This window comes from Rhea americana, unplaced genomic scaffold, assembly GCF_003343005.1.
Source record: "Rhea americana isolate MKP2758 unplaced genomic scaffold, rheAme1 scaffold_132, whole genome shotgun sequence".
Lineage (NCBI taxonomy): Eukaryota > Metazoa > Chordata > Aves > Rheiformes > Rheidae > Rhea > Rhea americana.
The window spans coordinates 627,518-771,696 of NW_028185395.1; the positions used below are offsets into that span (position 1 = coordinate 627,518).

At 39.0% G+C, this 144,179-nt stretch overlaps 2 protein-coding genes across 2 annotated transcripts; both read right to left on the bottom strand.

The window, feature by feature from the left end:
- Positions 1-14,440: 14,440 nt before the first annotated feature.
- EFHC2 (EF-hand domain containing 2) lies at positions 14,441-79,426 on the bottom strand. The gene is made up of 15 exons (XM_085297903.1): positions 79,385-79,426; positions 69,222-69,410; positions 65,858-66,008; positions 55,182-55,405; positions 52,699-52,950; positions 50,967-51,077; positions 50,506-50,644; positions 42,343-42,508; positions 41,544-41,686; positions 35,119-35,315; positions 32,111-32,244; positions 26,828-27,025; positions 26,149-26,241; positions 17,120-17,225; positions 14,441-14,706 (listed from the first exon to the last, which is right to left on the bottom strand). The coding sequence occupies exons 1-15, from the start codon at positions 79,424-79,426 to the stop codon at positions 14,611-14,613; spliced, it is 2,241 nt and encodes a 746-aa protein (XP_085154029.1). The 3' UTR covers positions 14,441-14,610.
- A 31,069-nt stretch (positions 79,427-110,495) lies between these two features.
- On the bottom strand, positions 110,496-123,665 carry FUNDC1 (FUN14 domain containing 1). Its single transcript, XM_085297904.1, has 5 exons — positions 123,571-123,665; positions 121,649-121,805; positions 119,720-119,795; positions 112,955-113,083; positions 110,496-111,139 (listed from the first exon to the last, which is right to left on the bottom strand). Exons 1-5 carry the CDS (start codon positions 123,599-123,601, stop codon positions 111,062-111,064), a joined length of 471 nt encoding a protein of 156 aa, XP_085154030.1. The 5' UTR covers positions 123,602-123,665; the 3' UTR covers positions 110,496-111,061.
- Between the last annotated feature and the right edge of the window lie 20,514 nt (positions 123,666-144,179).

Sequence of the window (144,179 nt, forward strand, 5' to 3'; positions counted from 1 at the left end):
GGTACAATTTCTCAATGATGCCATGCTTAGCCATAGACTTATTTACCTTTGCAAAGGCTGCTGATAGATTTGTGAAGCATGACTTTCCACTATAGAAGTAACATTTCTTTCCTCCCGTTATACCACACATAGGAATTCATCTATGTCAATCAATTCTAATCTTTGATATTATTTTTAATAGTTTCCCTGGTACAGAAGGCAGACACATCAGTTTGTAGTTCTCATGTTCATTCTTGAATTATTTATAAATACGGTCAATATATATGGAATAAATGCTTTATGCGAGATTTAATTAATAACCAAAATGACAACAATATTCACTGTGGACAAGTTCAATTGTCCTTACTAATTTTCCTGTTAAAAAACTTCTTCCATAAACCTGACCAAAGTATGTCCATAGTTTAAATATCTGAAATGTGCTTTTCCAAGTTTTTTGTGTTCCCTAAATAAAATGCTGATTTATTTTTTGCATTGCAAAATGCATTGGCCGTTTTTTTCCCCAATAATTTAAGTTTTGTATTCATAGTTTTGCTACTATAGTCTATTGTGGGTCAAATACAATAGAATATACCAACTGAATTTTCAGAGGTTATTGGACAGATTGGCATCTGCAATTATGCTACGATCTGAAGCCACAATTACTTAGAACCTTCCTACACTGGCAGATGCATTATTTGACCTATATAATTTCAGTCATACCAGCACAGTTTTCCTTGTTCAGATTCATTTTCTGGGATAATTGTGCATATTTTTTTGTTGTTTTAGCATATTTTCATTCAGCACAATTACCTCCTGTTTTACAAAGAGAAATTTGCATACCAAACCCTTTTAAAACATAATCAAATGCATAATATAGGGTGACTGTGCAAGTTTGTATTTGACTGATCTGTCTTATATATCTGAGTATGCATACATGCATGTGTATGCATAACACTGTAGGCACATTCATGCGGATAGTAGACAAAGAAAGTAAACACATAAACAAAGCTATGTGTACAGGAATTGTCTTTCATTTCAAAAAATGCTAAATAAAAAACAAAGAAATATAAATTACCTATAGCAATGAAGCAATGAATGAAACACCCAGTTAATTAGGACCATAATTATAAGCCTGAAAATAATATTGGTGAAAAGCCTTTGAGGTACTTTAAAAACAGGCTCACACTCAAACATTTTGCCTACCCACAGCTTTAATGAGTATCATCATAGTAATGATGGTGAACAGCATTCCAAACAAATACAGATTAACGAAGGGAGTATGGGAGCTTTCACCTCACTCCCTCAAAATTAGCAGCACTGCTACACTGCATTCCCACATGATGCTATATCAGGGCTGTGCAGCCTTGCACGGAGTCAGAGGGCTGTATTTGCCTCTGGTAATGTTAAATTTGGGCCTTGCATTTCAGGACTACTCATCTTCACTTCGCAGTTCTCTCAGCTGCAGTATATCACTCGCAAGCCAGTACCCTGAACCCCCAGGGAGGTATACCAAATGGCATTTGCTAATTTATAAATGAGAATGGTATCTACATGCATGACATTTCAGTGAAGAAAAACAAACCTCATGGAGTCTTTTAAGGCTGCGATAAATTAGAATGTGCATGGTACAAATATTTGTCTTGCACCTTATTACAAGCATTTCCTTTTCACTGGTTAATTTAATTAAGAGGTGTCCCTTTGGATTAAAACTTTGTAAAATTAATATATTTTTTCCCGAGATATAATTCATTTCGAATGAAGAGCCAAAAACTCATGCGTCCTGAACTCTATTAATAAAGATCTGAATTAAAATACATTCCTTGCTTCCTTGAATGCTTACATATGTTAGGGGGATAGTCGGGAGGGGATGCAACAGGGATTATTTTTGTTTTCATGAGAGGGATCTGATCCCAAAAATACTGTCAAACACATACGATGAGAAGTTAGTCACACTAATTTCTTTGGCAAGGGAAGAAGAAGCAGAAACAAAAACAATACTAACCCAACTTTCTGTCAAAGGCGTTGGGGGTGGGGAGGGTGGAGGGACAAGAGAACCAATACAAGATCATTCTTCTCTCTTGACACCCCCAATTCCATCTCACTCCAAACCACCTCTCTACACTTGGCAACCCGTGACTTTGAAGGAGACTGAGGACGCAGGAAGGAGAAGCAGTCAAGCCTGCCTGCAGCAGCCCCATGGCAGTCGCCCTCCTGCACAGCCCTGGGGGACAAGGGTCCTCAGAGGGTCTGTAAGGGACCTTCAGCCCAGGGCTGCGGGGGCTCCCTCCCAACCCCCTCTCTGTGTGACAAGAACTGTCACCCACTGCAGGATGTCAGGCCCCATGGTAATACTAATAAGTCTTTAAACAAACAGAAAATGAAATCCTTTCCCTTTGCATCTTTGTACACAAGGTCTGAGCTAGGACAGCCATTCCTTGAAGAAGTCACATGGGCCATATATGCAAAAAAAAAAAAAAAAAAAAAAAAAAAAAAAAAAAAAAGAGAGAGAGAGAGAGAGAGAACAAAACAAAACAAAAAAGGAGAGAGAGAGAGAAAAGGAAAAGATGAAGCCTACTGGAAAAGGTGCTATTTAAGGGTTCAGAAGGCCAAGATTTTAGTCTTAGATCTGCTATGCTAATTTTGGATGCATCACTTCACTTTACTTCTCTGGATCTCTTCCCAACTTTTTTCTAATCTATTTTGAGGGCAGTAGCTCTAAGTCATAAACTGGTTCCTGCTGTGTATCTGGACAATGAGACAATGAGGCTTCACTCAAAACCTTGTTGAGATACAGGCATTACAGAGAGATGATAGCAAAATTGCAGTTATTCCTCCAAAATATCACAGAATCACAGAATCAGTAAGGTTGGAAGGGACCTCTGGAGATCATCTAGTCCAACCTCCCTGCTCAGCAGGGTCACCTGGAGCATGTTAGACAGGGTTGTGTCCAGGTGGGCCTTGAAGATCTCCAGAAAAGGAGACTCCACCACCTCTCTGGGCAACCTGTGCCAGTGCTCCGTGACTCTCACAGGGAAGAAATTCCCCCTCACGGTCAGGCAGAACTTCCTGTGGTTCAGTCTGTGCCCATTGCCTCTTGTCCTGTCACATGGGTCAACTGAAAAGAGTTTGTCTCTGTCCCCTTGACACCCTCCCTTCAGGTAGTTATTGATCAGATCCCCCCTCAGTCTTCTCTTCCCCAGGCTGAAGAGGCCCAGCTCTTGCAGCTGTTCCTCATAGGGCAGATGCTCCAGCCCTCTGATCATCCTCGTAGCCCTACACTGGACTACCTCCAGTAGCTCCATGTCTCTCTTGTCCTGGGGAGCCCAGAATTGGACACAGTACTTGAGATGAGGCCTCCCCAGGGCTGAGTAGAGGGGCAGGATGACCTCTCTTGACCTGCTGGCAACACTCTTCCTAATGCACCCCAGGAGACCACTGGCCTTCTCGGCCACAAGGGCACATTGCTGGCTTATAGTCAATTTGTCATTCACCAGCACTCCCAGGTCTTTCTCTGCAGAGCTGCTCTCCAGCAGGTCAGCCCCCAGCTTGTACTGGTGCCTAGGGGTATTTCTCCCTAGGTGCAGGACTCTGCACTCGCCCTTGTTGAACCTCATGAAGTTCCTCTCCGCCCAGCTCTCCAGCCTGTCCAGGTCTCTCTGAATGGCAGCACAGCCCTCAGGTGTATCAGTCACTCCTCCCAGCTTGGTATCATCAGCAAACTTGCTGAGGAGGCACTCCATTCCCAATATCTGCTTTTCTCTGCTCTTAGGGTGATTCTTCAAATTGTCTACTAGAAAATTAGATCTCAGCTCAGTTCATATAGAGGAGTGAGTGACTTTGTGCCTGATTATAACCCTCTCTTCAGCAGAGGGTTTGGGCATACAAACATTTGGGAGGCACACCTGTTTTGAGATGCCTCTTCTTCGACAAGCATTTACAACTTTCATCATTGTTTCTGTTGCAAGCTGATAAGGGATGAGTTTAGTGATCTTCAAGGTCAAACAATACAAAAAAAATGTCATTTCAGTTCCTCTTTAGATGAGAATTTTCTGATCAGTTGTGAATATTGTGTCAATAACTTCTCTCACATTTTCTTTCTTTACAGAGCCTATTAATACACTGCTATTGGAATCATTGACAAAACAGGCAGAAAAGGTTACTCAAATATGCATGAAAAGTCTAGCAAAACATCTGAAGCATGTAAGATTGAATATGAATCTTTGCTGCAGGTATAATTAAGCAGATTTCTTAACACATTATTCAAGTTCATATGATGCTGTTTTATATTTATAGCTCTAGCACCTGCAGAAACCTCTATGCTGGCCTCAAAACCTTTCATAAGATTCAAACCAGAGTGTTTGGTCAGTGCCAGCTCTTACATCAGTGACTGGCATTTCTTCAGGGCTCACATGTCCTACTTTTAAAAGAACAATTATAGCCATGCTGTGAGTTGAATGACAAAACTCAAAAGAAATTGAACTTGAAGATGTTTCCATGGCAACTACATGCAACAGTGTTCCCTTCAGACCAAAATTATAGCACCAGGTTTTGAATCAAAAAAATACTGATTGAAATCTTTACCGTTTAAATGGCAACTGCTGCATGGCTAAGGAAATATAGCCTTCCTTGGAGCATATAGCTACCTAACTGATAATGTTAGCTTTCACCTTATCTGGAAGAGCCCATTTCTGTGGGCATTCTGTATAAAAAACAATATTGGCCATGAACAGAGGTTCAAGCAGCATATCAACCTCAGGAGCTGGCCCTGAAAAATAAATAAATTTTTTAAAAGCTTGAGTTCAAGTACTATTAAAAGAAAAGAAATGTTGATCTCCCTTTCTCCCTTCGCTCTCCCCTTTGTTTTGGTGTTTAGAAAGCTGAAAAAATATTATCCTTTTTTTCCTGATCTTTCTCCTTACAGCTCTAATGTCATTCTTGCATGTGCTGTTTAATTAATTCCTTCAGCCATCTGACATATATTGGCTTTCTTGAAACGAAAGCCTTAAGTTCCCAGTGGATGCAGGAAGATTTACTCACCTAAATATAACTGTCTGTGTGTGGCAGGTCTTCCCCTGTCCTTCTTGCTTGTCTTCCCTAAAATGGCTTGACTCTCAGAAATAATGCAACCTGATGCAGCCCATCCCAGAGCATATACAGATGATATATGAGGGAAGAGGCTACAGCCCCACTACTATCCTCATAAACTCCATTGTCTGTTATTTGCATTACCACCATTTTTGGCTACGTTGACTACTGCCAATGTAGTCCAGGCTCCTGAACTAGGCCAATTTCTTTTCCTGCATTACCATCCACCAGAATGACACTAACCGTCTCCATCAAGGACGCATTGCAGTATGTTTTAAGCAATTCTATTTCACCTAGTTAGATGGCTGCATTCTTAGTTTTAAAATATCTCACTACTGCAACACTATCGCAGCTGAAAAAAAGAAAGAAAGAAATATTAAATATTCTGGTTTGGATATTTAGGCATGCAAAGGAAAGGATGCCATGACATCTTGGTGTAAATCTATTTGTTCTGATGTTTTATTTGATTTATTAGCTGATTTAAAAGCAACAATATACTACATCAGTCAAGAATAACTTCTACTAACCTCTGTGATGCAAACTCCCTGTTGTATAAGCTTAGATACCACCTTTTGAATCTGAAAATATTCTGAAACTGCTCCCCAGATATGGCCAACTGATTACTTTTCTTAGGTGATGCACACTCAATGAACCTAATGTAGATAAAATTAGCAATATTAAATCCAAGAAATTATTTCTCACCCTGTGATTTATGGTTTACCTCCTGCAATATGAGAGGCTTGGCACAGAGAGGCAGAGATACCTCAAATGCCACCTATGGGACTTTTTTATAAAAAGAATGTGAGACGAGGGAAGCATTCATCAGCAGCTACATATTGGTTGTGCAGCTCTTCCTCCTGTTTGATGGGTGTTAATATTCACACCATTCATTCTTTCTATAGCTCTCCACATACTGTCAATAAGAAAATCTCAAGCAGAGAGCTAAACACAGCAGGGCTAAACAATCTCCGAATATCTGAAATCCTTGGCTGATAAAGCAGGAGGAAGACTGTGTAATTGCTCTGATCCATGAGAAAGGGAATACTTCTTTTCACCTAGGGAAAGTTGTTTTGTGCAACTGAGTTGAGCAATCCAGGAAGGAAAAGAACCATCAAAACCCTCTAACCTGTCCTCACCAAGGAGCCCTTCCTGCAATTGCTGGGCCTGCTCTGGGAAGACAGCCCACCTGCTCCTCCATTGCTACCTAAGCTGCACTTAGGGACATACACAGCCTGCAGGACTCACAGTCACCCCCAGACTTCAAATGAAGAGTTTCTAACCTGAGAAGGGTCTGATCACACTCTCTCCCAGTCAACGGGAATCTCCAGAGTCTTTGGAGCATTTCCTAACTGTATACAACTGAGGTCAAAATCTGAGAAGTCCAGTCTTCTTCTTTATAACTCTAGTAGTAGCCCACTTGCATACTTAGATTAAGGTGTACTTTAAGACAATTCTCTTCTTATCAGAGGTTTGTATGAAGATTTCTCTGTTACTTCATCAATCCTCTCTGTTTACATATCCAATAGTGTACAGACATAACAGGTCAAGCAAACTATATTACATGACCTTTTCCTTGATGCAGAATCTCAAATCCTGTCCTGCTCATTAACATGTTTATGTGGCAATTAGGTATATTATCTTATAACTAGGAATTATTGCTTTTCATATCCCTGTGCAATCTTTCTAGAACTACTTGTAAAACCCTCCTCATCACAAATTGGAGCTGGCATTGGAATCACAACCCATCTTTCTTATTGCAGACAGTTTCAGACCAGTCTCTTTTCTTGCCAGGACACAGGGCACAGCTCCTCCTGCCTCTCTTGTCCCACTGGGAGCTCAGAACCAGAGCCACTAATGCTGCAGCCACAGAAGAGGAAGTGCAACTCCCCTACAAATCTACATGACTGCATTTTCTGCCAGGATCTGATCCAGTCTTAGGATCTAGCTGCTAAGGCATGTGGTCTACCCTGAGAAGTTGATTTTCTGTGCAGCAGTATGGAAGCAGCAAAACAATGTCCCTTTCCCTCCAGAAAAAAGCCAAACCCTTTTCTCACAGAAATTAATAGTAAAACTGTCTTGACCTCAGCAGTGCTGTTTCAGGTCCTTCATGATTCTTTGCCTCTTACAAAGAATTTTGCTTCATTAAGATGCTGAGTTTTCCTAAGCAGAATATTTGATTTGCTTCAGGTATCAAGCTGTCTTAATAACGTGCTTGCCTACAGGGAATCAAATGGGGCATCTCTGAACCTGCTGAGGCCACAAAACGTTACTGAGTGTTATATGTGGGAAGGGTTGAAATGCACAGGCATGTTCTTGGAGGGAGTGCCTCCCTGTTAGATATAATTGTTATTGAAACTTAAAACTTCAGAATAAATCGGGAAGGCCAGTCAAATGCAAACAACAGGAAGTCCAACAGAGACTGTATTTGCTTACTGCTCATCACACTTCCGCAGAACAAAATGTCCGAGATTCTGCCTTTTGTGACAATGAGCTTTCCTGAGGTCCTAAAGGCCAAATCCCCTTGTAGGCGTAAAGGTCATGAATACAACTGTGAAGAGGTGAAAGATTTGAATCTCAACAGCCCCTTGAGATGCTTACTCTGGAAACAAACTCAAAAGTGGCAAAACAGAAGACATGATGCAACAATGAAACATTTCATCTTTAGTAGAGTTACGTACTGGGGAAGGGAAGGAGAAGGCAGTTGTTCTATAGCACAGTTGTGCTATAGTTGTTCTATAATTCTAGTTTTTCATACCACTTTAAACGCAGCCAGCTAGAGAGAACAAAAATCTTTATGCAGTTTGACTAATTCAAACAATATGATTGCAAGAACACAGGAAGAAATATCCTTCAGCAGAAAAATAAATGAAAAGAAAAATAAGTGAAGTAAGGTGATTCATTGTGCAACATATCAGTGCCCAATCACACTGCAAAATAAAGTTCAATGTATTTGCTCTTTTAAACAAAAGAAAAGTCTGATTTTGATTGAAAATGCCTTAATTAATCACTTCTCTCAGCTTCAAATAGAAAGACACTTGAGCTACAAAAGCTCTGCTTGTATCAACCACCAGGCACACAAACACTCTTCCCTAAAATTCATTTAGCTGTCAAGCTAAAAAAAAAAAAAAAAAAAAAAMAGCAGCAAAGGGCTTCAAGAATTGTGAAGTCTAGGCACCTTGGTGATGCTTCTGCTTTAAATAATAATCATAGAAAAGTACACTGAATCCTAACTCTAGAGGAGATTTTGTTCCTATTTCTCTAGAAGGGAGAAGTGGGGTGAGGATACCATCAGTGCTTTTACATGCTATGCTTTCATGTAAATTATTTCAAATGGGAGTTTTTTCTCTCGCCTGCAGACAAAAGCAGAATGCATCACTGTTGCCAGACCACCTGGGACATGGGGAGGATAGGAAATTTCCAGATGGGTTTTAAGACAATTCATTTATATTTATATAGCCAGAATAAATGTTTTTCCTGAGATAGCATTTCCTTTTGCTCTATCTAGACCACCAAGAAAAGAGGGAGGCCCAGAAATTCTATTGCATTAATAGTCTTGGTGTTTATGGTTTTGGTTTTTATTAACTTGTGGGAGCTGTTTATTGAGTCATAAACTCTACTAATGGGGATATTATCTCTAAATTATATAAGTACTATAGTATTTGGATTAGTTAAAAAAGGTTTAAAGCAGTTACATACTTACAGTTTATCTCAATTACCAACATGATCCCATAATGGGAATTTAATTGCTAATTGCTAGCTTATACTGCAAAAGAACTACAGTAACAACACACGATATATAGCCTGTGTAAACATGTCCAAACAATTCTGTATTACCTCCTTTCACTGCTACCTTCTCATATGGTGTTTTTTTTATCACAATGCTTGAATTCATGAATTGCTCAAATTAAGAATCCCTCTTTGTTAGAAAGCATTTCAACCAGTGCTTCATGTCACTGATTTTAGCAAGCTTTTTGCACACACTTGAATGGCTTTGCATAAAAGGGTCAGACTTATGCATACGCTTAAATACTTTGCTAAATTAGATTCTCAAAGAGTCCTGATAGAGAAAAAAAAAGGTTCCATATAAGTCAACATGAGTTTTCCCACTTACATAACTGTAGCCACCTTTGACACAGAACCACTGGCCAGAGCCTGAGTAGAGCTCACTGGAGACAGCAAGGTCAGTCTGCCCTAAATCTCTACTAAGAAACCATTTTAGCATAAGATCCAGAATACTCCAGGAGAAAGATTGCATGCACATTCAACACATTCGCATGGACACAAGTTCCCCTCTGTGTGGTCTTGCCAGGTCAGTCACACCAAAACCAAAAGGTGTGACTGGTGTCTGAGGCTTAGGAATTCCTGCCCGTAGCAGGGCCACTGCAGTGCAGCAGCTCCTGCAGCATGGGTGGGAAGCAGCCAACCACTCATCATGCTGCATCTCAGTGCTGATAGAGCCCAACGGTGGAATTCATCTTGCCCAACAGCAGTGCAGACATCTACACATAGCTTGTTAAAAACTATTTCACAGTCAACGCATAGAAAGTGGCACTGGATGGATATCCTCCTGTGGATATTTTTAAAAGACTGGGCTAGAAGTACTAGTGACTCTCCCATAAGCAAGGGGTCCACAGAGAGAGTGCAGGTGCAGATATTAGCAAAGGAGACAGCAGAATACAAGGGAGGTAAAGCTCAGGCTCATATAGAGGAGGGTGCACCCACTCTTCCAAAGCAACTCTGTGAAAGGTCCTCTTTTTGTCTTTGAAAACAATGGCATTCTTTTAATAGATTTGCCTTTGAAAGAAGGAGCTTTCTGAAGTACTGTTAAATGATACAACAAATTTATGCTGTTACCAATCATCCTACCATATTGCTTGCCAGTGACCAGCATTAGGTTTCAGAGATGTTCGTGAATCAGCTCCTATACTTTTCTTTCTTCATAGTTCTTAATACGAAACTAGTCTGATGAAAGAGGAGAGCAAAGAGGACAGATGGCTAGGTTGAAGGGCAGATGAGGATAGCTAGTTTATTTATGTATAATACATACCAGAAAAAACTTCCAAATGATTCAGAAATGCCCAGCTGTGCAGAGGAAGAGTTTATATAATCTATAATCTTAATATTTTAACTTATATTAGCTTACTTCCTCTTCCTGGTTATGCTCACTGGTTTTAAACTTAACATCAGGAACTAGTAGGGGCATGGACTTTCCTCCTAATCCCCACCTCACTGTTTGAACATTGCCTAAAACAAGAGTGCTGAATCTGACTGGATCTTAGTCACCAACCTAAACAAACAAGAAGAAGAAATTAATTAAGAGCAAATAGCAATTTTAAAGAAATCTTTCAAAATGGTTCTGATGTTTCCTTCTCAAGTGTTACCTATATACCTATGTTACCTCTATAACACTTAACAACATTTTTTAAATATGACTGAGCTCAGATCGTGGTATTTTTTTTCTTCCTGATATTGTAACTTCTTCACAAACAGGATAAAATGATACCATTTTGTCCTCTCCCCCATTCCTCTTTCCCCTCAAAATATTCTCATTGTGCTTGTCCTAACTATGCACTTGGTCTGGCCAGAAAAGGAGGGCTAAGCTACTTCAAAAGAAGAAAAAATGTGCTTAAGTGAGTAGATATGTTACAGATAAGCTATTGAGGGTGCAGGACATTATCAGTTAAAGAACTAATGTTACCCTCCATGTCACTGAATACCTGCGTACAAGATTTAAACCACCGGAAAATTTTTCTAATGATTATAATTCCTTGTCTTGAACCATGGGAACATGTAGAAGCATCCAGCAAGCAACAGGCTAGTGAATTATTGTAAGCGATATATGTACTACCGTTCTCCAAATGCTGTCAAGTAACTGAAAACTTCTATCTTGGTAATTGTGGCTTGAGGATCCCTGCCGTTTACCAATAGAAAATTTGCTTTTTGGAGGCAGAATTGTTTCCTGGGCTAAGAGGACAAAACAAGAGAGCAGATACTGGATTCAAATGGGCTCAGACTTTTTCTATGAAGAGCTTTCCTGCCGCAGAGTGGGATCAATTCCTATCAACACATAAGATAAAAATGCGGGAGGACTTCAACATCTATTCATTTAGATTGATGAAAAAGAGCTGATCTGACATTGGTTCTGTCTGGAGAATACAGTAAGTAGTGGTATGATGGGCAGGACACAGAAGAACAGTTGCCTGATAAGAAACTTTATTTTCATCCACAGCAAATTAGATTGTTCACAGCTGCTTGGGGCCACCATATCTGAGGGAGGCCCATTTGTCAGTGACCACAGCAGGCACTCTTAACTGGCCAAGAGCACAAGCTGATGCAGATTGTAAGCTAAACAGTGCATTACCTGCACACAGAGACAGGTCACCTTTGCTGCTTGTGGCCCATTATTTGCTTGCAGCAGCAGCTATTCCAGAGAACAAGCCTCTTATTCTCAAATCCCAAGTTAAGGAAATAAAAATTAACATTGAACACACAGCAGACCCCAGCAGAGAGATTGAGAGCCAGTACCGTAATGTGAATCTCTTTGCTCTTGCCATGGAGAGTGCAGATACTTGTGGAAAGAAGATATCTTTGGCTCCTCTACAGAGATTGAGAGCTGAGATTAATGGCAACTGTGAAGGCTGCCTTCTCCTTTATGTGATGCATGCTTTAAAGCTGTGGCCTCCTGCCATCTTGAAACATAATCTTGTGGTATTGTCTTCATTCAGGCCCCTCATCAGCAATGTGAAAAGAGAGAAGAAGGCTGGTGGCAGGATTAGAGGAGGGGTTGAAATATTCTGGGCAGCATATGCTTTAAGTCACATTATACAAAGAGTATTATGGGACTGCTGATTGGCTGAAGCTTTTCCCTTTGGAAGCACTGCTGCTTGTAAAAAAGAAAGCCTGGTGAAAAGTGTTTATAACTCATCACAATACAGTGTATGGCATATTATAAGCACTGTGACAAGCACCAAAAATATGTTTCAGACCTTTTCTGCCCTATTCCTAGGAGATCCTTTTGTGTTCATTGGAGTTATGTGAGACGCACAGAAAAAGAGGCGAAAGAGAATTAGGAAGAAAAAATCAGAGAGTATTAGTAAAAATATATGGATCGTCACTAGGAAGTATTCAAGTATCAGAAATCTGATAATTCCATATACTTCTTTTAAAAAGAAAAAAAAATGAAAGAAGCCTCATTCCACGGGCTCAAAGACCAGAAGGAATCTTTTGACATCAGATACAGTCCTCACTATTACAGGCATCACATCCTGTAATCAATCTCATCAGATGAGCCATCTCAATCTTAAAACTAACTAACTGAGTACTTTGCTCTTGGAAGGCTGTTAGAGAACCTCATTGTTTTATGATTTAAAAACCTTTTTTAATGCCAAGTTCAAATATTCATGACAATTTATATCCATTTGTTCTCAGGCCACCAATGTCCTTCATTAAAATAGATCTTTTCCTCACCTAGCATGTATATCCATAATATATTTACATTGAATATTCACCCTTCATTTGATCATGCTAAATAAGCTAAGTTCCTCCAGTCTCTTTCCATATCTACATTCTCCTGGTCACCTTTGCAGTTCTTCTCAGTGCTGGTTCTAGTTTGAAATTACCATGACTGACCAGACCTGTACATAGTCTTCTGCATGAAATGATGTGCCCTATCGTATTCCATATACTAATTTTCCTAATGAAAAGAGGCTCTTTTTTGTTCTGTGAGCATAAAGGAAAAATAAAAAGTAAAGTGAATTTCTTGTCTCTTAAAGCTACTTGGGAAGTTCTAAATGTTCACAACCAATCTTCCTTGAAACCTCTCAGATGTACAATATTTTCATTAATGAAACATATCTTTCTGAAGTCTGAGAATATTAAACATTTACAACTGCATCCACATAAAATGTTGAGTTGAGTCTTGGTTGCATGTTTAAAACCTTTTCAGGTTTCATCAAACTGATTTCAAACACTAGTTGTTTTTTTTATTTGGCTGTCAATACTATCCTCATGGTCAGATTTCCTTGAAATAAAATTTTCCTCTTTTGAATTAAAAAGTAGTATATGGTCTTGTCTACAACCTGGAGTGCTTGAACAAATATTTATGGCTTTATTTTTGACCCTCTGGACAGATCATCATCACTTATTTTATTGCAAACATCTTCCTAAGTAGCAGCAACACACGTGATTATGCCTTGCCTCAAGTTCTCTTTTGCTGACAGAAAAAGGTAAAAAGCTGACTAAAGCTTCATATGTTGCCACACAGAGTGAAAGGAATTTCTTCTCAGGAGCTGGGGACCTAGATAGATGACATATAATCAGAAACTTAATTTATACTATCATACAGTGCAGTTTCTAAAATTAATTAAGAAATCTAAAATTGTTCTCCAACTTTTAGAAAAACACAAATTTGTAGATTAAATTATTTTCTAAACTACTTTCTCTCAATTTGAGTATTTAAATACATTGAATTCTCATCCTAAAGCAAACACTGAAATATATGACTGAAATATAATTTCAGATTACAGAAAGTCCAAGGTTCTCATTCTAATGAATCTGTTAATTCCTCAGCACTAGGCAGAGGCACATACCTCTCACAGATCCTCTCCTTCACCAAGTCATCATGGGTGAGTTAGCTTCCTGCTTCACCTCAGCTCTTCCCTTCTTTAAACTGGGATACTTACCTCTATCACAAGGGCATACAGTAAATTCAGATCTAACCATGACTTGGAGCTGGCACAAGCTTAAAAAGCTGTAGAAAAAAATGCTAACAGAAATTCTGCTTAGTCATCACAATCTTGATCAAAGAGCAAGGTATCAATTAATTTGCAATGTTACAGTAAGAAAGCCTCTCACTAAAATTGTACAGAAATACCATCTTTTCATACATGTCTTACCCAAATAAATTCGGGTGGTGACTAATCTGGTTCATATTTAAAGCAAAATGCAAGAGCTGATAGGTTTCATACCATGCCTGGAAGATTTACTTCTGTATTGGCAGGCTATAATTACTCTGATACCAGACCAACCTTATACAGTGATAAAATCCTGCTATTATTTCCTCTGTAAAATAACAAGCTTTGATATAAACAGATACTTAAGCATCAGCATAGGGATATGGCAGAAATACAGACATAAGCTAAAAAGCAAGAGAGGGAATTGGAACAGAATTATCTTACTGTGCTAATACAGTCTGACTTGAAATTGTAAGAGGTCATCCAATAACCTCTTTTGTTCGTGGAACAAAGCAGTGTCTGTCATGTTCTGCTGTGTTTGACTTAAAGATTTCTTAGTACTTGCACATTCTTCATAAGACCAAACACAAAGATTACAGGGTATAGTTTTAATTATGCTTGTATAAGTATAGAACAGTACTGAGAAGGTGTTACAAAAACACATGAAGTATACATCTATGTTGGAATAAGAAATTAAATGCAATAAAACTTTCATCTTTGTTTTTTTGTTTTACAAGGAATGTTTTCAGTATCTGCCCAAGCAAGCTTTGGAGCTGAAACACTAATCCAAAAACAGTGACTTTCATAGATTGGATTAATCCTCCTTGCCAAACAGATCCTCCAGAAGAGTTAAGTATTTAATCCTTTTCACAGGAAGAGATGGTAGCTGTCCACTCCAGTCATCTTCATACTGAAATTAGTAACCCAGAGAATAACTTAGAACATAATGTTTAAAACAGTAATAATTAAAAGCTGCACAATATATGACTGAATGAGCTGCTTTCTTTCTACATAGAAATCTTCTGTGAAATAGCGGACCTTTATGTAGCACATCCTCTTAAAACATGACTACATGCACATTTTTATCAATCTGGCAGAATATTTTATTAAAATATACTCTCTATCACTAGCAGTTTTGCAGAAATTTTCAAATTAAAGAACATACTATTTTTCCTAAAGGTACATATACTTGAAAGTCTTGCAAGTCTTGCAAGTCATCTATGTCTCAACATTAAAAATCATACAAAATAATGAGATAGAAAGAAGAAAAAAGTGTGCTAAACAAGCACAACTCTGCTGCTGAAATCTGTCTGTCCAATACATATATTGCACCCCAAAATTATCACATGGCAGGTCATGAACAGAATGGTGATCAGATTCTAAAGTTGAAAGATTCAACAGTACTTAAATCCCTTCTTTTCCCTGATCTTTCTCATTTCTTGTTGATGTCCTCATTAAAATATTCTTGTGTGGCACCTAGTCTAGATTTTGCAGCTAACTAACAAAACAATAAAGTGAATAAAACTGAATAAACAATACTGCCACTGATTTGGGCACTGTTTATTAAAAACCATCACTATATATCAGTAAAACAGATATAGCAAGGCTTTAGAGCCACTGAGGAACTGATTATCCCAACTTGCACATGAATGAGTATATTTCCGACTAATACTCTTTCCTCCTCCTTGACTTCAGCTGTAAGCTTCCTCACATAAATCCCATGTGCTGTCTTCACCTGGGGCTCTCAGGCATCAGCCACTTTCTTAAAGTGCATCTACAAGCAAAGATAAGGAGATAAAGATGTCTCCTCCCTACTCCTGTACAACCTCATCTCTTACATTGATCAGAACACACATTGCACCAAGAATGTCAGCTCCGACCTCCTGCCTCTTTCACAAGCACTTTTTCTTCCACACCTTCAATCTGTGAATGCTGCCCCATTGTTCCATTGCCACTTGCACCCCACCTTCAGCTGGTGGGAACGTGTTAAACAGCGAATGAATCTGTGCATCTGCTTCTTTCTCCCAACTTTTTGTTATGGAGCTCTGCATAATCTTCAAGGCAAAAATTTTCAGGGCACAGGCGCTGATTTTCTCTCTATTTGCGCCATTCCAAAGCCCATGTGGCCCCTTACCCTGACAGAATCTCTTAAGAGCACACAGCTATAGCTTAAGCGTAGAATTTATCCATAAAATTAAAGAACGCTCATGGAACAAAACTTAATTGATACTTTGAAACACAAGACTACTGGATAAAACACAAAGAAGGGCTTTGATTTTATCTCTACAAGAAGGAAAAATTCTTCTCTCTTATGAAGTGAAAAAGAAACCACTAGGTAGAGTAGAGCAAACCAACAGGGTAGGACCTTCACTAGACACCACAGACAGTTTGAGATGTTGCAGAAAAAACAGCTTGAAAGTTAGGTAAGAGAGAGTAGTCAGGTTAATACCACAGTACTTGCAGAATACTAGTTGAAATACGCTACTGCTGAACTTGAATTTCAGCGAATGCTACACTTCTAAACTGTCTGAATACAGTGAAAGATATTCTCTACAACCATAGCAACACATTACCAAGGCCAAAAGAGCAAAAGTACGTGTTGGCTGAAGAGCTTTGAATTTATCTGTTACGAGATTTTTAAAGATCCGTGTAATTGCCCTACACACAATCTATTTTAAAATGTTCCATTCAGCATAAGATGGCAAGATTAGATTAATATATGCAGTCTGTTGAAAGAGCATTTTTATTTACCCTGAGTAGCAGGCTGATGGAGACATACAAAGTCGATCCCTCAATGCCGCTCCTGCTGTATGTCTACCAAGGCTGTGGTTTGTTATGTACAAGTTTCCATGAAGTTATTACATATATATATATATATATATACGTATATACACAAATAAGCCTATTTTCTGCATTGACAGTGGAGTTTAAAGAATTTCCTGGCCGTCCCAGCAACTGAACAGATCACTTTTGTGACAACAATATTTGTGGGAGGAGCAGCACTCACGCCCATTGTTCACTGATAAATATACCCGTTTCCCCCTCTCTTCTTTTTCTCTTCCAGAAATATGTTGCAGAGATGTGGCACCTACAAGGCACAGGTGAGTTACAGGACTCCTCTTCCCTGTGTCACTTCTTTGCTTCATTCTAAACCTCCCAGAAAAAAGTTAACTACTTGAAGAAAACAGGCACAAACATGCAAAGACCAAAAACTGTTGTAATCTCTGTTGGATAAATCACACGTTACTATATTTGGCCGAATTATATTAATATCCCAGGGGCCTGGTTATCCCATTCCTTTTACTCAAAAATTTTGCTTTTACCTTAAGGGGAACCTTTATTGTCTGGAAAGCAGGGATTTGATTCTCTCTCCAGTTCAGCCCATCCACAAGCTTCTTATACTCCACTTGCTCATGGCCATCTTCAAACCTAAGTAGAATATTCATACAATAACACAAATTTAAATGGAATTTTTAACACAGTTGTGTCATGCTCTCTTACATTACACTAATACATCGCTTTTTCAATAATGGTTTTTATACCTATAGAACCAAACACTAGCAAGAGTACAAAAGGAAACACTGCAAAACTGACAGGACTTCTATATGGTACACTACATATTCATATAAATACTTACTGCTCATTAATGTATCTCATACTAGAATTCTATTTCTTTAATAAATGAATTAGATTTCAACTAATTTCATTTTACTTTTCAACCATAGCCTGAACTCTTCTAACACTCTAATCTTACAATTGGTAAAATCCTTACAGAGTTGGGATGCTCAGGGTCTAATGCCTTTGTGTAGAAAGAAACGGGTGGAAAGATTCACAGACTCACCGAAGCACAGAATGGGTAAGGTTGGAAGGGACCTCTGGAGATGATCTAGTCCAACACCTCTGCTCAAGTAGGGTCACCTACAGCATGTTAGACAGGGTTGCGTCTAGGCAGGCCTTGAAGACCTCCAGAGAAGGAGATTCCACAACCTCTCCTGGCAACCTGTTCCAGTGCTCTGTCACTCTCACAGTGAAGAAATTCCCCCTCACATTCAGATAGAACTTCTTGTGGCTCAGAGGAGCTATGCTGTAACACAATTAGCCTGGTTTATTTGGTTTCTACAGCCATTTCTTAAAAATAAGCAATCCTTCAAAAACGCTGTTTGCACAAACCTTGGGATCAATTTTCAGCTGACAAGTATACAGCTCTCTGAAGTATCATTTAACAGTCAGAGTTGAAAATCACAATCCTTGTCATTTGGTAGTTGTTTTATAGTATTGTTCTGTATTTCCCTGGACTAATTGGATATGTTTGTTTCAGTTATGAGGGTCTTCTGAAAGTGTCTGTGGTTCACCTGTGTCTATGGAGGGATATATTTAACTGTTTAGTCTCAATACCTATCTTTTGGTGGAAAAAGTCAGGCGAAACATTCTATCCTATATTCTGGTGAGACAAATACTATTTCATGCGTAGGAGGAAGATCAGCTACACACTGTTATCTTCATGAAACAAGTCTTTTAGAAAATTATTTTATGTTGTTCTAAAAGAAATAACGTTGCACAGAACATACACCTCAAAACCCATATAGTCCCTGAGGAGGGTTCTGGTAAAAATTAAGCATGAAGGTACTTTAAGGGAGAATTTATAACCTAAAGTAGCAAAATAATACTGGAGAAAAAGATAAATAAATATAGTGACAAAATAAACTGCAATAAACTGCAACTCATCCTCTCCCTCCTTCCCCCCACACCTTTCACTTAATAGTCAGCAGGAGAGCTAATAGTAGAATATACTGAGAGCAATAAACAGAGATGCTAGCGATAAACATAAATGTTAAGTACAGTGAGTTATGCTGAAGAGGAGAGCAAAAGCAGACCAAGAATGCTACTGTTACTAGTATTAAGTGGGAGTCTGAAACATTGCCACGAGAAATCTTCCTATTATATCTTTCTTCTTTTAAATACTTCACATGTAAATTAACATTTTCATAAGAGTCAGGCTTTTGTGGAATACATCCAATACACACAAAAATTACCATTCCTACTTCTAAGTGGTTTTTATTCATTTGGGTTTTTTGCAGAACGCAAATGCAGAGAGAAAGGACTTCTGCATTAGAGGTAACAAGACAACGAAAAGGTTGATCCTTCTTGGAAGAAAGGTGTGGCACACAGATTTAGAATTTCAGAACTATCATGACAGATTTTTGTAATACTATACACATTATGGAATTGAAATCTTTAGAGAAATGTTGTGTATGACATTTTGCTTATATCTATGCCTTCATTAAATAGAATGTTTTAAACTGTTATGTTCACAGAATGTAATCTATCTTTTGCTAGTTTTGAAAGATCAAAAGAAAGTCCACTGCTGAGATGCAGAGCTGTGAGTAGGATTTTTTAATAAGAAATAAGTGAAGGTGAGTAATTACTTAAACCTTTATGCTGAAGTAATGAAGTCAAAGAAAGCACTGCTACTGCTTTCAGCACACATTAACATGAAGCAAAGTCCGTTAATGCGACAGTACTAGCAAATTAAGACAACATAAACATGAAGTAGTATCATTAATGATAATCAAAGCTTTCAGCATGGGCACAAGAAATGGAACTCCTGCATCCTATATTTAAATACCTACAGAAAGTATCTTAAAATATTATTCTGTAACATCCAGAAAAAATTTACTATTCCTTCAATCTCTTTACTACTGCTACTTATTTTACCAACCTAGTAAATGCACATACTTCTAATTTGGCCCAGAGGACTGGAAAAAATGAGGAGGAGATGTTATCAATTTCTGCATTAGTAGATACCATACATTTCAATGGCTGAAAATGACAGTGCTGTTTACTAAAGGAAATTAGATTTGTTTTATCAAGAAGATGCCCAAAAAGTTCTCTTGAAAATATGTCTCCCCTCAATTTTACCATTTTACTTCACCAATGCATGTGATATTAGACTATGAAAAAAAAGTCACTCCTCCATCCCTGCCACAGTTTGCAGAGATTTCTTTTCTCCTTGACATTACAGAAACAATATTACATTTCTGCTTCTAAAAATATAACCATAATGAAATATTCCAGACATGAAAAATCTGCTTAAGTCACCTTATAAGCATTCCTGATGATACTTTGCTGAGTAAATCCTGCTTTTAAATACTTGTTCATTACATTCAAGAAATGTGTAACCCATTTATGTCAAATGTTAATGTACATGTTACAGATTTTGAATTCCTTGGTTCTGATGAAAATTTATTAAAAAGTTAATCGGTTAACAGTAAAGGAGAGACATTAAGCTGCCTTAACTTTATAGAATATGTTAGGATTCTTAAGCCTTTTTGATAGCCCCTGCATAACAAAAGTATATGCCTAAGTGTTCACAATCTGGTCATATGAAAAGATTTAAGCACAGACCAGTATATGCACCTGATCAGTATCAGATAAGTAATGGTTGCTGTCTTGTCTCTCTGTCTCTCATGACAATTTCCAACCTTATTGTCTGCTACCAGGACCCATGTAGAAGGAGAAGAGGGTTAGTTGCGTGAAAGTTGCAGGTCAATTCTAAACAGCATGGAATTACAGGTAGGCAATGTGGTAAAAATCAGTAAGGAACATCCAGCCACAAAGAGGGAAAAAGCTGAGCAGATGAAAGTGTCCTGGCATGTCCTAGTAGTGACAGGAGAAATAGGAAGAACGTGTAGCAGGCCCTTTGTTAGAGGGCACTGCTACCTGAGACATGCAGAATCAGCTTTTCAGGGCTTCTCCTCTATAGACTAGCCCACAGTTTCAATACCACAAGTCCAAGACTCATCTCAGTACAGTGCAGATGAGAAGAACTAGTCAGGTATTTCTTTTAACAATTAAAAGACATATTTTTTTAAAAAAATCAGGGATGTACACTTAACAACTAAACTAATGCGCAAACGTCAACTTGTAATACTAGTACGCTTGTCATCCCCTCCTACTTCCCTCCAGTTTTTTCTTTCCTTATCTGCCTGCTGATGGTATACCCTCTGGGGAAGGGACTGCATCTTCTTAAGTCCTCGTTAGCATGCACTTAACTCTGCAGTAAATAAAAATAACAGCAAAAGAAAGTGCTGAAATTCATAACTTAAGTATTTCAGCAACATTTGTTTTTTAAATAAACTATAATTGTTCTTTATGTTTGCATAAATTTAAAGAAATGATTATAGTAACTATTGCAGTTTTCTGGCAGAAATAAATGTGTACCTAATACATTATGATGAAAAACTGCATTGCGCTGTAGTTAAAAAACTATAAGTGAGACAAGGCTGATGGAGATAGGAAGTACCTGTCAATAGGCCAGTTTGAGTAAGTTCAAAAATGGACACACTTTTGGGCACCTAAATCCTACTACTGCACCATCCCATAACAAATAAAATATAAGCTTACTCTAGGCAGAAAATTTGAAAGGGTCTTATGAAAGCTCTGACTCTTTGTGCTAATTCCCCCACTGCACTCTGTGGAAACAGAATGCTCAATGAGTAGAGTAAATGAGAAAATTTTGGGGTCATCTGGAGGTGACCACAAAATCAGGCAGTAACTCCTGGTTCCATCCCATGATTTTAATAAGGGACTAATTCTGCAGTAATTTACAAATGTAAATAATAAATACTTTAAGAGTATTACCTTTTAAAATGGAAAAAATAGAACCATTAAGTCCTACAGAAAGTCTTTGCCACCTAATCTTGGATAGTAAAGCTGAATAAACATAGAGTTTCAGTCTTCAGTCAGTATTATCTGATCACATTGTCTAATACCATTTTATAGCTGAATAGGGTCCAGCTAGTGCATTAGCTATAGACACTGATTTTGTGGGAATCGATCCAACAATTTTTATTGTATCGTTTTCTTCCTTCATAAATTCAGATTTATATACTAGAAGCACTATCACTGCTTGCTTCAGAAACATCAATGGACACAAAATCACATGCTTCTTCCTCTAAAACAGAGAAAGAATATTGTTGACAAGAAGGAATTTTGCACACTGAACTCCCAAAGAGTGAGACTGTTCTTCATTTACAGTACCTGCCTGTTTCATGATTCTTCAGTCTGGAGGAGAACTAGAGAAAGCAGGAGAGAAGGAAAAGTGCTAAATCTCAATCATCCAACTCTACTCTTTGATTTCGAGATAATGGAAACTAATTCCTGTCAAATATACTCGAGGAAATCCTTTCCTGTCTGTGCACCCTCATGAAACAATGGCCTCCCCAGGCAGTGCCAACTGCACACATTATTAAGAACATGATATTTTTCGCTATTATCTGCAGTACAGTGACTCATCACATACACTGCAATCTTTCAAAGCAGTTGATATTGTAACATAGAACTGGCATAATACATAACACTTTATCATGTGGAGTACTTCTACTGAATACTATGGCCCAGCTTCATCCCATTTAACCTTCTCATACCAAAATGTGGAATACACATTGCCCAAAACCCCTTTAGAATCAAAGGGAAAAGAATGGTAATTTAGAAATCTATCTCTTAAGCAGGCTGAGGAGATAACCCTCTATTCTCCATTGCCCATAGAAAGAACCTAGAGCAGCTACATCCTAGTTCAGCTGTCATGGGTACTGGCCTAAAGCTAAGTGAAATATTGTGAATCCAGACTCAAGTCCCCTCCTTGCCTTCTAAGCTTATCTCTAATTTTTATTATAGTGTACTGGGCTTTTTCTATTTTACTACCTACACTTAGACTTTTTAAGAGAGAAGAGATTCATCTCAAAAAAGCTTTCCCTAGTATAAATTCACAAACAATAAATATGTCTCTGGAGTCTAGGATGTGTCAGGACTGTCTGTTTTTCATCAACATTGAGTTAGTACATGAAGGAAAACCTCCAGACTCTCATCTGTTCGCATCTATTCAATTTCAGTCTTTACGAAGTGGAAACTATGAGAACTCCTTGTTTAGTACTGTATGTCAATTGTCCTCCAGCACTTTTCATGTTGGGCAGCTTAGTGGGAGTTCTAAAAAATCAGTTTTAGATTAATCCTAAAATTCAGACATGCTTCTGATCACTAATGCTTGTAACCCAACTGTCAGAAGTGATGTATGGCTGACAAATTGCCTAAGTCATCTATCCGGCTACTGCAGAGAACTATTCTGAAAGTCTTGGGTCTGAAGGGAACAGGGCTTTGTAGAAAACAGGCCTGTAGGTTTCTTAAAGCAGTCTTTGGCACTGACTGAAGAAGTCTTGCTTGCAGTATGTAAATATTTTATCAAAAGCATTCCATATTTCTGCTTGACAAGAATCTTTTCAATATACGATAAATTCAGAAGCTTCTGAAATCAAGAAGCATGTCCACCTGAAAGCATCTAAGTGTGACAGATGATAAGACATACTCCTGCATTTTAGACAATGTGAAGGCACCAGCAATACATTTAATGATGAAAAGAAGAGACCAATGAGCATGTAATTTAAACCTACTACCAGGAAAGTGGGCCATGAAAGCAAAATGCACCATGAAAGGAGTGTTCAAAACATTACAGTTACTCTGAATTGTAGCCTTTGATACAAGTGCATTGAGTACTAATTCTTTTCATTTTTTCTCCCACTAAGATAACCAGCTAAGCATTTTGTCTCAAATACAATATAAATGAGCTACAGAAAAATACTGAAATCATGCAAATACTGGAACTGACAATCTCCCTTTCCCTTTAAAAAAATCAATAAAATATATGTCTCAGATGAGATTAATAGGGGCAGCAAAACACTGTCCTTTACTACTAATACTGCCTACCTGATTAAAGTACATTTTTATTGTATTCAACTTTCGTTTCTTAAAACTTACATAGCATGCTTCTTCAAGAGTATTATTTTTACTTTACATATATACAGGTAAAACTAATGCAAAAATGTGAATCTCATAGATAAGGATAAATATCAGTAGCTAATTCCCATAAGACTAATTCCATAAAATTCAAGCAAAATGCAAATGATCACTTAAGCCAGATAAAACTAAGTAAAGTCCTAAGAAGGATGTGCCTTCGCTAATTCACAAAATTGCAATCACAGAATGGGTAAGGTTGGAAGGGACTTCTGGAGATCATCTAGYCCAACCCCTCTGCTCAAGCAGGGTCACCTACAACATGTTAGACAGGGTTGCATCCAGGCAGGCTTCGAATATCTCCAGAGAAGGAGACTCCACAACCTCTGGGCAACCTGTTCCAGTGCTTTGTCACTCTCACTTTAAAGAAGTACTTCCTCATATTCAGGTGGAACTTCCAGTTTGTGCCCATTGCCTCTTGTCCTGTCACTTGGCACCACTGAAAAGAGTCCAATCCCATCCCCTTGACAACCTCCCTTAAGATATTCATAGACATAGATAAGACCCTCTCTCTGTCTTCTCTTCTCCAGGCTAAACAGGCCCAGCTCTCACTGCCTTTCCTCATAGGGCAGATGCTCCAGCCCTCTGATCATCCTTGTAGCCCTGTGCTGGACTCTCTCCAGTAGTGCCATGTCCTCTTGTTCTGAGAAGCCCAGAACTGGACACAGTACTTGAGATGAGGCCTCCCCAGGGCTGAGTAGAGGAGCAAGATCACCTCCCTCAACCTACAGGCAACAGTCTTCCTAATGCACCCCAGGAGACCATTGGCCTTCTTGGCCACAAGGGCACATTGCTGCCTCATAGTCAACTTGTCGTCCACCAGCACTCCCAGGTCCTTCTCCGCAGAGCTGCTTTCCAGCAGGTTAACCCCCAGCTTGTACTGGTGCACAGGGTTATTCTTCCCTAGGTGCAGGACTCTGCACTTGCCCTTGTTGAACCTCAGGACTTTCCTCTCTGCCCAGCTCTCCAGCCTGGCCAGGTCTCTCGGAATGGCAGCATAGCCCTCAGGTGTATCAGCCACTCCTCCCAGCTTGGTATCATCAGCAAACTTGCTGAGGAGGCACTTCGTCCCCTCATCCAGGTCATTGATGAATAAGTTGAACAGGATGGGACTCAGTACTGAGCCCTGGGGGACTCCACTAGTCACAGGCTCTGCCTTTCAGCCAGTTCTCAGTCCACCTCACTGTCCACTCACCTAACTCACACTTCCTGAGCTTCTCTAGGAGAATGTTATGGGAGACAGTGTCAAAAGCCTTGCTGAAGTCAAGGTACACAGCACCCACTGCTCATCTACCTAGCTAGTCATGCCATCACATAAGCCTAATAGATTGGTTAAGCACGATTTCCCCTTGCTGAATCCATGCTGACTACTCCTGATCCCCTTCTTTTCCTCCATATGCCTGAGATGACATCCAGAATGAGCTGTTCCATCACTTTTCGAGGGARGGAGGTGAGGCTGACCGGCCTRTAGTTGCGTGGGTTCTCCTTCTTGCCCTTTTTGAAGACTGGAGYGACATTGGCTTTCTTCCAGTCCTCAGGCACTTCCCCAGTTCTCCAGGACCTTTCAAAGATGGTGGAGAGCGGCCTGGCAACAACATCCGCCAGCTCCCTCAGTACCTGTGGGTGCTTCCTATCAGGGCCCATGGACTTGTGGATGTCAAGCTTGCCCAGAAGGTCTCTAATCCTTTCCTCCTCAACCAAAGTCCCTTCTCTGGACTTTCTCCCTCACGTCCAGGCTCTGGGATTCTTGGGGGCTGCCCTTAGCAGTGAAGACTGAAGCAAAGAAGGCATTCAGTAATTCTGCCTTCGCTGTAGCCTTTGTCGCCAGGGCCCCTGCCCCATTCAGTAGTGGGCCCACATCTTCCCTAGTCTTCTTCTTGCTACTAATGTATTTGAAGAAGCCCTTCTTGTCCTTGACATCCCTTGCCAGATTTAATTCCAAATAGGCCTCAGCCTTCCTCATCACATTCCTGCATACTCTGGCCACATTCTTATATTCCTCCCAAGTGGCCTGTCCCCTCTTCCACATTCTTCTTCTGTTTTACTTTTGCCAGGAGCAACTTGCTCATCTATGCAGGTCTCCTGCCCCTTTGCTGGACTTCTTACTCATAGGGATGGACCGCTCTTGAGCCTGGAGAAAGTGATGTTTGAATACTATCCAGTTCTCAATATTATATTGAGATATATTATAATACAATTATATTAGAATATAATTATAATTACATTGTAATTATAAGATATAAATATATATTTATGTGTATATAGTGTAACATAAACACAATATTATAATTACAAATTATATAGAAATATTATAAATATTCTATAAATAAGAAAATTTGTATGTTTATAGGGACAAAATCAGAATCATTTAATCATTAAAATTGTATAAATGACAAATTTGTAAGGAATATGTCCACAGTAGATATTCAATAGCCTCCTTTCAGTAAGCATATGTTGCATTATATTGATTTACATCCATGCATGCAGGTCATCACCTTTGACTTACATGGTCAGTAAAGCTTGCAGAAGATCATCAGCTAGCGGCAACCTGAAGGACTTGCAAATAGTCCTACACATCTCGTGGGGCAGCACTCCACGTCTAAACAAGCATAAACAGAGAGGAGAAGTCTACTTTATGTATTTTCCAGATTTATTTCAAGTACATGTTGCTGTGAATACGAAAACATATCAAGAATATTGGGCTAGAGGTAACAAAAAGATGTTCTATGAAATTTCAGTATTATAAAGCTCAGAAACATGAAGTTCACATGGTAGTTGCTCTCTCTCAGAGATTCTGACTGATCATCTGAGATTCTTAATTTGTTCCATCAGAGAACAAAAAGGGTATATGATTCATATAAAGCATAAACTATAAATCTTTTTTTTTTTGTAAATCATTATTTTTTCTCTTTAATTTAAAATAATGTGATTTGCCTGTTGACAAGCATCTGATTATGTCACAGAATGCTCAGTATAGAAGCTATAATGGAAAGTCCACAAAAAAAATGCAGATGAGACAAAAGGCTGTCATTTTCTTGTGCACTTTCAAGTGCAGAGATAGGCTAGCATTAGAAGTAATACTCTTTGACTGCAGTATATCATTTGGTCAACAACTACCAGGAAGTAGGCAGATTTCAAAGTAAACCTCTCCAAATGACAGCCTATGTTTATTACAAGAAACTTACTTTTCACGGTCATTATATACAAGCACAGCAGAGAGTTGTCCATAATTCTCAAAACTCTTTTTCTTTAATTGTTCTTGAGCCACTGCAAGGAGGAAGTCAACATCCATTTCAGAGTCATCTCTCATGCTGTAATAGCGCCCAAGAGTCATAATTTCATGCTCTGACAGTGTTCCTTCAGTGATATTCTCTATCAAATTTCTGTTCACAAAAACAACAGCAACCTACATTAGTGTTAAGTAGAAGAGTTAAAAGCAGTTAATAGTCATTAAATATCTGTGGAAATAACTAGAACATAAAATGCTGTTTTTAAATGAATTCACTTAAATTTGAAATCCAGGCCTGTTCTAAGAGGTGTCCTGGAAACTACCCATACTCTAAACTTTTGGAGGATGTCCATGTTTCCTTTGTAGCTTTTTATAAATAAGTAATAGTCACGTTTAAAGCCCATTACCTGCAAATCTCTTACCAGCAACAAAAATTAGCAAAGATTTATTTTGTCACCACATATATCCAGTAAGTTAGACAATTATATAAGTCATTATCTTGTTTTGTTCCTAATGATGCTTTGCATTCTGCAGCATATGATTAGTTATCTGTAAACACAAAGCATGTACAATAACTGTTGCATAAAATACATAAAGACTTTTCTAAGGCAGAGGGGAAGTGGGGCAGAAGATACCAACAAATAAGAGTATTAATCAAGTGTCAAGCCACACTCCACAGAGCACTGTGAAAGCTGGCCCTGCTGGGCAGCTTTCAGGGGAAAACTAGGGGAGAGGAAACAGGAACTGGCCCCAGAGAAAGGCAGAAAATGACATCTGATTTGTAATCACAAGCCCTCCTGGCATGAAAGAAGGATAGGAGCCAGCGACAAGATCAGCTGATGATTGAACACTATCAAGAAACAACCTAATCCCATGCAAGGAACAGTCTGAGTAGAAGCTCTCCTGAGATTGCTTGCGCTGCTGGAAGAATCAGTCCAACCCAAGAAACCCAAGATCTGTGTGAAAGGCCAGTGCTGACACTGAATGACTGCTCCTCTCGATATGAAGGACTCGTTGCTGATAATAGCAGTGGAGTGATTTGGGGATAGGGGCACCTGTGGAGATATCAGCAAATGGATATACACTCTGTGCAGCTTAAGAAACAGAATTAGTAATTATAATTCAGAACAATCTCTCTCTGTTTTGTAGAGAGGGGAGAGCGAAGGAAGAGGACTGATTTTAAAGACAGTATCATCTTTGCTAGAGGGAATGTATTACCTTCAGTGACTGGGGAACTCTTCATCTATCCTGGATGTTAACACAATATGAGGAAAGAAAAGCACCATCGCTAAGGCATGCAAGGAAATCTAGGAGGTTTCCAGTTCTCCCAGAAAAAATGACTTGAACTATAATTTACCCTGTTACAAGGCTTCTTGACAAATTTGGATTCATGTAATAAATATACCATGGCATTATGCTTCCAAATGTCTCTCTCTAGTGAATTCATATTTAACAGGATTTTTTTTTAACAGTAAGCATAAACATAGGCCTATGTATCTTAGACAAATTAGGTTAACTCTCTCTGCAACTTCTGGATAAATTGCACTAAAAATAAACTTCAACAAAATCACTGACACAATTAGAACTGTACTTTGTGGCACCCTGCAGGATAGTGCATCACTATGATGATATAACAGTTTTTGTAAACAAATGGAATAAATTATCAGTGAAGCACAAATATCTGACACAAGACACAAACTGCTGACTGGAGAATACGTAAAATCTTGAATGCTTCTGATAATGGGTCCGAATTGAAAGCACAGAAATTTCGTACCCCTCCAAAACACAAATTTTTACCAACAAACAGTTTTTCAGTAGTTTCTTCTCAGAGGCTTGTGTGGTTCTGCTCAGACAAAAATATCTATTAGTAACCCAGAATATGATTGCATTCACAGCGCTATTCAACAAAGGATGCTAAACACTATATAGAGTCTACTTAGATTCAATTGCTGCCTTTTTCATATTAAAAAAGTTAGAAAGATCTTTTATTTCCAGCAGATAAATATAAGAAGATAAGTTGTTGACAGTACCAGAAAAAGTCTTATTTGGGCATTAGGCAAACTCAATGACCAAAACTTAGTCCATCTATTATCATTATTATTACTCTTATCACTATTATTATTACAATTATTGAATATTATTATTTATATTGTAGCAGCATTCAGAGACCTAGTAAAAAATGGAGCCTTTCTGCTAGATATTATTATAAACATAAAGTAGAAGACAATATTGCCTGATAAGACTGGCTTTCTAAGTGCTCAGGCCTGCAAAGCTGAAAGCGTGAAGATAGCTTTACCCATGTGAATACTTTCATGTACTGGAATTCCACACATGGCACAGAGTTCTTGCAGAGTCAGGATTTTAAAATCATACATCCTTTTAAGCCAGTCAATAGCAATCAAGTCACCAGAACCTCAGATAAAATTATTGTCTCATTTTTGAATTAAGGATTTTTCTTATGATTGCTAGAGACTGATGATAGAGACCCAAAATTCACATACAAAATTACATCTAAATTCCTCTTGACAAAAAGAAGAAAGCCGCCACAACTTTTCCCACAACTTATCTTATCTTTTACTTTCTTATTCTAGAAGAATAAGACAGATTGCAATCTGAATTTGGTAGAGAAAAAGAGAAATAATAATTAATTGCTCAAGAGAGCTGTTTCACAAGATGAATTAAAGATAGGCATCATTGCTAAACCTGTAGGTTCTTTGTCTCTAACAGCAAACGGTCTTGCCAGTAGCTTATGAGAAAAATCATTCAGAGTAGGATCATCTGATATGCAGGCATCTAACTTTTACTTATTTTATCTTCCTCTCTCTTTAACAAAGCTTTCCAATTATTGTTCAGGGGATAAATTCAGTATATGCCATGTGTTTATTTCCCGGATGATTTGCTGTAAATTTGAATTCTCAAGATGGCCCAAGTAAATTGTATAATTATAATTATGCTTCTCTACATCACATTTATGGTATATCTTTAAAAATGTAGTTCATGTAAAATTATATAAATAGAAAGGAAGAAATCTGAACAACAACATTCAGGTCATGGTACAGCCTTAGTTGTATTTAAGAAAAGAGGATTATTTTGCTGGTTGAAGCTGTCACATAGATATTTGCGTGGACTAAAAATAATCATTTGTAGTTGATTATAATCATGAAATGCCACAACAGATTAAAAATAAACAGTAATGTATACAAGAAAATACAAAACTGAAAGAGAAATAGGTATCTGTGACTTTTCATAGAGGCAAAGAAGCATTCTCTTACCTTTGTCATGAAAAAAGGTTTTGATTGTTAAAAAATACGGTATATGGATAAAAAACAAAGAAGCTTAGATTATTAGGCATAAGATATATGAACAGAAAAAAAAACATACTATCACTACAAAGTGTAAAAGTGAAGTGTTCCTTAGAGGCAAGTTTTTCTCTGGCAGCATGGATGCTTCCTGTCAGACTCCTTTAGGTCCCACTGCAGCATGCATATAGAGCATTAGTAGATGTTCAAACTTATCAATGTGACAGTGGGGCCAAAAAACACATTATTATGTGGATTCTCCTGTTTTCTCTCTTGCTCAGAGAGGCCTACTGCATCCTGGTTGCTAAAAGAGTAGCAACGAAGTGCCTCAGTAGCACACAGTAAGATATACCCTATTCCACGCTACAGAATATCTCTATGCTAAGCTGAGCTGCTAGGCTGTTCACAGCTGCAGAGAGTAAAAGTAAAAATCTTTTCCTACAGTTTAAGAGCACAATCCCTTCTCAAATGTGCTCCATCAGTCTGGTTAAGTAAATATTCTGAAACTTGTTTTTGCATAATCTGTTTTAAAATCATGACTAAGTTATTTGATTTTAAACATTTATTTCACAAATAAATTAAACTCCTTTCCTAAGTACTGTAAACTGTCTCTAGATACACTTTATCTTTCAATTTTCTCCCCTCCTTACTCTATCAATAAGACTTTCATTCTTAATACAGTTAGCAATTCAAAATTTGTTTCTGTTCAGTAGAACACCTGACATCAATCTAGAAATATTTTCAACGAGAATTGCAGACAACTCTGGCCTCCCTTGGTTTGAATTCTCCCTTTCCAATCACTTATTTTTCATTTCTGAATAGGCAGCTTTTCATTTCTTATTACTTTTACTCTGAATTGCTAGAAGACCTTCTGCTGATCTGTATTTCCCCTGAGATATTTCATCAGTAATTTCTGCATTAGATAACATTTCTTTAGGGATAACATTCCAGACAATATATATCCACCTATATACCTTAGTTATTATGACAGCTCCTAAATACATAGCAAATTACCACTACAAAATAAAATAAAATAAAATCTACATAAAAACTCCTCCTCTGTTCTACATCATTAACTTTACCAGTACCCAACACAGCTCATATGCTCAGTTCTTTCAGCTGTAGGTTAAATCGAAGTCAGTTTGCTCTTGAATTTCATCTTGTCTTTTATGTATCTATACATTTGTCCATTGTCATAACAGGTTCATTGCTAGAATCGAGATTTATTCTCACCTTATCTCTGATGAAACTACTATCCAGACATTAACTACTATTAGTCTCATTACTGCTTTCCAATCTTTTTTAAAGATGCTTATTACTGTATCCTCTATTTCAATGTTCCTTGGTTCTGAGACCATCTTCTTTACCAATGATTCAAACCTCTTATAAACAAGTATTCGCAGCAACTCAAAATGAGGCAACTCAAATGTTTCCTCTTGAATTTCAAAACTCCTAATTAAACTCAGGATGAGCTTTCCTTTACCATTTAGTGTATGCATTACTGCTTAATTGCCTTTCTTCACACTACCTTATTTTAGCACCATAAAAAGTAGACAGATTTGAATACTGGAAGAGATTGCCCAGAGATGTTGTGGAGTTTCCATCCTTGTACATACTCAGAACGAAACTGTACCTGCTTGAGCTGCCTCTGCTTGGGCAGAGGGGTTGGACCACATGATCTCCAGCAGTGCTTTCCAGCCCCATCTATTCTGTGATTCTGTGATTTTAGTTGTGCTGTTCAGCTTACTTGAAACTATCCCATTTCTCTTTTCCCTGGCCATGGATTCACTTTCTTTTTCACATAAAGTCCCCAAGTAAATGCAAAACAAATGCATGCCACTTGTCAGTTAACACACGCAGAAAGTGAAATAGTCATGCCCTCTGCATTTTTGGAGAATGCATCTCCACTAAATATTAAAGAACAAAACCCACCATCTTACCTGAAAGGGTCATACTCAATCACCTTAGTATGGTCAGGATCAGTAGCTGCAAACATCTGCTTGACTTCTCGGGAACGAGGTTCTGCTATATCTTTCAGCTTCTTGAGAATGACACTGATATCAGCCATGGAGAACTTAACAGAGGAAAGCAAGAAATACAGATTAGATGGAAAGGCAATATTCAATTCATGTACCAGCAAGAGATGCAGAGATGCAGGGCCACGCTGAACTGCTAAGTATTACTAGCTTCTTCATTGTCTCATTTCAAATACACAAATCTACACTAAATTTGGAGGGAAGCCTGCTACTGAGAAAAAATTCTTCCTACTGAGAAAATGAAAAATAAACAAAAATCATCAGATCATGCTCTCTCAGAAAGCTTATTCCAGATACACAAAAGGACACCCACTTTTGTTTCAAGAATTGTATTGTTAAAGCAGAAGTGCTTTAAGACACATATCTAACTGATCCTAGTTTTATGCTGCTGCATCTCCCCTAATTCTCTATTAATAAAATTCACCAAGTTAAAACTTCTGTTATCACTCTTTGCTCTGATGAATGGTTTCAAAAGAAATGTTCATTTATATTAGTCTTGGTTTACTTACTCAGAATCAGCAGATTGGTATTTGTAAGAAATCAGCTTTTCCTGCCATATGAAAAGAATGCTTATTTCTTCCTAACCAGAAGAAAATAAAATTGAATGTAGACAAACAGAGCTGGAGCACAGAAGCTTCTACCTTATATTCAGATTCTTGTGTTAGGGCTGCTCCAATGATTTATTTGTTCTACTCCTTTTTAAAATAAAATATCTATGTATTTAGTCATTAAATAGGGGTTGAGTCCAGTTTTGAATATCAGCTATGCTCTAACATTATGTCATGTTCTACATAGCTTGTAAAGTGCAATGAACTGTCTGAAAATGTTTTTCTCCCATTTCTCCCAGTAAGTAATGCTGTTTAAATTAGCAGTTATTTGAAATTAGGTATGACTGGTATTAAGGACCTAATTATAACAAAGCTTCACTCCTACTTATGCTAAAATCTGCCTGTACTATTGTATCAGTTCAAAATGATCTTGAAAAGGGTGTTTAATATCTCTGTAACACTGCCAGAACAGTATTAACATCCTCAGATTTAGAGGAGACAGTTGTTGCCCATGAAAAAATTGTTCCAGGTACAACGCTGGCATGCAATGACATGCAAAGCAGTGGTATGGAGCAGCTTGACCAACAACCAAAAAGTCATATAGATGGCAACTTGTTCAGTTCTCTTTCAAAGCCCTTACTGTCTGGATTGTAAGCACGTATCTTTTTGCTGAAAAAAGGTAAGGAAAAAAAAGAGATTAAGAAAAAAATACGCAGAAAGAAGCAACCAGTAGAGCATTTAAAGATTTCTAGGCCTACTAGCATCCTGGAGGATTTGGTGAGGTGGCAGTCAGGGAACAAGCAGAGTCTGAACTCAGACCTTTCTCCATTCACAAAAGGTCTGGACAAAAAAAAAGCAGGGAAGAATATCGTGTAGCTTGTTAAACCCTCCTGGATATTTTCCCCAGACCTGTTATCAATACACCTAAAGAACAGGGCAGCTCTGGAGAATCTGTGAGCCAAAATGTCTGCTGAAAGCACCATAAGCAATGAAGCATATGCACTGCACCAAAGACAATTAAGCCTCGCGACACACTCTAGCCCATACAGCAGGGTTCTAGGTCGCATTGTGAGGACTCAGATGCAAAAAGCCCTTTGTTCCTGACCTGACGCATTTTTAGGATATGTCTCAGAATGACTAGTTCAGAACTGCACATAACAGGAATCCCCAAGTATACTAAGTTACATTTATTCAAATATTCCAGCACAAGCTACATCTTTAAAAAATAAATAAAGAAAGGAACATCTATATTTCTTACCAAGCCAACAAAAATCCCACAAAACACTCTGACTCCTCCTTCTGTGGTTCTTCACCATTCTTTTTCTGACTTCTGTGACAACCAACATAGGACAATGCATTTCTTACTATTGAATACTTTCATGTTTTTAGCTAACAAAGGCTATTTTACTAGCCATTTGTGTATTGACTGGCAACATAAAGTATGTCTCACCAAAGACAGCCTGAGTCTCTGTTAATTATTGCTCTCTGCTCTGAAGGCAAAAAAACCAGTGAAACACAGTACAAAGAGTAAGCCTGAATTCCTGGCTATGAAATGAATTTTCAATATCAGAAATGAAATGTTTTGACAGATAAATTATATATGAACACACATAAACTGAGTCAAAAATGAAATAATCTCATTAATAAGTAAGATTCCAAACTTGATTTTTCCACATCTTGAGTAATGTGCACAGTTCTCGTCTCTGCATCTCACAATTGCCTTGCAAAGACAGACTAAAAAGGCAAAGACTGTAATTTGGAAGGGATTAGGCTGAGGTGGGAGCATGACTGAAGTTTACAAAATCATGAAGGTGGTGCATATGGTGAATGGGGATCTTCACCAAACCTCAAAACACTAGGACTGTCACTGAAATTAGTACGAGGTAGGTTTGAAACAGATAAAAGATACCTTTTATCAGATACTTCTTTATATAGTAGGAAGTGAACTTTTCAACTTTCTGCCACAAAAGGCTGTGGAAGCAGACAGTATCAGCAGGTTCAAAGAGAGATTAGACCAGTTGAGGGACAACAGGTCCATAAACAGTCTTGAGAAGGAATAGGCAGGGATATGCCTTCTAACAACCCCTAATACAGCAAGTGTGGATGCTAAGGAAGTAGGAGGGAATGCCCTATAAAAAGTCACCAGGCTTGCATGCTCTCCCTAGCCAGTATCTCCTAAATCCATTGCTAGAGACAGGAGCACAGGGCTCAATGGACCATTCATCTGATGCAACATGGCATTTCCAGTGTTTTCAAGACTAGTTGGATTTCAGGATAAAGAAACTAGGTATAGTTGATTCTGAAAAAAATATAGACAATATACAATTCTGAAAGACAACAAAAAATTGCAAGAGATGGCCTCACCTCATTTGCATGCTTCTCCATGTAGTTGAAAGCATATTCATCAGCATCCACCAAAAGAAAGTTGTGACCATGGAAACAAACTCTGGCTCCAACAAATAGATTCTGAGCCTTGAAGTATTCAGATGGCTCACTCTTAAAGAGCTCCTGTCCAGGCTTCTTAATGCGACCTCTTTCCAAGAACTTCCCACCAAGTATCCCTATGGGAATAGAATTGTAAATAATTAATTGTGACTTTGCTTGGAAGAAAAAGGATACACAAAAGAAAACAACAAACAATCCCAAACCAGCTGGTTTGTATTTAAATATTAGTTCTAATCCTGAAGTTCCCTGTCTTATAATATATTCTCCCCATCCTTCTCATGGCTAAAAGAACTGTCTTTGCTAGTGTCCACAGCAACAGTTACACTTTGCAAATTCTGTGACATGCCTCATTTGAATGCCCGCCAAACACCTTCCCTTTTTTCTATTCTTTAAAAAGTGATGGAAATTTGCCTCTTCAAATGGTTCCCACAACCCTGTCGCCAGCCTTGGGACTGACCCTTGAGAAATGTAAGATGTAGACAATTATCCTTCAGTCACTGAAGTAAAAAATAAAAACAAAACAAAACAAAACACAACAACGAAAAGCCCAACCCCCCTTGCAACAGTCCTACTGTGAACCTGATTTCTGGTGCATTGTGATTCTAACTTGTTTTTAAGGGCTTTTGAATGTGAAAAATAAAGAGTGATATGACACTATACTGTTTTGGCAATGCAAATTAATTGTGATCTGTTATTTCCTTTGTGAGTTTGATATGTCAGATTATTTCTTTTCATGTTATAATGATTTTATTCATGTCACTGGAAACAGCACTCACTGCTCAAGGGCATATAAGATACTAAAAGGAACATTTTTCTTTCCATTAATATCTTACGGTGCACCACAGGATTGCATCACATTTACCAAGGTTTCTAGAAAACAGTCTGTCATATGTTTTGTTTCACCAGAATATGTGCCCTACACCAACTCTGAAATGCCTAGTGTTCATTTCCTGTTTATATTTGAGCTTCCAAGCCAAAAGCCAAAAAGCATACTTCAGTAATGTTTAATGATGTCTTACATATTAGTTAGTGATTTAAGTCCCATAAATGGCTGATGAGCAGTGTAATAAAATGCCATTTATGGTCAAAATTATAAACGAATGTGAAACCCCAACTACTTATTAAACTAGAGTTTGGATCAGATGTCTTACTTAATTGCTTCACTAGCTTCATAAAAGCAAAAGAGAAAAAAAATATACGAAGGTAATGGTCAGGTCTAGATTAAATTAAAAAATGATTCAAATCACAATGTAACTCTGATATAAACACACTCCTTTTCACCTAGGTATTAAAGCAAATGCAAAATTTTAGGTTATATAATCCTGGCAACTGTTTGTAACAATCAAGCAAAACTGGCCTCTGTAAGATTGGCATTTCATTCTTGTCTCTGTATTTTCTTCCCCTGTGCAATTAGATTGGAAACTTACCTTAACACCTCTGATAATTATTTTTTAAATGTTTTCAGTCAGTACATTTCAAGTGTATTAACCAAAATATATCTCATTAGGTTAGAGAATTTACATTGAAATCTGATGTGAAATTTTGATGGAAATCTACAAGAGTCAGGCTCAAAGTACAAAATAAACACCCCAATCAAAGACCCGCTTCCATTAAGAGCAGATCAGTCTTTGCACATGTTTGTACAGCTGTTAGTTTGGCCTTACACAGAGCAAAAAAGGGGTTAGGATCTCCTGCATGGGGACCTAAAGTTCTTATGCATTGACCCCCTATCTCAACAAGTGCTTCAAGATGTCCAACTCTGTGCACTCCCAATCCAGTTTTAGTGTTACTAATAGCATAAAGTACTGCCCTGCAACCTTCAGGTTACTGTACTGAGAAAAGAGAAACTTTAAAACTTTAAGTGTTAGGACTGAAACTTGAAATATTTTTACTTGCCAATTTATATAAATTCATGAAAATAAAACAGGAAAAAATAACCCTTTGAACCCATGCACAAGAGGGATGTTGTTATTTTGGGAATCAGTTACTGTTTTGACTCATTCTCTCTCCAAGATCTGTTCAATATTACTTTTCTCCTGCCCCATCTTTTCAACACCACTTTATTCTTCACACAAGGTTCCTCTCACTCCCACTCTGTGTGCCTTACCCAATTTTTGTAACCACTCACATCTGACCTCTGCAAAGGCTTCTCATTCTTAACCCCAAAGAAACTCAGTCTCTTTTCCTTCAGACATAATTAAAAATGAGAGAGGGCAGAGAGAGAGAAGAGAAAGGGAGAAGAAGGAAAAGAAGGAAAAGGAACAAAGAAACTTCTGCAATCCCAGCCCTCTCTCCAAGTTCTGCTCTACCTCCCTCATTTCTACTTCTCATCCAAGGCTGTTCTCACTGAGCTCTCCAAAGGCCTTTTCTTAGCTACATCCCATGATCTCTTCACACTTCTTCCATTTCACCTTCCTACCATCACTGGAAAAGTCAGCTACACCAACCACCTTAAAATCCCTGGAAAGTTAAAAACCCATTTACTGATACTTGCCTTTCATGCATACTTTAAAGCATTTATTACTGTTGGTGTGTAAACTCGCTTTTGGTGACTAGAAATACTTAAGGGGACCCCAGTTGCAACCCTAGCACACATTCTCATTTCAAAATAAATGCCAAATCTCTGGCCTTACACTCATACTGCTGAGGGCCTGACTGACTGACCACATTCGCACAGTACAGTGCATGATCCTGGGTCTACTATGGGTGCTATGTGATAATCCTGAGGTCTTAAGACACAGCTATTATTTTTGTATGTTCAAACTGCCAGAGGGTATGTGAAGGCTGTGCTCCAGTGCCACAGAGAGGTGTTTTATAGCATGATACTGAGGGTATGTATTACAATTCCTGGGTCTGGGAATGATGTTTGAGTGTGCAAAACCTGCTGGGATAGTGTTACATGACTGATAAGGGCAAAGCAAGCCAAACCTGGTTAAGCATCCTCCAGCAGGGACCCTGAACAATCTGGGACCTTGTCTAGTTGGAATGGTCCAAAGCAGAACCAGGAGTGAACTAACTGTTTAGCAATACAGATGACAGGGGTCCAAGATTCAAACTGCTCCCTGGACTTCTTTAATTTAGCAGTATAGATGTACCCTTAGCATCCTTCACATGTTCAGAAGTAAAGAAAGCTAGTCAAACATCAAGACATTCACTAATGCAGAGTTCGGCTCTTCAGAGACCTGATTGGAGGAATCTCATGGGTTAAGGCCCTAGAAGGAAGGGAGGTCCAGGAGAACTGGCTAGTATTCAAACATCACTTCCTCCAAGCTCAAGAGCAGTGCACCCCAAGGAGAAAGAAGTGCAGCAAAAGGGGCAGGAGACCTGCATGGGTGAGCAAGGAGCTCTTGGCCAAATTCAGACAGAAGAAGAAAGTACTCAGAATGTGGAAGAGGGGACAGGCTACTTGGAAGGATTATAGGAATGCAGTCAGAGAATGTAGAGATGTGGCGAGGAAGGCTGAGGCCCCTTTGGAATTGAGTCTGGCAAGGGATGTTAAGGACGACAGGAAGGGCTTCTTCCAATACATTAGTAGCAAGAGGAGGACTGGGGAAAATGTGGGCCCATGACTGAATGGCGCAGGTGTCCCCCTCCCACCCCAGTGTCAAAGGCTACAGCGAAGGCAGTATTACTCAATGCCTTCTTTGCTTCAGTCTTCACTGCTAAGGGCAGCCCTCAAGAATCCCAGAGCCTGGATGTGAGGGAGAAAGTCTGGAAAAAGGAAGACTTTCCTTTGGTTGAGGAGGAGAGCTTTAGAGATCTTCTGGGCAAGCTTGACATCCACAAGTCCATGGGCCCGGATGGGATGCACCCACAGGTACTGAGGGAGCTGGCGGATGTTGTTGCCAGGCCGCTCTCCACCATCTTTGAAAGGTCCTGGAGAACTGGGGAAGTGCCTGAGGACTGGAAGAAAGCCAATGTCACTCCAGTCTTCAAAAAGGGCAAGAAGGAGAACCCACGCAACTACAGGCCGGTCAGCCTCACCTCCTTCCCTCGAAAAGTGATGGAACAGCTCATTCTGGATGTCATCTCAGGCATATGGAGGAAAAGAAGGGGATCAGGAGTAGTCAGCATGGATTCAGCAAGGGGAAATCGTGCTTAACCAATCTATTAGGCTTATGTGATGGCATGACTAGCTAGGTAGATGAGCAGTGGGTGCTGTGTACCTTGACTTCAGCAAGGCTTTTGACACTGTCTCCCATAACATTCTCCTAGAGAAGCTCAGGAAGTGTGAGTTAGGTGAGTGGACAGTGAGGTGGACTGAGAACCAGCTGAAAGGCAGAGCTCAGAGGGTTGTCATCAGAGGAGCACAGTCAAGTTGGAGTCCTATGGCTAGTGGAGTCCCCCCAGGGCTCAGTACTGGGTCCCATCCTGTTCAACTTATTCATCAATGACCTGGATGAGGGGACGAAGTGCATCCTCAGCAAGTTTGCTGATGATACCAAGCTGGGAGGAGTGGCTGATACACCTGAGGGCTATGCTGCCATTCCGAGAGACCTGGCCAGGCTGGAGAGTTGGGCAGAGAGGAACGTCCTGAGGTTCAGCAAGGGCAAGTGCAGAGTCCTGCACCTAGGGAAGAATAACCCTGTGCACCAGTACAAGCTGGGGGCTAACCTGCTGGAAAGCAGCTCTGCGGAGAAGGACCTGGGAGTGCTGGTGGACAACAAGTTGACTTAGCATAGGGCTTAGAAGATGATCAAAGGGCTGGAGCATCTCCCCTACAAGGAACAGCTGCAAGAGCTGGGACTCTTTAGCCTAGGGAAGAGAAGACTGAGGGGTTGGTGGGAGGACCTTATCAATGTCTACAAGTACCTGAAGGGAAGATGTCAAGGGGATGGGGACAAAATCTTTTCAGTCATCCTATGCAACAGGACAAAAGGCAATGGGCACAAACTGAACCATAGGAAGTTCCACCTGAATATGAGGAGGAATTTCTTCACTGTAAGAGTGACAGAGCACTGGAACATGTTGCCAGGAGAGGTTGTGGAGTCTCCTTCTCTGGAGATATTCAAAGGCCTCCTGGACACGATCCTGTCTAACATGCTCTAGGTGACCCTGCTTGAGCAGAGGGGTTGGTCTAGATGATCTCCAGAGGTCCCTTCCAACCTCAGCCATTCTGTGATTCCATGATTCTGTGATTCTATGGCAATTCAAGCAGTATCAAAAGAACTATTCCCGAGATTCTACAAGAACCTGACAACATGACTTAGGAAATCTTCTGTTACTCATTTTCTCTTGTCTTTGAGAAAAGAATTGTGATTTTCCAATTTTTTTCTCCCTAGGATTTTATCAGAGACTGACAGCAGGTTTTTTTAAGAGTCACTCATTTGCAAAAGTTGAGTAGTGCCAGAGTACTTCTGGGTATGAACTGCTCAGAAGCTGTTGCCACAGATGTTTTGTGGTCTTCAAACACACTAATCTTTCCAATAGGAACATGTTTAAACAAGGCTTCCCTATCGCTTTGAGTTACTAAATGACTTTCTGCTACCCTTCCTGGTGCACTACCCTTCCATTCATGCAGATGACGCTGCATGGAAATCACAGAACGCTTCATATCCTCAGTTGGAGGCAGCCTTCAACAGATAACATTGACTGAAATAATTTAACCATGACAGCATTTGGGGACTTTGCTCCAGCACTAGGATAAACATGATGAACAACAGAGGAGCCATAAAGTATTTGCTACTAAAACACTGGCAATCTGGCTCCTACAATTCAGATCAGTATTATACACACATGCACACACATATAACCACACATAAAGACACAGATACACATGTACAGACACTAGCACAGACCAATCTTAGAAGCCCAACAGCACATTATTATTGATATTGTATATTAAAGAAATCACAGCTGTTTTGCTTTCATGAGATGCTTCTATACAATGGTTGTTATATACGTGCTATAACACCACAGCACAACCTCGCAAAACAAAAGACTTACTCTTTCATTCTTAATGTCTTAAATTGCCTGTCCCTATCTAATACCAATTATCATACAATTCCTGTAATTAACCTACAAAAAAGCAAATGTTAAAAGGTCAAATTTTCAAATAAAAGAGTAATAAAAATTCTAGCATATTAAACTTCCACTTCCCAAAGGATGTTGTGAAGTGCTGTCACACAATAAAAAGCTTTATGCTCAGTGATGAAGATTATGAATTATTATGACAAGTAACTATGCAAGCTAACAGAGTAGACCTGCTGATGCAACTCCCATTGCACTTAAAAGACCACATCCCTGCTTCTATTAGTGCTGAGTCTGGCTACAATGTTTACCGTAAATTGTAATTAAATAAGCAGGAAAACTGGGACTGATTGCAAAATATTGCTACCTTTTACCTGTGTTTCTCTGCATAGGTTCAAAAACTGAAATGGTGTCATCACTCAGAAAATAGGAAATAATGAATTTCCGCTCCTTGTCAATCGGGCTATCAGTAATAAGTTTTGCAAGAAAGCGCAGTACGTTACTTTCCAGGCCATTTCTAAAAAATAAAAAATATGTACATTTTCAAATTAAATTCTGAAAAACAATACATAATAGGACCACCTCCATGAAATCAAGTCTATCAGATAATCTTACTAACCAGACATTTGCTAAATGATTGTGTTTAAAATGATTTATAGTACCACTATGTACACTAGCAATACATTGCCAAGTCTTTTTCTAATATTTTTCTTCTTCTGTGGAGGTTCTACACCTGACAAGGTATATCATAATGGAAATTAAAGAGTTAATGCTTTAATATTGCTACAGTACACTCTGCGTGAAAAACAGCAGACAAAAAAATAAATGTCAAAAACTCAAACAGAAGAACAGATTAGTGATGGACTGTTCAAGCATACAAAATTACTGTTGGACTAAGACTTCCATCCAGCTTCCACTGAAGACAGCAGAAGGAAAGGAGCCAGAGCAATGGGGAAGGAAGTCAAAATATTTGCCTTCTGAAAAGATAAATTTTGCTGAGATCAGAGAAAAGTGGAATATCACGTCTCTAAACCAATCCTTATACACTTGCCCCTTATAATTCTGATGAGAGTCATATTTTACTGAAAAATGACATCCTACTTAACACCCACCTCCTTCACAAAAAGGAATTATTATAATACAAAAAGTTGGAATTATTTTTCATTGAAATACCTGTCTTTCTCCATGAATTTCTTGAAATCTTTTTGGGGAGGCTTAGGAAGCAAACCCAGGCAGGAGCACAGAGAGTCCTCTTCAGAACCAAATCCAGTATATGGTGGAAACTTCTTTTCTGTTTTCGGAGGCAGTCGAGCCTTACAGGGAATGGGGGTGAAATCCGCTATAACAAAGACAGCAAGACTTATTTATTGTTGTTCTGATAATGCCATTCCACTATGGATTTTCCCTTCCAATATGAATACTTATTAGCCTGTTTCTGCAACAGAGCATGACTGATCAAAGTCAAACTAGGCCCTTTCAACAGCTACAGGGTAGAAGAAAGGATCCAAAGAAGCCAACAGGATCCAAAGCAGCCAACATCAAAATTACTGTCACTTCAAGGGTTTAGAAATTTCATCTATAACCATAAATTTCAACAAAAATCATTAAACAAGACACATGGGCAAAAAAGATACATACAGGTTCAAAGTAGGAAAAAAAAATAAATCAACCATTCTAAAATAATCTTTCAGTTTTATTCTTTGGGATAACATCATTATGTAAATATCTGGCTTATGAGTTTCCTGCCCTTTAATTTTTGCTAGGGGAAAACAAATACATAAATAAATAGAATTGCATTCATTATATGTCATACATAGAAGAATTTTAAAAGTTTCTGTAAATCTTGATAAGATGTCAATCACTTCAGTCCAAATCCTAGCTATATCTAGAGTTTTGGAAGCTTTATTTTTACTCTTTTCCCTACCCTCAAATCTTTTTTATTCACAGTGCTGAATGGTCTTGATATATCTATATATCCCAGATATACATCAGGAGTTCTCCTATTTCAGTAGGAACATGACCAGTGAGATGACCCTGTGCTCACTTCCAATACGAGTTGCTCCCAAAAGCCCTGCTGCCCTAAGGGCCTTCTTTATTCCTCTGTTGGTGAAAATCTTGCTAGCTCCAGTTGGCCCCTTGTTGCTTCCTTGAATTGCAAGGAAAAAATGATAGGCAGTACTGAAGCAAATTAAGCGATAAATCATAAGATTACAGGATAATTCAGGTTGGATGGGACCTGGGGAGGTCTCTATTCCAATCTCCAACTCATCGCAGGATCAGATCTAGCTGCAATCAGCCTGCTTAGGTCTGTGTCCAGCCTGACCTTGAAAACCTTCAGGGATGAAGCCTACACAGCCTCGCTGGGCAACCTGCTCCAGTGTCCCACTGACCTCATGAGGAAAAGATTTTCCCCATATTCAGCCTGAACCTCTCCTGTTCACATTTATGTTCGTTGTCCCTCACCCTTCCACCACAAAGCCCTGCACAGAGCCAACCCCTCTTGTCTCAGTGCCCTCTCCATTGAGGCGGCCCCACTTCTGTCCTCCCCAGGTCAAGTGGCCTCGTGCTCCAGCCTCTCTTCGCTGGGCCACTGCTCTGGCCTCACTGCTTCAGGGCCTCCCCTGAACCCACCCTGTGAGTGTCTTTCCCATCCTGCAGGCCTAAAACTGGACATAGCACCCAGGCAAGCTCTAACAAGTGCTGAGCAGAGGGGAACAGTCAACTCCTTGCCTCTTCTGGCTGTGCCCTTGGTCTGGTAAGCAAAAGACACAAGAGGCAAATTGGACAGAAAGATGGATCATGCACCACGGTCCAGAAACCAAGGAGAGGCAAAGCAGGCAGTGGACCTGCCTACCAAAACTGGACTCCACGCAAGTCTTTTCTTTCCAAAAACTTAACTTTTCTACCTGGAAATGACATATGAATAATCTACACTGTAGCTGGGGTTTCAGTACAAATAGAAGAGAATGTTAGAACTGGTGTCACTTCAAACTTTTTTCTGAATTAGTTTGTTACTGTAATGTTTTAAACATAGGAGTATCAGAAGATCACAGCAGCCTACTCACTTAAAATTTGACTTGTCTATGACAGCAATATGAGATTGAAAAATTTAGAAAGAATTCAGATTTCAGAGTTTCTCTTTAACTTAAAAGAATAATGCATTTTTTTCAGCTTTACTTCTTATGAGAATATTGTTTTATTGGAAAAGCTAATATTTCCATTTGAATCAGTCAAGAGGGTTTCTGTAAAATCACACAAGTATTTTTTTCCAGAAAAACTGCACATGCTCTCTCTATAATTCAGAAGAAGCACAAATCCCAAGTCCACACATGAAAGATCTTTACAGAGTCACAGAATAGGTTGATACGTAAACATTTACCAAAATATTACTTTCTTAGTACTGTCTGCAACAAAATTACCTTCCAAGACATTTTCTCTATGCTATGCTATAACTTGTATGTGTAATTACTGTTACAATAAACACTACATACATAAATGCACATCTATTGAAACAGAAAAAAATAGAACAGTTATGCACAGGTATTGATGATGTAGGTTGAGTTGGTGTACGGTGTAAGTTGAGTTACTACACGACTACTTCTGTATTCGCCAACAGAAAAAGAAATGTGGGTTTCATAATACAGGTTTTCATCAGCAATGAAGAAAATACATTCAAATCAGCAAATACATATTCAAGACAAAAATCCTGATTAACAGTTTTCTTGCACTCCAACAGTGCCACCTAGTGCCTATGTAGCAATTAGACAAAAATAACTGCAGTTTCACTTCATTCTCTTGATTATCAGACATTAACAGGTATTTTTTAAGACGGCAGTAAAACCTGTGATCAAAAGGCCGTACACTCAGCCTCTGAACTTCAGAAGAGTATTCATAAGTCATCACGCAAACCAAATGCATGGCTTTCAATTGCTCTAGAATGCACTTGTCTATTTTTCATTTTTTATATCTCATAACACACAGTCAGCATAGGAAGTAACAGTATATGCTTTCCTGAGTGATTTATAATGTAGGTTGTTGTAATTAAGGTCTTAATGTTATTTACTAATCTTATCATTAACTTTTAATGACATTGTTTGTACATCTGCATGAGTATTTTTTCTCTCAAATACTACAGGTTTGTAAAAATGCCTTTTGGCAGAAAAAAAACCTTTTCTCTTTGCACCTTTGTAATTACTATGCCTCCTGCCAAAACAGTTTGGAAAGGGAGAACATTCAGTTGAAATGATAAACTCAAAAGAAAACCTAATGTATTTACACATGTGTCTCAGTATACACACATAAACACTTACACATAACGCATTCATTAAGAAATGCTGAAGTATTTCCCTTTATATATACTTTAGCACATATGGATGAAAACTATCTTTAAAAATTGAAAGGAAACTACACATTGAGATGACAATTGTGTTAATCCCAGATAGAATGCTAAAAACCCAAGTGTGAAGCAAATGATGTCCAAAAAGCAGTTCAGTGCTTTGGTTCCCATCCTTTCCCCAGTGTAAAATAATCTTGCTTCATCCAGATTCACTAAAAAGAACAATGCAAACATCCAATCTTGTGTAACCTACAGCTTCCATGATTTTAAGGATTATATATTCAGATTCTCTCCTATAAATAAGGAGACTCTGGAAGAATTTGATATAGAGAAATACAGTTTACTAAATTAGTTAAAAACATATTTCTGCAAGTTTTGAACATCCATCTCAGTGCATTAGACTGATAACCATGCCTGAGTTCAAAACTCTTTTCATTTTTGCTTTGTCATGCACTGTTAGTGTAGTATCAGACAGACAACTTGCACTTACATGTAAAATATACCTCTTGCAAAGATACGACTGTTTCTTAAGCAAATTACCTCTGTGCATTCTGGAAAAGGAAGCAATGCTCTCTTTTATGCTGTAACATTTACAGTGGGGTGAATGTAAATTGGAAGTCCTGGATCACAAAATTATACTTCCATGAAGGACAGTACAGATATTTTCCCCATGGACAGTTTTCCCCCTATTACTGCATCAACTGGTGCCCAGCAGGAGATGAGTTGGTGCTAAGAAATTTATTTCACCTAATATACTAAATGTTTACTACATTCCAGTAACTTTTTCTCGTGAAAATAAAGCCCAAGTGAGATTTGAACAAGCACTGCGAAAAGCAAGAAACAAAAATCGGCTACAGCCCCAGCCACTTCTCCTTCAGTACACAAACAATTTTAATATGATATTGCCTCCTCAGTATTGAAAACTAAATTTCACAAAAATAACTTGTTGCCACAGAGGCAGCATTAAACTAGCTTCGATGATGTTTTGTGTGCTTCCAGTTTCAATATCCATTTTAAGATTATGAAGAGATACTCTCTCCGTACAGTGTATCAAGGATAATAGCTAGTTCCTGTCCTATCTTGCCTCTCGCCCTCAAAGAGTTGTAATAAAATACTCATATGTCAGAGAAAAACACCTTTTTTTTAGTATTTCAAGGAAGAGGCAAGTGACACATATCCTGGGTTACAGTGATAACCATTTCAAATATCATTATATAGCAAGCAGGCAGGAAAGTCAATCTTCAGAGGCACAGAACAGACACCTCTGAGCACCAAAGCTAAGAACAGGGAAGAGAAATCCCACTAGCCTTGGTCAACATAGGATGCAGATTTAGCTTGGAGGCATGACATTCTTAATATGTAGCTCCCTATATATAAGGGGAGATGCCAAGAAACAGCCAAGAAATGAATATAAAACCAATACAGCCTCACGTTCAACTTTATTTTTAGTGCTGGTCAGTGTCACCATTTTGATAAAAGGTAAAATACGAAGGCAATAACATTATCTTCACAACTTTCAAAAGCAGTATTAAAGAAAATCTAGTCCTGACAAATCTGCAGCTAAAACGTGACAATGTTTCTTTTGACTCATAGAAAAAAAACAAAAGCTCCTTTTACACAGTCCCACTTCATGTTTTTCTGGTTACATAAGGAAAAAAGGCCTTCTGTAAATGCACGTAGCCCTTCCCGTACATATTCAGAACGCTCCACTCAGTTTCAGCAACATTTAACGGGGAGGTTGGAGGCCAGAAAGATTCTGATCTTCTGCGAGTTTAGTGAAAATTGGCAGCAGGCGTTAATGCCCCCACTGAGGGAAAAGCAAGAAGAAGTCAGCTGTTCTCCAGCAGCAGCTGCCTGGCCAAAAGCACACATGTATGGGCCAGCCAATGGCCCTGCACACCGCTCTGCCCAGGCAGCAGGTCAGAGAGGGAGCCTGAGAAATGAGGGGGTGGGAAGGCAAGGAGAACATGGGAGGGATCGCAGGGTGCTGTGGAGAGGCGTAACAGACAGAGCAGACAGGCTTGGGAGGTACTGGGACACCAAACAAAAATCAGTAGGAAACCAGATTTTACTGGTTTTGTTCCTTTTGGAACAATCTGTTATTTAAGAAAGGACACTGAATACTCAACTCTGTGCTGAGATACTGTATTTAGTCAAAAGAATGAGCATTAGCATCACATGTCAATATATTCCACATTTCATCTGGATGTCTACAACGTCTACATGGCTATTTTGCTCCTTCTCTGCAGCTGCATTAGCAAAACTAGACAGATAATATCACACATTAAGGTATTTTATCTTGCGTTCACAGCACTGCTACACAATAGTAATGTCATTAGCTTCCTACTGAAGGACATTAGCTATAGTTTATCCACCGAAAAAACTCTCCTTTGCTTTTCACAAACAATATAAAGAGCAAACAGACAGAAATAACATTGGAAATACATCAAATATCATAATCATGCATTTCAGGGGAAATCTAAACTTCCCTTAGTTCTCCTAAAGGGCAAATTCCATCAGCAAGCAACTTATGCTGAAACTGCAGGGTCAGATAAATATTGGCTTCTTTAATGGCTTTGGCAGAAGAGTATAACGTGAAGAGGAGTAATGTGAAAACAATAACAAACAAGAGGACTGATGTCATAACGTGCTTAGCACTCTGCCTTGGTATAAGAATTCATTTATCCACATGCTTACTCTTACTCAAGTAAACGGTCTCCCTGGATTCAAACTTCAATTAAACATGTTTCAGTGTTTAATTGGATCGGGGCAGAATGCTGGGCACTTTGTGTGACGGAGCCCACTGAGAGTACTTTGTGCATTCACCCTGCCTATGATTCTTATGATTCCCAAACCTAGCTGCTATTTTTTTGAACGATGCAAACAAAATTGGTAACTCTAACAATAAAAGGCAAAGTCTTTCTCCCTGAAAGCCTGAACTGCTTCTAAAACAAAAACTATCTTGATTCTACTCATAGTCCCTTCTAACTAAAAGGTCATATCTNTTTTTTTTTTTTTTTTTTTTTTTTTTTTTTTTTATCCTGGTAGGGAAAACAAGCAAAAATTTTACAGCAAATCCAAATCATCTTCTAGCTCTAAGAATGCGTATAGTCTGTGTGAACAAGACAAGCTGCATCAAGATGGGTGCTTTTTGTTAGCCAGTCTCTGCCACCCTATACCCTTAAAGTTATGTGCAAAGTAGTCAGTTCTGTAGAGATCTCAGACAGAGTGCATTTTTGTATGCTATGTGTTAAGGGGATGGATAAACTAGAGAAAGCACTGAAAAAAACTAGAAAAATGATTACAGACATAAAATAATGGATTACGGAGAAATAGTAAAAGAATTGGGTTGTGTAGCAGAAAAGGGCCTAAAAGGGAAGGAGGGTAGTAAGAAGAGGTATTGGAATAATGTTCAAATACGTACAATGTTACTGTATGAGGATACTAATAGTTGCTCTCCTTGTCCAAAAAAGGGTAAGACAAAGAAATTACTCTCTCAGTTCCTACAGCACAGCTTCAGGGTTGCTATTAAGAAGTATTTCCTAACCATAACATTAGGACAAGATATGTCAGGAGGCAGAGGAATCTGCTCTGTTGAAGGATGCCTCTGTTGGAGGCTATTCAAGCATCAGTCAGAGACAGCTATGAATACACTATCCTGCCTCAGAACAAAAGGAATGGACTAAAGCATCTCCTGTGGTCCCAATTTTCTGTAGCTCTACACAACAGCAAGCCATTCTGACTTCTCCTAACTTGCTAAGCACCTATCTTTAATAACCAGAGGCATAACCAATAATTATTGAGCCAGCGTTATGGCAGCGGAAGAGCCTTTGCATTTGTGTCACACTTGGTTTCATTGCTTGGTTGATACAGAATGGTCATCTGTGTTTCATTTATCACTCTGCTGCGAGTAAGAGATCACCATTCACTGTTCTGGGATATTTCGCTCAGACAGAGGATATTGCTGCCAAATAGAGGCAGCAGTCTTGGCTGAAAAAAAATTTTTGAGGGAAAAACTCCCTGTTCTGCATCTCTGGAGTTAAATTTATTATTATAGATAACACTATGGTTTTTGAATATGGCTTTCTCATACACCAGTTAATATAAGAAGAAAACCTCCAATGGAGCAAACAGACTTTGATCCAAACACTGTATTCTATCTGATCACAAGTCAAGTTGAAAGAAATAATCTACCCAGGTATTTTGTTTCACAATGTCAGAGAAAGGTCATAGCAGGATTCTTTCGATCACTTTGAACAGGCAGACACTTAGCTGTATTTACAGAATGAATAAACTGACAGAAATTAACTGAGCCATTTTTGCAGGAAAAGGTCCACAACAGAACCATTAGCAAGTTTGATTGAGGTAATTCACAGACACATAAATGAAAGTTCCTATTGTTATACATTTCCAAAATGCTTTTCCATTATGGACATAGTTGCTAAATGTGTCCAGAATTCAATGCTGAACCTCACAGGATAAATACTCTAATGGCCCAGAATACACAAAACTACCTAAAAAGTAGTAATGTGACAGACTATCATTCTTGTGTCAGAAAATTATATTATGTAAGGATTCTGACATCTATATAAGATTGAACATAGCATAACGAGGAATAGTTTGAGCCCATTTTACTTACCCATTCACTACATACTCTTTATTATTCTCTGACTACAAACATGGATATTGGAATGGGAGGGGGAAAGAGAGGAGAAGAAATGTCAGCCTATCCACATAACTATTTTGTCATTCAATTTTTAAAATTGAGGCAGTGAGAGACAGAACATGTACATTATGTATTGGTTTGATGAAGTAACACATAAGAAAACCCTTTTGGATCACCTGCAAAATTACTGCTTTGCTGTTAACAGCCTACAACAGACTATTATTGCTAAAGGCTTTAACGAACATGTTTTATTAGTAATAAAATTTGAAGACAGTTCTGTCAAAATTACAAGTATAAAAAGGCTCATAAGGAAATTATAATTATCACTACTTACTGATTCCATACTTTGTCCTGTAATACTCTTTAGTAAATTCATCACAGTCACAAAGTACTATCTTCCTTCCCCAAACATTAATTACTGCCCCTAATGTCAGGTCACAGTCTTTGTAAAATTCTTGGTGCACTGCTCCTGTCTAATAAAAGTGAGAACATTTACAAAGCAGTTTCATAAATCTCATAATCACATACAATCTTTCTTAAAATCTGTGTCATTTAATGTGTGTGTTTTAAAATATAACCATCATATTCCACTTGCAAGTATTTTCACCCCATGCTAAGCTACCTCACTTTCACAAACATGGTATGTTAAATTTCAGTAGGGCTGGTCTGAACTATTCTCCGGAGGCAACACAATTTTATAAATAACTCTCTTTGTTGTAGAAGATAACAAATACAGAAATTACAGAAACAACTATAAGGACATTCAACAGCTGGAAGTATTCAATAATATCTGACCTTACGATTGTCCAGAATGTAACGGCCTTTGTTTCCTACTAACTCTCCAAACACATTGAGAACAGTGCGATTGGTGATTGTGCCTGGCTGATACAGCCCAGCCGGAGCATACTGCAAGAAAAGAGATTAGCTATTAAGAAATACAGTTAACAATGAAGAAAGAGATCTCAGTTACCTTACAGACTTCTTTACAGCAGTTGGTTTTTATAGATTGATCTTTATTACAGTGTTTTCTTGGAAGAATTTTTAGTAAACTCTAAGGTATATTTATGCTACTGAACCTAAAAGCCAGTATGCATATCAAAAGATACATTCAGAATTTTATTGTGTATCCAAGAAAAAAGTCCCCCTAGAAGCAAATTTCTTAGAAATATAAATATTAACACATCAAAGCAGTACATGCCTGTTAACATCTGCTCTAAAGACTACTATTTTGATTGGTAATAATCATATAAATGTGTAAAAAAACTACTCAGGATTGGAGTCCTACTGTGCTGGATCCAGTACAAATACAGAGGATTCAGTTCAGCATGGTTGTACTGGGAGGAGAATTCCTGTTTCTGTTATGAGTTTCAAAATTACCATAGTAATTTATTGCAGTAATATCAACATCTTAATATACAAAAACATTATAATTTTTTAAATGGTGAACTGGTGATGCAGGATAACTGAAGTGTGTTACTTTTACACCTCAACTTGTGGCTGGTCTCTTCTGATGCTCCTTGTATAATTTCCACTGAAATCAGAGGAAGAAGCAAGCCCTTAAAACTGCAACATGCACTGCACAGGTAGAAGGGGTCTGTCAGTATAACATCACTCCTAAATCAGCATCTTGGAAAGTAGGATGCATAATGTGAAAATAGCATATATTTTGCTGCTGGGTATTAACTGTGAAATTTCATGTACATCTATAGCATCACAAATAAACTACCAGTATTAGAAAGAAAAGAGGGGAAAAGATTCTCCAGAGTTTTACTCTAGCTGTGGGTTGATGTTATTTCTATTACTTGAAGTGGTAGATACTGAAGTGATAGATAGTTTGATACTGAAGTATATCCAACTCGTTGATTTTATAATTACAATAGGTTACAGAAGACTTAAATTCCTCAAAGATTTCTCTGAGGTGAGCCATCTCTAACAACCATGTGATTAATATGAAACAAAGTCCGTTAATGGATTCTCATTCTTTTTAGCTAGCTTTGCATGAGGTCCCAAATCTAGGAATTCGAATTTAAGAAATTACTGTAGATTTTTCTCAAAGAAATAATGTTATTGAACTTGACTTGTTTCAAATAAATAATGTTACTGAACTTGGAATTTTCCAGAGGACTCAAAAAGTAGTCCATGGGCCAAATCTGCATTCACCTCAATTTCATATTAATTTACATCCCAATATTAATGAACTCCTGTGAACTTTCATTACCACACAGAGATTTAGTTATACATTCCATTAATACTTTAATATGGGAGAAAGGAAATTGTACAATATCTTTCTACTCAAATTCTTTCTCCTTTTACTTTAAGCATGATATGTCCATCCTTTATTTCTTCTATCACTTACAGTTATTACATAAATATGTATGCAAAAACTAAATCATATAATTATGATTAATGCTTGGATAATACTTTCTAAATATCATTACAATTCTAATACAGGATATTCTAAAAAGGTCATTTAATGTTTGCTAACCAGCATAAGAATTCAAAATAAGCTGAAATTCTCATTCTTCACCTTTGGTAGCTTATTTCTTCTAAGAAAAAGCGGAACTGCATCCCGGCCTGAGTTTACTGGTATCATTTCTTTTATTTCAATAGTATCATCAGACAAATAATAGTGCAAGACAAGCTCTCGTGGGTCATGAAACACAGATTCTGGGTCATCCCACACACAGAAAAAACGTAAAACATGGCCATCATACTCCAGAAATTGTCTCAAAGTGTCTAAGCGTTCATAAGGGCGTAACGGCTTCATATTATCCATGATCTGCAGATAAAGAAGAAATTAAGAAAAAAAATTGTAATGACTAGCTCTTAAAGAGATGATACCAAACCGCATGGTACAATCAAATATTAGAACATACTTTTAGGAGTTTCAAATAATATCACACAATTACAATACATCAAACATTATATTCATGTCATTACCAAAGAACTATCCATGGGGTTGCTGTGCTGTCAGAAAATATCTGAAAACAGTTTTGGATTGTTTTTGATCCTTGTTTTTCTTGCATAAGGCCCTTCAGATCAAGAAATCATTAAAATATTTACAATATGGCTCACATTTTCAAAAAATTGGCCATGGTGTTCTGATGCCTACAATTCCAAATAATATTGCCCTTCCTGATTTTCTTGAAAATTATTTATATAAATACTGTGAGAAAATGAGTTAATTTCTTTTCTTTTTCTTTGGTGTTTTCTTTCTTTTAACTTTAAAACACAGCTAAATAATTTTTGATTCACCTCACAAAGTTGGGGGGTACTGGGTATGTATGTTCTGCCCTCGATACACACCCATAGCTCTGGAAAAGAATAGCAGATCTCCAATTAAAGATGTAATGTCTGAAAAGATGCTGTCCTCAGTCACAGTAGCTACAAAATCAGTAGCACTGAATTAAACTTGATACCAGAATGATGATCCATTCCCAGGAGTGCATTTACATACTGTTAGTTCTAATCACACACATAAATATCGTCCCAGACTGGGTGTTTCTAAACTAAGTCAAAATCCATCATGTCTGAAGTGGATTAACAGGGTCAGATCCTTTTAACCTACAAAATTATATGCCATTTCTACTAAAGGAGAATGGTTACAGACATCAATGAGGCAATGGAAGATGAGCTATCTGAACAGAAAGAACTGTTGATTGATGTATCCTCTGACCTTAAAAATCTGAGCGGGAGAAAGACCCATTCTTTCAGTACATCAAATCTGAAAATGGGGAGAGCAGAACAGTGTTTTGCCTGACAATGTCCCTGTTGATCTGCAACACTATTTCAGGCATCACCATGTCCACATGCTAAAACTCCAGTATTTACAATCACAGTACTAGCTAGCTTCTTTCCTGAGCCTTAAAGATGGAATGAGCAAGCAAATAGAGCTACAGCACTAGATAACATCATTATCTATGGGATATCATCTCCCAACAATACAGAAATTGAATCTAAAGCTCTTGTTACGTTTTTAATTGGTCACATTATTCATCTCAACATATTCCTTCTTTTCCTTGTATCATCATCTTCTGGTCATCTGCATAAGTAAGAATCTCATGCAAACATTTAATTTTGCTCCAAGTAGTCCAGAAGAAACCACACTTAACAAATTAAAATTTACCCTCCACAAATCAGTCACAGGAATGTGAGAGCATAAAGCAGCCAGAATTTGCTATATAACCATTCAATAATTTCCCAACAACTGACTGAGAATGTTAAGACACAGGTTTCATTCATCTTTAGTCTTTGGATGCTCATATTTGTCAAACCTCTCTTTTCCCCCTTCCACTTTCTTCAGACACACACACACACACACACACACACAATATTTTAATATTTTTCTCATTGTTTTTAAACTGTTGTTTTTAAAATATTTTTAACAAAAATCATGTTTAAGCAGGTTATACATTGGTCTACCAAATAATGTTTACAAATGAATGTAGTTTATCTGTAGATATCATATAATTCATAAAAATCCACGACAGTGTCACATCTAGTCGATTCTGCTGGTTAAAGTTTGAGGAAATAGGCAGAGAGCACAACATTGATGTTAATAATCTGATTCATTGTATATACAACTAAAAATAACTCATCTTATGTCCATGGTAAATGTAACATTGTTTAGCTACTATACACACAACTTGAGAACAACTTTAATGCTGTGATATTATTCCTTTTTTTAAAAAAAAAACCAACAACAAATAAGCTTTAGCAGTTTTATCAAACTAACACACACACAAGACTTCTATTTCTATCAATTTTTTTTGTTCTGCTTCAAAAGGTGTGTGAACACATCAGCAGGAAAACAGTTATGCTTGGGACTTTGATACATTTGTACAATGAGCCATACTACATAAAAAGCAAATTTTCTCTTGTAATTCATTACATTGAAATAGTCACACATACTTTGTTTGCTATAAGAGAAATACATCATATAATATACATCACTTCATGCAATGACACTTTCATTAAAATCAATTTTTCAATATTACTGCCTCATCTGACCTTTTGCCGCTCTTTGGTGTATGGGTCATCTGGACGACACGCTGGAGGATTTAATCTAACTCCCATCTTCCTCAGGAAATTTTTTGTGAACTGGTCACAATCTATAATTCTGTATCTTCGGGCATACAGGATTACTTCTATGTTGATGTTGAAATGATCTACAGTATAGAACTGATCTTCATTAGGAGGTGGAAGTGGAACCCGATGACGTCGAACAATTGTTCCTGTGTAAGAATTACAATGAATCCACAGAGGGAACATCCTTTGCACTGACGATCACAGCCTTACCGATTTCCTATGCTGAGGGCAAGGGAAAGGGCAAGGGGAATATTTCCTTCAGTAAAGGAACCATTAGATAATGCAATCCTTTTTCACTAGCAACAATACACTGAGCATTTTCTAGAACGTCCCAAATCATTGCTGAATACAAAGTTCAAGTACTTCAGCATTAAGAGAAATCCTTGCCACCTTTACTGAAAAGCAACAGCAGTCTAAGTATCGTTTATTTTCTGAAAATAAAACAAAAGGCTGTGCAAAAAAATAGCAGAAATTCTATGGCAATGACGGTCCAAATTATAAATTTTTTAGAGGGTTATGGGAGGAGCTGACAAGATTTATCTACAAGGTGAGAAAAAACACACATAAACAAGATTAAAAAAAAATGCCCTATCATGGTAAGCCTGACCTATCAAGGATGGAGGCAGCGGTGTTCAACTGAGCTTCCTGAAGGAGTAAGTTGAAAGTAGAGTCATCTGAGATGAGTAGGGTTGATTGCACTCCAGCAGAAAACAGTAAAATACTGATCTGTCCCAAAATATGGAGCCAAGAACTCAAAAAAAAAAAAGAGGAAAAAAAAAAAAAAAACAAGCAGAGACTTTAACCTAGTTAAAGTTAGTACACACTTAAGTTTTTCTTCCTTATAGTCCTTAAATGAAAGGACTGTTATTCTAGGAGCAATGTCTTTGTTTATATTCACCACATTAAAAGAGAAGAAATCTGCTATTGGTCTATCAACTGAAAACACACACATATGTTGCTGAATTGGTTATGCTTTATAAGTATTTTATACTTATAAAGTACAATACCTTATAAGTATTACACCAGTATAACTGTGAAAACAACCTGTAGAGAATAAAAAGATGGTCCTGTCTTCAATCTCAGCATCTTTGCTAAGCTTACCAACTCAGACACCTCTGTATCAACCCTTTCATAACGAGAGTACCCACAGGCTAAGGCCAGACAGAAACCCCCAACTCATACTACAATAATAATTCCTTGCCACTAGAAGTTCCTAACAACTTTAAAATTACAGTAATTATAAAAGGTCCAACTTTAAAACTACTACAGAAAACATACAAAAAATCCAAAATTAAAAACAGTTCCAATACCAACTTATTCCTATAATAATAGTTTATATAGATACAGTTATCTGAATGAATATTGACGATTCTCCAGCATTGCTATTTTGTTGGGGGGAGGGAGGAATGGAATGAAGAAGAGCAGAGGAGGAAGGAGGAAGAAAGATATTCCTGCATATTTTTGTTTGGTGTTTGAATGGGCATATTTCTGAGTTAGTCCATGGAAATTCTTTATTGTTCACTTCACTCCCCTAGGGACTAATCTGTATGAAATACATTCCATTACTACATTATCAGAGTTGTTTGTTAAACTCTAACTCCTGTGATGAAAACATGCCCTTAATTTTTCAGGGGAATAAACCAGCAAAGCATATTTGCTTTCCATTCCAAACCTGTTCAGCTCCCTGATGTTTCACAGGTATCACATCTAATATTTTGGTGACTCCCTGTAAAATAAACTTGAACTTCTGTGTGTTAAATATACACGTTTAGGATGCATCCTCACAGAAATACTGTAGGTAGAAAACATGGTAATTAGCACATTTTAATATGATGCAAGACTATATAGCACTACCATGAACAAGAACACATCATTTTCAAAATGTGTTAACTGGTTTTGACTAACCATTGGGTCACTCCTGCAAATATGAATAGATAAGGTGCTGTACTGGAACCACCTGCCATGTAAACAGATACTTTGTTGAATGATTGTGTTAGTTAAGATATAATAGCTAACAATAATTTTCTAATATGAGGTGTTTTCTGAGGGTATATTCACCTCAGAACTGATGAATAAGCCTTTGGCTAGTTTTTGATACCATTTCACAAAGTACAATACATGACTCCATTTTATTCTGAGGGGATAAACATTTCTTTCTTAATGGAAAATATCTTGTACAGATAACATCAAGCCCAGCAGTTCTTTGCTTTTATTAGGAATGTACTTGATTTACACATGCAGAGGATACATTTTATGTTGTTGAATTTGAAATTTAATAAAATTTGATCAGCTGAGGTTAGGTTGTAGCTTTCTTTTTTTTTTTCTTTTTTTTTTTAATTGCCCTTTCTTCTGGAAAGTAATTAAACTTCTAGAAATTTGTCAGAAGTTGTCAGATGGAGACCTGTCAATGTACAACAATCAAGTTGCTCAGGATGGATGGCTATTCTGATGCTTCTTTTTGATTATGGGGATGTCAGTTTATGGTATCCTGCAGCATGGTATCCTGCTGCACTACCAATAATTATTTCAAAAATATGCATCTAGTCAGGCAAAAGATCTCCTTTATTGTGCCCTTGTAAAGGCAATATTGCTGCCCTCTGACAGTGGTGCTGACATCAGTAAGTTCCCTCTCCACCCTTTGCAGGACATCATCTCTTCTCCTCAAATCAGCAGCTCTGGGATAAGTCCAGTGGCATCTTAAGGAGTCTTTTATAGTAGCAAAGGACTCTTGATCATGAGGCTGCTCATGAAGCAGGGCAGCAAATGATTTGGTGTCTGTGGCTACACTGTTCTGCAGAAGAAATACAGTGTGTCAGGAATTTCCTCAGCACAATTTACCTATTACCTCTGCACTACAGAGAGAAGGTGAGGAATGGGTAACACTTGGATTTGGTTCGCTCCTTGTCTACTTGCACAGAAAAGAGGAGAAGCAACCGTTACTAATCCTGCAATGTAAAAAGTTCACCTGAAGAAACAAGACTTCTTACATTCACTTGTTCACCCATGTGAGTATGTAGCAAGGTCATGATTTGGCCATCCTTAAATATGGCAAAATCCCAGTTATCCCAAGGTCTCAGGGGAGGTCTTCTAAGATAATCAGTTATATTGGAGGAGCTGACTGCAAGTTCACTTTCCTGATTGTACTTTTCTCTTCAGCCAGCCGGCCTTGGGAACCCAGCCAGCAGGCAGCTCCACTCTCTTTTTCAGCCACCTGACCTTGAGGAAACCAGCCAGCTGCTCCACTGTGCTCTGGATTGCAAGGCCTGGACTGCACTGGAAGATACAGTTAACCCCATGGGGCATAAATGACCTTTTGATAAGACAAAATCTGCCAGCCACAGTCTTGTTAACTGGGAATAAGAATTAGAGAACACTTGCACCACCTTATCTAGCCTGGCTCTCTATGGGGAGAGTTTCTTTTTATATGGGGAGAGTAATTAGCATTCTGGCTCTGAAAGAACATAGGTGGAGTTTGTTATGTGGTTGATTTTACTGTCCTTCTCTTCACTCTGTACTCCCTTATCTTTAATTAGTTCTTATGCACTTTGATTGTACTGGTATTTTTAGCTTTGATTCAGGTTTCTCAGAAGTTCAGGTCAGCCTCTGCATTCCTTTGTGTTTTGCACTGAATTTCTGTTTAGATAGATTTCTTCTAATACTTCTAATTTTTTCCAAAGTTAAAGCTATAGAAATGCAGTTTCCAAAATTAAATGTAGTTTAAATTTCAGTTATTTAGTAGAAACCTTATCTGTCCAAATTCATGTCCAAGTACAGCAGCCAATTCTATAAACCATTTGCTTTTCAAGTCACTGAAACACATTTCCCACAGATCATTTATTTTGTCACTCTGAGATTCTGAGTACTGGTAAAAGTACTTTTTCTGGCTTTTTTTCCTTTTAAACCAGTTTGTTTTAGTTTTGTAAGCTCATAACTGAAGTTACAAAGCCTTCTCTGCCAGCTGTTCTTCACCAAGGCTTCCTGCAGTCTGAAAGCCTCTGCAAGACTTTCTCTGCAAAACCACAAAGTACAGTGGGAAACTGCTACACTTCACTGATCCGACCACGCTCCCGGACACCCATTCAGGTGATCAAGCTCTCATCTGTGAGGAATAGCAAAAGCACTGATAATCCAGTGACCCCAGTGGATTACCCAATCAAGCTCAAACCATGGCCTCTGACTTACCCTACCAGTGCTGTACCTACTCTTCAGGACGGCTCCTGAGAACACCCATTTCAGCTATCTCTTTTACATCTTTTACATCTGGGTAGCAGGAACATACAAATAAGGGTCATTACCACCTTTTACCTTCAACAAATTAGTTCCAAAACTTGCCTAGTTAGCTCTTTTTCCAGCACTATTTTTTGTTGCTCCTCTTTTACACAACCCCTTTCCTGCCACCGCTAACTCTCCAACTGTCCCTGCAGACTGGGGCTGTCCTGCTCCTGACATTCCCACACTTTTTCATCATTCACATCCCCACATCTGTGCATTTTTTTTCAATGCAGTTTCCTCTTATTTCACTAACCCAAGGTCTCCTACAATTGAACTCTCCTCCACAAAAGCCTTGTATTTTAATTAACTGAAATACTCTTATTTCAGCAGAGATGCAGAAGATAGCATTATGGCTAAGATCCTGAGATTTTATTTAAAAGGCCTTAGTTCAATTTCTCTTTCTCTTACAAGCTTTCCTGTATGATCATGACAAGACTTCCCCTCCTTTGTGTCTTAGCTTCACAGCTTTACAATGCAGGCAGTTACACTTCTGCTGTTTTCAGGCTTATCATATATCCAGTCAAGAAAGGTACTCTGAATATAAGATATATAATGTTATATAATTGTACCATTATATAACCATTATATAACATCATTATATAATTGCAATATAAAACAGGCCAATTTTCACTCTAAAATGGAGTAAAACTGGCAGCTGATAGTTATGCATTTCTTTTTAAGAAACATTGCTTTTAAGTATTTGTTGTTTGACTATACATACTACCTTTAGGGTAACAACTTCATGGCTGTTCTTTTAACACTTTCAATTATGCAGAGTAAAGTATATGTGAGTAGAGAATTTTCAGATAGGTCTCTCCACCACCTTTTTTCCCCCTCTAAGTCATGTTAATCTCCAAGATACAAAGAATATTTATATGGATACTTATGATAAAGTATATGCTCCAGATCTTCTCATTAACTGTGGTATCTAAATGCATCCCAAATGGTTTCTGAGTCTTTCAACCTACAGTATTGCTTCCTACATAAAAACAATCAATATAGAAAATTTCTTTACCAGCCCAGGTACCAACAACAAACAAATTAAGTGCACTTTTGAGATCCTGGAACATTCCTTTTTAATCCATCAGTCTAATGCTTTATGGATATTAATTGATCTAGGCCTTCAAAATATCCTTGCACAGGACACTGGAAGAATTCTTGTTTTTCTAAAAGCACATCCAGTTAATTTTAGATCCTGTATCAAGATGATTCCAACAGCCATAAACACAAGATATAATCAAAAAATTAAGGGGAAATTGGAGCCTTCCTGTCACCATGGGAACATTACCAGACTGCCAAGAACATCAGGCCTGAAGACGTAGTCTGCACAACTCATACTGCAATGACAGTGAAAATGACTAGTTCCCACAGCTAGACTGAACGCAATCACCTTTGAATTTGCTTTATCCTGCTATAACAAAACCAGCTTCCACCTCCCCTCTCAAATAAGTCACCTCTATCTCTAGTGCCAACCATACCTTCTTTCTGTTGAAGATCATTCGGTCTAAGCTGCTTCAGCCAGAAAGAGCTGCCTTCACTCCTGTGACACACAAGTCAAGGAACATCTACATCTGATGATGTCTCCAGCCTCGCACAGATGAGGGCAGGGAGGATAACTGCCTTTCAAGTTCCCAGGTGAAGAACTTCAACATGCTTTTCTTCAGGTCTTGAAATAGCATTTTCCCATGTAAGAGGAAAAGGTTCCCCTGAATTCAAAATCAGTTCTGCTGCAGAGCACTCAGCAAGACTTCTGGCAAGAAGAAAGGCTCAGCACACAGAGAGCAAGGGACTAAGAACCAGTTTAAGAAGAAAAGATTCCTGGAAAATTTACCCTGTGTGTAACAGTAATGATGCAGGTAACCCCTTCAGATGCTACCCCTACTCTATAGTGAAAATGCTAGCATCTGCTCATCTTGGAAAAGAATATAGCAGTTTTTTTTCTTTTAATTCACAGAATCGGAAAGGTTGGAAGGGACCTTTGGAGATCATCTAGACAAACCCCTCTGCTCAAACAGGATCACCTAGAGCATGTTAGACAGGGTTGCATCCAAGAGGGCTTTGAATATCTCCAGAGAAGGAGACTCCACAACCTCTCCTGGCAGCCTGCGCCAGTGCTTTGTCACCCTCACAGGGAAGAAATTTCCCCTCACATTCAGGTGGAACTGCCTGTCGTTCAGCCTGTGCCCGTTGCCTGTTGTCCTTTCGCACGGGACAACTGAAAAAAGTCCGGCTCCATCCTCTTGACCACCTTCCCTTCAGGTACTTGTAGACATGGATAAGATCCCCCCTCAGTCTTCTCTTCTCCAGGCTAAACAGGCCCAGCTCTCACTGCCTTTCCTCATACGGCAGATGCTCCAGCCCTCTGATCATCCTCGTAGCCCTGTGCTGGACTGCCTCCAGGAGCTCCATGTCTCTCTTGTACTGGGGAGCCCAGAAGTGGACAGAGGACTCGAGATGAGGCCTCCCCAGGGCTGAATAGAGGAGCAAGATCACCTCCCTCAACCTACTGGCAACAATCTTCCTGATGCACCCCAGGAGACCATTGGCCTTCTTGGCCACAAGGGCATATTGCTGCCTCATAGTCAACTTGTCGTCCACCAGCACTCCCAGGTCCTTCTCTGCTGAGCTGCTCTCCAAAAGTTAAGCCCCCAGCCTGTTGCCATGTGCACAGGGTTGTTTTTCCCTAGGTGCAGGACTCTGCACTTGCCCTTGTTAAACCTCATGAAGTTCCTCTCTGCCCAACTCTCCAGCCTGGCCAGGTCTCTCGGAATGGCAGCACAGCCCTCAGGTGTATCAGCCACTCCTTCCAGCTTGGTATCATCAGCAAACTTGCTGAGGATGCACTTCGTCCCCTCATCCAGGTCATTGATGAATAAGTTGAACAGGATGGGACCCAGTACTGAGCCCTGGGGGGACTCCACTAGCCATAGGACTCCAACTTGACTCTGTTCCTCTGATGACAACCCTCTGAGCTCTGCCTTTCAGCCAGTTCTCAGTCCACCTCACTGTCCACTCACCTAACTCACACTTCCTGAGCTTCTCTAGGAGAATGTTATGGGAGACAGTGTCAAAAGCCTTGCTGAAGTCAAGGTACACAGCACCCACTGCTCTCCCCTCATCTACCCAGACAGTCATTCCATCACAGAAGCCTAATAGATTGGTTAAGCACGATTTCCCCTTGCTGAATCCATGCTGGCTACTCCCGATCCCCTTCTTTTCCTCCATATGCCTGGAGATGACATCCAGAATGAACTGTTCCATCACTTTTCGAGGGAGGGAGGTGAGGCTGACTGGCCTATAGTTGCGTGGGTTCTCCTTCTTGCCCTTTTTGAAGACTGGAGTGACATTGGCTTTCTTCCAGTCCTCAGGCATCTCCCCAGTTCTCCAGGACCTTTCAAAGATGGTGGAGAGCGGCCTGGCAACAACATCCGCCAGCTCCCTCAGTACCCATGGGTGCATCTCATCTGGGCCCACAGACTTGTGGATGACAAGCTTGCCCAGAAGATCTCTAAAGCTCTCCTCCTCAACCAAAGGAAAGTCTTCCTTTTTCCAGACTTTCTCCCTCACATCCAGGCTCTGGGATTCTTGAGGGCTGCCCTTAGCAGTGAAGACTGAAGCAAAGAAGGCATTCAGTAATACTGCCTTCGCTGTAGCCTTTGACACTGGGGTGGGAGGGGGGACACCTGCGCCATTCAGTCATGGGCCCACATTTTCCCCAGTCCTCCTCTTGCTACTAATGTATTTGAAGAAGCCCTTCCTGTCGTCCTTAACATCCCTTGCCAGACTCAATTCCAAAGGGGCCTCAGCCTTCCTCGCCGCATCTCTACATACTCTGACTGCATTCCTATAATTCTCCCAAGTGGCCTGTCCCCTCTTCCACATTCTGTGTACTTTCTTCTTCTGTCTGAATTGGGCCAAGAGCTCCTTGCTCACCCATGCAGGTCTCCTGCCCCTTTTGCTGCACTTCTTTCTCCTTGGGATGCACTGCTCTTGAGCTTGGAGGAAGTGATGTTTGAATACTAGCCAGTTCTCCTGGACCTCCCTTCCTTCTAGGGCCTTAACCCATGAGATTCCTCCAATTAGGTCTCTGAAGAGCCCAAAGTCCGCTCTCCTGAAGACCAGGGTTGCAAGCCTGCTTATTGCCTTACTTCTTTCCTGCAGGAACCTGAACTCCACCATTTTATGGTCATCGCAGCCAAGGCTGCCCCCAACCTTCACATCTCCAACCAGTCTTTCTTTGTTGGTTAGGACAAGGTTCAGCAGGACACCCTTCTTCATAGGCTCCTCCACCACCTGTGCCAAGACGTTATCATCAATGCACTGCAGGAGCCCCCTGGACTGCTCATGCCTTGCTGTGTTGTCCTTCCAGCAGATATCAGGGTGGCTGAAGTCTCCCATGAGAACCAGGGCCTGTGATCACGAGGCTACTTCCAGCTATCTGTAGAAGACCTCATTGACTTCCTCTTCCTGGTCACATGGCCTGTAGTAGACACCCACAACAGTGTCCCCCACATTGGCCTGCCCCTTGATCTTCACCCATAAGCTCTCAACTGCCTCCTCCTCCACCCGTAGGCAGAGCTCAATGCATTGCAGCTGCTCTCTCACATGAAGAGCAACCCCACCTTGTCTTCCTGGCCTGTCTTTCCTATAAAGCACAGAGCCATCCATGACAGCATTCCAGTCATGCAAGCTATCCCACCATGTCTCTGTAGTTACAATGAGTTCATTGCCCTGCGACCCCACACAGATCTCCAGCTCCTCCTGTTTATTGCCTATGCTGTGTGCATTGCTGTACAGGCATTTCAGAGAGGTAGTCAGGCATGCAGGTTTCCCAGGAAGGGTCTAAGGGGTTCCTCCATAGCCACGTCCCACATGCACATCCCCAGCTGCATGCACCTGTTGGAGGCCTCCCAACCCGAGCTGTGTTTTATTGATGACCCTCTCTCTACGACTCTCCCCTTCCCCCTTCCTACCTAGTTTAAAGCCCTCTTTACTAGGCTGGCTAACCTGTCTGCAAAGGCAAATGTGCCCCACTTAGTGAGGTGAATCCCATCTCTCCCCACCAGTTGCTGATCTTCAAACAATGTTCCATGATCATAGAAACCAAAACCCTGTTGCCAACACCAGCAGCGCAGCCAGTTGTTAATTTGGAAAATTCACCTACTTCTCATCCCATCCCTCCCCCTAATTGGCAGGAGAAGACCACCTGGGCTCCCAGACCCTTGACCACCATGCCCAAAGCCCTGAAGTCTTGTTTGATTATTTCCAGTTTGCTCTCCAGATCATTAACACCCACGTGAAAGAGCAGCAGAGGGTAGTAGTCTGATGAGCACACAAGCCTTGGCAACCTTTCAGTGACATCTCGTATCCGCGCCCCCAACAAGCAGCAAACCTCTCTAGAGGAGAGGTCAGGTCGGCAGTCAGCTGCCTCCATCCCCCGCAACATGGAGTCACCCACAACAACCACTCATCGCCTTATACACCAGAATATATACAAAATCTCTGAGGACTCGGAGGTGCAGTCATTCCAAGATACTCATCCCAAAACATCATGCTTACCTGGACTATATCCTTTGAAACTTTTTTTTGTTTGCTTGTTTGTGTTTAACTCTGACAGTGATCCATAAACACCAAGAAGCAGAAGCTCTACTCCTCTTCTGCAGCAGGATGGTGACAGCCAGATCACATTTTGTTAATGTAAAACAAGTCCATTAATATCCCAGTAAATCTGTTCCCTAAACCCTCCTCCAAAAGTCCTCAGCCTGGCCCAACTGCAGCGGCATGAACCTGAGGCAATTAGCCTTTCACCTTAGGGGTGTCAAAGAAAAATCACTGAGCCAAGGACACTCTATAAAGGAACCAACAACCCGAGACACCAAAGGCGCTCTCCTTCAATAAAGGCTGAGAAACCTGCAGAAGGTAATGAACAACTACAGAGTTTTATGTACAGAGTTTATAATCAGTGTCGAGAAGGGAGAAACTATGCTTCAGAACGGAGATTCAGAACATACAATTGCTTTTGCAAAAGTGAGAAGATGCTGACAGAAGAACCACTGTCATATGAGTTCAGATAGCTATACTCCAGGAAAAAAAGGGGGAAGTAGGAACAGGATTCAAACCTGCACAAAACTTGGATCTTCAGAAACGAAGACAACAAAAAGGTTTACATTATCATCTAGAACAATAAAAATAATTACAGTTGTTTACTTACAGGCCATTTTCACTGTAAGAAGTCATATTAGATATCCTTTAGAACGGACCAAGACTATATTGAGGAAAAGTATAAAGGGCAATAAACAAAATAGAGTGCTATTAAAAATAAATACCTTGAGTTATGCCACTATTTTTCACTTGGGGTTCAACCACTTGGATTGTATCATCTTCAAGGTAGAAGTATATTTTACAATGTCTTATTCTATATAGCTCTTGATTTTTGTCAGGCACTTCCTCCTCAAAGTAGGCATCAAAAGACAATACCTATTAAGAACAGTAAATAAATATAAAGAAGCAAAATCTTCAATCAATGCTTTAGCAGAACACATCAATAAAATAAACTTGTATAGATTATAAGCTAACTAAATGTATGGATTTCATGAGGTAGATTTATTTCTCAGAAATGTAAGAATGGAAATCCACATTAAATCACATAAATTTAAAATTCTTTGGTTGGCATTTTTATTACCTCAACATCCAAGCAGAGATGGAACACTAAAGTAAAGAAATAAATCAAATATAAAAATATCAGCAGGCTGCTTGGAAAATCTTCTGAAGAAAGCATTTTTGATAGCACAATGAGCTACCTAGGTCCTGAAGCAAATTTTAGATTTCTATTCAATGAGTTGTTGGAAAATAAAGTGCACTCTAATAGTAACGGCTTTACTGTTGAGGTCAGCAGAGAGAGTTATTTTTAAGTAGATCCTGCAAGCTCTCTAATGAATGGTACTGAAGACTATCAGAGAGAAATGACATTCTTTCAGGAGTCATTTCTGAGATGTGCAAGATGGTCATTTCAAAACTTACCTGGTTCTGAAATTCAGCAATGGGAAGAAACCTCAGAGAATATACCAACTTGCCCTCATGGTCTCTTGCAATACCAGCAATCCCAGAAAAACAACCTTCATAACTGAGGTGCTGAGACCTCTATGTCTGGACACCCCATCTAAAGTTTTGCAAAACACTATGTGAATTTTGCACTTCTTGGTATCATTTATGGTCCTTAATCACACAGACCAACTTAAAACGAGCGTGCAAGAAATATCCATTTAGTAGTGCACTATCTACCAGGATGTTTGTGTTGTTAAACGTGTGAGAGGGCATTAGTAAAAGTTAGGTTTTCCCCTTCAGCACATTTGGCTCACATCAGTGCTAATTCATACTTCATTTTCATAGTAATTATATTTAATAAATTCAATAACCTTTAATCTTGATTCATTAGACAAAATGAAGCACTAGAAAAAAGAAAACTTAGCTATTCGCTATGTTTCAATGGGTGTTTGGCACCCACTTGACAATGTCTGAAATCTCCTCGTGGGTTATCCGAGTTCCCAAGATGACATGGAACAGACCTGTTAATAGTCTGAATTTCTTTAGCATATATCTGAGATTAACAAAGTAATTCCACAAATACTAACGAGAGATCTTAAAACATACTAATAGACAAATACAATCTCCTTTTTTTACGTTTAGGGGACAGAGCTAGTGGTTTGCTCAACAGCATACAAAAACAGATGCCCTGAGTCCTAGTCAGACTCCTCACAGGCTATGCTCCCCTCTCTCAGGTAAGAAAAATGCAAGAGGAGGAAACTTTTGTTTCCAGGAACTCTTTCAAAGCCTACAGTCCAATCACTTTTCAGTCTGCACCAAACACAATATGAGAAACACACTTTTACCTGGCACCTGCAATAGTCAGATTATAGACATCTTTTCAAGCCCAGGAGAACTCGTGTGTTTATTTAATGATAAAAGAGATTAAATTTCCACCTAGATCCTCTTAGGCATAAGAAATTGCAAAAAAAAAAAAAAATCTTAATCTTCTTAATAATGAGGTATTATGCATGTCTGTCCTCCAACCATAACAGTACGGATGAAAGTTAGAAACCAAAGAAAAATGGTAACAAAGCATATCCATTTAAAAGACTAAACATCTATTCAAGCCATTCTTCATGAAGTACATTTTACTGAGTCACAAACTGCAGCACTGGAAGGCATACCTGCTTACTAGGCACTTAACTGAGGAGGCTAAATTAGCTGGGAGTACCCCGTAACAGTCTACAATTAATACAAAGACACAGGCCCTCCAGAGGCCAATCCGGAAACCATTAACTCCCGTTCAGTATTTCTCTGTAGAAGAATGCACTGAGTAGAGAAGGAGCTGAGTGAGGCCAGCTGGCTAATTTCACCAACCAAGTTAAGTGCCTGATGTTAAGTGGCAGGAATCCCCTCTGTCTCTTACCTAACTCCTTTATTTCATTAACCTGGGCCCAAATCCTGCAAACACTTACATATATCCCCAAGAAACCAATGCATGCCTCCTCACAGAAAGAAAAGTGCAAATAAAGGAGGCACAGGACTGGCTGAGGCCTTAACACTTCAGCACAATAGACCAATTCACACCTGAGTACATTTAGTGAAAGCGATATTAGGGACTTCAGAGGCAAGGCTAATCAAAGTCATGTGTATCTATTCAAGTGTTACATTTTCTTGTAGTAGTTGTGGTTTGCCAAAGTAACAAATGCATATTTGTACTTCAATTACCATTGTGGCTTTTACTTTGAAGCAAAAATTAAGAGATTAGCCATCCTTCCTAATATTTAAATGCCATAATCACTTTATCATGCAACATTTCTGTGATCTGTAGAATGATTTCTTTTACTGGATCATTTTCTTTTGCTGTTTGTAGACTTTTTGCTTCAGAAATAAAACATCGCTAAGTAGAATTTCTGTAAATTTAGCAATGACTGTGCTACAAAATTCAAATCACCATAGTTTACAGTTATTTAATAACTCTCCAACTTTAAAGGTGTTGATATATCCTTACAAAATAAAAATACAATAATTTTAAATTCTTGTGTCTACAAAGACCCCTTCTACCTATATTCCTACACTTGAATGGATCGCACAAAAGTCAACAGGACTTTCTTCAAACAAACATATCTAGATAAGCAAATTCTGAGCCTATGGCCTTCCATTGCAGTTAATGCTCCCTGTGTGCCCATGCAGATTCTCTCTTGGACTGGGCCCTACCTTATATTCCTGTAACTATGTTTGCTGTTGGCTTATTAAAAAGAAAGAGGGGAAGGGGCACAAAGGAACCCATTAATTCTTCCTAGGTTGCCAGTTAATTCACTTTTTGCCATCTTTTTTACTGAAAAGAAGTATATCAACCACCGCCCTTTTATTATATCCTGGGGATATAATAAATGTAAATAATAAAAGATGTACCTCAGTGCAGTAGTATTTTTCAATGTTGTTGTATGGCATGACATATGTTTGTATTAATTGCCCAACATACCAATATTACAGAAAAACAAATATTACCACTCCTTTTGTTTATCTAGGAACTTTTTTGCGTGCACAAAATAACCTTTTCAGGTATTTGACTTACTGAAGGTCATTCTTATACCTTCTTGGTCAAATTGTATCAAATCACAGAAAAATAACGCTTGGAAATGGATACAGATTTCTACATACCTGTTTGTCAAATGCTACCCAGGCAGGAGCATCACTTCCTATCTCTCTAGGAAACACACTATATTTAGGTTTCAGCTTCTGTCCCGGTAGTGGTTCACCTCCAATTCCAGGTTTATCTTCTCCAACCAGCATAGCGACATTATTGCAGTAACCCCAGAGCTGAGACTTGTGGAACTTCTCTTTCCCTAACTGATAAAAGTTTAGAAGAAAGAAAAAAACAACTCATGTTTCTTTGTTTTTTAATCCAAAAGAGTTAATCATCTGGCAAGGGGGTCTAATCATGTAAATCAGAGAATCAGTAGGGTTGGAAGGGACCTTTGGAGATCCTCTAGTCCAACTCCCCTGCTCAAGCAGGATCACCTAGAGCATGTTAGACAGGGTTGCATCCAAGAGGGCTTTGAATATCTCCAGAGAAGGAGACTCCACAACCTCTCCTGGCAACCTGCGCCAGTGCTTTGTCACCCTCACAGGGAAGAAGCTTTCTTTATATTCCAGTGGAACTTCCTGTTGTTCGGCCTGTGTCCAGTGCTTCTTGTCCTTTCACATGGGACAACTGAAAAAAGTCCGGCTCCATCCTCTTGACCACCTTCCCTTCAGGTACTTGTAGACATGGATAAGATCCCCCCTCAGTCTTCTCTTCTCCAGGCTAAACAGGCCCAGCTCTCACTGCCTTTCCTCATACGGCAGATGCTCCAGCCCTCTGATCATCCTCATAGCCCTGTGCTGGGCTCTCTCCAGTACCTCCATGTCTCTGTTGTTCTGAGGAGCCCAGAAGTGGACACAGGACTTCAGATGGGGCCTCCCCAGGGCTGAGTAGAGGGGTAGGATCACCTCCATTGACCTGCTGGCAACACTCTTCCTAATGCACCCCAGGAGACCATTGGCCTTCTTGGCCACAAGGGCACATTGCTGCCTCATAGTCAACTTGTCATCCACCAGCACTCCCAGCTCCATCTCTACAGAGCTGCTTTCCAGCAGGTTAGCCCCCAGCTTGTACTGGTGCACAGGGTTATTTTTCCCTAGGTGCAGGACTCTGCACTTGCCCTTGTTGAACCTCACGAGGATCCTTTCCGCCCAATTCTCCAGCCTGTCCAGATCTCTCTGAAGTTGTAAACCCTTCTGATGTAACAGAAAAAAAAAGCTTCTCTAGAACTATTTTTAATATAGATTCTAAAAACCTGGAACAATTTGAATGCTGCAACTCAAGTGACATCTTTCTGTGGTTAATTTGCAGGCCCATCTTACTGGTGAAAATGGGTAAACATTCCAGCAGTTTGCCCAGGCTGAGAAACAGGATAATCCTGGCCTTTTTCCCCCACCTCACTCCCCAAAATTGAGGCATGTGGTAGAAGGAATTGAGTCACTCATGAGAACTGTTCCTAAAGGTAGAGAGGAACAGCCTGTTCCGTAGCTCTCCTGAAGACAAATGAAAACGGCCTAAGAGTACCAAGAGAACAACCCTCTCGCATTACTTACATCAAAGATCTTATTTATATTTGCATCCAAGAGTACAAAATAAATAGCTCTGTACTAGTGAATACATTTGAATTTTTGGAGGCCGGACCTGAATCAGAAAACAGATTATTCATTTCATGTGGACTTATTCCAACAGAAGGTCTCTGCAGTGATTTCTTTATATTATTATTTTTCAGGCAATTAAGAATGGAGTGCCTGAAAAAGATGTACAACCAACTGCAAAGAAACCCATCTTGCCTACTCAAATTTCTTGGCTAGGGCTGGAGCCAGTCTTGAAATGATGCAGAAAAGCCTCTGGCCTCACTTGAATTTGAGTCCTGCCTGTGGGAATATCCTCTCTAATAAACTGCCTGCTTTGCTGGCCTGCTCCCTTCTACTGAAGAAGCCAGTATGAGCTGTGCTCAGGCAGCAATCCCCTAACAGACCATCACACCATTCTCACATGAGAGGAAAAGGAAACAGGAAAAGTCAACAGAAAGCTCCACTAACCCTTCTGTTCATGAGCAGCAGTAGTGACTCTTTAGCTCCTCTTACTCTGCTATTCCTACCTTCCTCACTTTCTCAATCTGCACTTCAGCTGCAAAGGCAAGGAAGAGGCGCTGGGTAGTTGCACCCTGGTGCACCTTGTAATGGGAAATGGAGATTGCAGCAGTCGTGCTCTCCTTCAGCATGGGATGGGTGAACAAAAAGAAAAGATGAGGCTGGAGCAGGGGAAAATGCTGTTACAAGCGGTAAGCACAGAGAAGGCCCTGGGTACATGTAAAGGCTGGACAGCAAGACTTGCTAGAGGTTAAATAGCAGCACTCAAGCAGATGTGTTGGTAAAGTAGCAGAGTGCCAAAATCACCTCTCCTGCTACATTTGAAAGACTGAGCAACACTAATTATCATACATATATAATTAAAACAGTACCCCTAAAAAAGTGTAGACTAATCTAAGTTACCATGAATCAAAAATTGGCCAAGAGAAAAAATAAAGAGCAGGAACAAAATATTATTTTTCTTCATGGCAATGTTCAAGTACTCTAAGATAATATAATACACTCAGTGCTGTTTAGTACAGCAGTGTTCTGGAAGAGAGTGCAAGCAGTGAATAAGTAAAATCTGAAAGTAACTGAGTAGTTATTTCATTCTGCCAATATGAAAAAGTATGAGAATTTCAAAGGCAGCTAACCAACCTCATGGCTCATAACATTTGATGCTCATGTATACAAACTAATGCACACCAAATGTTAAAACCTGAACTGTTCACCTGCCTTGCAGTGGTCTAAATCTAGTGACTCAGGAAGTGGAGCTGCCACTGATATGAGCAGCTCAGACAAGACTTTAATTTAATTTGTATTTGAAACGCTAGTTTGGCTATGGAAAGAAAAGGACAGTGGTATGCAAAATAATACATGATTTATTACTTTTACAACTGATTATTTTTAAAGCCATAATAATAAATGGCCATATCTTGCTTAGGATAACAAAAGCAGGACTAGCCAACCAGATATTGCAAAATGAGAGAAGGTTCACATACTGTGGATGGGAATGACTGAGAGTATGGTAGCACTTCCTCAAAGAAGGTATTTAAAAGGCAAGCAGTGCTTTGAAAAGAGGTGAGTAAAAGGGCACATGGCAAGTATCAAGCATAAAGAATGATACAAAGGGGAAATGAAGTACTCCTGAACCATATAATTTTTATAACTTAAGGACAAGGACTACTGAATAAAACTGAAAATCGATAAAAGGAAATACTTGTTCATGTGATGAGTAGTCAGCCTGTGGGTCCCTCTGCCACACTGCATTGCTCAAGCCAAGAATCTAACAAGATTAAAAGAGCTGTATATTTGCAGAAAAAATGTCCAAAAATTAAATATTTAGTATCAGCACATTTTTTGACCTATGATATAAAATCTCATGCTTCAGTGCACACTCTAAGCACTGACATTTAGGCATTTGGAGGAGATCTTTATGTGATCATTCCACTCTCCCCTGATGAACTTGACATAGGTCCTCTCCAGGTAAAGGACACTGGAAGTTATGGGCACTGTCTGGGGTCTGGCACCTCCCTTGTGGAAAATTTGCCATCAGGAAGGTTTTCTACCTCTCTTTCAGACTCTACTGAATTGCCCTTTCTTGTTCTTTTTATTAATTTTGTTCCTCAGGCTGCTAAAGAGAGATGAGGAGAAATCAGAATGAGAGGGAACTTTCTGAATTTATCTATTCAGATGTAGAATAAACATAGTTAAGCTGAGTTTTAAAAGGGAAATTTTTAGGCAGAAACATCTGATTTATGCTGAAGGATCTATAGAACAGATCCACATTTTGGCATAGCAAGTATTTAATTATTTTCCCCCATTACAAAAGCATGAGCAAGTGAGGGTAAAAAGAAAGTTTTTCATGTCCTCAAAGCTTTTCCTAGAAGAATTTTCTGTTGATCTGTTTCTAGTTATGGGTTGGTTATCATGAGCTAAAGTGTTTGTCAAAGTAATCCAAGTTTGCTCCTGCTGCAAATTTTCCAGAATTTAGTGGCAAAATCGCAATATAGTTCACAATTTGATATGAAAAATATATGGCCCAACAGCTGCAAATCTACCAAGAATCCTTGTAACTTTTTAGGGTTCTACAGAAAAACCATTTTAGATTATTAATCACAGAATTACTTACCAGCCTTTTCTTCATGCAAATTACTAAATCTATATGCAAAATAATCTTTTCTAAAAATCTGAACAGGATATTTCTTTAAAAAAGAAAAGAGAGTTTAAGAGAAAGAGTAACTAAAATTGAAGATCATAAAAGAGAAAAATGACATTTTGGAAACTTTAGCTAATGAACTCAGACCGCATCCAGCCTAAAATAGTGACAGAACAGCACATTACATTCACAGCAATATTAAATGAGTTCTAAAGGAAATCTGTGACGGTATAGCAAAAGAGCTTTTACCATGTCTGTTGTGCTAATGCAGCTAAACTAAGCAGGCAGTAGATCTGCTGAACAAAGCTGGCCATTTTCTGTGTAGTGAGTCTCAAATAAATGTTGAGGATACATTCAACAGCGGCTAATGCAAAGGTCACGATTCTCTGACTGCAGCTATTGGCTTTGCAAACTCAGCTACAGCAGTCCTTGGGGGAACACTACCTCGTGCTCTCTGCATCTTACTCTTTAATGGTCTGGTATAGAGTCACAGCAAACTCATCAGGAAGCCGCACATTTCAGCTCAGCCAAACACAACTGGACATTTCTGGCCATATACACTGGAGTGAAGTGGGAGCCCTGTGACACACACTGTCTCAGGGGCTATGTGTTGTTGCTAACCAAGTCACACAGGGAGTTATGGCAGAAGCCACAGTTTGATATTCCTTCCCATACCCATTTTAATTCCTACTTTGAGAACAGCAGCTGTGCTGTGGAGGTCCTGCTCAAATCCTGTACCAGGATGAACTGTGACATTTCTGAACTACTCTAGTCTGCCAATACAGTGTCCTGGTTGCTTCAGCTAAACACTGGAAATAAATGGAAATACTGCACACTGCACCAGTGAAATTAATCTGACCTCCCCTTTCCTGTGGAAAGCACCGATCACCCATCAGCAGATAGACAGATGAGCCAAATAGCAGCTACTTAAAAGTTGCATCTTTCACAAAGTTAGCACTTAGGTTCTTAGTGAAAAGTCTTATGTAAGCTACTAATTTTCAAGTCGTGTATCATCCCCAGCTTCCTGCAGAGATTCCAGTATGTTTAGAGGTAAGTGGTATTTTACAAAGATGATCACCCAGTAAGTGTGGTGCTGCTGTAATACATCTCAGAAGAACATGCATCAGCATTAATGATGCACACAGCCTGCTGCAGAGTTATTAGCTTGTTCCTCCTGCCTGGGTTAGTACTGCCTGAGACAAGGCAACAGAATGATACAAGTGAAAGAGTCCAAAATGCAACACTGAAAAGCTAGGGGAAGGTTTTGGGCTGGAGGGTGTGAAGGTACAGAGATCAGGGGGAGCAGGGCTGAAGGTCAGGAAATAGTGAAAAGGGTTCAGGAAAGAATGCAAGGATGAGAAGGAAGGGAAAGCACAGTAGGCAACTTACTTAGAAGTGGTTGGAAAGCACTCAAGAAAAATGAATGTCCCATTTTGGCACCAATAATTACAGAGCAGCAGAAAATATTTAAGCCAGGAAATGCAGCCACAACCACAGTAGCACAGTTGAGGGCAATTCCAAGCTGCTGCAATAAACTGACAGAGAAGATGGGGATTTTGCGCTGTGTCACTGAATTTTGCAACAGAAACTGATATTCTCAAATATGTATTTTCCCCCTGAGATCTGTAAATGCACTGTCTGATTCTCTGAGAAATACCACATAGAACTGCTGGAAAGAATTCTCTCTCCCACAGGGATTTCCAATCTCAGACACAAGAACATGCTGGTCAGCTAGAACCTAGTAAATCTGACCTGTATGAATATACAGTCATCTCCATAAGCTGCTGATATAAGGCAAGAACATTAACCTGATATCGGAGAGGACAGCTGCCTTTTACAACAGGAGGTCGATCTGTAGCACTAACAAAGGAAGTAACAAAGCTACTGTATCGCAGCCAGAGCCATGTCTAACTCAGCACAGACTCCAAATGCACAAACTCTTTTTTTGCAGCAATAGAGCAAATCTATTACACATCACATTTCCCTCAGGGAGAGGATTAAAAACTGTTACCGCAATACAGAATTTTCTGTCCTGACAAATAGCGATGTGCATATAACTTATACAGTCAAAGCTAAAAATCTTGCTATTGCACAATTTCAATATCTGCTAGGCTCTGCTACAGTAGTTAGATCTCTCTTGGTTCTTAAATGTTGACTTCAACAGCTGGAACAAAAGAAAAGCAATGCAGGATTGTTCCTCCCCTCATTTTCACAAGTGTAATCCACAAGCTATCACCTGTTTATGAACATAAATAAATAAATAAACTCTTTAATTCAAGAATGTAAATCATGTGTGAGAATCACATCCTGCCACTGCCAGACGGTCATTTTTCCAAAGCTGGCAGGGCTCAGAACTGTCCTCAGAGAGGGGCATCAAATCACTCCCAACACAGTCTCTGGGCTCCATAGCCTTGGCTAACAAGACGTTACTTCCACCCACTAACTAGCCCTCTGAAGAGAGGGCCTAAACAAGCAAGCAGGAGATAAGGTAATACACACTCACTACTATGCCAGGTTGCTGTATTGTTAGATCTTCTGATTGCTCACAGGTGAACATGAGCTGCAGTAGGCACATCAGTAATGCATGTTATCTACGGACTTATGTTCAAAGAACAGGAATTTTACAGAAAGTGAAGGAAGATTATTTGACGGATGGACTTGTGTGTTTCCAAACTATGGTAATTTTGATTTAAGAGAGTTTTGAAAGAGGAGAGTTCCTTTTACTCTCTTTGTAGGTAGTAAATATTTTATGCTTCAGATGCCTGAAGCAATCATTCTCCTCCCTCCCCAATCAAACCAAACATCAAACATGGCAATGCTTCTGCTATGCCTGTCACTTTCATCCCTGCTCTTCATTTAGTGCAAACATTATGTTACGTTACAGTAGGAACCACTCCAGCTATTTTACAAGTATCTATCACCTTGGTATATTACCCTCACTTCTAATTAATTGTGATGCCCAAGCAATTATATTTTGTCAGAATTAAATAGAACTGCAGTAGTAATATTGCTCTCAGGAAAGCTGCTGAATTGGGAAGCGGCATGAGTCAGTAAGAGTCAAAGAATAACTAAAAGGCAGCGCTTTCTGTCTTACATAGTACCAGCACCAGGGGCAGCTGTGAGCTGCTGGTCCTTCAGCCCATTGTTTCCAGCTGATGCAGAAAGAAGTGATCTGCTATGGTGAAGCTTTTCTGCTCTCAGACCAAAGAGAGAGAAAACACTCTTGCTGGAGCTATAATAATAATAGAAATAATATCTTAATAATAATAATAAAAATAATAATAGAAAAAATAATATCTTAATAATAATAATAAAAATAATAATAGAAATAATATCTAGAAATAATAATCATAATAACAGAGCAGTAATACAGGGGCCTGTGACTCTTAGACAAAGGCCTGAGCACTGTGAAAGGATTTTCAATTCCCATTTGCCAAAGTCAATCCCTACTGCCATCAAGTTAGACTCCTTGCTCCCAACTACCCTAAAGCTCAGTTTCCAGAAATGGCACAGTCTCCTTATCAAGCACCTCCAAGTTAAACAAAATGGATATGTCCACCTTCTCCTTTGCCTTCCTTCCTCACAAGCCCTTCTTCTTCGTGGGCCTATGTAAGAGACAGGTGAAAGCACTAGGGGAAGAGAGAAGAGGATTGTAGTAGTAGTATGAACAGTGATAAGAGCTAGAGTGGAATTAATATTCATAATTATAAACCGAGGTCTGACAGAAACAGCAATTACCTGTCCCCTACCCTTCCTTCTTTAGCAGATACTTTGCCACTACTACTCCTGTGTGATATGAGGCACTGATGGCAATGCTCTGATTACTATCAGATGAAAATACTTTTTTTCTATTTAATATAGTAGATTAAAAAAATCTTTAAATATGCACTTCTTGGACCCTTATTTGTGGAACAATATAAAAAAAATCTCATAACCAACAGCAGAGCAAAGATTAGAAATGCTTTTTAAGAGAGGCCAATGATCAGTATTAACCCAACTGTAGCAAGAACTGTATAAAAGGAGCAATTTGGAGCCCTAACAACAGTAAAACTATGGTTTTACAATACTGCCTTGTAAAAATTGTGACTTGTTTTTCATACCTTTAGTTCTCATAACATCTATGTTATGAGACTGTATGTAATTTGGCATGGGATGTCCATCCCACATATATATATATAGGTAATTTTTCTCTAGCATATGAAGCCAAGCACTATGCCATACCTCCAGAAACACAGACATCATGGAGACAAAGCCACCTCATTGCTGCTGTGGAGCTCTAGCAACAGCTCTACCACGCTTCATAAACTCTCTATCAGTTAAGGTCAAATGAAGCCAGGAGAACAATAAAGGCCTGGATAACACAGCTGAGGTATTCTTCCTCCATCCAGCACACAGCAATGGTACGCATCTATTTCAATGATGCTCATGTGACCACTTGGCCATTACCTGAAGTATCACATACACGACCAATTTGTTACAATACAAAATTGAATTCAGCAAGAGAGACAGAAGTGAAGTGACTTAACAAAGGTTGCCAAGTGAGAAATGTATATGCTTTCACAGCATCCCCTAGTCTTCTCCAGGAAAGAAAAAGAAAAAAATAAAAGAATTGAGAACAGGACAGACAAGCAACTAGATTCAATACCTCAGACAAGAGACGAACCTTTATAAAATGGGTAGAAAAATAGGGGCATAGGACTGAAATTTTCATATACACATTTTCTAACCACATGTGGAGTTAACCACCAGCAGCTTTTTCTTCTAAATTAACAACACTCAACCTGCTGTTTGTAGGGAACAAGTTGCGTGAAAGATCCTCGCTGCTTGTAACCCGAGCTTCTGCTGCAAGAGGTCCTATATTTGGGTGCATCCATGCAATGCTAACACACCAAATCTGCCTGAGGAGACCACATGTTTCTACAAAATTGCATGTTCCCTGTACCAGTACCATGCAGCAGTGACTTGGACAGCTATGGTTGCCTCCAGCTGGTAGAGAGAACTGCCAGAGGTTTCACACTGGACTGCACTTAATGTGGACTGATTCATTGCTCATAAAGCGGGCTCCCAGCTAGGCTAACAGCACGGGAATGCTTCGTATTAAAGGGTACTGATGCTCATGGTATTACTGGCATTAACACATGTGTCTTGACAAGCCATTTTGGAAACTCTCTCCACCTCCTCATCTCACCTGACCTACGTTATTGCCTCTATAATTCCACTCTTTGAGTGGAACCACCTCAGCAGCAAGGCTGCAGAACTGAGGGCTCTGGTGCTTGCAGCTTATTCAAAGTGTGAGAACAACAGATTTGCTCCTGGATATTTTTATTTTAAGATTATTAAGAAAGCCTGCCATGTTTCATCAGTCTCCCACAGACATCAACCACAGTGTCATGCCCAAGTTTTTCCTTATCTTCTGCAATACTTAATAATATAGATGCTATTCAGCAAATTTTTAGGTATTTTTGCTGAACAAATCTGAATTAGCAATGGCATTTTTTTTTACACTATTGCAGCTCATGATAAAAATACCTTATCTTATATATTCATAGACTGCCATGAGTACTTAATAGTACTGGCAGCTCTGAAAAAAACAGATTATGACCTCTGTTTTTCCTGTCCTTTGCAAAAACTTTGCAGTTAATGTGAGCGCACTTGTCTCTCCCCACTTCGCTTTGTTAGAGAGTCAACTCTGCAGCCATCCACCTGGCAGCTGCCTCGCTCCCCAGCCGAGTTGCAAAGTATTTGCGCTTCCAAACTAAGAAAGAAGATTTCGAGATTTTATGTATTTAACAACACCCTGCTTTTCATCTCCTGGATGTGTGAAAAGGCCTGGAATTGAGGCTTTTTAAAAAATCGGGTTTTTTTAAAGCCTTTAAAAAAGCACGGCTTTGTAAACATGTTGTTTCCCCCCCCACCACCACCCCCCGGTCGCTGGACGCCGGCAGCACCGGGCAACCGCAAAACCGGGCGGGGCCGGGGAGAAGGGGCGCCGGCGGCCGCCGCCACTCACGTTCCGGTCGAAGGAGGCCCCGGGCAGGAGCGGCAGCGCCATCGCGACCGCCGGCAGCGCCGCGCGCTGTTGGGGGCTCCGTTGCCCGGAGACCGGCCGCGACGTCACTGAGGGGCGGGGCCGAGGATCGCTCGCTGCCCCCTCCCCCCGCCGCCAGGGGGTGGTGCTGCCGCGCCCCAGGCCGGGGGAGCTGCTCGCTCTGGCCCCGCCCCGCCCCGCAGCCGTTAGCTCCGTGCGGCGCGCGGCGCTGTCTGAGGCGGCCGTTGGGCTGCTGGGGCGGACCGGGGAGGGGGAAGGGAGCTCTCTCGGGGGAGCCGGCGCTGGTCCGCCGGGGAGCGTTTGGGGGTGTTCGCGTCTCAGGTGTGGCCGGAGCAGCTCTGACTGCTCCTTCATTTGTGGGAGTCGCTAACAGCTTCCTCACAGATCTCCCCAAACTTACCTTAGACCCAAAGCTGTGTGTACTCTGCATAGGTATGCGACCCCCCTACTGCCCCCTCCTTTCCCTGTGCAGGAGTCTCTGAAAAACCTGCTCCATCGGAAATAATTGTGCAGCTGGGGTCACAAAGAAGGGCAGATCACACCACGTTTGCAGTTTTCTGCATGAATTATTATTTTTTTTTTCGTTTTGTGACTTTTTTTATACAGCATGTTTGACTTTGGGGCCCTAGTGGATTTGGAGGAGGGGAGATGCTTTTACATCTTTTTGTTTGTTTTTGTATTTTAGTCCACTGAGATGGTGAAACTAGGTCAGTGGGTTTTCACTTTCTGGTTTCCCAGTGCTGCATTATGCACCTGTATTTGCATTTCTAGTAAGGAGAGGTAAACATTTAAAGTACATTTTAATTGAAAATTAAAGGAACCATCATTTTAATCACATTCACTTCATATAGTGGGTGGTATTACACCCAAATTTAAATTTCAAACAGAAAATATACTGAGTTTCTCATGGGTGGCTTGAAGGGGAGGGTTGTTTCTTTGATAGAACTAACACTTGCCTTAGTAAAGGAAGATGCATTCTGAATCTGGAGATCTGGAATATGCATTTTGGATCTGGATCTCCAAAGCATATTCTAGAGGCCAACAACCATGTTACATTTTGTTCTTCCATTTTACCTAAAGGTGTCCATGTATATTTTTTTCTACTGGAACGGTTTTTAACAGAAATATGAGTTTATGGACAAAATTGTTAGCTGAGACCCAAATACTTCAATTCTGATATGCCATTGTGCTGTCTCGGGGGAGCCATACTTCAGTTGCTTAATGTCCTTATTCTCATAGATGGAGTGGATGTCCCCTGCCATATTTCACACTCTATGATGCATCAGACCATGAAATTCCCATAACATACCATCTCTCCTCCCTGAAAGGGACTCATGGAAGAGCATGGGCAATGTACTCAGTTTAAATGAATTGAGGAAGTACTCCCTCTCAAGCTCCCGTGGAACACTTGTGCTCCGTGCGCTAACAGAATTGTTATTTAGTCAGAACATTGTGACATCAAAAATCGAGATTTCAGATAAAATATTTCATTTTTAATTTGTTTCATAAGTTTTTAAAAAAAGAGAAAGAGAATGGGAGGGAAGGAGGGAGGAAGGAAGAAAAGAAGGAGTAGGAAAAAAATCAGAACGGCTCTTTGCAGGGCATGAAACACTTTCCTGTGCTTCAGTAGTGGACTGCTGCTGCATTTCCTGATGTTCTTTGTATGTTCCTGTAATCCTCCAATATCCTTTTCAATATGTCTTTCTGTATATAACAAATATTGTACAGGAGACAGCTGGCATAGTCATAAAATGTACCTTTCAGCTTGACAGCTTTCAATAAAAGGAAAGGAGCTTCATAAAATGGATCCAAAACATTTTAGAATGTATATGCACCAATATGTCTTTTGGGGATTTTTGAACCAGCATAGCTGCTTCTTTATACAGAATCCCCATAAGCCCTATTCTTACTACTGTAATGCCAGTATTACTAGTGGCACAGGTCCTTATTTGTGAAAATAACCATCAACAAAACACAGTAGTAAAGAATTAATGTTTCTTTTCACCTTATTTTTTTTCTCTGTAACTGGTATCTCCTGTTTAGTTTTTGTTGCTCATTACATAACAAGGCAGCTGAAATGCCTGAGTCCTCCTCTGGTATCAATAGTAACCTGTTGCAATAAGATTTCAGGCAATACTGCCAGAGGCTACATGTATGAAAGATGTGCAAGGGAAACAGACAGCAGCAGTTATTTAAGAAGGATACTGAAGTGCATGGCATCAGTAGAGAGTATGATGCATTTTCAGCAGGAAATCCCATGAATCCTCTCTTGACTTATGGGTCAAATTTTTATGCATAGAATTACCTTCTGCTTCATCCCATAAAGAAGAAATAGGGAGTTGTGGAAAAGGGAAGAATCCTTCTAGTACACCACAGCATGGTTGCAATGTGATGTTTTCTACCAGACTTCAATTGTGCTTCAATTGTCTTCAGAAGCAGAAAAAAAATGTATACCCTACTTAGAACAGAGTCATTTCTTCCTACATTACCTTCTCTTTGGGATTTCTCTCATGTGGTTATCTTTTTTGTTCCTTGCTGTATTCACTCAAGAATACAGACCAAGTGAAACCAAATTAATATTAGTATCTTTTCTGGGAGAAATAAAAGTCCTATAGGAAAACCATTTTTGATAAAAGTGTTTATTAAATGAAGATTGTTAATGACAACAAAGACAAGCAGTAGGCAATAGTAAATTAGCTGTATATTTTGACAATACTCTTAAGGATAATAGTTATGGTGGTGAATGTACGTAAGAAAACATTAATTGTACAGTTCAAAGAAGGAAGAAAGCAGGAGGGAAGCTAAAGCTGAGGAAAACATGGAAAATATTATTTCGGTGATAAAAAGAGATTCTAATCTCTTTTTATTGGTATTGAGTTTTACTAGCAAACTCTAAATCAGTAAAGGAATTCAAATTGTAATCTTCTGAGCAAACTAAAATTCTCCAGGAAAGGCCTCATTTTTCTCTTTCTGTATTGGTTTGACCAAATGTCATTGTCTCCAGACTTCTGGACTGTTAGTCCATTTGACTTGAGTGGAAGACCAGGTCCAACAAATACATTTCATCTCTCTCTCTCTCTTCTGTGAAATCTTAAGGGAACTGAAACTTCTCTTCCAGTCCTGTATTGATTGGAGCTATGCTCAGCACTTTGTTTTCCAGCTAGGATGACATAATAATTCAGAACCTGACTTTTAATTTGTACTTCCTTGACTTCAGAGCAGAGATCTGTGCTTGCAACGGGAAACAGATGAACATCATTCAAGGGTGTGAAGGAAAAAGAGTTGCCTTTGCTGAAGTTATGTCAGTTAGCATACACCAAGAAAGTTTGACTGAAATCAGCATTATTTAATGTCACTTCACTGTAAAGATGTGTCTGTGCTTCAGCACAGGTATTATTTCATCCTCTTCCTGGAACTGGTTTTACAAGCCATGCTAAGGCTGGGCTGCCCAAAATAGATTGTTTCAAGACTACCCAATTTAAAGCAAATTATGGCCATGCATGGATTGTTATGCAAGCACACACTAAGACTTAGATTGAAACTAACTTACACTTAAGTACGTAACAAAAATTAAGAATGATTTTTTTGCCTATTAATACCTTCTTGCTTAGGTCTGCCTTACTTAGAAAAATCGCAGTCACTAAAACAGTCCTCACAGAAATCGCACAGAAGGTAGGAATAGAAGAATTAAACGTGTGTGTGTACACACACACACACACACACACATTTGCAGCCCTAACTTTAGCTAGTTAATTTGAGGGGAAAAAGGGTAATTCCTGAAGTGGCTATTCACTGTAGTATAATATGGGTCAACTCATACCATCATTCTTCAAATATAGCACCATCACAGTCAATGAAGGATCCTTAGAAATATTGATTCCTTATGTTTTCCCATGTCTTTTATTACCTCATTCATTTTGTTTTCATCAGTCAATGAACATGTAGCATTTGAAAATACTTCTTCAATGGGCACAAAACAACACTGACCATAATTTTTGGCTGTGGAGTGCTCCCAACAACACACACATCACACACAGGAAAACTCTGGCATCCATGTGGCATTTGTGTGGTCTATGTTGCCCATGTACCACAAGTTTATTATTAGTTGTAGTTACCAACTGCCACAAGAAAGCCAGATATCAAGCCTGAATTTTGCCAGTATATGGCCCTTAACTTCTTTCTCTGGCCACACTGCATAGAACAGAGGAGGCGTTAGTCCTGTCTTGGTTTCGCTGGAAGATCTCCTTAGCTGGAATGACCTGTCCATGGCTAATAGTCCAGTTCAGCATGTCCTGAAAGCATGTTGGCACATGAATCGCTTGTTCAGATCTCCTACAGAGCCTTTTGGGAACACAAGGTGCAGGACAGGGAAGAAGGGTAGAAAATGTAGTACTCCCATTGGTACTACCTGCAGTAGCCTGCATGCTAAAGGCCATGTGGTATGCTGTTTTTCATTCCTCTTCTGTCTCCACCCTGTTAAGTCATCTCGTAAATGCATCAGTCATCATCAACTTGATGGAAAAAGTTCACTAGCTCACAGAATAAGCTTAGCTGGCAAGCTTCACTTTGGCAGGCCTGCTTAAAGCATTTCAGTAAACTGGAAGTTCCTAGTCATCTGATATCCAGCCCTTTTACATATGTATACTGTGAGCTTTACTGGGACACTTAGTATTGACCTAACTTCTCATCATTGAAGCTGGGGATAATCTGAGGGGCTGCTTTCAGAAGTCTCCTACATACTTCTGAATGCATGAGAAAAAGAAGTGTTTTCAGCCTGGTAGGTAACTTTGAATTGCCTCCGCTGCATATATTCAGTGAGATCTGCAGTCTACAGTAGCTGTTCAGTTCCTCTTCATCCTCATAACGTGGGCTGATTTGAGATGCAGCCATGCTAGTAAAATGAGCCTGACAGTGAAGTCTCTAATTAAATGCAGAAGTGGAATGCAGATTTTTGTAATTTAACTATAGGCATATGTTTAATACAGCACACAGTAATTGCTGGGAAGAGTAGGAAAACACCACATTATGTAATACAGCTAACAAACTTATAGGAGAAAAATATTAATTTAGCACCCAGCAACAATATATCCATTAGTCAAAATGCAACTGAGGCCTCCAAGTTATGCAGTTAAAGGCGTGAAGAACATAGCATGTGTTCCTCAGTGTAGATAACATTTATTTTAGACTGAAGGAAAGTCACCTGGAAATACAAGTCACATTGACAGGGGGAGAATTGCGACTGTAACACTAGCAATCTAAACTGGCAGCTGTCCCCCCGACAGTCCTACAAGAATCAGGGAAATGCTTCTGTAGCCACAAGTGCAACATCCAGAAACCTAGTGACAATATCAGACATAGCAGTACGGTAGGGCACAGTCATAGTAAGGAAATATCTATTTTTCTCTTGATTGTACTTGTTTTTCCTTACTTTAATTCCTGACCTATATCTTTTTCTATTCATGGGATGAACCCGTTCACACTGCAGACATTTTCTGACTTCCCTCTTTTTGCTTTCACACTCTCTTCCTGACAAAACTGAGGGGTCTGGCTGAGCAAAAGTGTCAATAGACTTTTTTTTTGTCCTTTCTACCAGTGGTTTAATTTATCTTTAGCCTGAGTATTCATATTTATTGCGAAAACTATCACAATTAGCCAATGGGACACATACTTTAAAGCCCCAGTGCTGGCTCTGCTTGGCAAGATTTGCCATTCTGCTTTCTTCTGCCTGGGAGAATTCTGTCAGCATTTCTCCAAGTTTTACAAGTTGCCTTGAGGATATATTGTCAGTTGAGGCCGCATGACTGATCAATTCCTCCATCTCCTCCCATTCTCCATTCTCCAGCTTAATTTTTTCAGCTGATGGATAAAACCAAAAAAAAAAAAAAAACCCACAATTTTTAAAATTCCCATGGCAATAAATAGGCAGATAGATTACAGTCAATTACAAGAAACTACTATTGATCAAGGCTGTTTTAGAAGTATACATGCATCCTGCAATCAAGCTTACAGTATAGTTTGCCCTAGATTCAGCATCTATTTCAATTAAATAGAGAAGAGAGAAAATGCCACTCATTTTTAAATAAAAAGCTTTCAAGCTATCCTTGCAGGTTGCTTTGAGGATCTAGTACAGATCAAAGCTGCTTTGAGAAATCATCTATTCTGCTTCAACTACGATAGTACATTGTCCATACAAAAATTAAAGCAGTATAAGATATCAAAGCAGAACGTACATTTCCAGTTTTGAAGTAGTGATCTCAAAATTGGGGTAGTCTGCCAGAATAAAAACTTCTTGGAGAAAATCTATGAGAGTGCAAGAGTGACAGTGGTCTCCTCAGTCAGAGTCCAATACATTAGCCATTACAGGCACCATATGAGAAACTGCTTCATAAACTAATCAAGCTCTGTCTTAATGTTAGTGAGGTCATCTGCACTGATCAAAAGCCCTGGTCAATACTTGCTTCTCAAAACTGACTGAAATCAGTCAATGAGGAATAAGTTAGGAATTAAGATTTATGCCAAACTTAATTCCTTTACTGATTAGGAGCTTTACTCTAACTTCCAGCCTAAATACATTCATGGGTAATTTATTCTTTTCATCCTTGTGTTGACATTGTCCATTAACTACTGTGCCTCTTTTTTGCCATTTGATGCCTACTCCTTAGACATATAATCAAATTTCCTTTCAGCTTTTTGCTAAGTTTAGCAAACCAGACTTTCTGGCACTCCATTTGTATGATAGCTCATCTTTCTTCTGAAAAACCTGGTATGCTTTTCTCTATGCCCATTCCAGTCTGAGTGCATCTTTCCTAAATACAGGAATTACACAGTAATCTAAAGAAAGTCTCATCAAAGTGCTCTACAGTTTCATTTACTCTTTTCTCTGCTATCTCTCTGTCGTATCTTCTCAATATTTATTTCTCTTGTCATTCTGGTTTCTTAGTTTTTCACTTCCTCCTACTACTTCTCATTTCCACTTTTACTGCTTTTGATTCTACTTCTTTTCTTCACTGCTGTTTTTTTTTCAGAAGGCCAAAAACCAGTGAGAAGTGTGTCAGATCCCCATTTCCAAACTTGAGGGTTGAACATGCTGAAGAATAACTGGTCTGCAGATAATAGAATTTATTCGACTGTAAGCTTGAATGGAGCTATCTGATTCAGCCTATCGAGTCTCCAAGCACAATTTCTTACTGCACAGCTCCGTTGTTGCTGTTCCTCTCTTTAAATGTGAAGGACTTCTCTATGTGGAGTATGTGGAGTATGGAAAGACCTAATTTAGCGGATGGGAGAAGCAGACTTCACTATCTGTCACAAGTGGTTTAATGCCCTTAAGATGTAATTTTCCAAGGGAGTTAGTCCAGATAATATATGACAAACTTGTCTTCCATTTGTTGAGGATAAGGCTGCTGTCCTAGTGGGTTTTGTTTGTTTGTTTGTTTGTTTGTTTTTTAAGGTTAGCTGTGTTAACGCAGAAAGAAATTTCTATCTTTAACTTGAAGTTCAGTTACTTCTAATTAAACTTGGCTCTTTTTATGAAGCAGATACTTATTCTTACTTGCTATGACTCCAGCTTAAAGTTGAGGCAAAGTCAAGATCCTGTCTGTGAAAAAGGTAAAAGAATTTTAAGGGAAAGATGAAACCCTTCTATCATCCTATGGCACAAAGATCAGCTGGTAGTACATTCCACATCATAATAAGACCACCTCTATTTTTGCATGCTAAATGCTGTGGCAAGGATGTTTAACTAATAATAAATAAAATTATGTTGGATCCTTAAGGGAATGGCACGTGGAACAAAAACTAATTGGAAAGTTGAGACTTTAATAACCTTGAGTGTCCCCTTAAATTACATGTGTTAAATATAACGAAGCTAAAGTGTTCTGGGGTTATGCATAGATTTGTAACAAATGGTTGCACAAATATTTGGCTCATAACGATGAACTAAATGGTATGACATTTGCCTGGGAAAATTAATTAGTCTAACATGTGCTGTACAAAATATGAGATAATCGTGTAATGTATGTGTCTACTGTAGAATGTTTCTGAGTGACTAAGTTATTACCAAAAGAAATTTATGAGAAATAAACAAGGAATACTCATAGATGCTGTAAATGTCACGTTATGCTCAAGGGCCTTTGCGACTGAATAATTTTTGTGTGGATGACAAGGATGGGATCATGCAGGCAAAAGTCAAGTTGTTAGAATGAGTTAATTTTTATATTTGCATGTAATTTCACTGATATTTAATGTAGCTATGATGTTTGTTTCAAATGTAGGGTTTCTTCATAATGAAGATGACAAGGTCAAATCAGACTAAACTTAGTGATGTAGCATGGTCTCAGTACCAAATTTTAAACTAAATTCAAGAAGTTCTGCCTGTGAGAAAAAATAAGGAATACAGCTCTTGATAGTCAAATTATAGCTACTGAGTTGGGCAAAATGTTACTGCCTAATTTATAGATCTTGATTTTTTGGAGGGATGTGGCAATCCACCTTAAACACCTTGCCTGTGACGAGGTGCTTCTCTGCGTGATTCTCACTTCTCATATGCAGATAAGATTCAGTGACTACCATAGCTCCCCTGCTATGAAGATGTGCTGGAGAATATACATGAGACTACATATGTAAGGGAGAAATGGGAAGCAGTGACCTGGAGAAATGTGAGCTGGCAAGGAAAAAAGCGATATATACATTTCTTCTTAGACAGGGAATGCAGACTTGATCTCTGATTAGTAGCAGAAAATAAAATAGTATAAAAATGCCTGTTACACACATCTTCTTTCCCCTAACTAAGAAACTCAGGTAGAAAAGGCTTTTTTGTGAGCAAGTATATGATTGGTTGTGAGGATCTTTAACTACCCAGATGCATATGAGAAAAGTGATAAACTAGGGCACAGCCTGCTCAGCGAATGCGTCACTAGGGTTTTCTCATGCAGAAGGTACAGAAAGCAGCTTCCAAGGTGGCATTTCTAGAGTTAATTCCAACTAGTAGAGAGGAACAGCCAGAGAGTGTGAAGGTGGAGGATAATGTTGGTAAGAGAACTGTAGCATTCATAAGCCTCAAGAAATGAAGGACAGAGATTATAAACCTGAAGACAAAGGACTTTAAACATAGCAGACTTCAATGAATACACAGAATATTGGCAGGTAGATTCTCCTGGGAATCAAATCTATGGAAGAAAAGAGCTCCAGCAAGAGTTGATGGTTCATAAAAAAAAAAAAAAAAAAAAAAAAAAAGGACACTGGGGGCAGAATCACAAAATTATCTCAGTGTGCAGAAAGGAATAGGATATGCAGTAAGAAATATCTGTGAAGTCACAAGCTCTTCAGTGATCTCAAGTGCAAGAAGGGAGTGTACAGAACACAGAAACTAGGTCAAATATCTAAAAATGAATGTTAAAAAACCCTTAGCATGAGCATGCAGAGATAAAATCAGAAAATCTAAGGCACAAAACAGAATACTTCTCATATTCTTTGCTTGTACTAATAAAGCATTTTAAGGACATCAGTATCAAAATTGGAAACAGAGGGGAGAGTTTCTCCGTGGGTAGAAAAATTGACAAATGATGCTGAGAAGCTTAGAGAGCCTAGTGCCTCTTTTGAAGAAGATTAGAAGAGGACAAACATAGTACCTCTGTTAAAAGTAGGGGCAGGGAGTTGTGGAGCCAGAGAATTAGAAATAATTATCATCTCCTTAATTCCTGAGAAATGACTAAAACAAATAATCAGACAATTTATACTTCTCTTAAATTTAAAAATGAAATGCAAGTTGACATGATTTATTTTTACTGAAACTATCGTATTTCCTTCTGTGTTAAGGAAATAGTCATTATAGGTATAAGAGAAACAGTGTGGGCCATGCATAGGGCAACTGTGTATGTATGTGTGTGCTTCTGAGCTGGATGGCTGAAAAAGATGTGGCCAAGGAAAAGACCCCGAAGCCCTTGTAGGTAAGAGGAAGTCAACTTTCCCAGTGCTGACAGCGCTTTTCTCTGCTTTCACACCATGGAGGGATGTGGAATGCCTGGAGGGAGCACCAATATCGGGAACAATGGTGCATGCAGGAAGACCCAAGGTTCAAAGATCTACCCAGAGCTGTGGTTCTTTATTTATATTTTATTAGAGCTTTTGGCAATTTCTCATGTGACAATTTCAAAAGCAGGCCAGCATACTGCAGCCTGAAACAGCCTTTTACTTTCTACAGTGATGGCAAGATTTTATCTGCAGTAGTGCATCCACTACATGGCACACTCTTTCCAGATACCTGTGGCCTGGCAGTGGGGAGAACAGGTGTTGGAGAAAAGCCAGATCATTACAAGGCACAGAAAACATGAGAGTCATCAGAATGGGGAGGGGAAGAGAGGCTCCAGTACCTAGAAATTATCCTGAGGCATTCAGAAGTTACAGGAATAATGTCTTCAGCTGTCCTCCTCTGGTCAGATACCCTCACCTGCCTCAGCTGGAGGCTGCAGCCAAACTGTATGTGTCCTTGTCAAAGCCCCAAACCAGTTCTCCTGAGGAGAACTCTCTTACCCTTGCTCTGGCTGTAAGGCCCCATCAAAAACACTAGAGGCTTCATGAACTGGACTTGCTCAGAAAAGGTAACATAACGCATGGTAATGGTCTTCAGATGTAGGCAATAGTGTTGCAAAGAGTAAGAAAATCATTTGTTTTCCCTGACTATAATGCATTTACACTGAATAAATGCTCTAGAAGTGAGGATGGTGAGGGATAGGAGTGTAACACCCCTGCGGATCAGAGCATCTCTATCTTCCAGCACCTGTAAGAACAGGTTGGAGATGGTTTAAGCTAGGTATTGATCCAGCCTTGGGTCAGAGGATGGTGTAAATGAGTTTGTGTAGTCTGTTTCAGCCCTGTTTCTCACTCCAGATGTTAAATGTTTATCTGCAGTAATGGCTGGGCAGGAACCCCTGTGGAAATATAATGGAATCAGTGGGCTTTCACTGCTGAAGATCTGACTCTCAGTTAGCTTCACGGTACACGTTCAGGCTTATCCCTGCAGTCTGTTTTTCTTGTGCACAGCTAGCAACTGTATACTTACCCTGAAACTGCATAGGAGATCACAAGACTGATACAGCTAGTGGGATATTTTGTCTCCAGGGATAGCTGTGCCAGATGCCTCAGGGAGAAATGTGAAACTTTATTAGTGGGTAACCAGTGAGTAAACTTCTCATTGGTGAAAGAAGTGCAAATATGAAAATGCAGCTTTTTCATTAAGAAATTAAGTCAGGATCTGAAGCACAATTACCCAAGCCCTTATGCTACTTATATTTTAACTCTTACTAGCATAATCATCGGTATTCTCATCACTTAAGGAGTGCATGACATTTTTTTAATCTTGCGAGGCTCTTGAGTCAACAAAGCTTCATCCCCACATTGCAGGCGACAGCATTTCTCTCTCATCCCCCGTTTCTCAGTGTCATTTGTGAGTTTTGTTCTCCTATTATGAAAAAGTCAGGAGAAAAGCCAAAGCTACCTCCTCTTGACTTCCTTACCTTATATACTTCTGATCATTTCCTTTGTAAATCAAACAGCATCCTTAATCTACTTTTCCATAACTTTAGCAATTTTCATTAACTGTGTCTTACATTCCTCTATTTCTTGATAGAGAAAGGGCTAACATTAGCTTCTAGGACTAGTTGGACTGCTATTCTGATCAAGGTTGCAGTCTTTGGGTAAGCATACTGTCACCACCTGGGCACAGAGAAAATGCAGTGTCATTTCTGATTCATGAAATGTCAGCTGGTCCTAGCTTGCTGGGCAGACAATGTGTAAGTGACTTAGAGATGCAGAAGAAGATTCTCTCCTAAACTTTTTTTTTTTTGTTTCTATTTAGTATGAAGAAGGGGGAAGAGAGGCAATATTTCAAAGACCTATCCATGTGGGACATATTTAGATGAGTTGTGAAACTGCCTTCTTCTTTAATAAAATAGAAAATTATTAGTTGTGTTCTGTCTGCTTCATCCTTGTAATAGATTTGGAAATGTAAAAATTTATGGTGCTTGGTAACCACCATAGCTAAGCTGTTACGATCAACCCAGATACTGGACTGTTTTGAGTAATTTACAAGAATGTAATCCATAGAGATTAGTAAATTAAAATATATGCACTGTGAGAAGCAAAGTATTTTATAAGTAAGTGTGGGGTTTCTTAGAAAGAATTTCTTATTTTTTGATAGTCTGCAGTTCAGGGAAAATGAGATGTGAAAATGTAGTCATTTTTAGAGATGAATGTTATATATTCCTAAACAGCATTGAGACTATTCATTGCTACTGTGAAGTAAATTACTGATATCCCTAATCAATGGCATTTTTGCCGCTGATCAGTTCTGTTATTTTTGCAGAAAACAATTCCATTTTATACTCAGTAGAGCTACTCCACTGATGTGAGGGAATTCCCCCCACAAATGACCTACAAAACATGTCCTGCAATGACATATAATACACAAGGAGAAGCAGGTTGTGTGTTTTACTGAAGCTGAAAATCACAGCGTTGAAGTTACAAAGATCCAAATTTGGCCTGCTATACATTTTTCCACTTTCATATCTTGTTCCAGTGCCCATAAATTTTTACCATCATTTTCCCCATAATGCTGACATTGGAATATTCTAAGCTAGTATATTCTAAGCTAAAATGCAAAGTATTACTACTCATCTAGAACCTGTAAGCAACCTTGAAACAGCAAACTGTTGTGACACAACACCAAGTATCCTTGAAAGTGACCTAGCCCTGAGGAGAACTTTTCTCTGGTGGAGAGATAGCAGAGATGGCTCTTTCTGAATGTTCTTTCATCAGGCTGACCTCTTGCACAGCACCAGCAAGGAAACAGGCACATTGTTCATGTTGCCTTGCAGCCACAGGCGGAGGGGCTGTGGAGCAGAGCTTCAGTCTGTGTGATCCCACCTATGGCAGCTCCATTACTAGTGGCAGAGGTTGAAGGAACTATAGGATCACAGGATAATTCAGATTGAAGGGAACCAGGAAGTCCAATCTCCTCCTCAGAGCAGGATGAGCTCTGAGATTAACCCAGGTTTCTCAGGGCTCTCTCCATCTGGATCTCGAAAACCTGCAAGGTTGGAGCCTACATGACCTTGTTAGGCAACCTGCTCCAGTGTTCATCTGTCCTCATAGGGAAAAAGTTTCTCCTTACATCCAGCCTGAACATCTCTTGTTTCAACCTATGCCCATTTTTTCTCATCCTCTCACTGTGCATCCTTGTGAAGAGCTTAGCTACCTCTTCTCGATGGCATCCCCTTAAGTACAGGCAGGCAGCTGTTAGGTACATCCAAAGCCTTCTCTCTTCATCAGCGGACTGGAGCTGGACAGACAGATGTCAGGAAGCATCAATCTGTAAACTGTGACCATTGATATTTGCCGTTTTATTCAAATAGAGTCAGACCACAATGAAACTTCCATCCCAAGGATTTAAATAAGTTCATGAGTAACTAAGCTGTCTTTTTCCTCGATGCCATGTCATATTGAAATAAAATAATAATCAGTTGGATATATGCACAGATGGGACCTCATATTTGCTAGCAAGGAGTTTATTTGTGCAGAGCCCCAGACATTTCCAGAGCCAATATGTTCCCTGCCGCTTGCCAGTCTTTTCTCGGCTGTGATGGTTATGGGATGGGACAGTGGACATAGCAGGAGACTCTCTCTTTTAGCCCACAGAACCCTGGAGCCAAATACCCCAATAAAGAGGTGTGTGCTCTGCACATAGATTTACTCCTTAAATATCCCTCCTACCAAGCTTTTAACAAAATTCTGTTTTCAGGGTAATGCCATCTCATGAATTCCCCTGTACTGAGAGCTTCCTAATATGAAAAAAGTATTCAGCTGAGGCAAAAGTGGTCTGCACTGGTTTGTGCTACCTGATAGGGTAGGGTGATGGATTTACATCCACACACTGAAGATCCCAACTACAATTCTCCTTCACATCCAGTCTTCCTCCATTAGCATTCTTTATCCCTAGCATCGAGCTCATAGCCTGCAAAAGAAGAGGATGATTTCTCTGTAGGCTTTATAATCAGGGAAGGAAGCACACCCACTTTCTTGCTCCCTGGGTAGAGATCAGGATGCCTGCATTGTCCTCTGCATCTGTAAACATCTGGGAAAGACTGACCCTTAAACTATGTCCATACTGCTTTTTTTCTGGATTCCTCATCTGGCAGCTAGAGAGATTTCATGAATTTTGCCTTGGGACAGAATCAGGTTCTTTGAAATGGTTGGCAGTTCTCTTAAGTGTTAAACATGCAGCTGTAGTAGATAAGTAAAATTAATTTATCTGTAAATAAGAGCCAAACCTCAGTATAATCAGATTAATACAATGAACTGTAGTAACATCCTTTGAAACAATATGCAATATTGATGCAATATCAGCTGCATTTGTAGTTTGTGCTGACCTAGGAAGAAAAAATATGTACCTGAGAAGATTATCATCAGAGTATTACTGAGAGTTTTTTTTCAGTTGCATAATTTTTTAAGAACCAGGCTTATTTACTTGTCGATCGAAAATTAAACCAGTGAGACTCAATTAATGCATGGCACTATTCCCGTTGAGTATAAACATGACTCATAATCAGTGCATAAAGAAGACAAGCTCTTGCTTAGTTTAGCTACATGACCTGCTTAGTTCTAAAAGGGACTCATCAAACTGAAATTAGACAGTTACAAAAAATCATTTTAAATAAACTCAGGAACTAACAGATCCTGGGATCCCTCTGCTGATTCATATAGTTTTCAAATCACATTTTTTGGTTTTTGTGAAATTTGTTTCTTAAGTGAAAACATGAAGGTGAGGGATTGTTTTTAATACAGTGTTAATCACAGCTTCACAGTCTGTACATTGCATGTGAAGTCACGCATACTACAATGTCAGTCCATTACAAACAAATATTCTGTGTTTTGTTCTGTGCTACTGCTGACCGCAGTTTTCTGTGTTTTCAGTATTAGGTCAGCTATGGTCAGGGTTTGTATAGTGAAACTATAATAATGGTACTTTAAAGCAAAATTTTTGCAGGGTCAAACTGCCTGCAAGAGCTGGGCATAGAAAGTATCTGTCTTTCAGATGATATAATATCATATCAAAGCAAGGTACTGGGAAAGGGAAGTGGCATCCAAATGAAACCATTTGGAGCATGGTCATCCATGGGGCCATGATTCCTGAAAACTGCTACCAGCTAAGAGACTCCTTGGGGTGCAACATTTGTATTATTTGCTGCAGATTATTTGCAGTGGGTTTGACTAACAGTGACAATACTCAAGGGAAAAAAAAAGATCCCTTTTAAATAAACATTTCAGCCTCATCAATTTTTCACTTTGGAACAAGACAGGGAGTTTGTTGCTTGTTCTCAAACAGCGGATGTGCAGCAATGAGAGTGAGATTCCCAGCCATAGAGACAACCTGGTCTCTCAGGGTTGTGATTCACTTGTCTAAACATAGGCACCCAGTCCCATGTGAAACACCTACAGTATCCCGCTCATCCACATAAGAAGGCTGAGATGACACAAGACCTGAAGCATGCCAAAGACATTGGACCTCTGTGTTCAGGCACCTGAGTCCTACCCAGTCTGTTGCCCCACCAGAGAATTAGGTGGCACCCAGATCTACAATACCCTGGAGAAATAACTGCATGCATGCAGTGGCCTATATAACATTTTACAAAAGAGGTCCACCAGGTGAAAATTTAATATGCTTAACAGGGCAGAATGCATGAAACAGCACTAGGCTACCTGAAAATCCTCTTGTTACATTTAATCAGCACATCCTAACGTCACAGGGATTCACAACTGGAAGGGATGCCCTTACAGCCCCATGCAGTCAGGCAAGGCTGAGGACTTCTAAAACATCAGTGCTAGATATTTGCTTAATCTTCTCTTTGAAAAGTCGAAAAAAAACTATCTTGGCAAACCTCTTTCAGTGCTGCATGACTCCTGTCATTAAGAAGTTTTCTCTATTGCCTAACCTAAATCTTCTTTACTTCAGTTTAAGCTGATTTCTTCTTGCCCTTCCTTTGGTGGACATGATGAGCAGCTGATCATAATCCTCTTTATAACAACCTTGTACATACTGGAAGACTAGGAGACAGATTTTCTGAGAACTTGTTTTTGGCCTTAGAATAACTCTTCCAAAATATTTCCCTTTTGTTCCAGTTGGCCACAAAATAGCCAGTTTTCGTAAAAGAAAGAGACAGGAAAGATCATTTGATAACCGTCTCCATCCCTCTGCAAACACGGGTTTTAGTCCTCTGAGAGGCGACCTGTCAGACATTAAACTGATACTCTATTTATCAGTGCCATGTGTAATCTGTAAATCCTTCCAGTGAGATAAAGGTCTGCAATTTTGTTCCAACAAAAATGTTTGGAGAATTTAGCTGACTGGTGCCTCTGATCCATTACTGAACTTGCATTGGCCTATATGACTAGTTGCTGAGCCAAGGAAAGCTGTATTAGGTAATCTGGATGTTAACACAATAGACTTCCCACTTCTTACAAAGCTGGAGATTAAGAAAGGCAATGCAGATAATCAACAAAAATCAAAACAGACTGATTTGAGAAAATGCTACAGAGCCAGCATTTTCTCAGCTGTACAGACAGAATAATGTTGCCACTTCAGTTAAGTGTGTTTGGCTCCATGTACCTGCATATGTGCAGACTCAGGCTGCACATATGCAGGTAAAAGGGTGTTTTTCCTTCTCTCTTCAAAAAGAAATGTAATTTGCCTTTTCTGAAAAATGAAACCTGTTTGTCATGGAACAGGAACCCTGTCTTAAATCCAGAGCAAGTTTGCAGTATTACCATTCATCTTTGAGAAGTGCTGACAGCCTTTTAAAAGCAACACGAGAATTCTGATTCAGATTATTAGAATGGCAGCCTTAAAAATCCACAGTTCTCATGGATTTAGATTATTGAGCTAGGGAGATCAAGTCCGTCACTGCTTGTTATCTTGAAGAGGATCAGGTTGAGAAAGAAGTAAGGAGCAAACAAAAGCCTATGTCTCCCAGCTGGGACAGCTGAGCAAACTGTCTTTATCTTTTTCTACCTTCTCTGGAAGAAGAATTGACCATTTCTCACAGCATGGCTGATGAGGTCTAGTTACAGCGCCATAGCCAAGACTGGTGGCATTTTCAGCAAAACAGGAGGAGTGGTTGGCAGCAGCTCCTCCAGGGCCCAGAGCCAACTGCCTCATGGCAATGCTCTAAAGAGCTCAGAGAACAGGCTGAGCAGGCCTGAAAGAAAGTCAGTACCAAAATTAAGAATAACACGGTTTGCACAGCAAGGGCATCACTTTTAGCCTTTTGTAGAAATACTTGTGCTCAAGCTTCTCTCTGAAAGCACAAGTTTCACAGTTCCTCGGAATAATGAGGAGGGGCAAAAGCGACAGGTGATAGTGGTAGGCACTAACTTGTAACCCAAGTCAAGAGGAATTGAGAGCAATGCACATCCATTACATGACCTGAAGAATAAAACGTGTTTTTGTAGACTTAGCTGTCATTCCCAAAATAGCCTGCTGTAACAGGGGTAGCACAGAGATTATGAGCCTCTGTACCCCGCTATCTTTGTAACCTGCCCCCAGGCGCTTAGCTGCCTGCATATCGAGGATCCAAGGCCCGGCTCTGATATGGCACAGCTGCGTAACCTTGAGTCAAGCTGCTGAGAAAGAGCCATGAGAAAGTCTGCAGAGAGATAAGAAAGGTAAAATTACAGTCAGAGGAAAGACTGCTGAGATGGGCTTGCTAGCTGCTCAAGGATTCAAGAGGGAAAACACCAGCAGGGAAAGGTATTGAATTCTAAATTAAGAAAAAGAAAGACCGTGAGGCTGGTTGGGGGCTGGTCAGGAATTATGGCATTGCTGGATCAAGTCGTTGGTGTTATCTCTGTTGTCAGCGCTGGTGGCAGAGGCAGCTCAGCAACACTGAGGTGCCATTCCCCAGCGCTGCAGAGGCCGACGCTTCCCAGCCTGAGTGCCACATGCCTGGCCAGCAAAAGCTTGTCAGGTGTCTAGTTAGGGGCAGCAGGAAGGCAAAGGCTTAATCTAGTAGTTTGTTATATCCTAGCTATCTTTTGCATGTGATAGGCAACGAATAATTGCTTTATACTTTTTGACTGCTTGCAGACTTTTTGTACCTGACTGAAGATGCCCAAACAAACTGACTCAAAAGTGAGGTTGCAATACTACCATCCCATAGGCAATATTCCAAAGTGTACAACAGGCTTAAAGGGTGCCCAGGGAAATCACTCTAAAAGCAGGGCAGTCACAATAATTAACACTGGAACAAGGCTGACACTGATGTCACACTTTGGCTGCTGTGATTCCTCCCACTGCGCAGGGATACCTCGCTTTTTGAAATGCCAGCTGTCCCTTATACTAAAAGCAAATGACCCTGCTTTGAATAGGGAACTGGACTAAACAATCTCCAGGGGATCCCTTCCAGCATCAGCTATCCCATCCTACATATGTAAGGATAATACTGTAACAGCACCAGGGTGTATGGCTACAGCAATCTCTGCACAAGACAGCTTGGAAAAATGTCTTTTAGCTCTGACATCATGAAGTGAAGCAAGCACATACATTGGTCATGCTTGCCAGACAACTTGTACAAATATTAGGGACCTGGTGTTTGCTTAGACACACACAGGCACGCACACACACAATCACTCACTGGGTCAGTACCAAATTTTATGGCTCTCAGCTTCCTAATTCCAGATGGGCTCAGATGTGCCTTTACTGCTGCTGAATCCTGAAATTCGGCTAAAGGTGAGTTTGCATATCAGCATCTGCAGAGCGGCTCCCGTGCAGAGGAGAGGCCACAACCAAGAATGAGCTGATGTCATGGAGGGCCAAGGAGAAAGGCAGCTCTGGACAGAGTTAGAGGTGGGTCCACCCCAAGGGCCCAGCACTGCCCCCAGAGTTGGAGGCTGGGCAGCTAAGTGCCAGAGACTCCACATGTCCTGGCAAGGTTGGCCTCAGCAGCTCCTTCGATATGCTTCCTCCTGCAGCCCTGCAGGATGGGGCCCTATGAGGCCACCTAGCTCTAGGCACGTGCTGAATCACACAAGAACCATGTATGGCTGATGAGAGTCAGGCTGGCCACCCCTGCGGTGGTGACTGCTTTTTAGGATTTGGGGCTGCTCAAGTTCTGCAGCAGGAACCCCTCATGGTAGGTGCTATGTAGGGCAGTGTATGGGCATAGCACTCACTGTAGATGGGGAGGTTTTGAGAGATCGCTTTGTGCCCCTCTAGGCTTGCCTCATTTTCCCAGTGGTGTCAGTTGTCCTAATGTTCGTTACATCTTGCCCCCTCTCCCCAACTCTTACCTCACTCATTTTTTAGACCAGCCCAGCTACAGCAATGCTGCTGGTGCTGTGTACTGCAGAAACAAAGCAAGTTCTCCACTTGGCTAGCATCTTCTGGCAGATGATTCTTCCTCCCAGCTGGAGTTGAGCTGATTGATTCAATCACACTGTGCAGAGGAAACTGGCTGCTCCCCTTAAGAGCTTCAGATTTTTCTAGTCTGCCTCCTTATCTTTCTCTCTTTATTCATTTTATTTTTTCCTCTAGCAGAGATCCCCACAGAGCTTCTTCAGAGAGGTACCAAATTCAGCTCTTGGAGAAGGTAAACAAAACCTTGTGCACAGCTTGTGAGTTTCTTCCTACCTGGTCTTGTGCCTGAAGCCCCTTTTAGTTGAGGGATATGTAGATCTATTGTAAAGTTCCTGGAGATCAGCTGTCAGGGCCCCGGGTGCAGCCCCTGGCCCAGGGACACTGCCTGACCTTGATGCAGATGCTGTGGGAGAAGTAGCTATGGGCAACCTCATCTGCGAGCTGCAGTGCCCTGACGTTTATGTCTGAAAAATGCTGCATAAAAGCATGCATATTTGTAAGTGCTATTGTGACAATGATGCTTAGCTGTCATTTGGAGGCATTTAAGAAATGCTCCTCCTATAGTGTCTAGGAAAGAAAGAGCTTGCTTTGGTTAAAATGCAGTTCCTGGAGTGCTGAAACAAGACAAATCAAAGACCAGAAGTAAGCTTGGAAATGTAGCATAACAAATTGCCTTTGTGCATATTTTGTCAAAACAGGCATTGTCTTCATGAGCAACAGCTGACCAAGATGTGTTTCATGCCCATGGAGCCAGACCTTTTTCCTTGACCAGCTGACAGGAGTGCTGTAACACACTGGGTAGCAAAGTGCAAAAACTGTCAGTCATTTTCATTTCAAAATGGGAAAAACTTCCAAACTATCTCACAGGAGAGAGCACTGCCATTTCATCCAGGAGTCTACTGGCAGCTTAGCCAAACATACCCCTCCAAAACATACAGTCTCCTATTTTTAACAGCTTAGCTTTATAAGGTAACAAGGATCCCACAATCATGCTCTGTGTCTGTCTGGCTATCAGACTTCCACCAAGAACTTACGACCCAAATCAACAATCTTTCACAAAATGGTGTCAGAATTGAAAAGTTCATTCAAGCTGCATGAAAATAAGCTGGGTAGAGGACAGAAAGCTCATTAATGCCCCACTTAGGGAAGGAAATGAGCACACTAGTGAAGGCAAGGATAAATGAAGGTAAATGGACTATACTCTCCTGGGCAACATAGTATTTAACCAGCCTGCAATACCAAATGGAGAGGTTTGCTCATTATTTTTATTTACCACTTCATCTGTGAGATCAACCCTCTTTAGACACTTAGACACCAGACAACCCTCAAAGGACTGCAATGTTTTGAATATCTTAATGGTGTGAAAAGCTTCAGCTGAAGCTCGGAAAGAAACAGAAAATCCACCCAGGTGAGTGGTTCTCTCCTGTGCAGAGTCTCAGATGCCTGCATGGGATTTTTGGGTTGCAATCAAGCAGCAGCGAGACACAAGCAATTGGGCTTTGTTCATCCTGGCACTTGGAGCTCTGCCAGGCCACTGCTGTGGGGCAGAGGGAAGGTGGCAGGGCCCTTTCGGTGCCAGTCATGGGGATGGGCAGCAGCTTGCACTCCGGCTCTGCCAGGGCTCAAATGCCCTCCCTCGTTTTTGTGAACATCACCTTCTCCAGGAAACTCTTTTCAAGCAGCCAGATGACTGCCTGCTGATGTGAAAGTCCTTTCCTGTACTCAGGGCAGAGGGAAAGGCAGAAAGGAACATCTGGAAAACTGAGGCCACACAAACATGAGTCACAGAGGCAGTTCGTGCATTTTTATTTGAGTAGCTCAGGCCCCTGAGGACACATTGTCTTGGGGTGAACAGTTGACAAGTCAAGAAAAGCAGAAATGGAAAACAGCATACTATAGAATAAACAGATTAGCAGAGCAATTACTAACCCATCTCATGTTATAAGTAAAAGGGCTTGGATATCTCCTCCCCGCATGTAGCTGTAAGCAATAAAAGAGCAGCTACTCTATGGATAGTTCTTAAACACCAAAGTTGTTTTAAATTACATCAGTTTTGGTAAAGAATAATGTGGACATACTTATGCAATGTAACTTATTCAAGCTTATCCATGTGTAGTGTAGTTTTTTGTATGTGAGAAGAGAAATACCACATGCTGGTATCATTTTCCTTTGTGTTAGTATAACTGTAATCACATGGGGATCTGTATCAGTTAAACTATTTCATTAAAAAGTCATATTCCTGTCTAAAATAGATTGACTAATAAAAAGGTGCGGAGAACAGACCTGGAAAGTTGTGCAGAGTTATAACATCCAGAGAACTTGTATTTTTATCTATTGTTATTAAACCTGTGGATGATACCGTACAGAGGTCACATTAGGTTTACAGAGATTTGTGAGGGGTTAACAGTTACTTCCTCTACTAAGTAATATTAACATAGGATAAAAAACATTTGAAACTGTAGAAATGTCAGAAACCTTTTGGAAAGGTAAATCATGAATGTAACATTGCCATGTTCCCATATTGACAGGAAAGGATTTACATTGCTAAATCCTATTAATGGAGGTTATTAGCATAAATCTTTTGTGCAAGAGACTAGAAATCATTTATATTATATACATTTTACCAGTGGTATGTATGTTAAAATACAAATAAAGTCATGTTGTCACTTACAAATGTATATAGTTATGACTCACCACTGTTTACAGTTTCTCCTGTAGAAGTGAAGTCAAGCTTACAGATCTATAAATACTTGGATTCCAGTGGTCCTTCTCATTTATCAGTGTAAACTTCATTAACCACTCACCAGTTCTCAGTCCTTGCATTTCTGGTAAGTTATCATGACTGCTCCACAAAAGCTTTCCAGTATCTTCTACTTCCTTTAGAATTCTAGGATGTGATTTATCATTGCAGTCTGAGGGCTCCATCAACTTTTAATAGTACTAATTGCCTTATTATCCACTCCAATGCAAGAGTAAAACCTTTTGACATTTTACTTCCTTCCCTGAGGAAAGCAAATCCCAGTTCCTGGGATATTACCTTCTGCTGCCTCTGTGATTACTGGGGCGAAGAATTCCTTTAGGCCGTTTGCCTTATCAACCTCATCTGTCACCAACTTTCCATTCCTGTCTCTCAATGCCCCTGAACACTTTTTATCGTGTGTTACCTGGTGTCTCTTTTTTTTCCTTTCTCTTTTTTTTTGTGATGTCAGTATTTATCAAATATTCTATTCCTTATTTTCTATCAAATCTTTGTCTCATCAGGCTCTGTGGTACTTACCTTGGTTCAGTTTAGTATTTTTAAACTAGTTAAGGAGTTTCTATTAAAAAAAAAAAAAAGATGCTTCTTTATGGTTGTTCTATATTTGAGAATTTACTGCAACATCTTCAAGCAAATCACACATGTACACAGATTCCTGTATGTCACCTACCAAAGGAGCTTAATTTTCTAAGAGCAAATATAATATCACAAAAACATTTAGCAGGTCTCTAACCTTTTCAATGCTGATATAATCGATCTGCTTTTAAAATGAAAAGCTGGAATTAATTGCCATACCATATACCATACCATATTTTCCCTATTCAGTGTGAATAGTAAGAAGAGACCAGTCACAGAAGGCCTTTTTTTATGTATGGTCAGAAATACAAGCACACAAAGCTAACCCCAGAAAAAAGACTGAGGGGCTGAGTGGGAAAGCCCCTCGCAGACCCATAGAAGTGCTGCTTGGAAGGAACATCTGGAGGTCACAGAGCCCAGCCTTCTGATTCAAAGCGAGATGGTGACCAGCATTGGCAGGTCAGCCATGCCTCTGCACTGCCAAATATTGTAAACCCCAAGAACAGAGACTCCCCACTCTCTCCTGTCCGAGGGCTGTGCTGCTTCCCTGATGAAAAGGTATTTCCTGTTGTCAGTGTGAAGCCCCCAAGTCACAGCTTGGGGCTGTTGGCCCTTGTTTTACTATCTGCTGCTCCTGAGGTGAGTTTGACTTCATCATCTTTGTAACTTCCCTTAAAATAGCTATAGGCAGCCATTCAACTACCCCTCAGCCTCCTCTCCCCCAGCCTAAACAACCTCGGCACTCCTTGTAGGTCCTCGGCTTTAGGCCCATGATCAACTTTGTTTTTCTCTCAATCCTTTCCAAATTCTCCACATCCCACTTGCACCGAGGGGGGCCAAAGAGGGATGCAGTACTTCAGGTGTGGTCTCACCAGGGCTGAGTACAGACAGGGGGATCATAATTTTCCATATGTGCAGATCATGATCCTGGTAAGGTATCTCAATATGTGATTTGCTTTATTTGCACTGAGAATGCACAGTTCATTCAAATTCAGTTTGGGGTCTACCGTAACCTCCATGCCGTTTCTAGCGTAGCTGCTATTCGGCCAGTAGCTCTACAGAGGTTTAATGAACCCCAGGTAGAGAACTTTGTACTTCTTGTTGGACTCATGAGGTTTCTGTTGGCACAATCCTCAACTTCTCAAATTTGCCTTTGAATTTAAGCTCTTCAGCTCAGCATGCCAAACATCTCTCCTAATTTAGTATCATCCACAGTTTTGTTAAGGGGTTGTATTCTGGCCCACCTAGCAGGTCGCTGATGAAAATACTGAACAATACTAGTGCAGTGGCAATCTCTGAGGTGTCCGCTTGTTACCACTGACAACTGTACCACAAGATGTTGATCGCTGCCCTTTGAGTCTGGCAGTTTGGGCAGTTTTCAGCCTACATAAGAGCCTAAGAGCCCAGTCTGCCAGCCCACACTTCCTCCACTCACTAAGGAGAAACCGGGGGGGGGGGGGAGAGGGATGTCAAAAGTTTTATTGAATCCAAGGCATCAACCTTTCTTCTCTTCTCCATATAGTCAGTCATTTCACCAGAGAAAGCAAACAGGTTGGTTAAGAATAATTTACCCCTGGTAAATGACCTTTTCATCCTTCATATGTTTGGAATTTAAAACATATTTCATGGAATTCATCTTATTTAATCTTAAATAACTACAGATGAGCAAGCCACTTATTGGCCTCTCATTAGAAACAATGGGTAAAAATGGGCACTTGCAGGGTGAGATTCAGCTAACCCATTAGAGATGTCGATTTTAGAGTAAGGTAAGTTTGCCATAGAAATGCCCATTTCCTTTCACTGATACAAGCAAAGCATAAGGTAACTAGCTTGAGATCCATACACAGACACCTGAATTTCACTTCTGTGTCTTTCCTTTAATTCTTATATATTCTGCAATCCATAGTTTTCTGATTCTCTACAGACTACTTAGGGAACTCAAAGCCCAGCTAGAGACTCCTGTGACAGCATTAAAAGAAAAGAAAACAAAACAAAACAAAAACGTGTAGCCATGATCTCATCACTTTCAATGCTTGTTCTACCTTTGTTTTCATTCATAAAACTAGTTAGGCAGTTAAACATAGACTTGACTTTACTTCTATAAGCAGTTTCAAAAAATAACTCCTGCAGGAGCCAGCATGCAGTCCACCTGGCACAAGGAGCTTGTAAGTTTTTAAGCGAAGTATCATATTATGGAAATAGAAAAAAATATATATTTTAGAGAGGCAATTGCAGAATATTTTTAACCTTAAAAGACATACACAGTTATAAGAATATTAAGAATATACAATCACCTTATTCTTATTTGTTCCTCTTTATTTTCCCAAACTGAATCTGAAACAGTACTTGGCAACACTTGATTTTCATACTTTCCTTTCATATATCTGTAGGTTTTTCTTATTTTATAAATTCAGTCTGATGAATTTTAGCTTAGATTTCTGTCTGAGCAACACCAACTATCAAGGCTTTTGGAATTGGCTCCCTGTAGAGGATTTTGAATTTGAAAATAAAACCTGTATGTTTGGCTGTAGTAAGAGTTTGCCGTTCCTTCAATACATGAGAAAATAGCATAACACTTATTTCAAAATTTATACTTCAAGAAAGTAATGTTTAATTAAAAATCACACTAGACACATTGGTTCTTAATTCCCTACGTCTCATGAGTGCATATTGGCAAGCTTATGTAGACAGCCTCTTGTTGCAATGAAAGTTCAAAGCATCTATGCTAAATGGGAATTGTATGGTTCAATACTCATTAATTTCCTTTGTGGATGTTAACATTTTCTATTAAGTATTTTTAAAATGGACAGTGTACATATTCAGAAATGTTTTTTACAGCTTAAGGCTCTGTGAGCAATTGATTTTTTGGGAGTTCAACAGTTAAACCAGAAGGCCTCATATCAAGGATTAGATGTATAGCAATAGACTCTAGTTCGCAGGTAAGCATCCTATCAAACTGATAGTAAAATATCCTGGGTGTAATCCTTTTTTCTTTTCTGTTAGAGTAATTCCACTTTGAGTAGTATAGTTAACTGTTCAGTGATATGGTGATAATTTAAGGTATACTCTGAGATGAGACTCAAGTTTCTCTCCTCACTCCCATGAAATGTTGAGGTGCATACACAGGACAGAACATGCCAGCAGGAGAGACTAAGAGTATCTATTTCATGCCAAAATACATTATGGTTTGGTAGGTAGGAAACTAGGAAGTGGAAGAAGTTTTTCAGGAATAAGAATTTACTGAATATGATCTCCAGTTTCCTTGAACTCTCTGACCCAGCAACAGTAACTGGTGGGTAGTCCAATAGCTGGATTGGCTTGTGGGATAGTTTTACTCCTCAGCTTCATCCCATTTTCAAGTACTGCATTTCCTCTTTCCTCTTCTTCACAGATTAGCAATACTGTATGCTGTGGAGCTCTTTTTTAGATAATTGTGGGGGAAAAAAAAAAAAGAAGGAAGAATATCAACATTCATCTGGGGAGGTAGGAACATGCAGCGAACTGAGAACCTGGGGACACAAAGGTCAGGGAACAAGATAAGAGGGTGACAGAGGCAGAGGACCTCTACTTCGTGGATTTAGAAACTGATCACATCTGCTATGCTGTATTGGTTTATCCAAGTTATAAATTGGATATTCATCCAGCTTGGATCTAGCAGAGTTTCTTGTATAAGCGTAACATCATTTGTGCTAGAATTACCTATGCTGTTTCCAGTCCAGCAAGCAGAAAAGCCCCTGCCATGTCCCTGCATCACATTCCTCAGCGCTCTGAGCTCCACATGGCCTCTTGGCTTGTTGGGAGGAGGGAGTGGGACAGGACACAAACCCAATCTAGCTTTCACGTTGCACTGTGACAACCTAATATACCTTCATAGAAGCAGCACTGGACACTTTGTGCAGACTCACCCCACAAATAAAAATCACTAGCTTCAGAATTTACAGATCTTGGTGGGTATCAGCTCTCTCAATGGTCAAGAACCCAGGGCTTGCTTCCAAACCTGCCCCAAATGCCATCTGCCAACTTTTCCATATGTCCCAGTCTTCTCACTATTAAGTACTAGGACGTCACCACATTGTATTAGACATGCTTCCCCCTCAGACACGGGAAAAACAGCTCTCAAATACAGAGAAGTTGATCGTAACTGTTCTAACATTTGAACTATAGTACAGGTGATGGGAGGAAAGAAATGTCCTACTCTGGTATATTTATGATTCTAATCCCTTTTCTCCCCGCCCCAAGTGCAGTCTCAAGGTGACAGAGACCTGATGATTTTGATGATTAATGCTGCTGTCCAAAATGTTGCCTAGCTCCAGTTGTGCTGAATGTGGTGAGAAACATTCTCTTTCCCCACATATAGACCACGCATGGGTAGCTGCACACTATGAAAATAAGACTGTCAAAGTTTTGATTGTAAAGCTGTTCTTTCATATTCCCACTAATGATTTTAGATGTACAGAAAGGTTAGCAGGAGGTGCTAATCTAGATGCTTCTTCACATTACTGTACGTTAAATATGTAATGAAACACACAGAGGCACCGATTTTAAATTACAACACTGTCTTCTCCTGCCTCCAATTTTGTAGGCTCCTTCCCTTCTAAGACTTACGAAATGTGCGGAAATCCAATCTGTGGAGGTTGTAGGTTCTCCAGAACCTGCAATACAGCTGTATTAACTGTAACATTTTCAGTCTGGCTGCTAAAATAAAACAATCTCCTCACATTTAGTCAAAATCTGACCTCTCAACATTCAGTAATAAAACCACACTGATTTTGACCGACCACTCACCTCACTTGAAATTAAAACCTACTGCCTGATGCAGCTTTAACTAGAAATAAATAATTTCAAAAAATGGATTATCCCATTAAGAATATACAAAATAAATAAATGATTCATTAGCAGTCTCTTCCAAAACTCATTATTCAGTAAGCTTTCAACAGCAGCTTACTACTTTACACAAAGATAGATATATGGCTTGTTTTGTGACTCATTTAGCTGAGTATTCAGTTTTCAGAAGTGACTGGTAACAACTGAAGGAAAAAAAAAAGACAAAAAAAGACATGAGCTTGTACAAGGCAAATATAGGCCAGTCTGACCACAACGATTTCATCATGAACCTCATGAGGCCGTATTAGCTATGGCTTGAAATACATGAAGTTGTGTTTCTTGCATGTTTGAATATACTCTAGCACTCCTGAAATTTCTCCCCATCTTTCCTTTAATAAAGCCTGTTCATTTCAGTAACACATAATGGAAATGAGTTCCACAGTGCAATCACACAATGTATTACTCCGTGCTTGGTTTGTGTTTTCCACCTTTCAGTTTTCTAAATTTGAATTTCTTCAATTATACGATAAAAAGCACAGAAATGCTGGTTCAGCCTTTCATTGGTTTACCTATTAATGCTGCTTTCTAGTATGTTGCCAAGCTCGAATTGTGCTGAATTTGGTGGGGAACAGTATCTTTTCCACATACAGACCATGCATGAGCTTTCCTTCTTAATTGTCTGCTTTCCAGAATGGATGTTCTCGTCTTCACAGAATCACAGAATCAGTAAGGTTGGAAGCGACCTCTGGAGATCATCTAGTCCAACCTCCCTGCTCAGTAGGGTCACCTAGAGCATGTTAGATAGGGTTGCATCCAGGTGGGCCTTGAAGATGTCCAGAGAAGGAGACTCCACAACCTCTCTGGGCAACCTGTGCCAGTGCTCTGTCACTCTCACAGGGAAGAAATTCCCCCTCACAGTCAGGCGGAACTTCCTATGCTTCAATTTCTGCCCATTGCCTCTTGGCCTGTCATATGGGACAACTGAAAAGAGTTTGTCCCCGTCCCCTTGACACCCTCCCTTCAGGTACTTGTACACGTTGATAAGATCCCCCCTCACTGATAAAATCTTTCCCAAAGTGATCTTCTAAGGAATTTTTTTTACCAATCTTTTCACCAATCATCCTTTTCTCTATGCCTGCATTCCTTTTTTCAGAGAGGATAATACTAACTTTGAAATCATTCCAAAGAACATCTCACTAGAAACATAGTATTTCTGTTATGCTCCATTTTGTTCTCAGTAATCCCATTATCATTTGCATTCTTTTGACCATAAATTTATAGAGCATTCAGTTGCATACAGTGATATCAGATTTCTATTCTGAGCTGGCAGATAACATCTCAGGTTTTTGCAAAAAAAGCTTCATTTGTCTCAGTATTTTATATTTATCAGTATTTGCTACTCCATCATTAACCCATCCTGTCAGTTCTATCTGTAGTTCCTGATAGCATCCCTTATACTTAACCAACCTAAAGAACAACGTCAAAGAACTCAGCAAATTTTGCTGTCAACAATCATTCTTTTTCTCAAAATTTTAACGCATTGCGTTAGGCCAATCCTAATACGAATCATCAGTGCTCACCTTTTCAATTATGCTGTTTCTCCTTATCTTTACTTTTTGTGTCTCAGCCATTTTTAGATCTACCATAACATTATGCTTCTTATTCTAATGGCTTTAATATATACATATTTAGGCCAATCATTTCATTATTCACTATCTTACTGAGGAATCTTAGATAATGGTAATAGAATAGCAAAGTAACTCTCTTCTGTAGAAACTAGGCTTGTAGACTAGTATAAAACAAGGTTGTTTTGTTTTAGTTCTAACTATGAAGCATATTTATAGGTCACATTTTTTTTTTTAACAGAAAACACGTGACAATATGCTTCCCTGAAATCCTTCCACAGAGAGGGTCCTTTTTGAAACGTATGCAGGTTCCTGGTAGTAAGGTATTCATTTCATTCTTACAGCCCTCCTGAATGCCTGAGTTCATTCCAGTCAGAGCAGGTGACTCTTCAATTATACTTTAAACTCTCAGTTGTATTCAGTAACTCAGACCAAAATCCATCAGCTTCATCTTCATCAGCAGATAAGAGCATGGTGGTCATCTTCTCAATATTCTTTGTCCTGAGTAGTAAGGCAAGGCAATTTTAGCACTTCAGCATTTTCATCCTTCTTTTCTTCTATCCCAGACAACCATGGATTCCCATTTTCAGTAAACTACAACAATTCTGTTTACATAGCTTTAGATATTTACTTTTCAAAAACCATGTTTCAGATGATAACATTTTATTGGCAGTAATTTATGCTCCTTGTTATTTTTAAGTTTAGCTATCCAAAATCTTAGAGTAGGTAACTAAACCCTTAAATCCTGCAGGGATGCGTGACGTGCTTCATGACTTACTCAATTCAGCCAGAAGCATGCATATGAAGTTTACCTACAAAACAGGCCTCTGAAGTCCACAGATGCACTGATCTAAATATATACTAGGCCACTCTGCCAAATGCCTTTCATGTACAGTCCATCTGACGGACATCCATCAGATGTGCTGCACATCAAATGTTCATGTCCGAATAGCAATAGTGATTCATTAGCACCAGATGTACAAGTGAAGAAGTACCCAAGAGAACCTGCATGAGACAGACTCTGTTTCACAATAACTTACTGGTACAGTAAGAAGCAGAGAAATCAGGAGACAGTAAACATCAAATTTTCTTGGGTGGGAAGACTATTTCTAAAAGGTTCACAAGTTTGAAAGGAAGAGAAATTCATGGAGTATTTTAGATTCTCAGCTGCTTTTGAATAATCTAGTAACAAGTAACTAAAATGTCCTGAAAAGCTTACTTCAAAATTTCCAGCCTATCCACAGTTATGCCTCCCATGTCCTTTAGAATGTTTCCTGCTTTGATCTGTCAAAAAGATAGAAGCAGCAAACAGAGCAGATTAAGATCCATTTGCTTTCACAGGTTTCAGAGGAAATATGCATTCTTCCAACAAGCTAACTGAAGCCAATTTATATCCTATTACTGACACCTGACACCTTGGACATAAGTCAAATTAAGTGACAATTGCGGGGAGGAGCATGTAGAGCAGCAGTAGAGGTAAATACCAAAGTGAGTATCATTTCCAGCTAAAATGGACTGCAAGAGCAGCCTTCAGTTCATTTAAGGTACATTGTACTAACATGCTATGAAACACTACAAAGTACTAGCACGTGCAAAACACAAACTTCAACACTTCATTTTACCATCTGCTGAAGTCTGAAATGTGCTCCATGGATTACTGGGTGTAAAACAATTAAGCATCAAACCTTTGTGAAATCTGCATTTGCAATAGTTATCTGTTTACTACAGCTGTATCAATGGGTTTAAGTACAACTGCACATTTGGGAAAAACAACATACATACATTTCCTTAGGATACAAATATCACAAATATCTTGGCAAATACCTCCATGCTTGTATGTTAAAAAATGAGACTCTTATTCACTAATGTACATAAAGGCCAGACTCAAAGTTGATTTTCACCTTTAATGAGCTCGTGATTCTTCGTTATTTAATACTCTGTAAAAAGGTATTACAGATTTATAGATTACTGCAGTGACTTCTAAGGAACATGGCCAACCATGAGGCTGAAATTACAGTATCATATACATTATACAGTCATTGCTACTATATACTACAGCATGAAGAAAATACTTTTAAAATAAAAATTTAATTGAAAAAACATAGAAATGGAGCTTTCCTTCTTATAATATGGTTACTTATCTATATTCCAAGAATGACATTTTAAAAATGCTAGATCTTGAATAGTCATAGATAAAAGGAGTAACGATGAAGATGAAACAGTTTTGCCCAGAAATGCTATAATGAGCACACTGCACAGTTTTTCAGCAAATCCTAGTTTTGCCAAGCTTCAAAAGGCAAAAGCCTAAAATGTAAAAGCTTTCAAACTGTCTAGCTAGTCCATTCGTCTTGCTCTGCAGGGCCCAGTGACCCACACTGCTTTAAGACAGTGTGTCACTGCAACTGTTCTTTGCTGACGTCAAAGCCATCAGGAAGAGACAATTCAGGTCCTTAAGATGCAAGGCCTAACAAAAAGCCTCCAACAAATCCACTGGACACCACGATGTTCTGTTTGATGAATTCTGTTGACTGAGAAGAAAAACAATTTGTAAAAAAACCCATGTCTACTGAATGTTACTGACTACAACATTCAATACTTATCACAATTTTCTGAAAAAGGAATACCAAAACTATTGGAGGAGAAACAATGTGTTTAAAAACATGTAAAGTCAGGAGTCTGAGGCAACTGCTAGAGCCAGTGGAGAGTAAACTGACTCTCAGCCATCTTTAACAATACAGTTAACAGGAACTGTTGTCGTAATTCTGCATCAATACCACTCTGATTTTTTTTTTTTAAAGTAATACATACTCCTTTGGCAAAAAAACTCAAACTAAAAATGAAATCATTATCATCATTTCAATTTTAACCACATGAAAAAAAATGCAAAAAGTAGTAGTTCTTAGAAGACTACAGCATTGGAAAAAAGATAGTTCTTTACAAGCCAGCTTCCTAATAACTTAGTCCAACAAAAATGCCTCTATATGACAACTTTTGTATATATTTCATGAAGTAGTAATACAGGGTGTAACATCTGTTACATCAAACGTGCATCTCTACCATAATGTGGCAGACATTTTGTAAATCTTTTTCTTCAAACACTTCAGTTTACATACCAGTACAAAATTGGGGGGGGGGCGGAGGCGGGGAAGGTAACCTGAAAAAAAATCTGTCCTATCCCACCCATTTCCACAGAGAAACAGAACAGGTTAAGCTATTTGGGGTACCAAAGAAGTTAGAAAACAATCTCTCCAAAGTCTCTGCTTCAAATTAATTTTAAAATATGCTAGTATTTTGAAATATAACTAAAGATAATTCTCAGCAACCTAACTGTAACTCCATACAGGTTAAATCACAGATAGTGAATTGTTAATTTCAGAACATTAGTTTAGTCTGCAGCACATTTCAACTGAGGCTTCAGAGTAAAAAAACAGGCTACACATTTAGCCATCCTTTTTTTTAAAAAAAAATGATGAAAAGAATGTCCTCAAATGACAGAATGAAATGGCCTCAGTGACACGTGGATCAGTATCACAGACTCGCCCTTTTCAATCTAGTATGTAACCATCAGATTCTGAAGACTGACATTCTTCTAATGGTATAAAAATGAGGTAAAAAAAAAAATATAAATACACAATTCTAGTTACAAAGGGATTATAGCTTTTTTCAAAAAAGAAAGGTCAATCTTTTCTAGTCAAGTAGTTTTGTGATCAGAGGACTAAGAAGATTTGGTTTTTATCTTTGTAGCAACTATGTTTTAACCACAATACTCTTAACCTTTTACCCTGTCATGAGCTTACTGGCTTTCTCACTAGTCAAGAGTCTAAAAACTAACTGGAAAGCCAGCTGTAGTCTCTAAGCTGTATACTGCACAGATCAGCTCTAAAAGCACAATAACTTTGAAATTTGCACGTGATCTGGTAGAAGTGAACAAAATACAAAGTTAAATGAACAAAACAGACTACAAACTGATAAAGAGTCAATATTGTGGAAATTTCCATTCAGCTTTAAAGCCACATAGTATCATAGTAAATGCATCCAACTTTAGATCTTTTTTCTGAAAGGAAGCAGGAAAAGCGGGAATATAATCAGTGGTAGAATGAGAAAGAAATGCCACAGATGGATGTTAATTTGACAATTTGAATACAGCAAAAAGGCGGTGGGCTGTTCTTCAGAAAAATCTAGCTTTTAATAGAATATACAGTCAGCAGACTATTTCTGACACTCTCCTATTGTAATCAGTTATGGTTCCTAAGTTTTGCACTGCCTGTTGCAGCTAATCATCACCTGTAGTGAAAGGTTAGAAACCTTAGCTAGTAGAAAACAGCTTATCAGCTTAGACTTACCTCTTCAATTAGAGTATTGATTTCAGGGGCTGCCTTATTTGCACGCTTTTTAAGCTGTTTTTTCGCTTTGTTTACATCTTTTTCAACTCTCTTCCAGTCAACTTGTACATATCCACTATGACTAGCAATCTAGAAAGATAAAGAGTGTTTAACACAATTGTAGTTAATATTTTAAGAGTCAAAATACAGTATCTTAGCACCTACTAAGTTTCTTAAAATGTTTATTTTTTGTATTAGAGACATACGGAAAGATAGAATGCGCCAATTACAAGTATAATGGGCACTACACTTCAAGCACTAAAGTCTTCCACAGTAGCAATTATAATTACAACAAGCAATAGCTAAGTTCAGTAGACTTACTAATTTCATCACTTCTCTACTTTGTATTTTATAGAAGCTTTAACTAAATACATTTATTCCTTAAGTATTTACTGTTATTTTATTTATAGAAAGTGGAAAGAGAAAAAGCACATTAATAGGAACAACTATGAAAAAAATTTGTTTTATTTTATCTTCTTTCAGGATCATGGAATTCTCAGTTGTGTCAGGACATTCCAGGCTCATCAGAACCTTCCACAGAAATACTGAAAAACATTATTTTGTCTTTTATCATTAAAACTGTCCAACAAATGAAGTATTTGATACAACCGAATTCTCATACATTTTCTACAAAACAAAGCCAGTAAGTAGAAAAATAACATGACCTATTTAGAGTAGAACTCCTGTAATATTAGAAAAATGGATATGTTTTGGAGATTGTTCATACCCATTTGAATCAAACTCCCAAATGCTTCAACAACATCCATAGGACTTTTAGCACAATTAATCCATCATCCCAACACTTTGCCTTATTTTTTTCCAGGATAAAATCTTAGTAAGACAAGTAAGATATTTTGTTACTTGACCCATGTGGTCAGTCTCACCAATTGCCTTAAGACAATTAAAAGAAATACATACTTAAGTGCTTATAAGATTTCGGCTAACAAAAGATATTCAAGGCAATTTACTGCAACTTCAGAGAATGAGTGAAAACAAACAATTCATTAAATGGAAAAGATCACAGAAATTTAACAGAGAGAAAAACTATAAGGATAACCAGTAATTTTAATTGCTAGCACAAATAAATATAGGTCATTAACTTTACAGCTAAGTGATTTTCATAAAAAAATCAGTTTATGAAGAATGAACTTTCTCAGATCATTCTTAAAGTTTGTCAAATTTATGTGATTTATGTAAGAACACTCTATGTAAATGGTACAAATTGTAAATAAAATTCACAGTCAGTCAAGTTTTGTGGAACAGATCTTTAAGCATACCATTTAATAGGTTCGACGCAAAAGGGAATCTTCCACATCACTTATAGTCACTGACTGTGACTTTTCATATAGCTTTTTTTAATTAAAAAAATAAAATCAGACTAGCTAATTTGTTTGGTATCAGTAACAATAATTAAGAAACATATTTTACCATAAATTAGAATTCCATGATCCTTAAAGGAACTAAAATGAAACAAGTGTCAGACAAATTTTGCATGAATTTGAAACAAAGTTCCTGAAAGACCAGATGTGCATGAAGTTACATGTTAGTTTTTATCTTTTCACAAGATTAAAAAAAAAATTGATGGAAAATAAAAATTGTACTGGATAAATGAAATATCAACTTCTGAAATGTTATAAGCTCCTTTACGTCTCACCTCAGAAGGCAACAAATTCATTGACTTTTCCTGTCTAATGCAAACCCATTAGTCTATGCAGGCACTGATGGTAGGTGGAGATAGCCAATTAAGGAGTTTCTGTGCAGCATGAAAACATGAAACAAGTTTTAAAGCTGTACTGGTTACATATCCAGTCACTAATGACATACTAGGAGAAAAATGATATATGTTGGAGTAATATTTATTTTATGAATTTACCAAGACTAACACACAAATTTCAAAAAGGCCTGAGTGTTGGATTGGTGTCTTCTAACTCAAAGGACTAAAATCTAAATATGGACATTTACACTAAGTTCAACACAATGTAAAAAATGTTAATGTGTTTGCTTGCTTGAAAATTGAAATAATAAAAAAATGACCAAATGAACTTGAAAAGAAGTATTTCACTAAGACCAGTCAAATTTAGCTGGAAATGTTTCAGTTACCCGTATAGTGCAAGGATGAGGCAGCAGTTTTCAATTAAGCTCTGTTTAGCCCTCCAACAGTTACAACTTACAGTTGTAGAAAAAAAGTTTACCCAGCAAAAGTTACCCTATATTTCTCCATGAACTTAGTAGCCAAAATATTAAGTTCTGCTTTTGAGCTTTTTTTATACACATACAAAATAAGCAATAAAGGACAATGTTTGAATATAAAATATATAATAGAGGAAAAAACCTGTACTTCACTGCAGTGATAGTTGGAACCAATGACCCATCAACTTTGGTCACAGTCCTACACAACTTCATACATAAGCAAAGAAACAGACCCAAAGTCAAATGTCAGTGAGATAAAATCTGCAATTTTTACACTCCAATAAAACATTAAAAAATTCTTACCTTATGTTTAAGGTTGCTTACAACAGTAAATTCATATAAACAAAAATCTTTAAAATTCATTAATATTTTTAAACCTAGCTCCTAAAAGAACAGAGATAAATTGAAATAATAATACTCCATTATCCTTTCCATACTTATAATGTGACCTACATGACTCTTCAAGAATATATATGTCACATATTCCATTAATAAACTATTTTGGCTCAAGATCTCTATGAACTGTTGAAAATATTAAAAAAAATGCAACTAAAACAATGCATCAATACAGGATTACTAACAATATTTGTATCTTTCTCTACAGTAATCAAAGAAAACAGAACGGAAGACCTCAGTCAGGGACTGACACTAGAAAGGCATACAAATACACTGTTATTATTGAACATTGTTAAGAGAATGCAAAAAGCATATACAGTAAAAAGGGACAAAAGAGTTTAATTTCCTCAAAAGCAAAATTTCTCCCACACTAAAACAGTCCAAACAAGCACTGAAGTTACATGAGCGCTCACTCTGTTCAGCTGCTTAAACATCATACAAAAGTAAAGTATACTTCTAAGTATTTTCTGGTATTTGATTATGCAGCAATCTCTACCTCACTAGACCAGTTACCAAAACAAGATCTCACAAATCTCTAACTTCAACGTACAAAGACGGAACTAAGAAATGATGCTATTTGTTAATTTATTTATTTTTTAAGAGTCAAACTCTAGAGGCTCTATCCTCAACCACCATATTTTGGCACAGCTCCACGTAACCTGTGAAACTACTCCAGTTTACAAAAGTGGAGAACCAATGCTCCTCCATATGAAGTAAAAGCCTACCAGAAATAGAGCACTTCTTTAAAAGGTAAGCTTCCAACTATCATTTGTCTTGGCTATTCCACTGAATAGTCCCTCAAAGTCACACACATCTGTCAAGTGGTATATTCAACACAAAAGTGGAATATAATCCTCTTTTTTCGTATTAACCTCCTCACCAACAAAGCTTGTTGCTCTCTCCCCACTTCACTAAGGTGTGACACCATCATCATGACATGGTATCACAGTTAACAACAACCCCCTGTACTAAATACAGCCAAGGATATCTTACTGTTTATTTTGCTTCCTGTATTGTTTTCAAAGATTTTTTTAAGTTAGAAAATAATTTAATGAAGAGTTGAACTGAAGAGTTAAACTAAATCTATCTACTGTACATTGAATGGAATGAAGTAAAATATACTAGTGAAAGCACAAATAGCTAAATGAAAAAAAAATAATTTTATGATTAAATAATGGTTAACACAAAATGAAGAAAGCTGCAATTTGTCTGTTGTCTGAGGAACAAAAAAGCAATGAAAGCATCATCAAGAAAGACAGGAGTTTAAAAATGCAGAGAGAACAAGACATTGATTAAGAACAATTGTTTTATAGTAATTCATTATAACAGAACCATATTGAGTTCATACCTCCCTGCTCTTTAGGATCTCACTAGACTGTGTGCTATGAACTGAAAGCTATGCAAGGATTTACTTTGAGAAATGAGTATTTTCTTTAATATATTGCATGGGTATTGGCCTTATACTAACATGCTAGAAAAATTACATCTCTTTCAATAAAAAAAAAGATGCTTAATCAAATTAAGCTATTGAAAACATTCAGCATATAAGATAGGATAAGACGGAATAACAAAATCTTGATTTAGAAAAACAAAGCAAATCCCTTGATGCAATTTTTATTTTCTTCGTACTGAGTCTATTTTTCCTTAATCTGTATTGACTGAAAATTTTCTAGATCATTTATGAGAATTTGAGAAATCTTTCTGCTCCTTGTACAAACTGACACTCCAAAATACATTGCTGCTGATTTACTACTAGATTTCTTGAAACAAAGTCACTGCATGCTGAAGAAAAATGTATTTTTAAAATTTCAGTTCCTATGATCTTGCCTTCTGTTATCCTATTCTTTGTTTTAGCAAGTAACTACAATATTAATAATGCAAAAAGGAATACAAATGAAATCTGCAAATTCAGAAAAATTTACGCATAAAAAGGAAGTTTCTAGCCATGCTGAAATGGTCCTCTGCCCACTGAGGGGAAGCGTCAAACATGTATTCATAAGGAAATTAAAATCACAACATGTGATCTTTAAATGAAAAAAATTAAAGACTACAGAAATGTAATTACACTGTACAATTTAGGTCTCAGCTTTAAAATGCAAAACATTTTGAATTAAAATGAAAGACCAAGGCATTTACTTCACTTCCTTTCAACAGAATCTGATCTTACTCATTTACAGATACAGACAACTTAAAATATGCAATTTATTTTTCATCTTATATAATACTCCTTTTCAGATACACTGTAAATGAGACCAACTGGGAAAACAGATACTCAAAACACGTATCAAATTATTTTATGAAAAGGAAAGCTCCCCAAACTTCACAGCTCAAAGATACTGCATAGATAATGTGTTAAGTAATTTCTATTCCCCACTGTCTACAGGTCTTAGTTTCAACTTTCTTGTAGGCAATATTCTGCTTACTGCCAACAGTTGTAGGCCACTGTTCTGCTCACTCTTCAATGATTTACTCAGTCATATTTAGATGAGAATTTTCATTAAAAGAATTAAGGCCATTAGCATGCTCAGGAAGACAGATTCTGATCTTTAAGTCTTCTAGACGAAAAGCATTTAAACACTAAAACATGATGAGTACTTTCAAGACCCACTGGCTAGATATATAAAGATTTAAAACTCCATGATCCAGAAATATACACATGCTTAAGAATTTCAGGGTATGCAAATTGATTCATTTGCTGGCATAGCGCCTTTTGCCAAAAATTTACATTTGCATGATTCTAAACCATTTCAAATTCAAAATCCGTATTATCCCTATGTTTAGATAGAAGCCCAATAATTAGTGATTTCCAAGAGATTTAAAGAGGTCATCAATGCACAAAACGGAAGTGGAAAGAAAACTACTACTCCAAAGAGTCACATCAAAATGATTCCTCTTTGACTCTCTACATTCATGCCGCTTTGAATAATTCAGAGTAAAATAGGTTAAATACCTCTTGAAAACAACTCAAGCCAAACAGTTCCAAGAACACACAATCTCACAAATAACTGCTGCAGTTCAGTGATATGTTTAACAAGGGTTCTAGAGGTCTTAAGAAATTTCTGCAGAGAAGATAATGATGAAGGAATTAGGAGTACACACAACTGTGTGATATTGTGATCCATTACACAGCAGCACACACAGGTACTATATAAAACATCCCGACTGATGGGTGGCTGTAACAGCCATTACCATCAGGAACAAGTAAAAGTGAGACAGGTTTTTCAGAAACATCCAGGGCCACGTTGACAAGATTTAAAAAAAAAATTATCTTAAATGCCATCTCAAAAAAACTGGTATAGTTTTTGAATGAACCTAAGTAGGCACCGCTACTTCCTCTAGAATGATTTGAGGAAAAATGACAAGCCCACAAATACTAAGACATAGAGAATTCCAGTAAAGGAATTACAAATTACTTGGTGACCTACAGAAAGGTAAAAATACTCCTGCACTTAAGTCTCTTACCTCAATCTAGTTTGAGAGCTTTTTGAAAATGCACACTCCCCTAACCACACTATTTGATGAAAAATGTAAATGGTCACACTAGATGACACCACTGAAATCCAGTTGAATAGAGGAATGCAATGAAGGTATCCTAAGTCAGTAAAGATTCAGAGGCTCAATGGATATAACTAGTAAAGACAGTACAGGGAGAAAGGGGAAGAGCACAGTTTCATAATGGGACCAAAGCAAGTGTTCCAAGCAACTGCCAAAGCAGCCTATTTCTCTTAAGGCACTGATACAATTCTCAAACTATTTCAGATAAAAACAGATTAAATTCCTTGATCTTTCTAATCACAGATTTACAGGCAGTTCATCTATTCTGGCAATACCAAATCACATACAGTATCTCAGTTTCTGCACAAAGGCTTCTTTTGTCTTATTACAAACTACTTAACAGACTTGAGTAGATTCCGATTTGCCACTGATTTTTGTGTGTGTGTGTGTGTGTGTGTGTCTTTTGCACACAATATTCCAGTAGAAATCAGTAAGACTTTGACTGATAAGACCACAAAGATCAAATAGATAGAAAACCTTCCTATTTTAGTTTTACCTAGCAGCTGAGTTTTTCCTATTGTTTAAATAAGTAACATTTTCCAACTTATAAAGTGTGAAATTCTACATACTTGAAATTCTACATACTTGAAGCAGAAGAAAGCCACCACCTACTGCAGTTGCTGCAAGCTTTCCGACTTTCTGGAACAAAAATCCCGCACACCTTAGGAGAACAAAACAAACAAAAAACCCAGTCCAGTGAAGTTATCTGCCGAACAATGCCACACACGAGAATCCCCAATGATAACTATTACTACTAAGTTTTTGGTTTAATAAAGTGTTTCATTTCACATTTTAAAATTAACGCAAACAATGTTTAATAAATAACCTCTAATGCAAGATGACATGAATAATAGTTAGCAGTTCATGGCTGTCTGATGGCCCCTTTAAAGTAAGCTTGGGGGCTCCAGGTTTTGTCTATACATAAAAGCTATATGCTGTTATTAATAAAGCACATTAATAAAGCACAATACAATAATACAAAAGAGCCAATATAATTCTAACTACTCCCAAGTGGGAGGGGAATGTCTTAGACCACCATTTATAGTAACTACACAACCCAAAATTTAACTACTTCAGGTAAAAAAGTTACATTCCCACCAAAAGAAGGGGGAAAAAATCCTCTGTGTGTGGACATGACTCTGGTCTATTTTTAACAGAAGGCAGTAATTGTGAATTTAATTTCTTAGTAGTAGTCTCCCAACACTCCCACATCAAATAGAGGGCAGCATTTACTGATATCACAGAGCAATCTGGGCAGGAAGGGACCTCGGTAGGTCCAGTCCCTTGCCCAAAACAGGTCCAACTTCAAAGTCAGATCCAACCTCTAAGTTAAATCAGGTTGCTTAGGGTCCTGCTCAGGCAAGTGTTGAGTATCTCCAAGGATGACAGTTCAGTAATTTCCCTGGGCACCTGTTTTGGTGTCCAACTCTCCCCTCCCCACACACACATACACTGTGAATGTTTTTCTTCTTATATATGAATAGTGATATAAATAAAATAAACACACACACATAGATATAATATACAGTTTCCAGATCTTTCAATAAGCCACCTTTAGGGATGGCAGATTCTCATTACTTATTCTCTAGAAGTATCTGAGTTTATGTATATGCACCTAACCTTCTATAAATAACTTTAAGGCTATGAAAACAAGTAAAAAATGAGGTTGTAAGCTAAATATGTAGTCCCCAAAGTTGTACTGAGTCTGTACATGACAATTTCACTGTTAGTCTGTTTCACTTTCTACTTCTTGCCTGATGCTATTTTAAATGGTGTACTACCATAATGTTTTGCGTTTTTCACTGAACTCAAAATGTCTGAAGTAGTGGAATAGACAAATACCAGTCAAATACCTTTGCCTTGATATAACTGACAAGACTGTGGCCATACTTTGCAATTTAAGTTCTCATTTTTACTGTCTATCACCATAAATTATTTTAAGGTAACTCCATTGTGGATACATTGGGGTATCTCTCTTCAGTTAACAGGACAGCAGCGCATTAAATTGTTCAAAATTGCTCCCATTTAATTAAGAGAAACAAAGTGTCTCTATAAAATGGTTCTCTTTTTAACTAAAAGTGTATGGCCACATATTTTTTCTTCATTTCTTTAAGAACTATAGAATTTCTATGAAATACATCGTAGCTGTAGTACTATAACTAGGTCTTTAGATCTATATCAGTAAAGAAATATGCTCCTCCATACAAACAAAAATTATATGCAGTAATTTTCCATTTATTCCTTGAATTTTTATTGTTCTGATATTTATCATAATAACTGGTAGGAGTTCTCTTTTGCAATAGGTATGTTTTATCAATACTACAAAAGACTTCAGAATGATGAGTCAGAGTAATGAATTAAGAAATTGTTCACATACAAATAAGTCTTATTCAGTGAAAAAGGAAATATTATTAGAGAAGAAAAGATACATTTATGTTTCAAATAGCCTTGGAAAGAGACCTTTTAAGAACAGTGAAACATCTGGCACAGCTATGAAAAGTGATGTTCTCTCACCAGCCAGTTACTCCGCCCATTACAATCTGCGTAGCTACAGAGTATTTTTCTACAATTGGTCCCGAATTCCGGCCAAATACACGATTCCACCAATGGTGACGCCTGGCGTATTCTGTTAAATCCAATACTTCATAAGAATCATCATCGCTTTCGTGCTCTTAAAAAGAAAAAAAAAATCTTCAGTTATAGAGTAAGCCAGCCAGCTATGTAAAAAACAAGCAGATTAACAGGACCATATTTGGTATTGGCTGTCCAATGGCTTAAATTGCATCCTATAAGCTACCTATGGTCCAGCAGTTGATCAAACGAAGAAAGCATTTTAAATTTGCTGCCATGAGGCATTACAATCTTAATGCTGAGAAAGAGAAGACTGCAGGGAAGGTGTAAGCTACAAAATCTGAGTGGCATGGCAAAGGTGAATAGGAATTTCTTACATCTTCAAGTGCAGCAATTAAGAAGCATTAAATTAAACTAGTAGGTAGCCAGTTCAAAACAAAGTATCTTTCCCCCCCTCCCCCACCCACTGAAATTCTGGTTAATCTGTGGAACTGCTTGCTGCAAGATGCTGTAGATACCAATAACTGATGTGGACTCCAAATTAAAAAAAAAAAAGACAAATAAAATGAAAAAAAAAATCCACCAAAAGCTGTTAAACAAAGAGGCAACAGTTGTGGCTAGTGAGTTCCTGAGCTGAAAAATCATTAGAAACATTCTAAGGAAGTATCACTACATGCGTACCCTGTAGTCTTTCTTAGCTCATTCTGCAGCTGATGGCTGTCAGAGACAGGATGTTGGGCTTTGATCTGACACAGTACAGTTGGTCTTGTGGTCTTAAGCAACGTGAAACAAGTCTAACTTAAGAGAAAGAACATGCATCTTTTCTACACTGACAAAACTTTTGAAATATTATAAAGACTGGAGATATAAGCATTTCATTATGATTTTTTTTAACTTCCCCAAAGTATGGGTAAAAGGATAGAGATTGCAAGACATACACACACAGGTATAAATACTGCCATTTTATTATCACCTAAGTGTTCTTTGGTACTAAAACGTAAGTTCCCCAAATAGTCGTAATACTATGAAGCTGGTTTTGTTCTCTCTTTTTCAACTTTGATGTATCAGTTGCAAATAGCTCACCTTCTGCAAATGGAGAAGAACATAAAACTGTGATCATTTTGTAGACCTTTACTCATGTTAATTCTGTCCCTAAACTTTCAACCCCAAACTTGCAGGAATACAACACGCTGTGTGGCCAATAGTAACACTTGAGCGTTTTCTGCTGATACGGAATATACCCTTCCTTGCATGACACTTTTACGCTTACCCATCATGCCAATATAATTGTACTCACGCAAAATAAAAAGGGGTTCACCGGACATACCAGGTGAATATATTATTACATATAGATATTTAGGCCTCTACACGTTAAAGACGCAGAGATGAGGCCAGGGAAACCATCCCCAGTTTCCACTATGAACCTCCAAAATCCCAGTCCCGCAGCCTTCCAGGCCTCCGGCCAGGCCCCAACACCCACCGACTCCCGCCTTCCCACCGCTCCGCGGCTCCTCCGGGGTTTTAAGGCGCCAGGGGCCGAGGCGACACCCGCCACCAGGCCTCGCCCACCAGCCCCTGCGACATCGCCGCGCAGCGACGGCGGCCGCTCAACCCCAGGCCGCGACGCCCGGGAGAGGGGAAGGGGGTGGGGGGCGGCGGCGCCCCCCCGGGCCGGGCGGGGGAGGGGCAGCGCCCCGCTGCCTGCCCTCCCCCCGCCCGGGCCGCGGCGGGGGGGCGCGACGGGGGCGAGGCCGCGCCGCGAGGAGGTGAGGGGCAGTCCACCGCGCTGCCTCCGCTTCCCGCTACGGGGAGAGGACGGGGCGCGTCGCCTCGGACGCGACCGAGCCCACGCGGACCTCACTGACCTGAGGCGGTGCGGGGCCGCCGCGCCGCCATGTTTGAGGGTGTTGACAGCGGAGCCGGGCCTGGAGCTGCGCCGCTCCGCCCCCAGACGGCCGCTCTGCGCCGCCAGCGGCCGCTCCGCTCTATGCTCTCCCCCAGCCGCGGCACCGCCCCCTCTGCGGCCGCGCAGTGGCAGGGCGCATGCGCCCGCCATGTTTCCCCTTCCCCGCCACGAGAGCGAGGAGAGGCGGTGGGGGGTGTGTGACGTCATGGGGCAGCGGGTTCTCCCCCCCCCCCCACCGGCGCCCCGGAGGATCGTGGGCGCTGTAGTTCCGCGCGGGAGGGGGAGGGCGGCCATTTGGGCACGGGAGCGGGCTGGCGGCGCGGCCGGGGCCGTGGGGCCCTGCTTCCTCATCCCGCCAGTGCGCGTTTGCCTGGTACCCTTCCCTCTCCTCCCCCGTCCCTTAGAAGCGGTGAGGTGGGTTAGAGGGTGATACTAATTGTCCCAGCCTGGGGCTGTTGGCGTTTGCCTCTTCTGGTGGCCGCAGGCAGCGAGCCAGGCCAGTGCGGTAGGGTCTGGGCACCTCGGTAGTCCTTCGTTTGCTGCTTTGAGCAATAAACAAGCCTAATACGGCAGATCAAAACCCAACGCTGATGCCCGTTTTTTGGTGTCGCTAGATTGGCGGGCATCATCTGAAGGGCAGCGCGACCCAGGAAGAGCTAAGGCTAAAAGGAAGAGGCCTGCCTCAAAAGTTAAACTGCTGTGATGCTCGCCCGGTTAATTAATGGCTTGGTTTTTGTGCTTATATAATGGAAATAAATCAGACATGTTCACCTTGGTGATATGTTTGAGGCCATAGATAACCAGTCTACATAAAGTCTCAGAGCAGTTTTTATCGTGAATCAGAAATAAATAAACAGCAATAGCCATTACTTTACAACTGGCCACATACAGCTTTAGAGTACTGTACGCAGTGTAGGCTTTTCAAAATACTTAAGAGACAGTGACTGTATTGTCATTGGTGCTGAGTGGCCCATAGAAAGCAATAACCAGAAAAGAAAAGGCAAGTCCTCTTAAAGAACAAATTTTAAAATAAATGTGAGACATGAAACATTTTAAAAAATGAAATTCAGTATCACTTGACCTCAGTTTTCTCCACCCCTCAATGCAAAGGTGGAAGCTATTGGTATATTGCTCTTTTGAGCTAAAAGACACACAGTATTATTATACTGCTTTCATTTTGTTTTTATTATATGTAGTTCTGTACAATCTTTATACTCACTGCATAGAGATAGGTGACAGTATAGCTTCAGGAGCTTTGTGACAATATGAACATCAAGAAAGCAAGAGAGTTCAAGCATTGCAAATAAGAAAATAAAATTGGAAACTGATTATTTTAAAATGTTTATAGTCTCTGATTTGGACTCTCATGCTGCCAATACATAAGGCATTTTTTTCAGAAGAGGCAATTATAATGGAAAAAAACCCACACTTTCCCATGTCACAGAGCTCTTCTTATGGAGTGAGGCATGGCTCTCAACATGAGGACAAAGCATTTAAAATTCTAATTAACCCATTGAATACATCAGCCTTAGCAGACATGCAGCATTCTCTACATGCAGCTACTTCTTAAATCAGCCCTGAGATTGAAGTTAGCATGGGAGATAGTGTCTTACTTAGTAACTGATTTTCATTATTGACATTTGACATACTGATAATCAGGTGATCACCTGTAGTCACAGCTCCCCTAACTAAAAAGTGTTTGACTCAGCTGCTCAGTTCTCAAAATAAAAAGTCACAAAATACAATTTGCTATATGAGGGAACCATACATTCCAATTAAGATTTTCAATAAATCTAATTCTGTATATAACACAAATATCTCTAACAACTAACTTTGACAGTCATCAATATCTTTGGACTTTTCATATTTAAACCTACAATTTTTTTTTAGCATCTGTTTACCCATCAATCATGAAAAGCTTGTGGACTTTTATTCCTACATGAATTAAAACCTTTTTTACTAACATGAGCAGGTTATTGAAAGAAAAAAGCTTGAAGTTTGTTATGTGGTCCTTATAATTAGCGATAGAAAGAGGCAAGCCAACATCTGACAAAGCTGCCTTCCTATCTCTTACCAAGAAGCCAGGACAAAGCAACCCAGGTAATTCTTCCACAGTATCCCTTAAATGTCTGTGATACCTAGATATTTCAGGTCTTCTTGATTCTTGTCAGTCTGGATTTATACCTAAGTGTATGCATGCAAGATGTGGTTCCTATAGCAGATGATCCAGGTAATGAAAGCAGAGAAGGTCTAGGCTAATATAGTTGGATCTGTTGGCTGGCCATTTTTGGTTTCACGACTGTTGATGCAGTTGCAAATCCTACAGCAGTTCGTATGGCCAGCTTTCAGTGGCTCTATTTCTCTCTCTCAGAGAGATCCCAGAGGACATTTTTTTACTAACATTTGCTCTTCTGCCCGAGTGTGTCCCTGTGGAGTTCCTGCAACCTTTTGCTTCTCTTCTTGTTTAGTGTGTAGGTGAGGCTGTTAGAAGCGATAACAAAGAGAAAGAATTTTTGATATGGTCATTATAGCCAGCATTAAACCTTGGTTTGTATCTCAGTCAGTGCTTTGAAATATCTTATCCAATGCTTGACAAAGACAAACTTAAGTCTGTGCCAGAATTCTGAATCAGATGTCAATAAGGTACGGAAGGCAACCAGAAGATTGTACTTGGATCCGCTTTGTCTAGTAATTGAGATGCTTTTCAGCTTTCTCTTGCTCAAATTCATATATTTTTCTGCATGCCAACTTCACAGCCACTTCTCATGGCTTATTTGTAATGATAGTCTTCAACCTTCCTTTTCCGCTTAACTTTGTAAAATATTATTTAACAATAAGAAAGTTTTTGTTTTGTGATTATTGTATAAATCCTGCTGTTCCATTTTGTGGTTCCTCTGAATCTGTAACTATTTATTTCATTTTAATTTAAATATGTTTATTCAAATGAAATTTCTACTAGATTCTACAATTCATGCAGAAGGAGAGGAGAAAAGGGAGGAGAAAGGGATGTTGATTGTCTAGATTAACCAGCAATAGTTTAAATACTATCCTGCTGAAGGATGACACTATTAAGTATGAAAAATGAAACCTTTGTTTAGTGTGTTTTGAGAATTTTTTGAACTGATAAGAACCAAATGCATCTCCAAAGCAACATGCATAAGATCCACGTCTCCTGCATTTTAATTATTGAACAAAAGCAATGATTAGTGGCAAATAAGGCTGTAGCAGGGTACATTCCCAATCCTAACCCTGAAAGGCAAGGAAAAAAAAGTTAATGGGAAAGACTGATTTTCTACTTTTGTGTTATTTACAGCATTGTTAATAAAGCAAGCTGATTATCCTTTAAGCTTTTGATCTCATCTCTGATCTGTTACTAGATTTGTACTCTAACACAAAGCCATAACCATGACTTCATGCTATTGTATAACTTCTGTCAATGCATTTGGACATGCTGAGATCATGGCTGGAGGGGATCTAGATTTTGCCGTAGAGCATGTCTGGTAAAGCTGAGCTAGTTGCTGCCTTAGGGTATTTCTGAGAGGTAACTTAATACTTAAGTGGTGAGAGTGGACTATAGAGGCAGATGACTACTGTGACTTGTGAAAGTTAATCTTGCAGAGTCAAAATCCTTAAAGAAGATTGGTGTGTTCAGTTAAATTTGAGGCTTCCTGTGATAACCTGGGAAAATAAGGGAGCAGGGGGAAACTGAACTGTCTCCAGAATGTCAAAAGGCACGGAAAGGCTGCCTCTGCTGCAGTCTAGGTCTCAACAAGATGCACTCCTTGTCATATTCCTGTTTAAATATGTTTGTGTTTAATAAAATATTTTTCTCATATATAGATGCAATTTACTGTTTTAATGAAGTGTTCTGTTAAGCTTATGCTCTTAATTTGTAGTTTTATATTGAGTAAAATTAAAAGTTTTTTTAACTTTCTGGAGGTAAACTTTGGTCTGCTGTTCATTGCTATTAAGAAAAGGGCACTGACTGTAGTATTATATTATGTAGAGAAATTGTTCAAGCAGCTCTTATATGCATATAGTTTGTTTGTTTGTTTGTTTGTTTCAACTACAAATATTGATTCCCTCGTTAATAAGTGTTCAGAATCTACTTAGCATTGTCACTTGAGTGCTCAGATAAACCCAATGAGGAGTGTAGGAACATGGATTAATAGAGGACATTTCTGGCAATCTGTTTTGCAAAGAAAATTTAAGGGGTTATATTTTTAGAGAAGCTATAATGATAAATCAAATCACACATACCACATACATAGTTAACAGATGTTCCTATTAAGTTTCTGTAGCATAAGCACACATAAACAATTCAGAGAAAAATAAAACTGTTTTGAATAGCTTTCTAAACATCTAGCAGTAATAGCATAATAGCTGGGCAGGGCAGATGATACAGAAACAGTACACAATGGATAATTTGAAGACCCTCCGGAAATACCATCTGAGAGGCAAAGAACCCAAAGAATTTCAGAATGTTCTGTTCTTGAAACACTGGACCAGAAAAAGGTTAAAAATCCTAAACTGAAGAGGAATGTGGTAATAATATTCATTTTTTGGTAAAAATGAAAAACAATACAGAACTCTAATGAATAAACACTAGACAATCTGCAAAGAGAAAAGATAATTCATATGAGTCGTTGCTGACAAGGAAAAACCTTTAATCAGATACTCTGCTAGCCACAGTGAATATTCACTGAAACACCTGGCTGCTCACACCTCACCTCAAGCTTATGCAGACTTTTTCTAAAGCTTCTTATGTGGCACCTATTTTTGGCTGAAATAAAACTAAATAAACTTCCTCCAGATAACTGAAAATATGTACGTGCCAACACAGTCGTACTTGAGACTCCCAGAGTACAGGACTGCTGCTAGCTGCCCCATTCCCAGTAGCTGTGTCTCCTTCATAAATGCAGATTTCAAAATAACATTTTTCTAGCCAAAAGACTAGCATACTGTTACAGAACTGAGATCAAGAGAACTGTGTTTTTTTCAGGATAATTTTCTTGCAAAGATTGAGGCCCCTGGCAACTGGAGAGCCAGACTGACAAGTCAGAGATGCATTCCCTATTATCCTCATATACAGAAATGGTCTTTTAAAAACAAAGAGTTTTCTTAATGTCACAAGAGCAATGTCAAATACATAAAATTAAAACAATTTCTTTGTAACACATTACTTCTGGAGAAACTTCCCAAAGGATCGGACTGCCACTTAGTTACCTTTCAAAGCTCAATAATAATTAAGTATATTAGACCACAGTATCGTTTCCAGTAGCACTGTTAATTTTTCCAGGTTTTGAATACTCAGATCTTGATTTCTGATATTTCTGATATAAAAAGATAACATATTCTAACAAAAAAAGAAAAAAAATAGCTATTGCTTCTGATAAAACTGTTCAAAGATGGATACTGTTTCTCTTACTTTTCATTAATGTCTCTTTCAGTGGAAATATTCCACCACCGCGACTCATCAGCACTGATTATCTTTGGGAGTTAGGTCTCCTCAAGGCCTTGACATGTGATTTTGCAGAACCATGGAGAGTGAGAGCTGTGCTGTGTAAATAAGACCAAGCATTACTTCTCTGTGCTTTCAGTAAATGGCAGGACAGAGGCAGTGCCGCCTGCTGAAGCTACTTGGGATGTACTTGGGAGCTATACTTTTGTAGCAACAGTAATGTTGAGTTTGATTAAACCTGAAAATGGGATGGCTGGTGATTAGAGAAGGAAACCTAGTTTCTTCTCGACCTGTCCTTAACCATACCATGACAGCCAGCAAGACACTCAGGCTCTGTCTACATAGGTTTTTGCCATACATTTCCCAGCATTTCTACCATCTGCCCAGTTCTACAGACTACAGCAGTGGTGAAAACATTATTTAGCAACAGCTCCAGGTAAACCATCAGTGTTTTGATGACATTTTCAATCAGTCTAGTCTAGAGTTAACCAGAGGAAGATGACAAGCTTGAGAGATTTGCTTGGTCCATTTTCCAGCTGGAATCAAAATTACTATGTGGAGTTTTCTAGTCTATTCTTCTATTCATGTAAACATATATGTACATGGAAGAGAGAAAAAACCGGAAGACCTATATGCAGACAGGAACCTTCTTTGGTAGAAACTGCATGTTTATTTCTTGAACACTGATACTGAGGATACACACAAACTCTATGTATTTGTCAGACTGAAAACTTCATTTTGAATGAGCAGCTCGTTTGCTCTCTTTTTTTCTCACACACTTCAGGTTTGGCTGAAGTTTCTATGGGGAGCTGTATGGAAGCCTTGCAGGCCACTGCTGGCAGCCAAACAGTTTGTTAGTGCTCAGCCTCAGGGAGAGGTACCTGTGCTGTGAGGACATAGATCATGCAGTAGGATGGATCTGTTTGTCATCTGACAGAGGAAATGGTTTTGCATAAGCAGCTGTTAGGAGCTATCGTCTCCAGGCTATGCATAAAAGATGTAGTAAGCAGAGAGATGGACTTCACCATCCAAAGGAGAAGGGGAGTTATTCCAAGCTCTGTAAAGTGCCCAGCAGATGCTCAGAATGGTGAGAATGTTGAAGCTATGAAAATGTATAGGCATTTTGTGCATATGTGTGTGTATGAATGTATGTTTATCTGTATTACCTATGTGAGGTAAGAGCAAGTGACTTATGGTTGGAAACCTTCCTTTGTCCATCTACCTATCCCTAAAAAAGTGGTCATTTTTAGGCCTGCCTCCAACATGCTCTAGGTGACCCTGCTTGAGCAGGGAGGTTGGACTAGATATCTTTAGAGGTTCCTTCCAACCTTACTGATTCTATGATTCTATGATAGGGTCTGGACAATGCGGATGCTTATGTTGCCAGGGTATTTTTGGTAGCAGTGTTAAGCTTCAGAGGCCTAGATAAGCGTGCTTTGGGGCTCCACTTCTTTGAAAATGGTACTAACTAGATCATGTGCACCACAGAGCTATGCCAAGCTGGCTAGAGCCAGAGAAAAGTGACAGCAACCCATGAATTTCAAAATAATTAAAACCCATGTGCAGCAGTGTCTCGCAGAGGGAACTACTCTAGGGATACACATCACCCACTGATGACATCGTCATAATCAGCCTTGCTATCAGAATACATTTTGTAAAACTTTTTCTCCTATTTGCAGCATGCAGTCACCTTGTCTACATTGGGGAGCCACCCTGAGGCTCCTGCTGCAGCTGTCAGGGCTGGTGCTGAGCAGAGTGGGGCAAATAGTGGAACCTGCTGTTCAGCCGAGATCTTGCCTTGGAGTTACCTCGAAGGGAGCAAAATCAGGAAGGATGTTCTGATAATGGTCACTAGTATAGACCTGCCTTATCTCTTTCTTGCTTACTGCTTACTCCTGATGTATCACTGAAGTTAAAGAGTAAACTAGTGAGAGTCCAACAGCAGATCAATAAGGTGGGCATCTGTAGTGCAATATTGTTGAAATACAACTTTGCAGCATAACAGCTATAAAATTTGCTCCACAATGTTCAATGTTATTCATGGTTTTGATACAAACCAATTATTTGTATTTTGCATTCTGTATCTCATAGGCAGTTTCTCAATTCAGTTTGGGATTTTTTTTGATTGATCAGGATCAGTAAGTAATCTTTAGAAAATCTGTTTGTTCCGTTTGTTCCTGTCTTCTTCCTAAATGTGTTTGATGAGTGGGTGATTTGTTTGTACTGTCATTACGAAAACCATATGTTAATGTGGTCTTATAGAGGAGTGTTTTTATTATTTTAAGAGTTCAACTAAGGATGTTTCCAAAGGAGTCCTAATTGCTCTTCTAAGTACAAAGGCTGAACAATGACTGGATTACAAATAATGCCAAAAATCTGTTCAGTTCAGTGTAATTATTTCAAAGACTAAAATCTGTTTTTCAAAAATGTCTTCTTTCCACAGTCTGAATTTCTTAACACATTAAGAAAATTATGTTTACTCAAGTTCTTTCTGGAATTATATTTCAAGTGCCTAGAATTAGGGAAAGTACCCACATTGTCATGTAAATGTCAGTGTACCCCAAAATCTTAAGGCTGCTTCTCTATTCACGTGAAATGCTTTTCATCACAGCATAATGTATCAGTTAGAACTGATGCTGTTTGCACTTTCGAATGTGAGTAATTTACCTAGGTGAAAAGGCTTTCTGAGAAAAGTGTCTCTGGTCACATTCCTGCCGTCACCTAGGGGTGTGTGTGTATTAATCAGACCAGTGCTGTGTAAGACCCCATGCATATAACTGTGGAGTACACTGGGGGTTTTGGTGATCCTTTCCATGGCTGTGGTCAGAACCAGAGGGGATTTTCTGTTCAGGCATGGGCAGCTGCACAGATGCCAACTGGGGAGTGTTCATGGAGCTTGGATTTGGCATTGTAGGTATGCAGGACACAACTGCTTTAGGCTGAATTTTGACACAGGTGGCATCAGTTTCCTCCAGAAATAGGAGAGACCTGTGGACATCTCTGGGACTACATGCAATGTAAGGAATGCACAATGAGCGTAATGGTGACAGAATTGGTCCCTAAACTGGCTGGTTTCTAAAAGACTGAATATTATACTGGCAGAAGGAGAATCACTGAAAGCGCTTCAGTGCTCGATAAACCTGCTAAAGAGGGAGTACATGCTAGAGATAGAGCAATATATTTTATATATAAAATATTATATAGGGACTGATATCCTGTGCTGCAGAGATAAAGAAAATGAAAACAAAAACAAGAAAATAGCTGTGCACCTGGCCAATGCCTTAAAAAGGACAGATTTTTCAGAATAATTTTCAGAAAAAAAGAATTCCAAATATCCCTGTTGCAAAGCCTCCTACAGAGTCTTTGCGCAGAACCTTTTAGGGAACTTTAAACAAAGCAGTGCAATAGCATGGCAAGATTTTGTGAACAGCAATGTTGCAAGTAAATTGTACACATTTATATCTACATGTTAGCCAAAATAAGGTACTAATGAAGCTGCTTTCATGGTGGTTGTGGTTAGAAATGGACAGGGTAAAAAATGAAGTAGAATATAATTCTGCAGTGAGAGACAACACGGTGTCATAGTAGTGTCGTACTAATGCACTTTGAAAGCAGTTATATATAAAACAACTTATTATATATAAAAACCGTGTTTTAAACATGTACTTTATATAAAATATCATAAATAATAAATGAAATAAATATGTAAAATAAATATGTATATATATATATTGTGTGTGTGTGTGTATGTGTATATATATATATATATATATAAAATCTCTTTATATATAAAACCTATATAATTAGATTATAGGTAAAATGAGCAATTAATTTTTCTCCATAATCCAGCAAGAGTGTAGAGTAAATTGGTCTAGCAGTCAAAGCCTGGGATTTGGGTTCAGGTGTATTTTGTCTCAGACCTCCTATATGATGTTAGGTGAGGGTCTCCGTGCCCTATTTGCAGCGAATCTCACAAAGAAGTAAAGAAGGTGAATAATTTAGAGAGTCAAAAACTCAGGTTTGCAGTGATCATGACTAGCTAGATATATTAGATGGGCCAAATAATACTAATGTGTAATTTTTTTCTGAAACAGTCTTATAAGGGGTGATTTCATGCTCCCTGTTCCCTGGCCTTCAGAAATATCTATTGCTGATTTTTGACCTTTGGGATATCGTACAATCCCAGAACAGGCTTTTAAAAGTGATGTGAGTCAATAATCTGTTGATGTTGACTGAGGAAATGGGTAGTTGTAGCCCCAGTTTTGCACTGGTTCTGATGAAAGTTCTTTACAGTCATGTGCAACAGATTTAAAAATGAGTTAGGCGATGTTAGGATAACCTCACACCGTCACCACAGGGCACTGCGGACATCTAATTAGAAACATGTCTTCAGAAAGCCAGTGTCTAAATTCTCTGTATCATCACGGAAGATAAGCAGGTGCTGCAAGGGAGATGAGTCAGGGTACTCTGGATGCAGCTTCACGAGACTGTGCTTTCAGCAGCAGCAGGAAGCCAGCCTACATGGTCTCTGCCCCTCTGGAGCAGCAGCTTGCTCCTGACCCTTCGCTGGAGTTTCCAGCCCCCTCCCTCATGCCAGCACTGCAGTTTGCATTGCCATGCGATCAGCAGGTCACCAAAATGATCAGAGGTCAAAACCATCCTGCTCCAAAAGGGGCGTAGCACAGGAAAAAGCTCCAAGCTAAAGGCAGAGACCCATTCCTATGTATTAGGTTTGTAGTCAACGGGAAGAGTTGTTTTATCAGGCCTTTCAGACTGTGGTATGAGCAGGCCACAAGCGGGTCCAGAGCAGCAGTGTCTCCATTCTCAAGCTGCAGCAAACCAACATTTTCACAACCTGGGCTCTTCCAATGTACTCTCCCCAATTTGCAAGTCAAAACCAACCCAAATTACTCTTCAGCTTCATAAATTATGCTGAACAATATTATTATTTTATTTTTTTCTATAGTGCAATGAATAATAGAGTCCCTTGAGCTTATCCTGAACCTAAAGGAACAAATAAATGTCCTATGGAGACTGCATGTCACTAACACAGGGAGACACAGAGATGAGGTTTGAAGTGGGGGCTCAAAAGCTATGACAAGTTCAGAAGACAATGGAGAACATTTGTGATACTCTGCAGTCCTAATAAGAGGCAACAACCCCGTCACCTTCTTTACCAAACCTACACCTTCTTTATGAAATCAGAGCCCTGGCTTTGGTTAGCTCTATGCATTCAAATAAACAGTCCCCCTTACCCAGCTGGCTGATATGCAGGACTTAGGTACTGATTCACAAATTATGCTATTTTCTAATGCGGCTGAAGGGTAGTTTAGTGACATTTTCCTGGAAGTATGATTCTAGTGATTCTGGTCCTCCTGAAGTCAAGGGGAATTCTGCCACTAAACAAGAAGAGACCAAATTTTTATTCTTACCACTTTTTATGCGAGCTCCCTAACACCACTCAGGTAGAAAGCTCTTTCTGCAAGTAAGAGGCAAATTCTCCCTTTTTTTTTTTCCCCCCCACTAGGCCAATTTTATATCCCTTCCTTTTGGCTTGGTATGATAATACTTTCTGTGCTGGCTTTAGATGCCCCAAAATTGAAATGACTACAATGTTGTTGTTTATATTTGTTAATTAATTCACAGAAATCCGTTAATTGGCTATGTCATAACAAAAATACAAGCAACTAAGAAAACCCTCAATATTAAGTTTGTTGCAGGATATTTTCCCGTTGAATATTCTCAGTATTTTCTTTCTGTGTTCTACTAGCAAGCACAGCCAATTGGAGACATTGCTGAGTGTTGTTAGCATAAAGCACTGGATCATAGAATCACAGAACATAGAATTGGTAAGGTTGGAAGGGACCTCTGGAGATCATGTAGTCCAACCCTGCTCCCTTATCAAAATTAAGTTGCATTTCCTGTAGACTATGCTTCCAGCCTCAAAAGCAGGGATTGTAACAATTTTGATATAAAGCTATCCCTAAGTCTGCTGCATGACACTGTGTGTCCATTTTTGATGGAAGCTAGGATGATGGACAGGATGGTGGCCTCTCCAAAGCTGAATTGCAACTAAACCTTAGAGCAAACCTTTATTTAATCTTCTATATGGAAATTCACCCACTAGTTTTCTTTGAGGCGGGGGAGGGAAATCCAAATATTGATCTGGCCTGAAAATTGCTGTGCCTACTCTAAAAGCAAAGGGAAAGTAAATCTGTAAAGCTACAAGAAAGAAGTATTTTAATTCACAAATCATTTTCCTGATTTAAATCGTTAATTTTTGTCTAACATTTTCCTTACTCCAAAACCACATTGGATTCCAGTTACAGTTCCTTTGAAAATCATAAAGTGACCATACTGAAAGGCAATAAAAACAACTAGTATATAGATACATTTTTTTTCCTCTTATGCCTGTCCATGCTTCCTCAAATGCCAAAGGAGCAGAATTGGATGCTACTGTTGCAAGAATTTGGGGACAGGAGCAAATAGTGCCATCAGACAATCTATTTAGGCACAGAAAGAATATTTCAGAAAGAAGAATTTCTTAGCTAGGGCTGTATGCAGATGGGTTGTGACTGGTGAAATACTTGGCACGAGCTTGAGCTGACTGCACAAATAGCAGATAAAGCCTTCCAACTGTGCTTGCTCTATGCAATTACATACCTGCACCAAATGGATTAAAAAGCCCTGAAATGCCTAAGATAATAAATGGAAAAGAAAATACGTGCCTATAGTCAGTGTTACAGAGAAGTTAGTGGTTGCTAAGGATCCTTTGGGCTAAGGCAAGATAGGAATGTATCAGGAGACTAAGGAACATAACCTGTTTGTCAAGGAGGATAATTCTAAGACACATCTGAGATTCTGCCTTCTTGTCACTGGCAATAAGATAATATCTGTCTGTCCCTATAGTGTCTGCTTTGAAGCAAAGGAGACAAAAGCAAGCTTCTCCTTGGCTCAGGAACAAAAGAAACGTCATGATAGTCCATAGAGGTACAAGTATACATAAAACTTGTAAAATCTGCTAATATTCTGATGCTAAGTGGTCTTACAGCTTGCACTGTCACTTATAAATGTGCAAAGCAGATATGAAATGCTTCCAAATCATCATGGTAGTGTTTATCCATTCTTTGCAAAATTGCATGTGGCTACAGATTATGCAGGACAGAGGAGATACGGCCTGCTATTAGCAGGATCCATTCATTGCCCTGTAATGGATTTTTATTAGTTTATAATGAAATGTGAGGAATTAGTCACAGCTCAATTACATTTATAAATGCATTGCTGTACTATAATGGGTGCATGTAAGTTTGTGGTGTTTTTAATTAGCCAGCAAATGGCAAGTTAGGATACTGAGATCAGGAGTTCAAATTTGTCCGTCAATGAAGCACTATATTGCTGCCTCACCATACAAAGGCAGGCTGGGAGTGAGCATAAAGCAGTGAAGCAGCAAATAGCGGAGTTCCTTAGTTGGCAAGCAGCAAGACTGGCAATTGAAGCTGGAAAATCTGACAGCAAACTGAACCCCATTTCCCCCACCTATTTTTACTCTCTTTCTCAACTTAAAGCTCACCATGCTTGTTTCCCGTGATTCCCAACCTTGACCATTCTGTCAAATTTCTGTAGTGGGATACGTGAAACTGTGTTTCATCCTTGCCAAGTGGGGAGCGCTTGTGTCGGGTTCAGACATCTTTCTTGTCTTCTCAGCTGACTCAGATTTATTTCAGGGATCTCTTTCTTTTTCATCTATCTGTAATACAGGACAGCCCAGTTTACTTTTAGCTTTGCCTACTGGGAATGTCAAATGAGGATAAAATGAAACTGTGGGTAGGCAAAACATAATGATGTTTCTACAGTGAAATGTGATACATATTAAAATCACCTCTTTCATTAGCTCTCACATTGTGATCTTATTAGATACTCTTAGTTAACATAAATCTTTTAAGAGTTCCTAGTTTAATGTTTAATGCTGCAGACAGCTGTTTTCTATTTATAAAATAAATGGAGTCTTTCACAGAAAAAATAATGATATAAATTTTTATTTCTTTTGAACAAAGTCTGTAAAAAGTCCTTTGGTATGTTATGCATACAACAGTGACACATTCTGTTCTGAGTAACTGTGTTCTCTAACAGGCAATCTTGTAAAAACACTTTTCTAACATATAGTATTGTGCTTTTTTTGCCCCTGTATATTAATTTATGCTGACATGAAAATAATTTCGATAGTATTTTGTAAAATATTTTCAAATTCTTATCCTAACTCATACTGAGGTTTCTGTGCAGTGCTGAGGTCTGTATCTAGCTCTAGATCATGTGACAAAAGTTCCTCAAAAAATAACAAAATTGAACTAAGGAATGAAAGTGTATCATTGATTTTGGAGAGGAGCAGAGGGTCAGCATTTCACAAAATATTACACAGACATGGATAAAATGTATGAGCAGTTTCCATTCAGGAGATTGCTCAAGACAGTTAATAGATTCAATCACAGTTTGAACAGATTGCAGATTGGCTAAAACAGTTTTGTAAAAAAAGGTCTATCATGCAGACCTTGAAGAGTGTGAACTTCTGCTCTCAGAAGGTACTTCCAGGGGCCCTGCAGTCCTGTTTTCTCTTTGACCATTTCAAATGTACAGATCACTTAGAATAAGTCACCCCCAAACATTCCTCCCCTCCCCCCCATATTTGCAAGGTCTTGTTTAGTCCTTTTCTCAAACACAAATGATTCCAGCTGCTCGGATCTCTGTTACCCAGAAGTCCTAAGGCCTGTCCTTTGGGGGAAGGGGCTCCCTCCTTCCTGGGTCAAGCAGCTTCGCACACCTCTTCCCCCTCCCATGAGCTGCACTGAATCCTATTCCCCCTTTTCGGTTCCAGATTTGCACAGCCCTCCCACCCCGGGCAGAGACCTGAACGTGCACCTACTTGCTGTAAAGGCTCTCGTGTTTGGCCTGTGCTTTTTCTGACCAGCCACAGTTCTTATTCAATAGTCCCTCTGTTCCTATTACTGGTTTTAAATACTGACATAAGCACCAGTAAAAGGAGATTTTAAAAACAAGTAGATTGTAATTCACACAAAGTGATCTCTAGTCAAGGAAATTCTCCATGCGTCTGCATAGAAGGTCACCTGCTTAAGGACTGTATGATCAGGCATGAGGCTGTGTCACAGTGGTTGCCTGTGAGCACTGCTATGGAGAGCTGGCTGGGAAACAAAGTACGAGACCCTACAGCCTGCAGCTCCAATGGGGCCAAAAGACCTCCTGGCCCAATCCCAAATTGACATTCAGAACCACTCAACCATAAACAGAAACACGACAATTTCTTTTTAAAAAATAGTAAAATTAAAAACCTAAATTATTTCTGCTCTTTGAGAGGAAAAATTAAAATAGGCAGTAAAGTACAGTAGAAGAGGAAATAAAGGAATATAAGGGGAATCATGATATAATGCAGGGAGGCAAGTGCTTTTAAACACTTTAGCTAGGCACCCAGGAAAGATGCATATTGAAAGGTGACTGGTATGTTATGCATGCTGGTACAAAGTAAGTCAGAAGGAAGGCAAAAAGCTGTAAATGAGTGCACTGAGCTGGAAGATTTTTGCAGTTTGTTATTCATTATAAAATATATATACCTGTTTTTCTAAATATGGAGGAACATAGTGTAGAAATCATTACAAAGCACTTTTGATTACCCAGGTATAAAAGAAGGCAAATATTCCACTTTTTATTTCAACTGCCATTTATTGTATCATACTCTGCACTAATTTTTGTAATGTATTACACAATACATTACTGTTACATCAAGTCAGTAGGACTGTGGAAATATAAATGAGGGAAGATCTCATCCCAGTTGACAAATCAACTGCCATAAACTATTACTGTGAAATCAGAAAAAGTATACCACACATAAAATTGAGGTAGTCTATCTTTTATGATGACAAGCACAGAAAATAACTGTAGATAGATCCTATAGAAGGCTAGGGTAACAATTACATATTCCACTGTAGTTAGGCTGTTTATGTCTGAAATACTAAGTACAGTTCTACCTGGCTTTAAGCCATGTTTTATAGCAGCTTTTGATAGAACTTGCTATTGTAAAAAACACTGTGGTTTTTAAATGGTCAAATTTTAAGTTATCATATATTTTCTATGTTAAGTTCCATATAATTTTATTTGGAAGAGAAGCATTCTTTTCATCACTGTGGGTATATGTCAGTTTATGTCATAGTCATCCTCGGGGAGCCTTTACACTAATAGGATTTGAATTAACAACAGGGCAAAATTTTTTCACTCATAACCTCCTGGCAGACAATAGATCAACAACATTGGATTATTTGGCTCTGTCATAATTCCGCATTTAAAATAACTACTTCATATTTGATAAAAGAAGACTAATCCTGACTTTTGTAGAAGACATCCATTTGCTAAACCCATCTTCAATTTATTGCAAATTAAAATGTCATCTGTAAAGGTCTGTGATTTTTTAGGACATTTCATTACAGTGCAGGCACCTCCTGAAACAACAAGTTATCAGCTCCTGATTTGGAGGAGTTAATTCAATACGCTGCAAAATGACATGAAATGGAGGAATTTAAGGGAAAGGAAGGCAGCTTACAACTCGTTTTAGCTTTGGTATGAAAAATGAGAATGAAACTGAGAGAGACATCAAAAGGGAGCTTTTTATAGAAAACACACTAGAGCTAAAATTTTGTTCCAGCTTCCCCATTCACTCCTAGAATTCTTGCCAGCAGCAATACTCACTGATGTCAAATTTTGTGAGCTTCTTGGTTCCTTCTTGAAGGTCCCTTCTCAAACTAAGCTACCCACTCCCACACTGTGAAAACAACCTAAAGCATTACTATTGACCCTTGTTGCTTGCTTTCCCTATACAAAAGTATAGACAGACCCCATAGACCCTGAAGTAATAAACAGAGTATGATTATGAGTGGGACAATGTCTAATTAATAGTGTTATCATGTCCTGCTGTATGTAAAGGAGCAAACTTGGTCTCCAGAAAGTTCCTGCCTGTAGCTTTAGATTTCCAGAGATGCAAAATCTTGTAGCAAGTATCCCTGTATGTATAGATTTTATATTGAACTCAAATAGGTGGCAGAACTGAAAATAAGACAGACACAGTAAATTACAATGATACTGAAAATTTTACTTTTTCCCATTCATTTCAAAATAAAAACACTATTTATTTACGGTCTTCATTCTCTAGCAAAATAGTATTACTTGGGGTTGTATGTCAGATTGAAGTCACTGGATTTTAGCAAGTGTAAGACTGAGTTCTGGTGTACCTTGCATGCACCTATAAGCAGTTTCAATTTTCTGGATGCAGTAGAAATTTTAGATGTTAAAAAACTATCATTATTTTTTATTATTATTATTTGTTATCCTACTACAGCCAAGCAACGCAGAATTAATCATTATTTTTTCCATGTCTTTTTTGGTCTAGTTTCAAATGTTCCAAGCAATGACCTACGCTACCTGATAAATCTTGATAAATAAGTGTGAATACTTAACCTGGATTTGTATTTTTAAATTTCATCTAGTTTTTTAATCTTGTTTAACAAATTGCACTCTGATCCTCTTCTTGATGTTGTGGGGCCTCTTCAACTTGTATACTTCAGTTACGTTTCAATCCTGAATATTCAGATCTGTTTTAAAAGAACACTGAAGTATCTGGCAAATTTTAGGAATGGGATAACCAAGGCGGACAATAAACATGGTCAGTATTCCTTTTTTTTTTTGTGTGTGTGTGTGTTACAGATATAAGCTCTGGAACTGTAAACACATAAATTCAAACCTTGCAATCCAAACCTTAGGGAACTTACTAACTCCACAAGAGAGTATTAATTCTGATAATCAGTAACAGTTTCATCCGCTTTTTTCCCCCACATTTTGCTGTTTAAATCAGAACTTTTAATCTCCCTGTAAGTTTTCTATTCTTTTATCGCCTTAATATTTTTCTGATAGTGAAGTGGAACTGAAATCAAATGTGATCACAAAGATCTTGTGAAAAGAAGGCCATACATACTGCTCTCTTAAGTAGTACCTCTGCTATTCAGAATTTCATTGGTCTTTTCCTGTATATACCCACCTACTGCTATTGCTAGGTTTTATTCTGCATTTCTGTCTTTTAAGGTTGTCTTTCTCCTGGAACAGCTGTGTTCTTTGTCATATTGCTTTAGCAGCACTTGGTTGCACTTGGCCAAGAGAACGGTTGGTTGTTTTTCACAATCCTGCATTTGTAGACTTAAATGCAGATTTTGCATTATTACATTCCTCTGTATGTTAGTATTCACGTTAAATAATAGTAATCAGCTTCCTTCCTTCTAAATGATTTAGCAAGATACCAAATAAGATAGAACTGTGCTCCATGTCCCCCAGCGGTCCTTCCAACCTAAGGCATTTCTCATGATCTTTTCTTTAGGGCAGTGTCTGCATTCCAGATAATTTTAACTTAATCAATATAACACTGAACGATACTATGTCAAATGTCCCACTGAAGTCCCAGTTATATTTTATCTGCCATGTTTGTTTCATTGACAATCATGATTCCCTATTCAGAAATCATGTAACTGGCAAGGTCTACGGAGAGTTTTTCAATTTCTTTTTCTTTTGAAATAATTACAAAACAAGCTATGCAAAGGATAGATAACTGGGAATACAAAGTTGTATGCAAAACTATTTATCAATTAAAGAAATAAGCCTTGAACATTCCATAGAAAGACACCATGGAGATAGTTGGGTTGAAGAAAGGAACAAACAAATTTTGCAATCACAAAATGATCTGAGAGAGAAATATAGTTTGGGATTCCTGTCATTTACTGTAAAGAGGAAAACACCAAAGTGTCTATTAATACAAAAGGAAGAAAACAATAGAAAAGTTATTAGAATTCTTGAAATAAAATTTTTCAGGAACATTAGAATCTGGAGTATGGTCTTCACCCTACAATGTCTGGTTTTTATCACTTAGTTGAGATAACAGAAAGGAGTTATCCTTTCTGTTGCAGAAAGGATAACTTTGGAACCATTGCAGTTGGAACCATTATTAGTTTATGTTTGGCTGAAAGTAACCGATTTTGAAACCTAATAAAGCAAATTAAGGAGATAAAGTTCAGATATTTGCGTGACTATTGTGAGTTATCATGGGACTACTTAGGGAGAAAAACAAAACTTTTTCGTCCCTAGTCATTACACTAGGAAGCTACTTACCTTTTGCAAAGTTCATTAATTGGTTTTCCTTATTTGGTTTTGTTGATTTTAGAAAAATGGACATGGCATAAAAAATTAAAAGGCACATGAACAGAAATGTGAAATTATCTATTCTACTGGATGTTGTAACCAAAGAACAAGAAATAATTTTAAAGAGGATACTATAAATTTTTAATACATTAGCAAGGCTGACAACAAACAAAAATTGGATAAAACATTAGAAGAATCTACATCATTGACTAAATAATAATAAAAATGCTTGTGGATTTTAAATTATTTTCATCCACTGTTCTTTATGAGGTACAAATGGTAGGCCTGCTAATGATCCTCAACCCTGCTTGAAAACCTCTGCACTGCAATGTTGCTTTAAATAGCCATCCAGCCTGCTAACAACTATATTTAGTTCATCCTGGTATTCTCCCTATGTCCTGCTCAGTCTTTTGTGCTTTAAACATGATTTTCTTCAGCATCTTCCAGCTGTATTTAAATTGAAAAAAGTAATAATCTGCCTTTATATCTTACCCACAAGACTTAGTCTGTTTGTATTGTTTTCATAAAATAAAATACTTCAGCAGTGCTGCATTTTTGGCTGAAAAAAATGCTCTGGCTTCTTATACTGAATTTAAGTATCTTGTGGATGCTGATTCACAGCTTGGAGTCCACACCATGTTAATAGTAGCTGGTATCACTCACCTTAGGAATTATCTATCACAAGATGAGTAATTTTTTTTCTTTCTTGCAAAATATTCTTCAGGTGGATCAGCAAGCTGATCTTGCTTCCTGCACAGCCATGTGATCACCAGGTCAGCATCAAGGATGCAGTCAGAAATGTGGCCAAAAGTAGAAGCAAGAACATGACTTCTGCTTCTGGCACTAGCACAGTTTTACATCATCAACTTCAGCTGGCAGCAACATTGTTCCCCTGTTCTGTGAGAGCTGATTTCTGATCCCACTGAAGTGAATGGAAAATGTTTCACTGATTTCAGTACAACTGGAATGGTCTCTGATTTAGAGATAATTAATATGGAAAAAAAATTTCAAAGAGCATAAAGATAAATGCAAAAAATATCCAGGTCGGTTTTGACATATCACTCTGATGCAAAGATAGAGCTCTACTAAAATATTTAACCTTTTGGGATACCTATTTGAAAAAAATCTACAGTAGCACCTGAATTTGTATAATTTGAAGTATGCAGATGCAACCATGAGGCGAACTGTGATACAGCAATGCAAACATGATTTATCATTTTATTTACAATATATGGATACAGGATACAGGATACTTCCAAATAACTGTTGGATATATAATAATTCTACACATTGCATTGCATGTTATCTAATGTCACAAGTGTGTGGCCCCAAATATTTTTTTTACAAGTTGCCATATGGAGAAGATAACTTACAGTGTTTAGATACTAATGGGTGATGTGTGCTTTGTATGTGGGAAAATTTGATTTATGAAATTTGAGATAGAAATGGGTTTAGTGCAAATAAATCTTGACCACATCCATAGCAAATTTGAAGAAGTTCAAATTGCTTACTTTTAAAATATGACTATTGAAATATTAATTTTTTTTTAGTTACAAAACCTAATTATTTTATTATTATAATTTACATAGAATATTTTAATATGCTGGATATTTAATTGACAAAAAAGGCTGATAATCTAAATCTGGTGCAAGATTGTGAGTGAAATACAATGGTAAGGAGAAAAAGAGAGGAAAGCTAAAGACTGCAGCTCATCAGTCTGGTAACTCAGATACCATATGCACATCTTGTCAACTCAGATGAAGTATTTTAAAACATATTAATTATGAGCTCGAGACACAATTGTTTAAGTTTGTGTAATTTGTCCTCAATTGACTTCAGTGAAACCATGCTGATTTACATTAGAAATT

What these genes read in the sequence shown, in the direction of transcription:
- EFHC2 (XM_085297903.1), bottom strand. Translation starts at nt 79,426, where the DNA reads ATGGCGCTGCCGCTCCTGCCCGGGGCCTCCTTCGACCGGAAC. An exon ending in AAATAGTGGCATAACTCAAG is followed by an intron (nt 55,406 to 65,857) that starts GTATTTATTTTT and finishes ATTCTTACACAG; the next exon opens with GAACAATTGTTCGACGTCAT. An exon ending in GAAGAAATAAGCTACCAAAG is followed by an intron (nt 51,078 to 52,698) that starts GTGAAGAATGAG and finishes CTTTTCTTGCAG; the next exon opens with TATGCTCCGGCTGGGCTGTA.
- FUNDC1 (XM_085297904.1), bottom strand. Translation starts at nt 123,601, where the DNA reads ATGGCGGCGCGGCGGCCCCGCACCGCCTCAG. An exon ending in ATGGGCGGAGTAACTGGCTG is followed by an intron (nt 119,796 to 121,648) that starts GTGAGAGAACAT and finishes TGTTCTCCTAAG; the next exon opens with GTGTGCGGGATTTTTGTTCC. An exon ending in TCAATACTCTAATTGAAGAG is followed by an intron (nt 111,140 to 112,954) that starts GTAAGTCTAAGC and finishes TTTTCTTCTCAG; the next exon opens with TCAACAGAATTCATCAAACA.